Source organism: Sander lucioperca, chromosome 21 (assembly GCF_008315115.2).
Source record: "Sander lucioperca isolate FBNREF2018 chromosome 21, SLUC_FBN_1.2, whole genome shotgun sequence".
Lineage (NCBI taxonomy): Eukaryota > Metazoa > Chordata > Actinopteri > Perciformes > Percidae > Sander > Sander lucioperca.
The window spans coordinates 26,369,306-26,513,484 of NC_050193.1; the positions used below are offsets into that span (position 1 = coordinate 26,369,306).

Consider the following 144,179-nt stretch of genomic DNA (forward strand, 5'->3'; position numbering starts at 1 on the left):
CCACAAGCTGGCAGCGCGCGCGCGCGCACGCACGCACGCACGCACGCACGCACGCACACACACACACACACACACACACTGTTGGACCCCCCCTCCTCCCTCAAATAGGCAATGAAAGACACCCACACAGTTGCCCCGCATCCGGTTTAAATGCAACATACACGATTCATTTTCACATCACTGTCATCTGAAATATTGGAAAGGAACTCACAAACACATACGAGGGACATCAATGATACAGTGCAAGATGAATTCAAAGAGATAAACACAAAAACACACACAGTGATGAAAGACTGTGATGCTTAAAGCCTCCCAGGAAACACACACTCACTCCCAGACACACACACATTTCATCACTGACAGTAGCTGAGAGACACAGAGACATCATCTCTGCCTCTCAGAATACAAATCCAGTGTGAAAGAAAACACAAACACACACGTGATGAGCCCTTAAAACATAAACAGAAATCAAGGAAGTAAAAGGACATGAACATTCCACATTTATTTGTTTATTTCGATCCCTACTAGCTGCTCCTTTAGTTTCAAACTGGCATAATAACACAACTGTCAGCAGTGCTCACACAGCCAGCCGCACGCATATAGGTTCTCACAACATACACTGACAGGCAGACGAGCCTAACTTCAAAAGCAAGAAATAAATAAATAAAAGACGAGTCTGATAGGGATGAATAAATAACAAGAGGAGAGAGAGACGAAAACAGGAAGGAAAGACGGAGTAAGAGAGGAAGCAAAGAGGGAGATGAAGTGATTTCTGGAAGGAGGCTGGAGGTGCAGGCAGAGAGAGAGAGAGAGAGATTGTCACACATATTTCTAATCTCGTTTAAGTTAAACTGGCATGCAGAGATGGAAACACACTCCAGAGATAGATATCTGTGTGCAGTTGAGCGTGTGTTGCAGGTGGAAAGTGCCTGCAAAACTAAGCGTGAGGCCAAGTGACTTTCTTGTCTTTTGAGTTTCCTACACTCTGTTTTTTTATTATTTGGAGAAGGGTGTGAGTGTGAATGCAAATATGCAAATGTAACGGTTATTATTGCATTGCTCATCAAGCAGCGCGGAGCAGACATTAATAGGCTGATGAATATGCATGTGAATTTGTTAATTAAGTTAATTATTCTGCTGAAAATGCATTCGTCTTCCAAGGACATCTTCCCCAGGATTCCAACCTGCTCCACTCATTAGTCATGCGATATTTTACACTGGGCGCTGGGACAAGAGGTAGGAATGGGAGGGGCAGGAGGGGCCACCGAGGTTGAAATGTATACAATATAAGGGCATCATGAGTTTCAAGTCCACTTAAGAACGGCAGTAAGAGCCTCAGAAAGAGATATTATGGCATTATAATGACTCATAATCATTCATCAGCTCTTCAAAACTGAAGGGTCAGTGAAATAGACAAAGAACTGCACCCAGCTACAGTAGGGCGTACACACTCTTAGTGGCCAGACATTCGCTCCATCTCTGCTTTTCTCTTTCCTCTCCAGTAATTCCCCCTCTTCGCTGCTTTTCCTCTAATTGCTTATTAAAACCCTCTTAAATGAACTTTTTGTGCCAACTTTCCAACACATTAATTAATTGTTGTAGCCAATTAAGTGTCGCTGCGCAAATGAGCTTCAGCACAAATGGTCCTGCAGGGCCTGTCCACCCCCCCCCCCCCAACAGCACCAACACCACCCTCCTCCTTTTCCACCACCCTCACTGACTGCTTTCTCACCAGCCCCTCTGCCCTTAAAGCGGCAGCATCCACACAGACAGAGAGAGACAATCATTTTGTCTTGCTAATGAAGCTCTTTGAATTGAATCGATAATGAGATGCTTAGACCTTGGAAAAGTACCTTGGTTTGCAAAAGTGCAGCATCATGCAGAGAGGGTGATGTGTCTGTGGCAGAAGTGGAAATAACTGTAAAAAGGTCAGAGAAAGATTTTTTTTTAAAGCCAGTGTCTTCTGTCTTCTTCTTTTGCCCATTATTTTTATTTATTAATGGAGCAGATAAAAGACAAAAAAACACTTCAGTGTAGGTGGAATTTAAACCAAAGGAATTAATATGATTATTTTTGGTTTTATGACCTGACACCAGGGAATCAACACATATATGTATCATCTGGCCAATCCAAAAGCCTCCTAAAAAAATCTTTGGTTGGACTCACTGCAGTTGAGCGATAAAGAAATTACGAGTGTGTGTGGCAGCAGTTTCTCACAAAACTATAAACTGGGTAGAAATGGAGATGGTGTTATGGCATCAATAAAGCACGCTGTTGCAGCACTAAAGCATATATCACTGCTGGGATAAAGTCAATCAATTTTCGAAATATCACATAAATAAGGATGTAGCCATAAACGAAATAACTGACATTAAATTTTCTTTGATAGAAGACAATGAGGGGATCTGATGAAGACAGCACAATTAGCTCACTACCCAAAATGCATTCATAATTATTTTTTTTTTTCTGTTGTTCAACTATGGGTGAAAGGGCGTAAATGGTCCTTGAAAAGAAAATATATATATATATATATATATATATATATATATATATATATATATATATATATTATCTGTTGATTTTTACATGTTCAGTTTACTATTCATGCTTTCCATTAGCTGATCACTCTGCATGTGTGTGTATGTCTTAGATGTGGGCCTGCGGGAGTCCCTTTCTCCCCTCACTGAGTTTACACATAGTCACTGATCAAACAGCCTCAGTCATCAAACTCAACATCAAACCATAGCATGGCGCAGAGAGACAACAGCGGCCCAGATTTACACTGCACAAAGGAGCCCACACACACACACACACACACACACCCACACCCACACCCACACCCACACCCACACACACACACGGAGCAAGATATATTAAATTGTTTTTAAGAGTCAGTTAAGATATTTTACTACTGCAGATCCTAGTTTTTACCTTCAAATTAAATCTAGAATTTTATTACAGTAAGGAGTAAAAGTGATAAAAAAAAAATGAGTGATTGAATTTATGAGTGCTTCAGCTGCAGCATTCATAGTTATGTTTTGTCTGGAGAAGCCTGCATCAGTCACATCTCCAACTCAAACAGTGCACTTTTTATTGTTAACCTGGATTGAGTTAATACATCTGAATGTGAAAGGAAATGAGTTCCAAGCCAGCCAGAAGACTTATCTAAATACTGTCTAAATTTTGTAAAACGATTCATTTAAATGTTTCCTTCCACTGAAAATTGAAATGCAGGATTACTTACTTTTCCCCCTCCAGAGCCAGTCAGAGTTTGCCCTCCTTCCTTGTCTATCAATCTCACCTTCTCCATCCCAGTTTGCCCTCTTCTTCTTTTCCTTGATTCCTGAGTGAGTTTTCTGCCAAATTAAAATGTAGCATCAGTTGAGACGGACTGATTTGCCAGGAGTTTTAGATAGATTCTTACATTGTTTGTTGTGGCAAGCTGAAAAATGATAATGAACTTTGTGGCTTAGAAAGTTTCTGCATCTGAAAAGTTACTATCCATTTTCACAGCTTCAAGTTAGACTTTCTACAACAACAAAAAAATAAACTATGATTGACTGCTAGCAATTCTGGCTGGTAGAGTAGACATATTTCCCAAAATCCATCAGCATTTTTTAAAGATTATTTTTTGGGGCTTTTTAGGCCTTTATTTCCACAGTACAGAGGAAGACATGAAAGGGGAGAGAGGGGGAATGACATGCAGCAAAGGGCCGCACGTCGGTGTCGAACCCGCGGCCGCTGCGCCGAGGAGCAAACCCCCACACGTGCGCCCGCTCCAACTGAGCCATCCTGGCCATATTCATCAGCATTTTGTCTAACGGCTGGTGTAAAAGAAGGATACACATTCTTAAGTGCTTTGTAGTCAGTTGGGGTCCAGGCATATGTGTAATGTGAGAGCTGGGTACATCATTTTACATAAATTTAGAAGAAGTTGCTATTTGTTCAAGGTTGCCAGATTTCACATAGTGGACATACCTAGCTGCTAAGATGGTGGTAAAATATATTCCAAATTTGTGCTCTAACAATCAGCTTGCACATGGACTGAAAAAAATAGACCAAGAAGTGATGCAAAAAAATACAAGTGCATGAATAAAATTTGGATGAATTGACTGAAATAGACTGTCTGGAAGTCCTCCAAAATCACTGTAGCTGACAGTGAAGCGACAGCATCCAAAATGGAGGCTCCATTTTGGATGCCGCCTTCGCCTGTCTCTACCATGGTGAGTACGTGCTTCAGACTGGCAGCATGGCACATTTATGGGCATTCCCCATAAGGTGCCTTTCTGATTGATGGCGCAGCCTCGTGCACCTCCCTCTCGTCACTCCTCAGTCCTGATTTATTCGTCTAGTCTCTGTGACTTGGCACTGGCATTGCCCACTACTTCTGGAAACTCCCTGCGGGCACATTCACTATTATTTGGAGTCCCGATGGGCGAAAGCATCAGACAGAAAGATACACACCCTCATACACACACGGCACTGTCTCATCTCACTCACACTGGGCCTGTGCTAGAGGGCAGGTGAGACTCCCACTGCCTCCACTCTGAAAGGAACTCTCACCCAGAGGGCTCAGCTGCTTGGTGGGCCAGAGGGGTAAGCAGCTCTGTAAGCCTGCCAAGTGAGGAACTGGTCTCTCTCTCTCTCTCTCTCTCTCTCTCTCTCTCACACACACACACACACACACACACACATTCTCTTTGCCACACACACACAGCGGGATTCTCTTTGCCAATCGGCAGTTTATGATCCTTGTCTGGATCTTCATAGGATCCAGACAAGTGGTTACAATCTTCATAAAGAGATCAACCCAAGTGGTAAAGGAATCAACACATAAATGAGATTAATGCACAGGGAGCACCTTACATCACTGTCTGACAGGGTCAATCTCATATACTTATAGGCATATTAGGCAGTGTATAGGAAACAATTCATTATAAAACCTACTGTTTCATAGGAAAAATTAAACTACACTTCCACTGCCACACATATCTTTAGTGTTTTAAATAAGCCTCCAACCATGTATTCAAAAGCCAAACGTGATTTGTAACAATACTGTTTACCTCTAAGCATGATAGCAGAGATTATGTCAGTTAACAGAGAAAAAGGACATACAACAGATTGATATTCATAAACATGCAAAACTCTGGGTCTTAAGTAATGAAATGACTGAATAAAGCACTTTGGATACTACAAAAGAATTAAACAGGATTGAAAACAACTTACTCTAACCTGAACTCTTTTCCATGTTTAAGATGTAGTTATGCATATTTTTTTTAGATTTAGGTTATTTAGATTGTATTCTTTTTTTCAGATATGAATTAGCCTACCTGTACTTTCAATTCAGTTTTAGTCATTATACTTGTGTTACTTGTATGATCAATGACTTTCCTTGCTTGATATGTTTATAGTAGACTGTAGAATGAAACATGAGTTCCCAGATTCTAAGAGTGATAAGAAACACTAGAAACCTGGTGTGTAATTTAGGCTAACTTAGATAAGGCTTTGCCAAGGCCCGACTGTGAAGACTTCCTGTAGTTTGAGCGGTAGCATGAGTGAATGCCTACCATCTAGTGGCAACTTTAGAGAAACATTTAGAGACGCCAGGATAGACAATTCAACTGGTCGCATTACTTCCTTTAATAAACTGAACCAAGAAAACGCATATTACAAAATATTTTTTTCTTTTTACAGACACCATGGAACCATTCTCCTCCCTTTCCTTTTCCAAAGCAAAAAAAAAAAAAAAAAAGGAAACAGAACCGTGGACCATTATTTTTTTAAGTGTGTATTATTTTCTTTATGTAGAAAATAACTGCACAAAAAAAAGAAAAAGCTTTTGTTGAACAACTTGGCTGGGAGGCAATGAAGTATTAGTAGCTGAGGCTTTTACAGCCAACCAGGAGAAGCTGGAAAAGTCTGTTTCTGTGTGTGTGTGTGTGTGTGTATGTGTGTGTGTATATATATGTTTCTAGCTTTATACTTTAACTAGCAGAATAGCGTGTGTATGATGAAGCAGTCCGTTGTAATGTAGTGGTTTAATCCATATTCAAGACAGGAAAGTTGAGTACTGCAGGCTTAGGACACAGAGGTTAGCTCTATGTAAAGGAAGGAAAATATTCATGTGGGCCGAGAACACATCGCAATTCAGGTAAGTTGATGACAGACAGAATATAATATGGAACAGCTTTTGGGTAAAAAAAAAAAAAAAAAAAAATACAGTCCTGCAGATGTACACTGTTGTAGGTGCCATCCAAAGCAGAAACTTAACCTACACTTGCCCGCTAGGCCCAGATCATTCAGGGGTCGCTGGGGTCACAAAGGAGGCACAAGGCTGAAAACAGGGGAGCTAGCCAGGCAGCACGTAAGGTTCAGTCGGAAACTCATGGTCCTCCAGTGTTCTTGTCAGTGTGCTCATTGCCTCAAATATACCCATACACAGTATTTTAGCTCCTCCTAATCTTCCGTCACACTGTCACATACATCACTCCATCACAGAGTGGAGGACAGCTACTTCATTCTCCAAAACACTGATAACTTGGTGAGTAAGTGGGCACTGCAGTGGACTGGACAATCATTTGTTTTGGAGAAAGAAAAAAGATCACAGCTGCTTTCTAAGTCGAGTGTCAGCTGCATGGCACTCAATTTGGAAGCCAAACTTCATTCAAATCAGGACCTTCAGTGGAAGGAAAAAGCAAGGGATTGCAGGTGGTGACTGTCCCTAAATGGATTATTAAAGGTCCTACCGACCCCAGGTCCAAACACTCCCTCCGATACGACAGCTTGTTCAGAGGGCAGTGAGGTTCATGACCTGAAAATGCCCTTAATCTCTTTATTTCAGACATTCAATTTCAAAATCTTTGATTCAACTTTAGCTAGCTGCTCATGGTCCAGTGATTCATAATGTGTAGGTGTCCCTCTGCATTCTTCCTCTGCCTTTCCCTTCAGGCCAGGACTGCCGGATCTGTCCCAAGATACCTAGGTCTGTCTCAGCGGGGGATTGAGGGTCAACGGGCAGCACCATGGGAAAAGCGGAGGTCCTGGTCCTTAGGGAACTGTGCTGCAGTGGTAGAAGCAGCAGTCCCCAGTCCTGCTGGGGCCTCAGCTGCAGCTGATGGTTTAGGCGAAGAGTCTGCAACCCAGGGTGGAGGGGGCTGTCCCCGGGCCAGAGCATCCACAGGAGATGGGTCCTTGCTGCGCTGAGGGGCCCCAGCTTCCGAGTCCTGCTGAGAGATGAGCTGGAGCAAGGCAGCTGCCACGGCAGGGCTGATGTCCTGGCTGGGTTGGGTTTCAGACCCGGCCCGCTGGGCATTTCCAAGGAGGGGAGCTGATGGAGGTGGCCCAGGTGGAGAAGGTGGACGCTGCTCACCAGATGGAGGTACCTGGTTGGCCCCAAGCGGTTTCCTTTTTGATGCTGCACCATCTGAAGGGGCCAAACAGGACAGAGGACAAAACGTTAGGTATCATTTGTCAAATGACATTTAAATTCAATGTGGACTATGTATACAATAAGCCGTAATCTTATTTGTCATCTTCTATGTCTGATTTGCAGTTGGGGAAAGTAAAAAGGTATTTTTGTGAAATGGGCCTGACATGTTGTTACACAATGTTGACATTCCCTACCTTCACCACAAGAGGGGGAGCAGAGCACTTTAAGTGTATCTTCAAACACTTTAAAGTACATTTCAGTACCATTATAAGGGTAAACATATCTGTCAGTATTGTTGCAATAAAGTTAACTTGTTAACCAACAGACACTGTGTAGATATGGTACAATACTAAAAATAAATTTAATTCTAGCCAATCATGCACCTATTCAGATATAGTATATCTCATGATGAAAATTGAATAAATGTTTTAATGTGTCTAGTCATCACTGTTAAAGAATGTTTATTAAACATAGTAAAGCATTGAATTTATTCACTACGATTCCAAAAAAATAATTGCATTAATGTATGCAAAAAAAATATACATCTGTATGTTTTTCCTCCAAACCACCTTGAACAAAAGAAAAAATGTGGGCACTAAGTGAGAAAACATTAGGAAGGGCATGTACAGCTGGATGAACAGAAAGGGTGACTTATGTAGGAGAATTTTAAGCATTATAAAGGTCATGACAAGATTACTAAACCAGGTTAGTGTCGTTGTTTTACAATCTACAGCAGTGCAAGGTAAACCAAGGCGGAAAGGGTTTCAGAGGCCTTGACAGGAGAAATAACCAGAAGAAAACTGTTACCATTCCAGTATCAGCAGCATAGTCAATAGTTTTATTCAACTTGCTAATCACATTTTTCTAATAATGGAGTCAGAGTGAACAGTTTAAAACAAAACAAAAAATGTGTGACAAACCAAAGTTTAAAAGAAATGCATGCAGGTGAGGTCTAAAGATTCAAAACATTTATTTTCACTTGATAATTTATTATCACTTTCTTCATAAAAAGGCTGACATTACAGACTGTTTAAAGCAACATCTCTTCCTGTGAAGAAACCATGACACCTGCTTTATAATGAAAATGAAGTGAGAACATGTGTGGAGATGGGACAGATACAGAAACAAAGACTGTGAGAAAGAAACAAGGAAGTGGGAGAAAAGTGGAAGGGAACAATATAGTGTGAAACTTTTCATTCAAATTAATAACACTTAACTTTCTTCTGGTTTATTGAGTACACCAGAGAGAGAGAGGTCCATGTGCAACGAAACCTGTGCCTGGTTACCAGGGCCACATGACGACAAGCGCTCCACAGACATTTTGTGAGGTACTGCATTTTTCAATATGTGAGGTGGTAAAAGGGGACAATAGTGAGCGTGTGTGTTTAAGGAAATGTGGGGGATGAAGTAAGGGGTGGGGGATGCATAAGTCTAATGACCCAATTCATTTGGTTAATTGATAGTTTTGTTGATTTCATCAGGTAGTCTAAAGTGTAATTAATTTGATAAAGTATACAGGAATTCTGAGTACAAAAACTCAGCTTCTGTTTGTTCTCCGCCCTGCTCTCCTCATTCGTGCAGTCTGCAGAGAATTTCACCTGACCCTGGGTTGGTTCCCCCCTTTTTGCCACTCTCTAGAGACTAAACCCAGACTTGCCCTTGCGATCAGTAGTAGAGGCGGACGAGCCGCGCATTAATGCCTCCTCTGATTGGACGCCATTGCTCTCATCTCCTTGCTCCTCGGTTTGTGGCTTGATGATGTGGCCCAAAATGAGAGCCAGCAGGTTGGCCTGGTCTTCCTGGCTGAGTGGTGGGTCTCCAGATGTCGGTGAGAGCTCCTGGGGTTCAGGAGTTGGCTCTGGGGGCTGAGACCTGGGAGCAGACTGGGCCTGGTCCTCTGGAGCCCCCTGGTGGTCAGAGGCCTCACTGAGGGCAGACAACGACTGGCTGAGAGTCTCTGGGTTGGAGAGAGTCTCTGGGTTGGAGAGGTTGAGGAGCTGGGCCACCTGGGGCAGGCTGAGGTCCGTCTGTCCCTGAAGAAGGTTCAGCAGCACCGCCAACTCTGTCTGGTTCAACTGCTCTGCAGCAACTCCCAGGCCTAAACACATTTATGCAACCAGAACACAAACTATGAAAATACAATACAAGTGCAAACAAAAGCTCCAACATTACTTCTACATCAATCTCAGTTACTTTTCACCTGCAGTGAAACAGTATGTCAGCATACTGCACCCCATCTCTGTCAACATAGGTAACAAATAAGTACATATTTGGCATAAAATGGGACAATCAGAAAACACTGCTATAAAGTGGTGCCCCCCGTAGTTATACGGAATCTGCACATTTTTCCAACTTTGCCTTATGTTGGTGAACAGAATATTGAAACATTTATATAACATCTTATGTCCATGTGTGTTTCTGCTAAATGGTTTTGAGATGCAGCTGTTACCTGACAACTCACTCTCTAAGTTGGCTGTGGAGGGCGGTTTTCCTGGTGGAGGTGGTGGGGCTCCAGCCGGACTGCTTTGGGTCCGGCTGTTCTCTCCGCTGGGGGGCCCAGTCACATCCTTACGGGGCACTTTGGGCACAGGCACATCCTCGGGCACCCCGCTCTGACGTGCACGTCTTCTCTTCTTACTCCACAGCTCGTGGCAGTCCTGATGGTGAGGAAGACTGGAGACACAGCCAGTAGGTAGACATGCAAACAAAAACAAAACATTATAGCACAACCATGAATTACAAATCTGTAATCAAATAGAACTAAATAAATGCTCTGAATGATATATATAAGCAACAAATATTTTTCCATTGTCTCTCACAAGAAAAAAATTCAAATCTCTCTCTCTCTCTCTCTCTCTCTCTCTCTCTCTCTCTCTCTCTCTCTCTCTCTCTCTCTCTCTCTCTCTCTCTCTCTCTCTCTCTCTTCTCTCTCTCTCTCTCTCTCTCTCTCTCTCTCTCTCTCTCTCTCTCTCTCTCTCTCTCTCTCTCTCTCTCTCTCTCTCTCTCTCTCTCTCTCTCTCTCTCTCTCTCTCTCTCTCTCTCTCTCTCTCTATCTCTCTCTCTCTCTCTCTCTCTCTCTCTCTCTCTCGATGAAAAGTGAAAGCAGGGGTCATGGGGCTACTGACTCTGGTGGCGGCATCTTGCTTGGCTCAACATTACTCAGAAAGTCACTGTTGAGAGCGTGCTCTGATGTGCAGCGCCGTGCAGGGTCGAGGGTCAGCATTCGGTCCAGCAAGTCCAGGGCAGGAGTAGGTAAACTGTGCAGAAGGGGAGAGATTTTTCAACTGTAGAAACAGACGAAGGGTTGATCACTGCTACTTTGGGGAAGCTCAGCATGGCTACGTACAAGGCAAACTCCTCCCGCAGTCGCCGTCTGTACTGCTTCTTGGGTTTCATGGTGTTGAAGAGGGGAAGTTTAATGACGTCAGGCCAGGCTGCAGGACAGGGACTCCCGCACAGACGGCTGAGGGAAATGACAAAGAAGTGATGAAGAAAGAGAAAACGGGGTGTGAAGGTTGCAGCAGAGGTTACTACTTGACGTGTTGTTTTCAGGAAAGGGCAGCCTACCTGATGAGCTCCAGCTGTAGAAGCTCCTGGTTAGCCTGGAAGATGGGCTTCTTGGTGAAGAGCTCTCCCAGGATACACCTGAGCATCACAGAGAATGGGTAGAGATAGTAAGAAAATATACACTCCCACTCACCAAGCTTAAACTAAAGCATAAAACACCGTGTCAAAGTGGGAATGTCTCTGTCAGACAGGATGAATGTGACCAATAATTCATACTATATTTGATTTATTAACATACATTTCCAGTTATACACATCCTATATGATTTCCCATTTAGATTCTGGCATAATTAATCATAGGTAAAGAAGAATAAGATGTGAGTATGAATACAAAAGAGTAAAGAAGCTGTGTGGAAGTGTATGCCTAGTGCAAAGGTTCTGACATTGTTTTTTACATACTGCTAAAAAGATTTCTGCTATAAACCAAGTTCAAATTGGGCATCACAGCACACAAGTGAAAAGAAAATCAAGCATCACACCTGACTGAGCTTAGTTTGCCTTTTGGTGCATACGGTGCATTAGGATTAAAAAAAATAAATAAATAACAGACTCAAGTGTGCTGCAAACATCCGGTCTGCTCATATTGTTAGAAACACACTTGCTTGCATGGCAGAAAAAATACACATTCAATAGATTTATTTTTTTCTTCTGTTTTCCTATGCTTCCATAAAATACATCACCAAACATATTAATTATGGTATCAGTTTACCATGGTGAGTGGGAAGCTTTCACCTAGTGAACTGAGTAGGAAGAACAGACAATGCAGTTTTCTCTTTTACTGCTTATGGACTTATTAAGTGATAAGTATGAAAATGTCAGATTTAATTCCTATTTTCCAAAAATGGGTAACTAGACAAATTTGAATGAAAGGTTGTTTAAACCAACAAAATATGAGTCCAAATCTACAGTTCATAAAGCCTACACATGAATCAAGGAGTACGTATGTAAAAAAGTAAATATGAAAGAACAGTGATGTGCTACCATTACAGTAGTCTATATCGACGACGATTCATTTCGAGGATTGCTCCAGTGCCGCCGGAAGATCCGCCTGATGTCCCTCACCTTCCGCTTTCTTTGTGTTGGCATTCTAAACTGTGGTCTGATCTCTGCAGGGTGAATCCAGACAGCTAGCTAGACTATCCTGTCCAATCAGAGTTTTCTGTTGTACGACCAAACAACTTTTGAACGAGCACCTGTTCCACCAAAACAAGTTCCTTCCAGAGGCTATTTTGCAGAGGCACCGGTATTGCATCCGGTGCTTAGTGCCACCCAAGACGATTGTGATTGGTTTAAAGAAATGCCAATAAACCAGAGCATGTTTTTCTCCTATCCCAGAATGTTGTGTGGACTAGCCAGACCCTCCTCCTCTGTGGAGGTAGGTCTGGCAATGGGAGACTACCATAACACAATAGTCAGGTTTCCATCACAAATTTTCACTGAGTTTCGGCGAAAACAAAATGCAAAAGAATGCTTGTTTCCATCCACTATTGTTATGTGATTATTGGGAGTTGGTTTATCAAGATAAGCAGCAGGTGGCGCCAATTCTCAAGTCAGAAAACAATCATCGCTTGCTAGCGCACCAAGAGAGTAGTGGAGCCTCTTCAGCCGACGGCGGCAGCACCGGAGACCGTCGCTGTAGCAACTCAAATTCAGCCAGCTGAGCACAAAACCCAGCACCTGGTGGCCAACAGCAGGGCTGGCTGAAAGTTGCTGATCACAAACTTTTCCACCTCAGCTCAGCGTAAAAAAAACGTTTGAGATATTTCAAGACTTTTTTGAAATTACAGCGTTTCCACTCAGGTTTTTTTTATGCGCAAATTGAAAATGTGCATTAAAACAGGTGGATGGAAATGCACCTAGTGTCATACTCACCCACAGCTCCATACATCAATGGCTGGAGAGTATCTCTCCTCTCCCAGCAGGAGTTCAGGGGGGCGGTACCATAGTGTGATTACTTTATTAGTGTACGGCCGACTGGGGGCAAGAAAAGAGAGAGAACGGTGAGACTCAGTACACATTCATAGTGAATATGCCCCATAGTGCACAAACATTTCAGCTTTCACTAACTGGGATCTCTCTATAGCAGGGATGTTCAGCAGGGGGTCCAGGAACCCTTGAGGGTCCTTAGAATTGTTGCAGGTGGGCCCTTTCAAATTATAGTTAATTTTTGAAAGTTTTTTCTAAAATTTAAAATGTCTTAACATGAATCCAACATATTATTAGCAAATATAAATCCCCACTGATGTTAGGCTAAGGTAGGTAATAGGTAAGGTAGTCACTAAGATAGCCATTCAAAGATACAGTTAATCCTGAGTGTTCACTGTGCCACATGTATGTGTAACATTAAAAGATGCCAACAAATATGATTTTAATAGCTTAGTATTCTATGCACTAAAAAGGTATGTATAAAGGCTTTGGACCGCCCTACACATTATTGCAGGCCCAGTTTAAAAATGCAACTTAATTTCATACAATATGTGTAGTAGGGGGTCCCTGCTCCGGCTCTCTTTCAGTTAAGGGGTCCTTGGCTTAAAAAACGTCTAAGACCCCTGCTCTAAAGGACAACACTGTGACAGACACCACCATCTAATGGAGACTCATTGTAAATGAAGAGGAAAATCCATGCTTAAAATGAGGTTTAATTACTGCTTCAATCATCAATTATCAAATACATTTAATCATATACTTAACAGAAGCAAGCAGATGAGGTTCCCATATATTGCATATATTTATGAAGAAAAAAACTCTGTTGTCTTACCTTTCCTCTGAATTGTAAAGCCGGGCCAAACCAAAATCAGCCAGTTTAATCTGACCTCTGTACAAAAAAAAACAAAAATCCAACATCAGAAGCAACACTACCAAGCATGAGAAAACAAGCTGTCAACAACTACAAATTACTGAGACAGTAACTTACCCTGAGAAAAAATAAATAAAACTCAACTCATCTGCCTGGCAAGGCAGCTTATTTTAAACAACTAGTTTGCATTTAAACAAAAGACAATTATGAAACTTTCCATTACTGGAAATATCCAAATTTATTTTTTTAGATTTTGATTCAGGTTAATAAATACTGGCTCTAAATGCTTCCACAGCAAGACCCACATTCCAGCTGTTTTTATTTTTTTATTAGCATCTTAGCTCGTTCAGCTTTCCCTTGCATCCTGTAATGTTTATGCATTGGATGCAGAATTAAACTGAGCAAGCATCTGTGAGAAGTTGCTGTACTCCTTTCATTGCGGTTATTTGAAGCGCCCAGTTTGTAGCAAAGTAATTAGCTTTGCTGCTGACGCACCTCAAAACTCTTGCAGTGCGATCATTAAAAGTTAGCTTTCGTCTGCTTTAGGTTTTGAGTTTACAGTATTTACAGACTACAGCTGCATTTAAAACCATCTGCAGGAATGTTCCAAGTTGTTGATGTGGATAATGCTGCATTATAGCGGATATTGTAAATGTCCATTTGTGTAAGGGGATCAGAGGTACTAAAGTAAACAAACAGGAATAAAAAGTAGATCAAAATACCTGTAGGTGATACTGATGCATTAAAATTCACCTGAAACAGCAGTTACTGCTAAACAACTGATTGGTGATGGCCTAGCTGCTACTGCAAATGAACCACAACAGTCTACATAAAGGACAATACAATATTTTACTTCTGGTGTCCATGTCTTCTGTTTCTTACCTGTTGTTGAGCAGTATGTTGGAGCATTTGATGTCTCTGTGCAGGAAGTTGTTCTTATGGCAGTAGTCCAGACCCTCCATCAGCTGGCGCATGAAGCTGCGGACGTGCTCATGGGAGAACTGGACCAGGCCCGACTCCAGCAGGCCCATCAGGTCGTGGTCCATGTACTCGAACACCAGGTAAAAAGCACCTAAACACAGAGGGGAAGATGTATTCAGAAATCCATAACTTTTATACAGACATGAACCACCAAGTCTGGAGGTTAGAAAAATAAGCCTGTGACGAGAGGGTTGCTATGTACAGGGCTTAAAGTTTAAAAAAAATCCTGAGCCTGAACCTTGTTTTTTGGGGGCGGCATTTTTTAGCTTTTCATATAGACGTCTTATTTTTTCTAAAATAGTCATAGGCCGGAGTACTTTAAGCCCTGCATGTACTATTACCAGCTTCCAAAATCTAACCTAGCTTTAGATTAGCTTCTCAGCAGGTTAGAATACTCTACAGAGAGTAGAGAACAGGGCAATTATTGTGCTTTGTCACAACTGCACAGCCAACTACAGTACAATGGGATGTACATTTTTCAAAGTGTAAATCAGCCCTGCTCTATGTGGGTTGAAACCTTAAAGAAGGGCTGCTAAAGTGAATCATCACTGTGACCACATGAATTTCATCTGCTGCCAAATAACCAAACTAACCATAGTAATTCTGTCAGTCCTAGTTTTAGTGATTTTTTCTTGTCTTATATGATTAGATGAGTATTAAAAGCAAGTGGAATAATAAGAAAAAAAAAAACTTTAAATCTTTCCTGATTTTCTTTATAAGCGAGAATGGTTTAACTACTACTTTAAATCTCATGGTGCTAAACATTTGTTTACATTAGTAACATTCGCAAAGAAATATTTTTCCATGCATACATCACTTAGTTATGCAAAAATATATCCACTAGGGGTGTGTAGTTAGCACTAGGGCTGTCCAAATTGGCCAAAAATTATGTTCAAATTAGGGCTGCACAATTTGGAGAAAAAGTCATAATGCGATTGACAATACTTGGATTGCGATATAATGGTATCATGAGTTTAATCATTATCAAGGAAAATGCAGAAAATTAGCTACTAAAGTAGCTTATTTATGTTTTTTTCCGTTATAACTGACTGTCAAACTGGATAATAAAAGAAAGTTCTGTGGCATTGTTTGTGTTTGTTCACGTTTTACAAAGAGTTTAACCTGAGCCAGACCGACAACAAAGATAGAAATCATATCACATCCATACAGGGATAGTAGTATATTGTTAAAACATAAAATATATGACACACTGGTATTGGATCGGTACTCGGTATCGGCCGATACGCAAGTTCAGGTATCAGAATCGGTATTGGGAAGCAAAAAATGGTATCAGACCATCTCTAGTATTTTTTAACTTCAACGTACAAAGTTAAACAAGCATAAGAAGAAAATACATCAACAAAAATGTGTACACTTTTTTAAATAACTAATTTTTAGAAAATTAAATAAAAATTCTTAGTAAATTAATACATTTTGTATGCCCTTAGAAACAATGACATTCAAGATGGGTTTAATATAATAACTAGTGATTAAGTTACAAAATATAATTTGTACAACCTCTGTTTGCATGCTCTGAACCCCTCTACACTTGTGATACTCACGTGACCATAAACGACACACGCGCTACTGCCTAAACACACTGACTGGTCACTGGTCATCTTTTGTGGACGTGGCGTCTTCTCCACTTTCGTTGTTTACTTCTGCTAGCGCCAGCCGCATGATAGAAACGTCATCAACACACCCACTTTGAAATCTCTAGCCTGGCTGGGCTAGGTCATTACTTAGACCTTACCCAGACAGGGAGCTGAATGTTTAGACCGGCTTCACACTGGCTGCGTGGCGTGAGTGTGGCGTTTCTGTTGCATGGCGGCTGCGTGGATTTTTCTATGTCTTTGCACACTAGAAACGTGTCTGACGCGGCGCTGCTGCTGCTAGCCTTGTCTGTACACATGTATGTTTCCCATTGATTTACTGCACTCAAGCTGTAGTATACTTCATGTTAAACATAAATATACACTGATTTGATTACAGCAAAAACAACGTCGGCAGTATTGACGGCAAAATAAGCTACAGAATATTTCGTTCTGTATTGACAGGTGCAATATTTGAACAGATAATTTTTTTTTTTCTTTTTTAATTACATTTATATCTCCACTTATGTCAAAACCTAGAGACTTTAAAACATCAACATGCCATTTATTAATATATATTTGTGTCAAAATGACAAACATCTTTTCCTATTCTATTTTGCCTGGAAATGCTTCCAAAACGCTTGCGTGTCACGTGAAAAATAGGCGTCGATCCTATTTCCAGCATGCACGCGTTTGCACGTGCATGTCACGCAGGCAGTGTGCAAGCTCTAACCTGTTAACATGGGAGCCGAAATAAAAACGGACACGCCACACAGCGGACACTAGGGATGTCCCGATCAGGTTTTTTTGCCCTCAAGTCCGAGTCCGAGTCATTTGATTTTGAGTATCTACCGATACCGAGTCCCGATCTGATACTATAATAACTCAACTTTATAATACCTCCAGACCGCAGACATACTCGCGCTTTCCGCTTCAAGCTGCTTCCGTGTTCTACTTTGCCGGCATTTAGCCAATAGCGTCTCTGCAACAAAGTGATGTCATGCCGCACGCGTTGCTGTTTCTGTGTGGAGTCAAAAGGGTCTAACTCTGTGCCACCGCATAACTATAGATGTGTTAAAAAATAATGAGAATATATATACATATATATCAGAGTCCTGATCGGGAGGTAACGTCCGATTCCGATCGAGTCTGAAACCATGTGATCGGCCCGATTTCCGATCACGTGATCGGATCTGGACATCCCTAGCGGACACGCTCACGCCACGCAGGCAGTGTGAAGGAGCCCTTAGGGAACAGCAGCCCAGGCCTACGCTAGGCAACATGCGAGGCAGACAGCCACGCTAGCGTTGATATTTTTCCCCCCACAATCGAATAGTAATCTATTTTACTATAACACAATTTCAATATATATTCAGATTTTGAATATTTATTGACAGCCCTATCACTCTGGAAATAAAATACACATTTTGAAACATGGCCTACAACCTGATACACTGGGAGTGATTGGAATCCTATCAGATCAACTGATAAAATGATTTGATACTTTCAACCAGGGGTGGGCAATATGGCAAAAATATATCAGGCAGGATCACGATCTTATAACAATTCTTTTTTCATGTTAGTTTTAAAGACTATTTTAAAAGTTAGTGGACAGTACACCCTAACTAATTTCCCTATTTAAAAACAAAAAATTAAAAAAAAAAAAAAACAACCAATATTCAGCTCTCAAATTTAACACTTTAAAAATTCTTTTTACTTTTCGAAATCCACATAACCACTCTTCACATCAGTATAAATTAGCACTTATTTAAAAAGAAAATATGTAACTTTAAAAGCTGGTTTGTCTGTTACTTCTGCTATTTCTTTCTTCCAAAACAGAGGTTAAGAACACGAGGAGCAAATGCCAGGATTACATTTTTTTCACAAGCAAACAAACAACCAGTAACAGACTGCTAACGGTGGCAATGTCGGGGGGTGTTTGCTCTATAACCCTCACTCGTTCCAGACTCTGGCTGCTTAAAGTAGCCTAGAGATAGCGAGTTTATTGCATTTGGGGAGATTTGTATACAGCAGCAGCGCTAATCATTTAGAAGAAGGGCTGCGCCTTTGTATGCAGGGGAAACACTGCTGATACGAACAATCTCTCTGTAAGATCGTGGAGACACTTTAATCGTTCATGATCTAATAATGTCATACACCCCTACTTTCAACTGTGCATGAATTTGTTTGAATGAATGTTTAAGTTTTAACTGACAATATCTAAAAAAAAAAAAAAAAAAGAATGTTTTAAGCAATATGTAAGAAGTGTAGTAATGTTTTTTTAAAAACAAGGTATTGTCACAGGTCTGTCTTTTATATGATACATTTGTTTTTCTGTATTCATTTTAATGGTATCGTTTTTCCTATGATTATTACTGCAGCCCTGAGCCACGTGCACAACGCTGGTGGAAGAAAAACCACACCATGATCAGGCCTCTTTCAGACATGTTGCCGTTCACAGCTGGTGTTTTAACTGACAGCTGATGGAAAACATTTCCTGTGTCACTTATTATAGCTAGAAGAACATGTCTGAAAGTTTCAGACAGCAGTGGAGCAGCACTGTTATTTTTCCATTTTACCCAGCCCTGGCAGATAATATCCAACCCTCTTACCTTTGTCCTTTTTAAAGTCAAGTGCATCCTGCTTGTCAGTGACAATCTCCTTCATATTGACAACACTGCGGTGTTTGAGCTGCCTCAAGATCTTGATCTCTCTAATGGCTGTGATGGGGAAACCCTCCTTTTCATTGTCCAAACGCACTTTCTTCAAAGCCACCAGTTCACCTGCCATTTGGAAAAGAGTATTTTAAGAACCAGTCACAATGAGAATTAGGTTTTTGCTTGTTTTAACAGAAACAAAAACATGAGTACTGCAGTGACTGAAATCCAGTTAATATTCCCTTACCAGTGTCTTTGTCCTTGGCCTTGTACACTTGGCCGTAGGTGCCTTCCCCTATGATGCCAATTATATCGAATTTATCTACACAGCGTTTGCCCCAGTCACTCTGGGTATGTTTGCGCTCACCATATCGCGGGCAGCAAATCCTGTAAACCATCAAAATGAAAAACAGATTAGACTTAATGTGTGATTAAGAAAAGTAAGATTGGAAGTGGGTGAGTAATAAAAAAAAAATGAAACTGACTTTGGTCTCTTCTTAAGGACTGCCTGGGGTAGCGGTGTGGCCTGGCGCATGGGGGACTGTGGGGGTGAAGAGTCACCTCCAGGCAAGGTGGGCGGTAAAGGAAGGTCTATAAGTGATGTCCGGCTGCGAACATCCTTCTCCTTCCTAGATGGCCTCTGAGGAGGGGTGGACTTCTTTGGACTGACGGTGCAAAATACAAAGCGTTTTAGAGAAAAGTATAATTCATTAAAGAGACATACCCAAAACACCATATTTTCACCCAGCTCACTCGTGCAATTCTATGGGTGGGGCAGAGAACAGCATGATCCTTAGGGCGCTTTCACCTACAGTTTGGTAGACTTGGTGAGATTCAGGGGTGAAGTTACAACATTGCTGCATTTTTGATTTGTTCGGTTTGCATTCACACTTTGTCAAACGCACAAAATTTTGTAAACAAATGTCATACAGTCGAAACAGTCACTTGTTTATTTGAGTGAAACTCGCAAACACTTCCTGGTGTCAGATACACCTAATTTATAACGGTTTTGCTTTAGTGTTTCTAATATTTTATAGTAGGCGAAAAATATGAGCAGCTGACAAGACAGTGAGTGAAGGAGAGGGCAGGCACTGATGAGAGAGAGATTGTTTTTTTTTGTACACACAAGGTGTATGGTCATAATAGGTTATCGATTTGAAAAGTGATCATCCCTTAAGTCATATATAAGCCCGCAAATTGTGTGCAAGGTTGAAATTGCTCGTCAATGCACTGTATTTTCGTTCACTTCCTATATTTGGGTCGGATCGCGTTCTCACCTGATGTAAACCAAACTCTTGTGAGCTTCGAATGAACTCTTCGAATGAGCTTTCACACCACGCCAAATAAACCGACTAACCAACAAAACGCTCCAGGTTTCGGTTAAAACGGACCAAACTGCTCAGGTGTGAAAGCAACCTTGGAGGTTACATTAACAGGAGCTTTGTGGCAATATATGATCAAAGCTATCAGGTGCCTCTTACTCTTTGTTTACAGTGTTTCCCACATAGACTAATGTGTGGCGGTGCGCCGCACTATCAACACCGGCCACCGCACATTGCGTTTCGTTATTAATTTTTTTTTTTTTTTTTTTTTTAAACACTATTTAAAAACACTTTCAGCTGCATTTCCTTTCCCTGCTCTCCTCCATCTCTCGGTCACTTGTGTCACTCTCTCTCACACACACACACACACACACACACCTGTGTGGTGTTTGGTGTTTTTAGCCCCGAACATCGCCTTCCAGGCAGCGTGGCAATGGTTATGTTTAGGGTTAAGGTGAGGGTTAGCCTAGCTGCCTGGAAGGAGACGTTGGAGGCTTGAAACACCATCGAGCCCACCGTGCACACAGCGTCTGTCTCCATAAAGGAGACAAGACGGCTGGCGAAATTCACAAGTTCACGAAAGGTTGGTAGGTATCTATCTTGTGAACACCTTTACACAATCACACATTAAAAAGTGCTATAAAAATATTTTATATTCTGAATACAATGTTGTCAGTGTGTTAATGCTGGAGTCCCGACCCTTAGCAAACAAGCGATTGTGCCTGCTTTAGAAAGTTAACTAGTCGTAAGTTTGCGGTAAAATGCAGTTGGGTTGTCGAGGTTAAAACACTATATGTAGCAGCTGTGAATCAAATAAACGCATTATAAATAACGTTATGTCATTTTTTACTCTTACACTGAATGTTTGCTACTTCAATCCAGATGAGTATTGAACGTACTTTTGTAATTTGAACCAGAATACAAACAAGCAGTTCAGAACTGTAGCTACAGAGAGTGTAGTTACAGGAAAGTGAATGTGACCTTGTGTACCAGGGTAATTAACTAGAGAGGCAGGCGAAGTGCCACCAACAAAATCATACGTTTTTTCCGGCAGGTTTTAGCCACAGAGGCAAATCGAGGGTGTCACTTTTACCCAGACTTGATGACAGTTGTCATAATTAACCAAAGCTTAAAGCCCAGTTTAGACCAAAGATTCTCGATGAGACAAATTCAAACTTGCAACTACTTGTAATGTGCAGGTCTGCAGCGCTCTGAAACCTGTCAGTTTACACCAATGCGACTAAACGAGACGGTGGATCATCTCCATAGCAAAGACTATCTGTTGTTCCCTTATAACTTCCGACTTTTCAGGCTTTTTGGTAGCTTTTTTGTAGTGTCTTAAAATATGAATGAGGATAGTGATAATGATATACTTTCTACAGTTGCATTTCAAGTAGTGATAAAAAGGTGAAAAACGTTTTATTTGTCTAACGCCGCTCCCTCTCTTCAGTCACTCTCTAGCTCACTTGACCATATACCTTGCTTGCGGGCGCTCGTTGAGCCTCCGTCCAAAACTCCGCTATTTCGACCAGTTGACAGTTTGTAACTGCCTTGACCAGTGAACTTCGCTACTGGATGTTGAAACGGGTGGCGTCTATTTATGACAAGCTGAGTCACAGGCGCCACCATCAGCTGGCTTGAGTCGAGCTGAGAAGGGCCAGTTCAGACCGCTGCAACTTTTCCCTGCAAAGTTCTGAAATGGTTTTGTCTCGTTGCAAATCTTTGGTCTAAACTGGGCTTAAAGAGGCATACATAATGCCATTTACACATCACAAGTTACCATATCTAAAGTAATGTCCTAAAATGTCTTAAAAATGTCTTGACTAGGGATAGACAGTTTTTGGCTGTTTTTTGGCAGTTTGCAGATTATCTGTATTGCCTGATAACCGATAAAATCAATTAAGTAAAAAGTGCGCTACTTTGGCCCTTTGCTTCGGTTTAACTCACCACTGAGTCTGACTTAATGTCCCACAACACCATCTGACTATCTTTTACTGGGTATTCTGTTGAAAGTTTCTAATTTATTAAATATTTACTTAAAGCATTTAAACAAAGTTTTGTGTTGGAGTTTGTAACATTCCAAAATCTTAATTTCGACTTAAAGATTTTCATTTTCACTGTCTATGCATATTGGTTCCAAATATCGGTTTTATTATCTACTAGTAATCGGTATTGTCTTTAAAAAAAAACTATCGGTCGAACGCTTGTCTGACTGTTGATGAAGGTATAACAACAAAAGAAAAAGTGATTATTCCCGTGTTTTATGATGTATGTACTGTGGGCTATATTTTAAAGAGCAAAGATGAGCGTTGCACAAAATGTGACCTTTACTCCGTAGAGATGTGCATGCACTGGGTCTAATGTCCAATGTATGTCTGTATCCCAGGTGGGGGGTACTCACCTGTCCTGAGCGTTTCCCAGCAGTGCAGGTGGTAAAGGCAGGAGAGGCAGAGTCGACGTCTTGTGGAACGGGATCTGGCGGACAGGGCTGCGTGTAGGAACCGGAGCTGGCGATTTGGCCTGGGATGTGGTTGAGGGTGTAGGAGGCTGAATACTTGTTTCTGCCTGAGGTGGCGGTGGTGGAACTTGGATGGCTGAACCGGTTGGCAGAGATGGAGAGGGCTGAGGAGGAGGTGCAGGGGAGGAGGTGGAAGAGGAAGGTAGAGGTGCAGTAACCTGATCTTCACCACTGGGAGCATCCTGGGGTAACGGCGCAGGTGGTGGGGGCAGAGGCTCTGTTGCTGCCGTGTCTCTTTCTGGCTGTGGAGCCACGGCTTTAGTTGGCTGTAAAGAGGAGGAGCCTGCAGATTTACGTGCTGGTGGAGGAGGGGAAGCACCACCACCACGAGCAGCTGCCTCTGCAGCCTGCCGTTCCTTCTTCCTGCGGCTCAGCTCTGCTCCCAGACTGGAGTTAAGTGGCAGGCGGGAGGAGGGAGGGGAGCGGCTAGTTGGCCGGCTGCTGTGGATGCTGGCCCCCGCTGCAACAGTATGCCGCTTGCTACGGGAACGAGAGGAGGAGCGACGAGAAGACGAGTAGTGCAGAGGGGACCGACTCCTGGAGCGGCCAGAGCGTCTAAATAAAAAAAAAGGAAAACTTTTATTTTAAATGCCATAAACAATGCCAAAAACATGTAATTTATGAAGTCAGAGAATAGGATACAACATGTTGTATGCTTTTTGAAAATATTTATTTTTAATATTATTATTATTTTTAAATTATGTTTTATATTTAATATGTCCATCACTAAATAAAATGGCAACTGATCACATCATAATGAAAACAAAACCATGTGGGCCTTTTGACATGGAATGTAACAGAAGTTAATATAGCTATGAACAAGCTGAACTGAACAAATTAACGGATCCTCTCAAAACTGAAGGACAGATTTGATCTAAAACTTTGAAAGACGCTGGTTGCTTGTCTAATTTCCTAGTTTGCTTTGACGCCATTCCAGTCACAGATGCCACTGTACTGGTCAATCAAAGAAAATATTTGAATGACCAGACAAATTACTTAAGAAAATGTATGCAATTTTGAAGACTTTACCAGACTCACTCACTGCTATTGGAAACTGGAACTGATGACTGGCTTTGTATGATAATGGGAGAAATATGAACACAGTATTACACATCTTATTATCTATAAAAACAATGTTAAGTGTTCTCACAACCAGATGCCAGGTTTTTGTCTTAATTTGCCTTTGAAGAGAACCATGGCTTATATCTACTGTACAACTTAAATGTAAACATGAATGCAAAAGTCTCTGATCATTACATTAAGGCACAGACCAGGGTTGCTGTGCCCTAACCTCATTATGGTAGCTAAAGCCCAATGGTTTACTGACATTTTGCACTGCAAAATAAAAGAAGCTGCCTGTCTTGACACTACCTACCATCCCTTAATTTGACTTGCTAGATGTGTGTGGCTATGCAAAACACTACTAAAGATGGCTTGATGGGTAAATTGGTCTTCTGTTAAGAAAAACTCATCATGGCCTCTGATATTCTACATTTTTCCTGTCAACAGTACAAGCTATGGAACGTATTCCCCATACGTAGATTTTACGCTGCCCTGCAACATATACTCACCGAGACATGGGGCTGGTGCTGGAGGACCTGCGGGTGCCATAGGGGCTGATGGAGCGTCTCCTTGAGTAAGGGCTGCTGTCCCTCTCATAGCTGGAGGACCTGTGTCTGCTGCCGTAGGGGCTGTCTGATCTCTGTCTGCTGCGGCGGGACATATCCCCATAAGGACTGGGGCTCTGCTGGGCCACCCTCCGCCTGGAGTAGCTGTCATCCCCCTGCTGCCCATACCCACTGCCCTGTGGACTCTCGCTGCCAGCCCCTCTTCTGGGACTGGGCGAAAGAGCAGAGCTGGGGCCCTTTCTGCGAGGGCTAACCCTACTCGAAGACTTGCCCTTAGGGCTTGACTTGTGGCTCTTGGAGGACTTGCGGTGGTTCCTGTCTGCTCGGTTTCTCTGGGAGGAGCTGTGGCTGGCCTCCCCTCGGCCCTCTCTCCGCTGTTGTTTGTCTTTGCGAGCCTTCCCTGAGCGGCTGCTCTCCTTGCTGCGAGATGAGGATGTGGAGGAAGTAGTGCTACCTACACTGGCTGCAGGCTGTACCTGGGTGGAGAGCATCAGCTCCCCACGTTTAGACTCAACCTCTGGCTGGACCTGGCGTTTGGATGAGGGGCCTGAGGAGACAGCCTTCTCCTTGCTCTTTCCAGAACTCCCTTTCTCGCGGTCTTTGCTGCTCTTTTTCTTGTACCCACGTTCACCATTCCCAGGGTCTTTAACTTTGTTAGGGTCCTTGGACTTTTTTCGGGAGTGTCTGTGGCCCCTGTTATCTCTACCGTCGGCTTCTCTATCGACACCGTCTCTATCGTAGTCCGGTGAGGGCTCCAGTCGGTCCCCGCCCCCCCTCTCTGAAGGCCTTGAGGACGGTGGGTCTGAAAAAGTGTCCGAGTCGGAACTGATATCATCGTACTCTACCAGAGGCTTCACCGTGTTGACACCAGGTGGCGCCGTATCGCCGAGGGTAAAATATTCGGGTCCCGGTGCCGCCGAGGATTCCCGATTATGTTTGGTTGATTTATGTCGTTTACGTTTTGAAGAGGAAGAGGACATTGAAGCTTTTACCTGCACCTTGCCATCTTTGCTCGTCTTGTCTCCCGCAGAGGTACGAGTCGAGGCCTGGGTATGGTGTGGCACACCGCTAGTGCTAGATTCCGGCTTCCTCTTGGTCCCATGGTGTCGGTCCGACCCAGGCATCCCTCACGCCGGCGTCGGTACCTCTCCTGCGACTTGGCCTCGGTGGTCCAGGCAATTCATTCACAGGAAAACAGTAGCTACTCCAAATGCCAAAACAAAAGTGTTACTAAGCAGAAACAGGGCAAGAAAATACACAAAATAAACACACCAGGCCGCTCACGTCCAGTCCTCCACAACGCCAATTCATTCCATTGAGTTCGCCAACATAGTTCGTCAAAGCAGAAAAATGCCAAGGTGGTTCTCCAGTGCTGTAATGTATGTATTTAAGTTTGAATTAGTCAGTGAATGAAAAAGATCCCAACCAAACACCGGAGCATTGTGGTGTCGTATCCGTCTCAATTTAGCTAGCACCGCTAGCCAATGCTCGGCGGCTAGCGAGCTGACTCGTAAAAAAGAAAAAGTCCCTTTGTGAAAGGTGTCCTTGTCCGGTGCCAAGTTAAGTAAAGGTGCTTTTATTCCACAGAATTACGGTCTTAGCATTCAGAAACAAGCAAATGCCTTCATTAAAAGACGCTCGTTTCTCGAATAAAATGAAAACTTGACCCGGTTGGTACTGTTTACATGTTCCCTTTAATGTAAGTTTTATCCCCTATAAATTCAATATTGATTAGAAATCATAGTATTTTCGTGTGCAGTAGATGTTCCAGTTTATTATCAATGGCTCTGGGAATCAACCAGGCCTATATTTAGGGCGATGCTAGTGGATTTAATATCATCCACAGCCCTAGCTGAAGGAGACTACAAACGCCATTGTGGCTCCTGTGACTAGCAACTTCTGCGCGCACAGCGGAATGAACCGGAAACCAGAACGCTGTCAATCTTTGGCGTATCATCGCAACGACCTATCGCAACACATAGCCCGCCTACTGTGGTCGTGGTCGCGCGCCAGCATCGCAAAAGAGATGCATCAATCTGCACAAGTTATAACAAAAAAATGTTTTAAATATTAGATGATTTTCTTTTTAAATGAAATAACACACAGCATCGATCTCACCGGAAATGGAAGTAGGCTATCAGGATCATGGTGGGTTTTAAATTGTAAACATGGTAAGGCTGTATTACCAACAGGCAAAGTGAGCAACTGCCCCTGGGCCCTGAAAGTGAGTAGTGCAAATAAACAAAAGGTTTTCAATCTTCTTCTGTCTGTGTTTTCAATAAGGTGCAAAAACCAAACCTTCACAATGCCAGAAATGTGAACATGTTAACAGGTACAAAGTCAAAATATACACATGCCAAAAGTAAGCAGTTAACGGTTGATAAGGTGCAAACCCAAACAGAGCTGAAAAGGGCTAAAAAGGCGGCTGGAGATACCCATGGATGTATTAAGGGAACCCCATGTCTGTCTCTCTGCTTGAGTAGATGAATTGTAGAGTTTGATACAGTGGGAGGAGTGAGGAGTTGTATGGAGGCTACTTTTTGATATTGCACAAAATATTGTATGTGACAAAAGCATATCTTATGCTTTTCTCAAGTCACAAGTTAGGTCTAGTAGGAAACCGTTAAGTCAGACTTGAGAAAGAAGAGTGGAAACAGGGACATACAATTTAAAAAAGGTTTTTCTTTAAGGAGTTCAAGTTGGTTTTGCAAACTAAATTTTAAAAAAAGTGCATCATGCATTAAACATAAATTAGTAACAAGTAATATACAATAGAAAGCTATTTACTCTTTACTAGGTACTTTATAAAGTGAGCCAAGTCAAGTTGATAACAATGGTAACAAGAGTCAAATTTCCCACATTGGTACTAGATTTGTGCTGTTGCAGTGTTGTGTTTGTGTTGTTGTATGACATAATATATTGCATTCTATTTATTCTAAATAAACATTTATTTCTAAAACCAGCATGGATAGTTTCACCTGCAGCAGCAATTATGCAATTATTTTAGGTGGTATTTCAATCAAAAAGCATTTTCAAATACTAGAATCTAATTCAGATTTTTCAAAAGTGGGGAAAGAAACACGGGAAACATACAAATAAAAAGTTAAATGTTATTGTGGCATTGAACCGTCAAGTGTGTGATTACGCATTATGACGAGCTGCTGCCCTGGATGCTGATTGGCTCTGCTGCCTAACTGGGGCGTGGTCAACGAGAAAGAAGGAAGTGGCGTTTCCCACAGTAATAACAATTACAATCCAATACATCCATGGTTACAATGTAGGCTTATGTTTGAGAACAATGAATGCAATATAATAGAGTTAATACGATTTTAAATGGCTAAAGTGTCAGAAAGGGACACACGTTTCGCTTCTGTGGCCGTAGTAGGCTACACAAATCTTATTGTGACAAAAATTATGAACGCTTTAATTGTCCCACACTTCAATGACTGGCCGTCAAGTGGAAATTACTTTACCATATATTAGACATACATGCTATTTGTTATTTCGGCTATATCGGGGAAAGCATCAACTAGGCTATGTAGGCCTATATTTTCATAATCTCTCTTTGCATTGCGGTGTTCTATACACCACCTGGAATCAAACCTTTTTTATTATTATTATTATTATTATTATTATTAATTTCATAGCCTATCTAGTCATGAATCCAGCTGTTGCTAGCCAGGTATTCGTGCTACGGGGGCTGTCAAAACGTTGACACCCCATTTTGATATCTTTGCTCCTGGGCTTTTAGGCTACGCGGCCCGCACGAAGGACAGCCAACAGTAGGCTAGCAAGCAGACGTTTTTTTGTGCTTGGACAATATGCATCAGCGCAGTTTCATTATATTTATTATTTCTAAGTGATGTAGGCGCAGTAGCCTACCAGCTCCATTTTAGGCTGCCAGGTCCTATTCCTGTAGGGCTATTGTGTGGATGGATGGAAACCTGTAGGGGGAGGAGGAGGTGACTGCGAAGTGACCAGATAAGAGAACTGGCTTATTGGCTTGCTGCTGCCTGGAGCTCCTATTTTATCAGGAACAAGAGGTCTTGCCATTTATTTTACAGGCCGAAAACAACGACATAGCACCCAGGAGCATACCGAGAGGACGGTAGCATGATAGTCGTGGAGGGGAATCGGCAGGAAGAGGGCCCGTATCTGCATTTTACTTCGCCTACACCGAATTCATTGAGTCGGTAACCAGCGTCCGACATGGGGAAGGAAGTAAATGGCGTTTCGCGGAGCCGGTTTGAGGTAAGTTGACCATTAATATTACCTGACAGTCATTGACACACATTCAACGTAGCTGTTAAACACGTTAGGATATGGGCCTACATGGTGACTGTCGTTGTATTTAGTGTAAAACTGCGCTTATGGTGAGGCTGTTGCAGCTTCCGCAGTCAATGTTTGGGATTAGGTCAAACGCTGTTGTTTTGTTAAAAAAAAAACCATAGCCTAGGCATGGCATGTTATTTCAGGTAGGACATACGTCTGTATTTTCCACCAAATCTATCGCGTTATTTATTCATCAAAAAATGAGGGTTTTTAGGGACCTAAAATGTTATCCTCGTTTCACTTTGCGCCGTCAAAACAAAGACACTGAGGCTACATAGCACGCCGAGGACAGCTCCGACACACATAATTTACCAGGAAAATAAATTAATTGACTTCACTTTTCTAAGAAACTGTTTTAAAATGGTCCTCATGTCTCCCTGGGTGTGATTTTTATAGTTGTATTGGGTTGTCTGATGAGCAGGATTGTTGTGCATGTTCATGGCCGCTGCGGTTGTGGGGGCCTCGGGTTTTGTCTGCCATGCACCCCGTGTTAGCAGAGAAACGACCAACAAATAGGCCCAGATTGCCACGATATAACACACACCATAACCCATACAGATAGCAGAAGGGCCACAGGTACACACTAAGCTACTGTGTTAGTTCTGTAGAATTTACCATTGTGCAAACTTTGTGTCGCAGCCGCAAGCGTAGCAGATATTTTGGTCATAAACTTGTATCCGGCCGGTGACATTGGGCTGTGTAGCCTGGACACTTGGTGTTGTTTAATCTCCAGCTAGCGTGGGATTTGTGTGTGGTTTTATTTATTTTTAACGGTGCAACAGCTGACTACTCAAAAGATTCAGGCCGTTACCTTCTGGCCCGACAGCTGCGGTAGAGCTGTGTCAAGTTAAGCGCATTTGGGCCAGGAGAAAACCGGAAGTGGCGCGTCCTTGACTTTAAAGTAAAAGTTGCACATTTGATATTAAATTCCTGTTGAGGAGGTACCTGCGCCATAGCTTTTATTTAAACGGCAGTAATCAGTCTTCCTTCAACTTATGGTTTTTAGTGAAAGGTGATTTAAATTGTCCATTTTGACACTGTATAACACAATTTCTTTAAGACACGTAGACACTGTAAGTCCATACAAGTCTAATACATAGACTGAATATTGATATGCCCGTCTATCAACCTATTTAGGCTCAGTAAGTATAACAATTAGTCTGAGAAAGGTGCTAATCTTAAACAGCAACATTTTGTTAAGTTTGTCTGAAAAATGCATGCAGTCAGTGAAATTTACAACCAACATGATGGATGTGATACAGTTTGGTTTAGCCTAGTGTTTTTATTATAAACGGGTCACTATGCTGTCAGTCCATAAGAAGCCTTTATTGAAATCGGATTTTTGGATTTGCATGTACTGTACTTATTTTGTTACAGTGGAAAATGTTTTTTTTGCAATGTAAACATGTCATTTTCATTTCTTAGTTTATTTGTCAGGGACAATGGTAACTATTTATTGGTGAATTTTTATTGATGAAAATGAATAGAATTTATCCATGCACTTTAGTTGAAGGATATGAGATAAAAACACACTACACCCTATTAGGTTATTTCAATAGAGTTAGCCCAGAAGGCTAATTGTATAAGAATTCTGACACTAAAGATAAAATAGTTATTGTAGGTCATCAAAAATGCACAGTGGTCAAACCCAATTGCTACATTGTATGATAGGGAGAGTTTTATTTTGACAGACATTTCCAGAAATGTCCTCTTGTATTTTGTCTAGCTTTACTGCTCTGCTGTAGATGGTGATCTGTTGTATACTAGCCCTAAACAAAGGACAGGCATTAATGAGACTGCTGCTATTAATCACACCACTGTCACTTCATTAGCACCACTCACTTTATTACGTCATCTTTCTCCAAATGCTCTGTATAGTTTATACTTTCTATTTTTTTTATTTTATTCTATTTTACTTTATGTACCTCTTATTTTTTTTCTCTTACTTTCTATACTTATTTGTATTTATGTAGGTATTTCTGTTGTACTGCTGCGACAACCGAATTTCGCCACTGGAGATCAATAGTGTATCTTATCTAATGAGCCCTGATTATATTTCCCCAATTAAAAGGAATATGAACATAATAATCATTTTGTGATTGACATGTTACTTGACTATGACTATGTTGTGTATAATTGGGTGTATTGATGTAAGATTTGTTAAAGCAGTTTAAACTGTAGGCCAAAAAGAATCTGTTAATTGCTGATGGCTTGTCTCCTGGGTATATTATATAATTTGTCCTTAACTACATCTATGGATGTAGGGAAGGATAAATTAAATATCTGAACCAAATTTAGCCACTGCTTTAATGTCAACTAATAGTGTAAATCACACTCAAACTGTGTCAAACTGTGTCAAACTGATTGTCTTTTCAGGAAACAACATACATAAGCGTTTTTCTAAAAAGTATTATGACTTTTTTGCTTTAGCTGGAGGTTACAGCTCACCCAGTTTTTTTTCCTCATGCCTCACTGGCTATAGCTGACCAGTGGAGAAAACATAATGCTCACATTCATGCAGCATCAGGTTTATTTTATGTTTGATTACAAAAGGGGACAGTTTATGCCCGTTGACCATGCGCATCTGGTTCTTTGGAATTGGCCCTGGATTATTTGGCCAGAAAGGTGCGTGTGAGCGTGTCAGACAGACATGGAGAGGCTTTGACCCAGAGCTGACTGGATTTCTAAAAAGGCAGACCTGTCATTTGTTTTTATAAGCTGATCAATACGTTTTTCCATCAAAATCTGAAGCTATTGTAAATGCGGTTTTAGGATAGACACACATAATCAAAATAGCACACAGTAAACTCCAGGACTCATTCATTATTTATTTTACAACACAAATAAACATTTAGTTTATTTTAAGACCATGAAAGCTTCATTTTTGTACCTATAAGGACATGCAAATTCCTTTTTGATCTTGTAACAGATGTTTGCCTCCTGTAAATAGCATGTGGGCTTTTTATTTACACACTAAAGCCCCCACCTCTCAATTACCCTGTCGCTGGTTTAGATTTATCTTTCTAAATATATGGAGGAAAATGGATTTGGCCAGATGTTGCTTCATTTGCAATGTTGTGACTGAGTGGATCCACCCAAACGTCATTGTATGAACGTCTTATATTTTTTAGTATTATTTTCCACAAATTATGGGAACCCTGGAGAGGTGTGTGTGTGTGTGTGTGTGTGTGTGTGTGTGTGTGTGTGTGTGTGTGTGTGTGTGTGTGTGTGTGTGTGTGTGTGTGTGTGTGTGTGTGTGTGTGTGTGTGTGTGTGTGTGTGTGTGTGTGTGTGTGTGTGTGTGTGTGTGTGTGTGTGTGTGTGTGTGTGTGTGTGTGTGTGTGTGTGTGTGTTAATAAATGCTAATTTATTTTCTCTTTATGTGCTGAGGCCTTTTCTGTGGATTTTAGGCTAGTTTTGCGCTTACACAGCATGCAACAATTTGTGTGGAAATCTGTTGGATATTTGCAGAATCTGGAGCAATTTCGTCTGAGAGTCACAGTTTACATTCTCAGTACATGCTGATGTTTATTTAACAGTGTAAACAACACAGTCAGGAGGTATGGCGAGAATATGTATGCAGAAAAGATAATATGAAAGCAGAGGCCATCCCAGCTCTGTAGTCGACAGTACAAAGTCCTATTCTGCTGATTTTGCTTAGAAGACACAAATCCCAGTCTCCTGTGCTGTTTTATCTTCGGTCACCCCAGTGTTTTCCAATACTTTACATTGAAGCTATCTCAGCTGATGAGATTACGATCATTTATCTTTGTTTATATGCTGGGGCCATCCTTGAGTGAGGTGAGTGGATGGAGGGGACCCTGGCTATGTTAAAACTGCCAGGACTAATATTATCCTCTGCACCCTTTTAGATGTTCACAAACAGTGATGAGGCGGCCATCAATAAGAAGCTACCTAAGGAGCTGTTGCTACGGTGAGTGACATTTCAGAACCCTTAAATCAGAATCTCTGTAGGTTTTTTTTGTAAGCAAAAATGGCATGTTGCATACTTACCTTCTTGGCTTCGCTCCCAATCAGCACATCCAATCATACACAGAGCCACAATTGGCCTTGCACCACCCTCCTCCCTCTACAACTCCCAAACACAGACGCATACATTGCGCATCATAAGATCATATACTGTATGCTCACTTGTCCTTTAACAAATATTTCAACTAAACTAACCACCAGGATGCAAGTTTCCCCTCGTTCCTCTCCCTACTCTGCTCCCCCAATTCTCAAACTGTAATTAAAAACAGATACCTGAGACTATAAAGCATTCAAATTGAATTCAGGCAAAAAAAAAAAAATAAGATCCTCTGAGCAAACAGAAAATGAAGGCCATACCTCAAGCCTCGGCCTTGCCAGCCAAGCTGTCTGTGCTGACTCTGCTGCTTGGCCAGGTTCAGTGCCCTGATTTGTGTGGCTGGCAGGCTGTGCTGGGACACACTGCATCCCTGCTTCAACCCTTATACAGTTTTTGCTGCATTGAGGGATCTTATAGTTAGTTTCCAGCTCTGTTCCTTAGAAGCAGATTGTGTGTCTTCCTCGCCAGGACCCTACTTTGAGTAAACACATTCATCCTGCCAACAGTCAAAGACAATATTAGCTGATTTACTCACACCCCTGTGCTGTAAGTGAAAGCTGAAGCAGGGTTGAGTTGGTCAGTTTAGTGCAAAGAGGAAGCTTCTGGCAGCTGGGATCAGGGTCTCTAAACCGTCCCTGTCTGTCTTCCAGAATCTTCTCCTTTCTGGATGTGGTGACACTCTGTCGCTGTGCCCAGGTCTCACGGGTGAGTCTGTGTTCACAAGGTGTAAGTGTGTATGCATGTGTGCGCGACTGTACTTGTTTGCCTGTGTGTGTTTTGGTATGTGTTTCTGTGGTATGTTTGAGAACAAACTTGACCCTAAACGTCTGTTTCTCCCTCCCTGCTCTCAGTCCTGGAATGTTCTGGCCTTGGACGGCAGCAACTGGCAACGAATCGACCTCTTTGACTTTCAGAGGGACATTGAGGTGAATAAATCTTTTGCTGTGTACTTTTCCCTTCACATTTCACTTGTAATGTGTCATTACTTTAAATGGAGGTGTAGAAACAAACACAGCAGGCTGAGCTGATTGTTTTTATTGCAGGGCCGGGTGGTGGAGAACATCTCAAAGCGATGTGGGGGGTTTCTTAGGAAGCTGAGCCTGCGGGGTTGCTTGGGTGTGGGTGACAGCGCCCTGAGGTGAGTTTGTCGAGAACTTGGCCTGACAGAAATTCTAGTTTAAGTTCAGACCCTGCGGGGAGCGAAACCGACAAGTTCTGACAGTTTGTTTTCTTTCTGTAGGACTTTCTCGCAGAACTGCAGGAACATTGAGCTGCTTAGTCTGAACGGCTGCACCAAGATCACTGACAGGTATGTGCGTTATTCTGGGATGCCAGTGTATCATAATGCCACTTCTCCTTCAAAACACTCATTGTCTTTCTCTTCTGCAGCACCTGTAATAGCCTCAGTAAGTTCTGCCCAAAGCTGAAGCACCTGGACCTCGCATCCTGTACCTCAATCACCAACCTGTCACTCAAAGCTCTCAGGTGTGTAGGGTCAACGTTGTGATGTATACTTCCATTGAACATACAATCCTTATTCAACACCCTCTGATACCACCTATCACCCCTCATTGATTTCCTCTGTTAAACCTACACCAGTCACAAATGAAATAAAAGTAAATACTTGAAGTGCTCATATTATGCTCATTTTCAGGTTCCTAATTGTATTTAGAGGTTATATCAGAAAAGGTTTACATGGTTTAATTTTCAAAAAACACCATATTTTTGTTGTACTGCACATTGCTGCAGCTCCTCTTTTCACCCTGTGTGTTGAGCTCTCTGTTTTAGCTACAGAGTGAGACATCTCACTTCTGTTCCATCTTTGTTGGGAGTTGCACATGCGCAGTAGCTAGGTAAGGACTACTAGCCAGTCAGAAGCAGAGTGTGAGGGCGTGCCACGCTAGCAGCTAGACGAGCATTATAACGTGTGTTACAAAGTGACGCAGGTTCATCACGGAAGTAAAGGCTGGACTACAATAGAGCAGTTTGTGAACAGTGTTTTCTGTTGGAGATGGTAAGTGCCTTTGGGGTGGACTTTGGGCTTTTTCCCTTTTGTAAACCTATAACGTGCACAAAAAAGATATATAACACCATAAAGGTAAGGGGAAAAGCCAAAAAGCATAATATGAGCACTTTAAATGTTACGCATTTGATTTTGTATGTGGGTTGTTCAAAATTGCTGTCTTCTTCTTTTGTAATCTTTTTCTTGCTTTTTTCCTACCTCTCACCTGTCCTTTTTCTAATTCCCTCCTGTCAGTGAGGGCTGTCCCCTGCTGGAGCAGCTCAACATCTCCTGGTGTGATCAGGTCACCAAGGATGGCATCCAGGCCTTGGTGCGTTGCTGTCCTGGACTCAAAGGCCTTTTCCTCAAGGGATGCACACAGGTATGGTGTGCACTTAGTATGAGCTGGGGATACAGACCAATGGCTGATGGTGTAGGTGCTTAGAGCATGAGTTGCAGATGATTTTATCCAGTATACAATTTAGTTGGATAAATCTGAAAGCAACCTCATTTGTCGAACTTTGTTTGTTTGGTTCCATTGGTGACTTCTTAGGTGCTCTGTTCTTTTTGCTCAACATGCACTCTCTCATCACACTAACTACCAAGTTCCTCTTATTCCTCATTCCAATAGAACACAGTTGCTGCTACCGCAAACATAAAATGCATCACTTCCTGTGTAACGGGATGTTTTTGTAGAAGGGCATACCAGACACTGTTTACAGCAAATGCGAATGCCTTAATATATAGCACTATCCTGTTCTAGTCAACACTACAGTGTGAAAATACAACCACGTATTTCAATGAAGATGTCACAGATCATTAATTTAAAGGGCAAAACAAATCACATGTACGGTCAGTTGCTAGGTTTTAGAGGTTGATTTGTCGTGCTGTTGAGTTGTATTGCGTTATGCCAAGAAGTGTTTTTAACATAATGAACATCCTTTTAAATCAGTAACAGTAGAGGGGTTTGGTGGGCAAATCTTAGCGTGCTTGATTATACATTTAATAAGTGTAGTTTAATTTCAGATGACTATTTTCTCTTCTCTGTCAATCTCTTCTGCAGCTCGAGGACGAGGCTCTGAAGCATATTGGGGGTCACTGTCCAGAGCTGGTCACACTCAACTTGCAGACATGCTCAGTAAGTACACTTAACCATGCTAGAAGATTAATCACATTAATCTGGAAAAACGCAACGGTTTTGCAATTTTAGTAACATTCTGTAGTCCTATTTCATATTTTTTTAAATTTAATGCATCTCTGTAAACATTGTTATAAAACCCCTGCACCCCCTTTTGGCATAAAGTACACAAACACTGTTGGTTACTTTCCAGTGTATAGTAGAATTCCCCTCCTTCATCACCACCTGAATGCTCTTGTCATCCTCCTTCTCCCTCTCTCCATCTCCTCCTCATCTCACACCTCAGGAGCTCATCGTCTCACGTTCCCAGTTGTTTCTCCTCCTCTTCCTTTTCTCTTGCTTAGCTATTTCTTACCTGTTCTTCCTCTGCCTGATCTCCACAGAGCAATACTTAAAACAGAAAATGCAGGAGAAAAGAAATTGCTCTCATTAGCTGGGTGTTAAGGTACATGAATGTATGTCAAGTCACACACTGATTGCATTTGATGCAAAGTTACCAGTGAGCACAGGAAAAGTTGGTATGTTTTCACATCTTACAATTGTTTGGGATTTAGGTGACCCCCCCACACATACAAATACACTCTCTTTCTTTAAGCAGCAGATCACAGATGAGGGCCTCATCACAATTTGCCGGGGTTGTCACCGCCTGCAGTCTCTCTGTGTGTCAGGCTGTGCCAATATCACAGACGCCATCCTGCACGCCCTGGGACAGAACTGCCCTCGCCTCAGGTAAATGTGCACGCAAACGCACACATCCTCACTCTGAACTTAACCGTGCACTGCTTCCCAGACCCTGAAAAAAATCTCTTTCCATATAGTCTGAAAATCTTTTTCGTTTTACTTACTGAGTAAGTCATTATCCACCTTATCCTGTGAATCAATTTCACTTGAGTACAATGTACTTAAGTTGATTTCAAGAACATTCTCTGATTTATTGACAGTCTTGATCCTGGCAAACTGATATAAATGGACCTTTCTGCAGTTAATGTTATCTCAAGCCTCACTAGATCCAGTTGAAGTCCCAAAAAGTGACAGACTTTAGGTGATGCCATTGTACAGTATAACTCTCTGCTCCTCTTTCTCCTTTTAGAATATTAGAAGTGGCTCGCTGCTCTCAGCTTACAGATGTGGGCTTTACTACATTAGCAAGGGTGAGTGTGGCATCTACTTCTTGGTTGCATGACTTTATGCTTACAGGTTCAAATATTTGAATCATCTTGAAAAATAAAAAATATTTCAAGATTTCACACACTAGATCATATTGTTTCTCTCTGTTTTATTGTCTCTTTCTCCGCTGCAGAATTGTCACGAGCTTGAAAAGATGGATTTAGAAGAATGTGTGCAGGTAAACAAACAGTCCAAGCAACACACAAATGCTCTTTCTACCGTTGTTGTGTGGAGACTACATCATATACATACTTCTTTTTGCATCAGATCACAGATGGAACACTCATCCAGCTGTCTATCCACTGCCCTCGTTTGCAAGTCCTGGTGAGTGTATGGCTTCCACTCCTGTAGTATTTACAAGCACCACATCACAGCTTGTTCTAGCAGACAGTTGAGTAATGGAGCTCCTGTGTTGGTACTCTTGTAGAGTCTGTCTCACTGTGAGCTGATCACCGATGATGGCATCAGACACCTCGGCAGCGGCCCTTGTGCTCACGACCGTCTGGAGGTGATCGAGCTGGACAACTGCCCCCTGATCACAGACGCCTCGCTGGAGCACCTTAAGAACTGCCATAGTCTGGATCGTATCGAGCTCTATGACTGCCAGCAGATCACCCGCGCCGGCATCAAGAGACTAAGGGTAAGATGCGTTGACAGTGAGTAAGCACTGATTCATATGTAGAATGTACTGTAAACACCCATTTTGTGAACTCCACATATGTCATTCTGGTGCAAAATTGTATCCAATCAGTGTCACAAATGTATACATTTTAATTGGCTCTATGCTGAATGATGTTAAGATGGTTTGGGACCTCTAAATGTATAAGCTCTGTTTTATCTTTGGCACTGCCCGTTGGTTGTAAGTCTGGGCTCAGCCATCCAGGTTAGTTTTAGACTCTGGAATGGAGTACATTAGACCTTTCCCACAAAACAGCTTCCCACTGCTTATAGATGATTAGTAGAAGTTAACTCTTTACCTCCAAAAAAAATCACATCTTTTTTGCAGCCACTGCACCTTTTGGTAAAGGCATCTCACTGAGCTGCACAAACACTATCCCTGATCAGAATTAGGATCATATTTATTACCAACGTTTTCAATTGCAAGGATTTTTTCCCTGGTGTATTTGGTGCATACAAAAAAAAAACATATGAAAAAGGGAATCAACAATATGGCAAAGTACTGCTAAAGCCAACAACATAAATACAGAGTAGATATATTACAATAAAAAATATGTAAAAAGACACTAACAAAATAACATACGTACATTATAACTATATTAGAAAGGGAAAGAGGATGTACAATTTACTGCAGGGTGTGCAAAAATATTGATCAGGGGATGTGAAAAGTTTACAGTATAGATGTGCAATTCGAAGTCCAGGATGTGTGTTAATGTAACGTGTAGTGACTAAGGGTGGGGGGTTAAGAGTCTGTCAGTGGGGATCCTGGGCCTTGTTGATGACACCCACTGCAGTCCGGAAGAAAGTGTTCTTGTGGCACGATGTTTTGGTCCTGATGGACCTCAGCCTCCTTCCAAAGGGGAGTGTATTAAAAAGTTTGTGTCCAGGGTGGGAGGGATCAGCCACAATCTTTCCTGCCCGCCTCAGGGTCCTGGAGGCATACAGGTCCTGGAGGGATGGCAGATTGCAGCCATTCACCTTCTCAGCAGAGCGGATGATACGCTGCAGTCTGCCCTTGTCCTTGGCTGTGGCAGCAGCGTCTCGGGTGGTGATGGAGCAGGTGAGGATGGTATCAATGATGGCAGATGATGTAGAAGTGCCCCATCATTGTTTTTGGTAGGTTGAACATTTTCAGCTGCTGCAGGAAGCACATCCTCTGTTGTGCCTTTTTGATGAGGGAGCTAATGTTCAGCTCCCCCTGAAGGTACCCTGTGGGCCCTGTTTCTGACCTCTAGTAGAGCTATGTAGCAGTTTTTTATGAGTGGGTGGGTCCCCATTTTTGTTTGCATGTATGCACACAGGTGACATGATATACGTTCCTGCCAATGGTTTTACACTATTCCACTGATCAACAGGCAAGAGTAACCCACCAAGAAACTCAGTAATTCAACGGCTAAGGTAGAGAAGAAGACTGCATGCAAGTAAACATGGATGTTAACAATGCAGTTTTTTAAATTAAGAAAACAATCAACTTTGCAAATGTTATAAGGAAGGAAATTTGTCGCAAGGTGAGCACAGAATGTAAACAAAACTTGTGTTTGTTTTAAAGAAAACTCCACAATGTAATGTAAGGCCATCCTAAATACTAACTTTTTAACGACCTATGAAGCACGTAGCATATATTTGATGTCAGGTGGGTGTAAAGTAGTAAACTTTTCTGAGGAGTCCGAGTGATTTTAATTGAACCTAACATAAAATTCAAGATGGCACATCATTTCAGCAGCATGTCACTCAGGGCTGCTACTAAATGCTGTCTTACAACAATACTAAGGTGAGAGCAAAGAGCATAACTGCTGAGCAGCACTACAGTCCAAGTTTTTTAGTTTAATAGGATCCCCATTAGCTACAGCAGGGCTGTAGCTGTTCTTCCTGGGGTCTGACACCTATTCAAAATAACACAATACAGTACGTAACAACAGAGAACATTAAAAGCGAACAAAAAGAGGTAGCTTTACAAAACCAAGCAAAGAAACACAACAAAACAATACTAGAAACAAAAATCAATAAAATAAAAAGATGGTGAGGAAGCCGGAGTGTAAGTGGAGTGTAATAGGCAGTCGGACGGACCGGGATCAGGGCTACACAGCCACATATGTTTGGGCTGTTTAGATACATACATTTTGTCCAAATTAAACTCCGGTGTAGGAGTCACCGCTCCACCCACAAGATGTGATGGATCAAAACTAAGGTGTGAAATACAAACAGTGAGCGATCACTCTGTCCAGAGAGAACTGGTCTCATCAGCATTAGATCTCATGCCTGTCTTTAATTTGAATATAAATGAATTGCAGCCTGACTGGAAACATTTGTTGTAAATAACTTGCATTTATTCGAAGTATTTGTACGACCCATTAACACATTTCAATCTGTTTTTCCTTCTTTCCTCTCCACAGACCCATCTGCCTAACATCAAAGTGCATGCATACTTTGCTCCCGTCACTCCGCCCCCCTCTGTCGGGGGCAGCCGTCAGAGGTTTTGCCGCTGCTGTGTCCTGCTATGATGTAAAGACAACAACCCCCCCCCCCTTTCCTCTCATGGTGTCCCTTGTACAAGCTCCTTGCAGCCAGTCACTTGACCCCTGACCTGCTGCCCCCCTCCCGGCGCCCTGTCATAGAGTACGTGCTGGTGTGTCCCACCTTTAGAGCTGCAGAGAGAGGGAGAAAGCCAAAACATGCTACAAGGTCTTCGGTAACGTTCCCAAAAACATTCCCGACTCTCTCCACCACACAAATACAGTACAGACACAACACACTACCATGCACAGATTATCGCTTAAAAGAATGTCAGAACATTCCTGGTCTGTGTTCAGTGGACAAACCAGTATTACAAAGAGGGTTATGAAAAAATCAAATGTGGTCACCACTTTTATGGGATTTAACTTTTCATCAAATAGAAGTAAAGAAGAATCTTCACATCTAAAACCATTGTTCTGTATTTTAGGGGAAGTGATCCTCTTCTCTTATTCAGCAGTTTGAGACAGATTACAGTTCTAGCCTCCTAAACATAATATTGAAAAGGCTGAAAAATCCCTCTTAACCACTCACACATACTTCCCTCTGTGTTGAAGGTCACTTAACAGCTACCTCTAGACGGGAACTGCTTTGTTCTGCTGGCTGTTATTTCAAACTGTCTGTAAACTGCAGACACCTCCAACACACAGAAAGCAGGAAGAAAGCATAGTTTGGGGATAAAAAAAAAAAAAAAACATACTTGCAGCTATTTGCACTTACAGTAAAGCAATGATGAGACACTTTACAAAGACGATCATCTCAGAATTCAAGACTGCGATTTACTAACGCACACAACAAATCTTCATGCACACACTGAGCTTGCTACACCTGTACCCTCACCTCTCTGTGTCTCCGTTACAATCAGAAGCTTCAATATACTGAAGACAAAAAAAGACAGTTTAATATTTTTCTAAAAAAAAAAAAAAAAAAAAAATGGACACCAATTTAGACTCACAAGTGGGGACTTGAGAAGATGCCAAATGTTGCATGTAACACCTCTAGTTTTTTTAAAATCTAATTGTAAATATATATGAGGACTGTGGAGTCCGAGAGTCAAAGCCAGCTAAACGACCGATGATGATATGAGATGGGGCAGAGATTTCTGTCGATGGGTCTTTCAGAGGGGAACTATGGCGAAGCTTGCACGTTTGTTTTAAGTGTGTTAGAATATGTGCTGGAGCTTTGGACAGTCAAAATGAGCCGACACTTAATCTGGAGTTTGACAGAAGAACTGATGCTGGGCTGGGAAAGCTCATGTCAACAACAGAAAAGTTAAAAAGACACTCTTCTGACAGAATGGAATACATGAATTCATGCTGTCAGACCAGAACAATGGAAAGAAAAAGCCAACTGAAAACAATCAAAGTACGTCTATTTTCAGTTAGGGAGATTTCATTTAGTTGCTCTTGTTTTTGCATCGGTGACGGTTCTGATGACGGTGAACTGGTGAACCACGCGCAGCAGTGGGAGGACGTCGGAGTGGCATCAGCGACTCCTATGAGGCCTTGCAGGGGACAAAGTGACAGCGTGTTACACCCTGCCACCTGTTACCTCCTCCGTCTGTCTGCTACCAGTGACGCTGCCGGAGGTATACAGCGGATCAGACGGATGGAGTCACTGAAACTGAATCTGGAGCGCACAATTCTGGCCTGATATGACAGAATGATTTTTGTCACAACGGAGGGCTATAATGGACTTTGGTCCCCCGCCCTATAAAGTATTGAAGCCTTTTTTTATGGATTATCTTCTCCTGCACTTGCACCTGCTTTATTCCGTGTCTCTTTTTCTTCCCATTTCCTTTTTTATAAATGTCTTTTACTGCTTTTCTTTCTGATTCCCTCTGGAGCTCTACCTTTTCTCTTCTTTTGCATTTCTGTTTTGGTGTGGTTTGAATTGCGCCTGCTTTGTGTTTTGAAGTCATGAGTTCAGTTTCTCCAAGTTGAGTTTGAGCCCTCTTCAGTCCTCAGTTTTGATCTGATGGTGTTTGGACATTTATTAAGAGTTTGTTACTAAATGTCCAGAGTGTAGCCTTTGTCCAGGGGAAGAGTTGGCGCCAGTGCAATTGTAATAAATGTTGAAATTTAAAAAAGAGAAGTTCATGATGTATGTATGTATGTATGTATGATGTAGGTTCTACTTATTGAATGTTTCCATCAAGGAGAAGACCTCGGGATGGCTGATCAGGCATTGTGTGCCACTTTAGCAGAATCTGATTTTTCTCCCATATGTGGGCTTTCTCTTTTATTTGTATGCCTTGCTCTTCCTCCCATAATGCACCCTGCTCAACTACATCAAACAAGACTGACGTGGGTAAATCCTGTGTGGAATATTGACCACTCACAAATGGCCTCATTCTGGTTTTAAGATGCAAGCCAACAGGCAAAACACTGAATGCTGATTCTATTCAGTTTGAGATTTGACAGCTACGGCAGGCTGGAGAATACAAACTGAGATGAATCTGGTGTAATCCAGTCTGATCTGTTTTGTTTGAATGGGGATTTATTGGGGATTAAGTAACAACTAAGAGTCAAAATGGCAGTTCTATCTAATGTACTCTGTCATTGTGCTCCGGGGTTAAGACCGTTAACTGGAGGTAAAAGGAAAAGTCATAGGATTTAGACTATGAGCCTGGTTGTAACACCTGCTTGCCCTTGTCACGCATTGTGTATGTGGCACAGGCTGAGTCATCAGTGCAGACAACACATTTTTAAGGCAAAACACTTAGAATGGATTACAGGTAGTAAAACTCAACCTGCTCCTGATGGTTTTATGTGTACAAAAGAAACCTGTTATCAGTCTTCGTGGTACAAAATACTCTACAGGCTCTACAAAGCAAAACACCAGATTTATTCTTCCTCAAGGTATCAAACACCTCCTTGTCCTTCTGTCAGACCTTCACCAGTTTACACAGAAGTCACGCTACTATGCTTTGAATGCATTTGTTTCATGTCCTAAACGCTGGAGTAAGGTTAAAGGTTTGGGACAAGTGGTGAATCTACAGTGCGTGTGATCATGGTAGAGTGACACCTGAGAAATTTCAAAAACAATTTTGACAATGACTGTAGTTCATACAATTACTGTAAATCTTTTCCTTTTTGTTCTTTCATCAATATTTTTATTTTTTATTTTATTTTATTTTATTTTATTTTTATTTTTTTTACAATTAACCGATTATAAATGAATATGTACGTATGAATAAATATATACCTATATTATTAAGACTTGTCTGGTTTTCTCTCTTGTGTTGAGCTTGTTCTCATTTCATAGCTAGAGGTTGTTGAGCAGCTCGGAGCAGCAGATGGCAGCAACGAGCCATCACTGCTGGTCTGATTTCAGCTCCCAGCTGGTGGCAGGATTCAGCATCTATCAGCTATTCAATGAGTCAAATTTAATTTGCTTTCAGGAGTAAAGTGGGGAAAACCACCTGTTCGCAGACTGGAATACATTGTTTATTTTAAAGGAAATCATAAAAAGGAATAGTTCTCGTATAAAAATTCAGGCAGTTATTAAATTACTTTTATGGTCAGTCCTAGCATTACTACTTTTTAGTTTTTTAATGTCTGTGTATATGGAGCTATTCTTTAAAATACCACTTTGCAATGTTTGTTAAAAAAGCGTGTTAAATTAGATGTCACAATTTCTTTCTTTCTTTTCCCCTCATTTAACCAGGGTAAAGTTGCCATTGACGACCAGGTCAGGTAGGCTAAGCAGCATCAAAACACACCGTGGACATGCTTAACTTTTCCTTTTCCTTACAGCAATTTAGATGAAACTGTAGTGCGTATTTGTCTCTTGCAAGATAAGAACTGGCATGGGGTGAATAGAAGATGAATTGAAATATTTTCACATTTGTTCTAGTCTTTTTAAAACAATAGTCAGGTACCCATATGAACATTGAATCATTTGCTTGTTCTAATTATTCCTCCTGTTCATATTGGCCAATAAAAGATTCCATTCTAATACACTTCCAATGTAAGTGATAAGGAACAAAATACTGTACATAGTCCTCTTTCTGTGCAGAAACATATTCCAAAGTTCATCTGAAGATAATGTGAGGCTTCAGCAGTCAAAGCAAGTAGACATCATCCAAACAGTCTTTTAAAAAAAAGAAGGGTTAAAAGGTCTTTGGGGTGAATTTTGATTCAACGTAATTTACTCACAAGCACAGCTAGCTTGCTAATTTATCTGCAGAAGTCCTAAGAGTACCGCATTTATCAGATGGGTGTCTGTGGTTAAAAGTGTGACTCTTTGGGTGTTTGTGACCTAGACTTTTGGAGCTATGTTTCTGTGTGCTTACGTACACATGTCTTGAGGGTGAAAACACAGATGAACAATCAGTATCAATTTATTCCAGTGGAAGCAGCAGCAGCTCTGGTCCTGTCACTGCACCATGACGACCGCTGTCAAGGCTGGGATCTGTCTTCCGCCGCATGGGACTCATTTTGTTCCTCTCATCCTCCTATTGTTTCTAAATCAAGAGATCAATGTGTTTCCACTCCTGTTTTAATGTTCATTTTTAGCAGCCATGTTCCAGCACCTGGGGGATCACATGGAGGATGAAAAGTGGGTGGCTCAGAGGGAGACTTTTAAATGTAGCCCATGTGTGTGTGTGACTGTTTCCCTCCTTCAGCAGTTTCTCAACTGTTCTGTGTTTTCTGAGTTTAAACACAGACGGATCAGACCACAGCTCACTGCACACCGCCCCACCAAGTCACTGTGTTTCGGTTTATTTTTGACAGCAAAGCCACAGCTACACACACTAGAAAAACTTTTGATTTGGCTTTTGTTTTTTCCTACAGAGTTCCTTTCTGCAGTCACTCTATCTGCTGTGCCCTGGCTCTGAGTGAAACAATAATTAATGTGATAACCAAGGCTCTCTCCCTCTGTCTTCCTTCTGTCTCTTTCTCCAACACACCCACGCACAAGGACTTTCTGAAAGCTTAGAGCAAACTTTGATGTCAGGCTTAGGTGAAATAATGCCGTGCAGATAGAAAAAAAAACTATCACATTAAGAAGTCTTTCCTCCCTGTCTCACACTGTGAATGGTGCAGTATTTGCTTAGAATTTGCTTTAAAAAAAAAAAAAAACACACTAATTACCTAAACTCTCCCTGTCTTTTTCCTTCACCAGGTTAATACAAAAATCAGTAGCTGTGACCACAACCTTATTGCTTCATCTGATGTGTTCTAAAGGGGGCAATCAATAGAAGTGCACCCCAAGAGGCTGGTAAAACCAGGTAGGAGATTAGATTGCATTTGAAAGCAGAGGTACCAATCCTATGGCCTTATTGTAGCTGCTTTAAACAAATATGTTTGAAATGATGTATCGCTAACCCTGCAGGGCAGCACCAACATAGCAGCTACTGCTTCAGTATTTAGTGCTTTGGAGGGCAGGTGGGGAATGACAAGGAACTAATGATAACAGAGTAGTGTGGTTAAAACCTGTTTCCACTTCAAAAACAAACTGAAAGTAGTGCAGCTCATCCCATATGGGTCACTTTTCTGCTATAGGAGAAGATAATTCATTAAATAGACTGCATAAAGTTCTGCATCCTATATGTCACTACTTTAACATTCCTCTGACATTGATTCATAATAATAACATACTTTATGTTTTTATATGGTATTGCATCATGTAGTGTCTATGGGGGCTTTAAAGTGGTCTGAAACCCCCTTTAGCCTGAACTATAGACAGATACATGGACAGGTACATGTGAGTATTTGATAAAAGCTTAAAGGCATTAATAGACCTTGGAACTAGTTGGAATGATGTAGTTACAGTTCCCTTTCATATGTATTTTGACAGAGAGAGAAAATGAAGAGGGAACATCCTGCTTTTGTTACAAAGGTAAACAACATCCAATTTAATTCAATTTTATTTATAGTATCAAATCATAACAAGAGTTATCTTAAGACACTTAGTAGACCACATTCTATAATTTACAAAGACCCAACAATTCCAGTAATTCCCCTCCTACTTTCCATCGCCTCCAAGAGAAAATCAGCTCTCTGTTTGCGAATTGGGAGGTAGTCTTTATTTGGGCTTAAAATAAACCCATGGTGAATTCTAAATTAGTCCTGGCAGAGTTGTAAAAAATTTACCCAATCATGCGCCTCAGACGCACGGGAAGGCGTGCCTCCGATTGCGCTTAAATTTAAGTCAGTGCTGTGGTGAAGGGCACAGTTCGCTTTGGATTTACACCCAGCCGCGTCTTTCAGAGCACAAGCTTTGTTTGGATCTGATCTAATATCAAGATGATATTTCCACATCGATGTTTTGCTGTTTGAACATTTTTTTTAACTGTAGGACGGAATTGTGCCACATTGGAGTTGTCAGATGCGCTATAAGGGACGATACATTTACCCATACCTGAGCCTCAATCCTAAATGCCCTTGCATGGCATTAGCGAAATATAAACAGCTGGCGTGTGTGTGTATGTGTGTGTGTTTATGAACTGTTTAATCAACCTGCAGTTGGAGAGCAAATGACCATAACATCCACCTCGCAGCGCGTACAAATCACTGTGATGTGGATCTGTTTCACTTTGCCAAGCTGTGTATGGCTAAAGCCGGAGATTTCCTACCGACTGGACACAGTTTGAGGAGATAAAAGTTTTTTTTTTGTTTTGTTTGTGTCTTGAACGACTTTTTCCATTCCGGTGTCGATGATGACTGAGAACAATGAGATGGAGAGCAACTCTCAGCTCCAGCGCTGTCCAAGCACCATGTCCATCCAACCGATGTCATCCAAGGCAAGTATCCACATTGAGCTTTGTTCCGTAGTTTACACTCATCTCTATTGTCCTACAGTTTATTCTCTAATTTCTGTAACGTGGAGAAATAAGACACTTAACTTTGCATTGAAGCTTCCGCCACACACGGAAAGCAACAATTGTATTGGCTAAATAAGAAGAGAGATTATTTTATTATTACCTGTTATTTTGCGGTTTTGTATTCCTCCTCCTCATTATTCTACCGGTTTATGCAATATTGACGTCAATTCTTTACAATTACAGTTGTATTCATCATGACTGCGTCACTGTAGTGTAACATCACACGTAAATTGTGATGTCACTCTGTCTGCCTATCTCTGTCTGCCTCTTCAAATTCACTTCCTGCACACACACACACACACACACACACACACACACACACACACACACACACACACACACACACACACACAGAAACACACACAAAGGGGATTTATGCTTACTAATTCATAATATGAATTTGAATCAGTGTATTAGAAGAATGGTTACAATTAATGCTTACAGATTTATTGTTGGAGCTATTTGCTTTTTGGTGATTACTGACAAAGTCATATTTTCCACCACATTGCTGCACTCACACATTGTCAAATAACGTGTTGCTGTATGCAGCAAGAAAGTTTATATTGCAATAAGGATAAATGACCACATTTATTTATATGTGCGTTGTGTGCCTAATATGCAGAAAGGCCTGAGCCTCAAGTGTCCTTACAAAGCGTCCTTATGATTCCATTAAATTTGTTGACTTGACTGTATAAACAAAGATTTCAAGTGCAGGAGCTGTGAAAGCATTCTCAATGCCGGCTTTTTAATGGAAGGCTTTTAGGAAACTTGATTCATTAGGCCCAAACACTTGATACAACTTTCTCTCAGCGGAGTGTTTGTCTCCACCTCATGCCTCCTCTCGCCGCCCACGCACAAACGCACACATGCTGTGGACATGTTTGAAGCAAGGTGACACCTTGTCCTCTGTGAGAAGCAGGAAAGTTTGCAGTTATAGTGAGCTATCTTCGGTGTGGTCCACTCCGGTTCTCCACTCCTCACCAGCTGCTACCAAGAAAAGTAAGGCGATATTCTGTGCCAAGCAGGACTGATTAGTATTTACATGAATCATTGGCCAGCTTAGCCCCTTCACAACCATTTACACCACAAAGTAATCTAAACTAAACAGTAGCTCCCTGCCACTGGAAGGGTCATGAATTTGCAACCATATATGAGTCTTTTAAGGACTCTTGTAGGAGAATATTATAGTTAATGTCAGCTTGGGTCTTTTATGTACAGATGTGGTTCCAGTATATTAAAAATCCTTTACATCAATATTCCACCCATATCTATTTTAAACACTTAATCAAGTGTTTAAAATATATATATATAAACACACCACAGGGTTTAATTTTTGAAGGAATCTAATCAGACACATAGCTGTGTATCCATGGTGTTTTTAATTATAAGGATGACAAGGAGCTTGCTCTGATAACAGATGCTCCCTGATGGTGCCAGAGGATTAAGAGGAAAGGAAGCATGGACTTTCTCTTTGGCTCCCAACAATGTATCATAGTCTATTGTCAAGGCTGGCAAAAATGTTATTGGTGGAGCAGATGAGATGCCTGAGCAGCAATCGGCAGCAAATAGTGTGTCGTTCTTTGTTGAGTGCTGTTTGATCTCTCAGGGTTGGTGATGTTTTGGGAGCCCTTTGTGATGTAGGGGCAGGTAAACCTCTTTTTTTAGATGAGTGCACAGGACAATCTCTGAGCGCAGAGATATAAGGACTTAATTGATTGGCCCATTTGTCAGCTTGCCAACTGTGTGACAAGAACATCACAATGCATTCATGTGTCTCCTTTGGATTCTTCACCAAATCTTCACTCAATATGAGCACTTAAACACCCACACAGCTGGTTGAGTGATAAAAGGTGACTGGAATTGCCTGAAGTGTGAAAATAAGAACTTGCCGCAGCTCCAAAGCAAAGTGACAAGTAGGGCTGGGCGATATGGAGAAAATCAAATATCACGATAGTTTTTACCAAATACCTCGATATCAATACCGCAACGATATTGTAGTGTTGACTATTGGTGCTTTCACAAAATATTTACACAATGAGATTTTTGATAAATAATCATCAGTAATGTGGATATAATGACTAAGTGGGTAAAGGCAAATAATAGAACAGTTACAACAGTCTGGTAAGTTCAGAAAATGACATCACTTTACTGTAATGCAGCCTTTAAAACCAGGAAAAGACAATACTTATGCCATATTACGATATTACGATATCAAAAATCTAAGACGATATCTAGTCTCATATCACGATATCAATATAATATCGATATATTGCCCAGCTCTAGTGACAAGTAATCGTAAACCCCAACAGTTTGTGGCCAAGTCTAGCTGTTTTGTAAAGGGGATATTTCGATCTGGTACTTTTTTACACAGGACAGTGTTAATTGTAGTCATCTACGGTCACTCAGCATAGTGAATGCTGAAGTGTTGCAAATGCTGTTATTGCACAAGTTCATCCCCCAACATCTTTGAAACCACACACACTTTTAAGTTCACTTCACATTTCATTAACCATCAATTCACTTTGTCTGCAGATGAAGGGAGATTACCTGATCTTGAGTGACTCGAGCAGGGGAGTAAGTCGCAGAGGGGAGGCTGGATTGGGTCAAGGTCCTCATTGATTAATGTAAAACCCTTACTGCTGTGATGTTTATTGATGTGACACTGCAGGGAAAGGTGCGAGCTGTTGAAATACTGGACACTAGAAGGCTACAAGTAGCTACAAAGAGCACTAGCTGTGTATCTATTTGTGTATCGCTGAGGAGGGGAAGAAAAGTATCTGTTAGGGAGATTCACTTGTCGCCACCGATGCTCACTCAGAAATAACATCATCCTCCCCTCGTCAGACACTGACATTGTGTTGTGCTTGGGGTGTTTAGTATGAACAGTGATTGGGTGAGTAAAAAATGGGTGGATGATGAGTTGCCAGGACAAAGCTGCATGGCGGGGTTAGCTAAATGTTGGGGCTAGAAATTGCACTGCAGTGAGAGAAGTGGTTATATTCCATGCTACTATTTCACACAGTTTCTCTTTCATTAAACAATCATAGAGAGAGGGAGAGAGACGTCTGTGTGTATGAGCAAGCACGTGATTGGCTGCCTGTGTGTGTGTGTGTGTGTGTGTGTGTGTGTGTGTGTGTGTGTGTGTGTGTGTGTGTTTACATGCATGTGTGATAGGGACAGAATGGTGGAAGCAGCCTGTGATTATGCATCTCTTATCTCGTATTCAAAGAGGGAATTTGCCAGGCTGCCGAGCATGATAATGACAAACTTTAGCCAAGAAGGGAAACGTTGGGACATAAAACTGGTTCACAAAATATAGTTGTATGATAAAGACTAAACTAAAGCTGTTTGCATGTTGTGCTGAGAGATTTAATGATATGTACATTTTTCTGTTGTTCTTTTACCTCTGTTTAGTCACAGTTTCCTGCCTCCTTATTTAAGTTTTACATCACCTGCCCAAAACAATTGAAACCACACAGTGAGGGTGTAAATAATTGTATCATGTAACCAGGTACCCCAGGATGATCATTTCCTCTGAAACCACTGACTTACAACTGGATTTAGCCAGGAAACTGCGTCTTTCACAGCAGGGTTATCCTTCTTGAGACTGAAATATCCTCACTTAGAACGAGGTCGGACACTATGACGTCTACCATGGAAGAAAATAAATTATAGAGTGACTAGCCTCAAAGGTGGGGCACAACACAGGGGAGAATTTTAAAGTGGAAATTACAGGCTACACAGTACAATATTGCATTCACATGCTCTTTGTTGAATTGATACTGTATTTAAAACTGTGGAGTGTGTATATCCGATGCAGTGGCTGTTTTTTTTCCCCATTTCCTGCTTCACTTTTTCTCTTCTGCTGCTGACTACACAAAGGTGATTGCCATGGTTTGGGGGTGAACACTGATAGTGGTAGAATAAGAGAAATTTGGAAGAAAAAAAAGAATTAGCACAAATCTGTCTGTTTTTACACCCATGCACATCTTGCCACTCTAGTGATGTACCTGTTGATTTTTAGAAAGCTGCAACAATTGGGTGATGCAGACCCTACCACCAAGACCTTTTCTCCAGATTCCACACAGAGAGAGTGTATATTTTGACCGTTAAGACCTCTGAACGAAGAAACAGCTGGAATTACTGGATAACCTTCATTTGAAATGTTCTCTCCTGGGTGAATCATTCAAAACAGTCCACACTAAAATATATTATGGCCACAAGCTGTATTTATGGTCACATTCCCAGTGGGACTATGCCTTTGTTGCTCAGTCTTGACCTCTGGACAAGCTGGAGCATCCCATATATATCTCAGCCCTGTGGGCCCTGGCCTCACTAAATTCTGATGGAGGGAGGAAGAGCCACATATTTGGATGAAAAATAAAAGCTTTATTATTGAATTATGTCTGCCCAAACCCTACTGTCCCTCTATGGAGCATTGATTTTGGACATTTATGTTGGCTATATGTGAGAACAAGTTGAAGTTGATATCTGAATCGAAGATGTGAAAATTATGGGCTTTTACCCATCCGCTGAGACAGCTCGTCAAAATCTGGTCTGCAGCTGTGAGATTGTTGCTGCTTGAAGAACATTGACTGTGCAGGTGCACGTCTGGGCAATGTTTTGCATTTTGCATGGCCTTGCGAGTCATTTGTGAATTATATGAATAATTTATTGAGAGAGAAACTTAAGCAAGCTGAACTAAACCCAAATGTTTCTTTTGGAAGAGAAGCATTTTCTGCAGATGAAAGGCTTCACTTAGTACTTGTAAGAACTGCAGTTGGTAGAGACATGAAAGAAGATTCAAAAAGGCAGTTCTCTTGACAAGCATTGTCATTAAATTATAGTGGATCAGTAAAACATATGGGCCTAGATCATACATCACAACCGGGGTATAATCTGTGACTAACAGAAATGACATGTGACCCGAATTGAACGTGGTATCACACTGGCTCTAACTCAGAAGTATGACGCTCTCAGCTAATGTTTAAATGGAAGCTAACGGGAATGCTTTTTAGGCTCACACACTGACAGATGATTAGATTAGCTGTAATTGAGACATGTGCTCTAGCCGGAGCTGCTATGCCAGCACTCATCTGCTCTGATTGAAAGAGCTCGGCTCAAGACTGTGATAAAAACATGGAGACGTGTGTCAAGGTGCACCATTAACAAACATGATTTTAAAAAATGCATACCACCTTCTCATAAGGCATTCTTCATAAAGAGTTTATATGTTTCTACGGTAAATAGATTGTTTGTAAATGTTTTATAAATCAGTAATACGAACAACATTTGGGAAATCAACAGTCAAAGACAAGAGTTGACTGTTTGTATCAAGTTAATTACAACTTTAGTAGAGACAATATACATAGCATAACACCATTCTGTGCACCCACAGCTACAATAGCAATATCATGTATTGTATTAGTAACCATAGCTTAGTTTGTCGTCATAAGTGTAATCTGATGATGGTCTAATAGAGATTTACAGGAAGCATATGCACTCAGTTACATAGACTTTTGTTTATCTTGCTCTACCTCCATGTGTGCCTCACAAACACACACACAGACTCAAATAGACAAACTGTTTTCATATCTTATTCCCAGACACGCAGAGCTGTAAACAGCATGTCCCTGTAAAGTGATTATGTTTGGCACTGAGCAGAGAGCAAGCGCAGACAGGCAGACAGGCAGAGAGTGTGCATGCAGAGTGTCTGTGGCGTGCTGATTATCTGTCTGTTTGTCTGTCTGTGTTGATCCATTCCAATCCATCCATTCTCTGCGAGACAACCACGCCCTCATACTGCTCTGCCGCTTCCACTGCATGTCAGAGTAACAAATGGCTGCCTATCCCTCGGGAAACAAGCATCATCATCTGTTCACAGAGCCAGAGGGAAACATCAGCCAATCAATGATATATGCTTGTTCTGTTTTTTGAAATGCAGCAACCATCAATTATTGAATACTGTTTGGTCAATGCAGCTTACAAGATACTTGCACGGCTGGTTATGTCAATACACATGAGAGAGGGTACATGCAGTTTTAAGTTGTTGGATCTTGTAGGCATGTGAGGAGGGATGCAGCGACCCTGTAGTTCAAGCCTGTGGCACAATCAATCTGTCCAAAGAGCAGACTTCATCAGATAAAGAACCCTAGAGATAGGCTGTTTATAGATGATAACGCTGTGTAAACTGTCTTGTTTCATTTCCTCACAATAGCCCCCCTGCCACCACTACCAAGAAAATGCCATTTACACACAGCAGTTCTTGATGTAAGGCCCTGGGTGGCTTATCTTGTTTAACCATGGGCCAAATGCACAAGCTGCCCTATTAAATGTGACTGTGTGAAAGATATGCTTGGTCTCACTGAAGGGAACATACAGGTATCTTAGCTCTTAATGTGTTGTTTCCATATGAGGTGATATTGCATTTCATGAGTCACCCTCTTTCCCCATGGTGTACAGAGCAGAGCAGAGTGTTGTGTTTATGGATGCCAGAATATTGCTTGTGCTGCCCTGAGGGTGTATTGGACATTTGTTATTGCTCCCAAATGTGTCTCTGCATTCTTGTTTATCTTGTGTTTATTCTTATTGTACCCTCTCATTCTCTGTCTCTGTCAATGTATGTGTGTGTGTGTGTGTGTGTGTGTGTGTGTGTGTGTGTGTGTGTGTGTGTGTGTGTGTGTGTGTGTGTGTGTGCAGCTCCAGAAACTAAAACGCTCGCTGTCCTTCAAGACCCTCATGCGCAGCAAAAGTGTGGAGAACTTCTTCCAAAGGTCCTACAGCGACGCTCGCCTGCCTGAAGATTTCATCACTGACCTGCCGCCTCCTTCTCCTCCACTGCTGCCTGGCTCTCCTCTCGTTGGCGACCGCTCACCATCCATTTCACCATCTCTCAGCCCCAACCCCTCCATCTCCTCCCACTCCCCCTCTCTTAGCCTTTCCCCATCTTTGCCCATCAAGCCGCCCCGACCACAGATTACCCACTCTTTCCAGGACCATGTCTTTCGCAAGCCCACCAACTGCCAGCACTGCAAGCACATGATAGTGGGTAAGGTCCTCAATCTACTCCCTGGACTGGTTTTCACATGATTTCTGGCCTCCCTGTCTGTTTGTTTATGTGGCATCCCATCTAGTGCAAACTGGAGAACATCACATATTGTGCTTAAGACATTAAACATTGTTATAGATATAGGGACAATGTTTTATCACCAAAGCAGGATTTAGGAGTCTACAACTCCTTAAAGCAAAAGTTCGACCTTTTGGGAAATACACTTACTGTATTCACTTTATGGCAGAGAGTTAGATGAGAAAATTGTCTCATCTAACTCTCTACCAGGAAGCGAATATAAATATGCGTATTTCCCAAAATGTCAAACTACTCCTTCAGGTATGGTAGCATGAACATAATAGCATCACTTGTTTCAAAGAAAAATCCCAAATGACTTTTCAAATTATTATTTTTTGTATACTCCATTTAAGGAAAATTAAATATTAGAATTGGACTGTGTCTTCACTGCAGCTCTCTCTGTTTACATCTGTGAAGAAACCATTAGATTACAACAGGGATTTCTGTGGTGCAGATGTGTGAAGGCCACTTGTATGAACTACTAGCTGATGCTAGTATTACTGCTGAAATCTACTTCCTGTCACTATGATTGATTACAGACTCCAACCTGCTCTTCTGCCTTGCGCCTGTGGTGTAAATTCTGCATGCATTGTGAGTTTATTTGTGTAATGCATCACCTCATCGCTCAAGCCCTACTCCTCTGCAGTCCCTGAACACAGTCCAGCCTCTGTCTCCTTGTTAAGCTGATGAAGTAGAATCCATTTTTCCTCTTCAAAGTAAAGGCAGTGTTTTCATTGAGCCATGCATTTTGTTTTATCAATGTTTTTGCAATGTCATCCCCATCTACAACAAATCCATGAATCTATTTATCTTTTGTTTGTAGGATCAACCCCTTAACCTTTAAAAACATTCAAAAATCAACAGAGGATTTCTCATTGCCTAACAAATGAGGGATAAACATCTCAATATTCAGAGGCTTTTTATCACTGAAGTGCTTGAGAACAAAGATGAAATAGTAAGATGACTCAGTGCCAAATCGATTTTGACTGAAATATCTCCTGCTGGTTTCCAATCTCTCCAGGTTGTTTTGGAAGAGGAGCAGTTGATTATGAAGCTGTTAGTGTCAGTGCCAGCTTAATAAAACTGGGACAACTCTTGATTACACTATCTACCTGAATGGAGGGAAACCTGCTCATATGATCTGAAGGCCACATTGCTTTGTTAGGACTTTCTACCTTTTGCAGATCTGCAGCCTGCTGTGTATTTCTTTTGTAGTGGCTGCCTCCGTGTCTGTGTCCTCTGATTCTCTTATCTCTGTCCCTCTCTGCAGGAAACTCCAAACAGGCCCTGCGGTGTAAAACATGTAAGATGGCTGCTCACCTGTGGTGCACCTCAGAACTATCGCAGCAGCTGTGTCATGGGAAGGTGCGGATACACTCACAGAAGTTTCGTGATTTGATTTGATGCCCTTATATATAACACTGGCAGTTTTTTTCAACATGGTGTGCAATGTACTTCACATCAGACAGTGTGGGCAACAATGTAATTTAGATTTCCTGTTTTTGAAGTTTGTGTGTGTGGTAATTCATGTCTTTGTCTTTTCAGCCATGGTGTCTACCCAGTTCTTCAAACAATCTAGAAATATATATAAAAAAAAAAAATTCTATCTGATATCATAAAGCATCTCAGGAAAATATTCAGTTCTCTTCAATTTTAGAAGAGATATCCTTAAAGGAATCATTCATAAGCCAGCAGCGGTTAGCTTAGTTTAGCACAAAAACTGAAAACAGGGGAAAACAGCTAGACTGGCTCTGTCTGAAAAAACAAAATCGGCATATTGTCACCCCTAAAGCTCACTAATTACATACAAAATTACATAACCCGTAACAATATCCGTCAAAACAACAAATTAATTTTCATTTTAGGGAGGTTATGTGCCAGACTCTATCTTGGCTGGGGGCAGTTACTTTCTGGAGTCTTTGCTAGTTGCCTGGCAACTGCTTCTAGCCAAGAAATTGTCTGGCTCAAACCCCAGCAAAATGACAAATTTAAGGATAAAACAAACAAGCTATACAGTAACATGTTAATTGATTACCTTTAGATTTGCTGGTATGCATGATTTTGTTACCTTCAGACAGAAGGTTAGCAGGCTAGCTGTTTCCCCCTGTTTCCAGTCTTTGTGCTAAGCTAGGCTAAGCTAACCTTTGAGTATATTTGATCTCATTTACGTTTTTGAGGCTACAAAGAATAGTTTAAATTGTGTTGCAAAAAAGTCCTTATCAATTAAAATAAGGGAAACCATGGATACATTCAGTAACAACTTATCTCGACTAATGAGGAAGCAAAATATTTTTTTGCATTGATGAAATGAATGAAAATGTGCCATGACTAAACCATAGAACAAACTAGCTCTCTGATAGTGTGTTTATCTAACAACACAAGTTCCTCCTGTTCAGTCTAGTCACCTCCGATTTCTCAGCCAGATTACAAAAACACCAGCGTCGTTAACAGTTTGCATTGCAATCATGATTTGAAGAGAAATTTTGTATTTTGTATTTGAGAAACATTGTTACCATGGTTACTTTACCATGAACCTGGACTGCAAAATTGTACCTTCACTTTGAAATTAATTTGATTTGTTTTATGAAACAGTCTTACAGTAAGTAACCTACAATGTTTAAATAAAAAAACTGAAAACACATTTGACACAAACACTGGAACCCTCTTGACCTGAAGAGTGTAGTGCACTAGGCAGCAAATTGGGAGTGTTTCCAGACAGAGCTTCTGTGTTCATCCTCTAGTGCAGGACATTAGCACACAGCAAGAAGCGAGACCTTCTGAGAGCACTTCTTAGGAGCACTGTGTTCAAAACAGCTGTGCAGTTTGATAGAAGACAAAGAGGGAGAGATAGGGGAAAGGTAAAATATCATAGGACCAGAACCCGGGTATCTTTACAGGAATAAAGGTGTCACAGAGTGTTTCTCTCATCTACGTAATATGACAAACTGAGTGGCTCAAGGAAAACTAATATCTGAGTGCGAAATTGCACCCATGCGGACACACACACACACACACACACACACACACACACACACATGCCCATGTGTGTATGTGCATACTAGTAAGTGGTTAAGTGGATTTATTGTTCGTAATTAGCAGCAAAGAGAGCTACACGTTGCTTCGATTTGTGACTCGATGTCAGAAATTAGCTCTTTTCCTGCAGTATGTGCACCATACTGTGTGTCTTGATGTGTTTCTGATTCAGTAATTTTCAAATGACTCCATGAATGTCCTAAAACCACTACATAGAGCTAGTACCCCATCAGCTCAGCCTATAAACAAGAAGTAAACTAAAAATAATCCTTCTGTTCTCCTCCATTAGTCTGGAGCGTTCAAGCGAAACTTCAGCTCGCCGATGCTCGTCAATGACCAATTGTCTGTCGTCAAGGAAGTTAAACCAAGCCAAGGTGAGCAAACCAGAGTGTGTGTGTGTGTGTGTGTGTGTGTGTGTGTGTGTGTGTGTGTGTGTGTGTATGTATATGTGTTTTATGAGTGAGTGCACATGTGCATCGTTATGTATGTGTCCCATGCGCTTTTGTTTTGTGATGTTGCTCTTGTCTAGCCTTTTGTTTTTTTTGTAGATTTTTGTGTGCTTGTGCATGCATTGTAATAAAACCAGAACTGTCTCCATCTCACCTGACACCCGAGGAGTATGAAGTGGGAAAATATAAAGAGGAAGAACAAATTCAGCTTCTCTTGGAGGCTGGCGGACAGTCTGCACCCTGAAAGTATGTGAAAAAGAATAAAAATTATATATATATATATATATATATATATATATATATATATATATATATATATATATATATATATATATATATATATGTATATATAAGTTCTAATGTTTATGATTTTATATTTCTGTTCATGCTTTGTACTGTATATCCTTGGAGAGATGGAGGGTATTACTTTATTGTCTGGCACTTCAGTTTGCTGCCTATTTTCTGATTGGTCTAAGTCCTGTCTAGATCTCTTTATCATTACATTCACCTCTATTTCACCAACAATTACTTTTTGAATACAAATCACATTTTTACTTAGTGGCATACAATTACAGAAGTGAACAAATCTGATATTTGCTTGTCAAGTAAACGCGCTGAAAGCTAAAACGCTGTGGTCCAAGCTCAGACTGTTGTGTCCTAAAAGTACTTGAATCTATTCTTCCTTTCATCATCATCTCTGAATACCAGCTTGATTTTCTTTGTCATACATTTTGGATGAACATCTGTGTAAGTGATACAGTCCTTCATCTCACATACTATATGCCTCGCTGAATCAGGATTAGCACCTTATGCTGTCACTTCCTTGCACTAGCCATGAATCAGGGTACAATTAACCTACAGCTCTGTTATCACCCCGAGCTGCGCACCATGACGCCTGGGACGCTGCCAGAGCCAGCTGAGACTGCAACTTGCCAACCTCACAATCACACATTGCAAAGAGACCTCATAATTATGCTAACTAAAGGCTTGGTGAAATACTGAGCTTGTGTTTGCACACATTAATATTAGATGGCATTTGTTTTAATGAAAGGCTTTACTTACACACCCTGTGATTTCCCATCAACTGCCTTTTGGCAAAGCAGTTTATTGTTATATTAAACCACATTTATGAGGGCGAGAGTCTAATAGCTGCAGGAGTGAAGTACTTATAACAGTCAATGCTCTAGGTTACAATCTTTCAATGACAATTCAATCTGATTAGCTACCAATTGAAATGTATTCAAGGATTTGTTTCTCTATTTAAACAAGAACAACAGCTGTGTTGTCAAGGTGAAAAAAAAGGATTGCCTTTGATTCAAGCAGAAGGACTAGTTTAAGAAAGAAGACCCATCTGAATAATGTTGTTAGGTCTAAAATATTATTCACTGGTCAAACTGTGGTTGTTATTGAATGTTTAAGCTTATAGTGTGTCATAGTTTGTAAGTAACCTCAAGTCACAAAGTTCATTAAAGCACATGTGAAGACAGATGAAGCCAAATCACATATAGAACTCACCTTTCTGCACTGAAAAAAAGCTGAAGGTTAGAGAATAATTATTTTTTATAGAGGATTATAGTGTCTGAGCATGACTTTTCCACTGTTTACTCTCTTCTCTTCACCTGTAATGAATTGCACTTTGTAGAAATACTTCCTCCTTGGTACAGTCAATTTAAAACACACATAAGCTGTATCACCTCGAAATACTTACACCAGTCAGACTAAAGGCATTTTTGTTGCAGAATTTATGTTAGCATTCCTGTTTAATTTATCACCTATTTGACAAGAGCATGGAGGCACTGACCTTAATATGAAACTGCAAATCATTACGACTTGATCCTGCACACACAAACACACACACACACACACACACACACACAGCGCTTCTGGCCCCTCGGAAAAAATCATTCTCCCTTCCATTCAACTCGTGTTGAGCTAGATGGAAAAAGGAGCAGAACATTTAATTCCTAACTTCAGAAATACTCTGCTCACCCAGCACTGCCATCTACATGGAATGTAGCAATGAAGGATTTCCATATTTTAAATCATCTCTTATTCCCTTTCTACTCAACTACAGCTCCAGATGCTTCATTTTACGGCTATTAAAGCTATAAGACAGGACAAGATGTCCTGCCAATAAGTAAATGTATAAATAAATCAAAGCATGTAGAATTATTGAAATATCTTCATGTCTCCTTAACTTTTGACTGCTGTCCTCTGTCTAGATCTGTCTGATCTAAAGTGGGTCACTTTGGTCCAGGACTGAATACAGTTAAATTTAGACCCTCTGGTTTCTCCAGATTGGCACAATAATAATGGTGTACAGTGTAATCTCATTGTGTAGTGTGGAGTTGTCTGTGTGAATCTTTTTTATTTCTTATAATAAAGTGAAAATACATGTTTGTGTGTGTGTGTGTGTGTGTGTGCGCGTGTGTGCGCGTGTGTGCACGTGTGTGTGTGTGTGTGTGTGTGTGCGTGTGCATGCGTGTGGTTTCAGAGGCTGCGCGGATGCGTGTAGACCCCGTGTATGCCGCCTTGCGCTACGGGACGTCCTTGGCACAGATGAGCCGCTCCAGTTTTGGCAGTTTGTCAGAGTCACCAACACGCAGCCTGGTATGACATCATCACCCTGTGGTTAGGGGTTGAGGACAGTTGCCATAAAGTTTTTACGACATTGCTCAACTCACGTATTGGGACCATAGATATCTGTGGTGCTGTGATTTGTAGCACTACTCTCCCTAGTTTTTAATTCTGCCATATTTTGTAAAAACTTTACAAATCATCAACAAATATTTGCCAAAATTGGCTGGATGATATTAAAGATTACTAAGGATTAAGCTTTAAAGGAATATTTTGACATTTTGGGAAATACTTGTATTCCCTTTCTGGCGGAGAATTAGATAAGAAGATTGATAGACCAAAAAAACACTCCCATAGGTTGTTTGATCAAGCAGCAGTTACGACTCATATTTACCTTTAAAGTGGTGGAGCCCTCTAGTAGCTGTAGTAATTATGACGGTAGCAAAGCAGAAAGTAATGTGACAAAGCATAAGAGAGAAGACACACCAGCCCGATAATCGGGCGTCTGGCCGTCTGGCGAGGTCCGTGACTCGAGTCTGTTCGGTGTGTCCCGTGCCGTCGGCCGTCCGAGGAGCCGTCGGCCTTCATTTGGGCCGACCTGACATATTCAGTCGGAGACAGGGCAGTCGGGACTCACCCGGAAATGGCGAGCGGATGAGCCGCTCAAAATCTGACGAAAATCTTTTAAACTGACCTTTGTCAATCTGAAATGAAGACAGATTCAGCAACTGCATGGCCTATTTCTCGCTTAAAATGTTTTCAGAAACACGTTTCGGTGAACTATTTTAGTACAATATGAGATCGTATTCTGAACAAGCCACCATGACAGTCTGGCTGTGAATTTCCGGAGAAAAAAGAACCACGTGACGCATTCGTCCAATCAGCTGCCGGTTTTCATTTTCTGGGAAATAATCAGACTGTTAATGGAAACAATACAGAGCAGCGCCGCCTGCTGCTATGGAGACGTATTACGTTTCGCGCACGCGCAGAGCGTACGCTCAAGTCGGCCAAGTTCTGCATAAGGAGGGGTCAAACATGAGTTTGAATCCCATTTGAAAATAAAAGTAAACAGCGACTTTGTTTTAACTTTACGGAACAAACAAAGCTACGAAAAAGCTAAGCTCATGTTCAGTGTCACGTGCGTATATGGAAGTGAATTAAAATCAGATTTTAACCCAGACCACAATGTTTTTCAATTTTAACTAAGATGTTTTTGTGGTTAAGCATAACCAAGCTGCAACCGTTTCACAACGTTGAACGCACAGAAAACGCTCCTGTGGGTCGTATTAGAGAGAACAAACAACCTATATCGTCGTATGGTTTGGGGACTTGTTACAATCTCAACATCTAACGAATGAGAAAGATAAGAAAGCAAATGAGGCAACGTAATTCCCAAAATGTCAAACATTTCTTGAAAATTAATTAATTAAAGCCTTCATTAAAGCCTTTCAAAAGTTTCCTCTCTTTGAGGTCATGCTAGTCCACTACTTACTGTAAATCTAACTTTGCCCATGGTGTGTTATAATTAATCTATAAGGAGCATAATGGATGACACTGATCTCTGTGTTCTTCTCATTAAACATGTAGTTGAACCAGTGTGCACATCTTCCTAAACCCCCCCAAATATGCAGATCCCGCTACACCACTGAGAACTACTGATCTGTGTTCATTCTGAATGATTCAGAGCAGAGAAAAGTGTTTCTACCACTATCAAATGCATTCTCTTTGACATCCCGGTGCTGACATTTCATTTTCTTCTCTTAATTTTCGTCTTTGATAAGGGGGAGGGAGGTGAGGAGATGCAGCAGAGACAGTGCAGCATGGAGGAAGACATAACTCAGGAGACAGGGGGTAAACACTGCTGTGTGTCTGTGTCTCCATGTATGTGGATAGGCATATGTGCTATGTGGGTCTATGTGTGTCTATACATATGCTGTGCATGTCTGTCTATGTATGTATGTGTGTGTGTGTGTGTGTGTGTGTATGTGTATGTGTATGTGTGTGAGAGAGAGATTTACTGTGACAAATGACATGCCTGATTGCATATGTGTGGGTGAGTGCATGCCTGGCACCTTCAAAGAAAATTTCTCGCCACCCTCAGACACCCCTGTCCCCGACATTGAGATCGAGGAGGAAGGCGAGAGCGGCAGCCAGGCTCAGACTTCAGCAGAAGATGAGACTCCAGCAGAAGATGAGACTCCTGCAGAGGAGAGCAGTGTGATGGTACTACTCTGTTTAATCCCCCTGTGCAGACTGTCACCCCTTGTTGTTTTCCTCCTCGAGCGTGTATTCCTATCTTACTACCTCCCCGTCCCTGTGTCTCCCTGTGTCCAGGTGCCCAAGCGCATTGAAGTTCACTCCATCCACACCTATGTAGCGCTCTACAAGTTTCTGCCTCAGGAACAGAATGACCTGGAACTTCAGTGAGTAAAAGCCAAACAGACTGCCTACTGCATGCATTTTCATTTGTGTGCACAGACAGGAGTGCTTGTGTGGTATTTTGTTTTTGCTATTGTGTGCGTGAGTACATTTGCTTTGTCTGTATTTTTGCATGGTGTCATGCAGGATGAAAATGTCCCCACCATCTGCAGAGGACAGAGCCAGGGCACCCTTAAGGACGACTAATTATAAACTGGAAGCCCATCACTGTCCCCTTTACAGAGCTAGCGACTGAGCTATGTTCCCAGCAGGGGAGAGGATAAAGACACTGAACAACTGAGAGATGAAAGGGCAGACAGACATAAGGGGAGATGGCATGGAGCTGAAGATTATCATAGGCAGAGAGAGAGAGAGAGAGAGCAAGAGGATGGGAGAAATAGGCAGAGAACGTTAAGTGTGAATGTAGTATATAGTATAGTAAAAGCTATATATGATGAAGAAGGATGAGAAAATAGAAGAAAGGAAGGACAGAGCAGTAAAATGAGGGCAGGATGTGTATGTGTGTGTATGAATGGTTTGGGGGACAACATGGGACTGTGCTGTGGCTCTGTGTGTGTGACTGAACAATATATGTGAACTAATAAAAGCATAATGTGTCTCTGTGCTTATGTCTGGGTTTGACTAGTATGGACTGCAGAAGACAAAACCTATACAATATTTTGGACAAAAGTCATGAACAGACAGTAGTTTGTGCTCATACAGAGTATCTTCAAAGTTAATGATTTTTATTTGAAAGAAAAAACTAGAAGATGTTTGAAAATATTTAGGTTGTGCTCCTGGAAGAAACCTCAGTGAGCAGAATAATTGTTTTGTAGTTCATAAATGGCCAGTACCAGTTTAAATATATGGGTCTCACCTCACTATAGTTGATACATTCGTGTAACTGTGTGCTTGTGTGCGTGTTTGTGAGTGATGATCATATAGGGCAGTAGTGAGAGCAGACACCCAGGAGATGCAAGTACAGAAGTTTTCTTAAAAGTTTGTTTACTTGCAGCAAGTAGAGTCAGTTTACAGCACTTCAGCATAAGTACAGAAAATGACTGTCGATAGTCTTTAACAGTAGCTTTTTATAGGGAAAAGGGAGTAATATCACACAAAGAGAAACTTTCTTATCTATGATCAGGCTTGATGTCTCCTCCGCATGCCCTGCCCTCAGGGGTTTTCTGTGCTTTCCACAAGGTCAGTGATAATTATGATTATCACGTGAGAAACATAAATGGATGCACAGTTTCTTATGCAAATAGCTTAACACTAAAATGAACCAGACTATAGCAAGCATAACTTTTCTAACAGAAGTGCATTTGGGACAGCAGTTTCTACCTGTGTAACTAGGACAGTGTACTACATTTTGTGTCGTGTGTGTGTGTGTGTGTGTGTGTGTGTGTGTGTGTGTGTGTGTGTGTGTGTGTGTGTGTGTGTGTGTGTGTAGAAAAGTATTATTTAAAAAAAAAAACTGGTTACATCATTAGCATGCAGGCCAGGTTGGCTGCAGAATAGGTCCAGCCTTCACCACTGCAGTCGACGCTACAGAGTCGTATTTCACATAGACCTTATGACTTTGGTGTGTTGGCTGCTCTGTAACCTCTGCAGAGGGACACAAAGCCTCATTTTAACCTCCACAGCTTTGTAACCGTGGGTACAACAGCTTTCTGTGGCAGTCTGGCGATGTAATCCTTTGTCCTCACACTCAACTCTCTTTTCTTTTTTTTTGCTTGCCGCTCTCACTCTCTCAACCCCTTCATCTCCCCATCATGTATCCCACTCTCGTCTCCCCTTCTCTTCTCCGCCTCAATCACTGCTCCCCTTCATGCCTACTTTTTTCATCTTCCTTTTGTCTTATCTCCTTCTCTAGTCCCGGTGATCGTGTGCAGGTCACTGACGACTCTAACGAAGAGTGGTGGAAGGTGGGTAATAAATCATTTGCAACCATCTGTGTGTGTTACCTGTGTTCTTCATAATGTGTATTTGAGTGCACAGAAACGTGTGCATGTGCATTTTTTAATTCACGTCTTTAAAAACATCCCTTAATGCATTACACCTGCTCCATTTTTGCCTGTCATAAACATGCAGGCAGCCACAGACAGAAATAGAACATAATTTCCTCCGAAAATTACCAAGAGTTATCACAATGAACTTGACTAGTTTCGCAAGCTCAAAGAGGTCTTTATTGAGTCTGTAATGAGCTTCTCTTGTTCCTGATGGAAACAAATGTGCATCTGTGTGGGTCTGGGTTTTTCATCACAGACAAAGGAAAATGCACGCAGACTTAACTAAAGTGCAGAGTCTGTGTATCTTCCATCAGTGGACCAGTATTTACTAGCACTTATGTAGCCTAAAGTGAAGCTGCAGTCATTACACACTTTAAATCAACACTGCCGCTCTGAGGAACCATTAAATTAGGTATAATTTGTGAATCATCTGTTCATCGCTAATGTATGGTTTGTGATTCACTTAATATACATAATATAAAATAAACACATCAACACCTAAGGCAGAGGGTGATAAACTGTGAAATGTTGCTGCATAATTAGGTTTACTCAAACATCATCTGTTTTCACCAGCAAGCAAAACGCCATAATCTGCCGTTTCTTGAATTGCATGTAAAATAAATCTGACATTAAGGTAAAGCAGTTTGTTTGCATTTAAAAACAATTATTATAAGACTATTATTTTAATTTGTTTAATTTCAGTGTTCCTTCTTCTTAAGTTGTTTCTACACTTGTCTGTGCAGCCACAATGAGTCATCACTGCACAGACAGAAATGTGTTGCTGTCTGTGTCACTGTGTTTTGCATTTCCCATTACTATTCAGAATGAAGAAACCCGTTGTTCCTACTGACCTCACAGAGGATGTCAATTCTGAAACATATCAATAAGTTCAGAAATGGTCAACCAGTCTAAACATCTGTGTCAGACAAAACAGATATCCATTTGGCTCATCATCAGCCAAACAATGAAAACTAATATAAAGGCACAGACCCGAAGAATCAGTAACCGTAATAAAAACCAGCTGTGAAACTAATTTAGTACTTTATTAACAGTATGTATTGTAATGTCATCGTGACAACCAGTTACATTTCAAATGTTGACTGATTGTACTGTTCTTCTGTGTTTTTTTAGGGCAAGAGTGGCGACAAAGTTGGCTTCTTCCCTTCCAACTTTGTGCAGAGGGTCCGGCCAGGAGAGAGAGTGTGGCGGGTTGTCCAGGGCCTTCCTGGCAACCGAGAGAGAGGACACATGGCCGTGAAGGAATCCCAGGTATGCTAATATTATCGTATCGTTTAATGACTTATTCCACTTTTCTTCTTACTCTAATTTATGTTTATACCCCTTAAAGAACTACACTGACATTTTGAATCATTTAGTTTGTGATCATAAGGTTCCATCTATTTGTGGTACCCACAATATCATGTGCAGAGTTGCAGGGGGCTGGAGCCCATCCCAGCACACTCTGGGTGAGAGGCAGGGTACATCCTGGGCAGGGTGTGATCAAAGGATTGGCACCAAAATAATCTCTGTGTCTGTGTGTTGACACTATAAAGCTCATTATTTCCATTTTTACAGACAGACAAACGGTTGTCTTTTTTTAAAGATCACTTTAAAATCAAAGATCACACCAATTTTTACCCACAATGTATGCCCCCCCCACCCCTCAAATGTGTTGTAATGCATTGTCACCATAGTTTACATTTAGAGTTTCTCTTCAGCACAGGTCAGAAAATCTTATCATACACAAATAAGCTGCTGATTACTTATTATATAGTATAGTATTTTTAAATTCCCATTGTTTACCCATGTTTTGTGTTGTTGATTTTTCTTATTATTTCACAATTTATTTCTATTCATAATGAATTCTGAATTAAATTAAGATATACTAAGCATAAATATGTTGAGTAACTGTAGGCAACTGGCACTAACTGTCAGCATGTTCATTCATTCTGTTGGCACTGTTCAAGCATACAAGATTATGACACTACATTAAAGTGCCCATATTATGAAAAAATCACTTTTTCTGGGATTTGGGGTGTTATGTTGTGTCTCTGGTGCTTCCACACACATACAAACTTTGAAAAAAATCCACCCATACTGTTTAGAGTGAGATACGGTTTCTGAATGTGTCCTGCCTTCAGTCTCTGGGTGAGCTGTTCAAAATTGGCACGGCTTGTGACGTCACAAGCCAAAATGAGCAGGCTAACCGCAACCATTAGCTCGTAGCGTTAGCATGCTAACGCTATGGCTAACGCTAGCGTGCTACCTCGTTCTCAATAGCAAAGCACTGCTACAACACACACAAGTTCACCATAATCTACAAAAGAACTAGTTACATGTGTGCCCTCATTTAGAAGTCTCCCAGCTAATTCTGCCTTGTAACTGACCAAAGTTGTAAAAACAGCCTTTCTTTTACTGTCTATGGAGCTAGCTAGCTGACATGATCTACATCTGAGCTACTGGGCATGTGAAGTGCAATCAAAGATAGTACAGAAGAAGAAGAAGAAAAGAGGTCTCACTCTGTAGCTAAAACAGAGACCAGCTGAAAAGAGGATCTGCAGCAGTGAGAGAGAGCACTGCAGTACAACACGAATATGGTGTTTTTTGAAAATTAAACCATGTAAACCTATTCTGGTACAACCTTAAAATACAATTATGAACCTGAAAATGAGCATAATATGGCTGCTTTAAGTCCCATAATTTTCTGTCGAAATGGATATACTTGTTCGCAATTCCTCCATACCCACCTATGTTCTTGAAGATCTATTAATGTGTCAAATTTCTTAAATTTAGAAATATTTTTTTAAAGATAAACCTGGTCTTATATTTCAGAATCTGTTACTTTATTGAAAATAGAGCAACTGAGCGTCTGCCTTCTCCTTTCAGATCTGTGTGGGGAAGCGAGAAGACGGCGAGGTGTTTCTGAGGCTGAGCAGCGGGAAGAAGAGAGGGCTGGTCCCTGCTGACTCCATAGAGGAGATCTGAGCCTCTGTGCTCAAATCACCATCCTTCCACTTCTACTTCCCTCTGGGAGGCACCCATCTTCATATCCCCTCCTCCACCCTGCGCTCGGCAAAACGACAGCCGCAGCCTTTCCAACAAGTCCTGACTAACTTTAACCAAACACACTTCTGCAAAGAGCTGGAACCACAGCCCCCTTGGACATGTGGTTTCCAGTTGATTTGATTTACTTTCTTTAATAGAGTGTAGAGTCATGCAGTAGTCCTGCTCTTAGAAAGGAACTGTTTTTCAGCAGTCTAGTTTTATCTTTCCAATACAAACATCAATTTTTAGTTAGAAAAAGGGTGCACAAGTCAGAAATGCTTTAAATATGCTTGCCAGATGCCAGTTCACATCTTTTTTTCATCCATCTAAAAGATGTCTACCAACGTGGGAGGAGGCTGAGTCCTGTCATGGGAACATGACGCCTCTGTCAGTGTCCTTTTCTTTTTTCTGCCCACTCCACATGTCTCATCCCTATCTGCTCATGTCAGGGTCTCTGGCCTGAGGACTGATATCAGCTAATGGTAGCTACACAACATGAGGCACGTGCCAAGGACAACGACTGCCAGCCAGAGAACACTGCTGCCTTTCAGACAGAGAGGAGAATCAGATGAAAGGAGTAGACACGATCCAAAAAACCTCAGCAGTGTCAGGCTGAGTTTTGACTGCATTCGTCAACTTGAGAGTGCAGAAATCAGAAGATTTTCAAAGGAAATGTGAAGCCTCTGAGGATCTCTACACAGGAAACTTAAACAACCATTTCCCCTGACTTTTTGAGTAAAAATAACAATGAAAATATGGTACAAAAATGCGTCAGCATATTTTTATTTCTGGTAAGAGAGCATAAATCAGCCGGTGGACCCCATGCTCCACAGAAAGGTCAACTCAACAAATTTTGCAAAACAAACTTTTCCTTTTTTCTTGTTTTTATCTATCTACAAGACAGGAACTTAAACCTGAAGGAACTACTGGAAAAGTGTTCCTTGCCTTTTCTTTTTAGTTAATGGCATATCCACACAGGAATACATTTTGGTGCAAAGTATCTTGTTGATAACTCAGCGGTGATTTTCTAGGGTCTAAATCTGTTGTCTTACTGATTTAAGCAAGATGATGCAGGGCAAATCAAAAGGAAGGGAGGTAAAACTTGCGAGTCTCTCTAGAAAAAACAGGGAGGGTGGTCCTCCCTCGTATGGCTGGTTGTTGTGAGCACTGAGCAAGACCTTCCAAGTGTAGCAGTGGCAGTTTCTGTTCTCCTGTTTTCACATAAAGGTGCTTGACGGGCATTAAAGGGTTGTTTTTCTTTCTGCAGAGACCCGCCGAAGAGCTGCAGTGGGTGTTGCAAATGTTGCACAGCATTATTACATGACTTCACTAGAGCTGGAACAGTGGGAAACAAACGGCGGCCAGTCTGCCAGAAAAACAACACAATGGGGATCTTTCTGACCATGACAAGGAGTCTAAGTTTCACTGACAGCTTGGAGGAGGATGCAGGGAAACAGAGGGAGGAGGAGGTGTAGTGAGAGGAATGACATCAGTGTTGAACCATTATGAGTCAGTCTGTGCATGCAGGTAGTGTTGTGCACATGGGTGCACCAGTCATCATTGATCAAATGTCAGCCTGTCATCTCCATCTTCTGCTCCCCGTTTGGCCTCTCTCGTCCTCTCTTTCTTTACTGCTCAGTTATGACATAAAGTGAAGGCATTTTTTTTCTTGTACTGTACATATTGATGGTTTAGACACCTTGTTCCAGAGAGAGGACACTCCACTTGCGTCACGAACATAAAGAATGCAACAGTGGAATGATGGCACTGCAAATGATGAAATAATTTAACTAAATAATGTAACTCGTATGTCTTTCAGACCACAAAGATTAAGCTAATGTGATCCTTCTTTAGTCTACATTTTAATATATGTGAAGGCATTTAGAGACTGTGAGACATAAGCTTCTCTTCTTGTAATGATGAGAATAGCACTTTATTTTGTGTCATCTTAATAAGTTGTCCTATTTGTTGAGGTATCTCCTTCATAGTGATAGCTTTCATATTTAACAATACTTTACCTGCAACTTCACTTCCCTATGGAGCTCTTTGGTCAAAGGGCTGATAGCTTGTCTATGTGCATCAGATTTATAATATATAATATCAGAGGTGGAAAAAAACTGAGAATTACACAGCAGCATAAACAATATGACCATCCTGGACAAAAATGGCATCAGAGCAGAACTGGATTTATGATTTTTACCCATGTAAACACTTTGTTATCTTACATTGTGTCTAGTTTTCTGTAGCATCACATGTTCACACCTTTTAGAATTCAAAATGTTAAGTATGTGTTTGGATGTATTCTGAGTCCAGAGTCATTGGTTGGCCACATACCTTAATAAAAGATATTTACAAAACAGTCTCTGCCCATTTTATGTATGCAGATGACATGATTTGCACACTGGCACATTGAAATATACTGCTGCATGTGTGAATGCTGTTGATCACGTAGGTCTGCATCCAGACAGCACCTAGCCTTTGGTGTTTTTCTGTATCTGTAATTATATTCAAGGCCTGAAACATAGCAGCCGCTCTAATGGCGAGTCTTAGTGGTGTCAATGCATAATGCACCAACCTCTATCTTGAAACACACTGCTCTGCACAGAGGGATGCCAAAACGATGCTGAAAACACAGCTGCAACATAAATATCACGCACTGGCACTGCTGGAGGGAGAGTAATTCAGACCTTTTTATGAAATCACACACTGCGCCATATACCAGAGGAAAAGTAATGACGTTTTAAGCAAACAACAGTCAAATCAAGGAAACCAACACTGATTGGATTTTTTTATTTGTACCAAAAAGGAAAATTTTGTAATTATGCAATTCTCAAGAGTGCATGTTATATAGCCAAGCATCCCGAAGCCAAAAAGTTGCCTTTGAGTAAAAAAACAAACAAAAACATATTTACACCAGAATTTACAATAAGCTGTTGTTGAACTTATTGAGCTCCACGCTGCTGTCACTATTGTACCTATCAATATGTATCAATGACTCGCAACAAGGACAAATCCCCCCTCTTCTGTCATCACCAACCACCCAGACAAAAATCAAGAAAAGATGACACGGTAACTAAAATATTCCAGACCATTCAACAAAATAGTAACAAAATAGACAGTAAACCAAATAAATATATGTACACCGTAAATGACAACACCATAAGCCCATCATACACGTCTCTCCCCAGCACAAAGTTTTTTAGGAGCCCTCCAGAAATTTCAGGAACTTTCCCCATTTTCTAGAATATACATCCAATCTGGCAAACCGTTTATGTGACATTTTTTCAAAAGCCGCCACCCTAGCCATCTCACAAGCCCACTCTTGAATCGACGGCACCCTTTCATTCCTCCATCCTCTTTAAACTCCCATTAAACTAGTCTGGACCCAGCTTCTTATGTGCTTATCCATCCCGTTTAGGATTGACCCATCTCCCAGAACAAATAATCTTGGGCTGAATGGAACATGGATCCCTGCAATCCAACATAGGTTATCATGTATCCCAGTCCAAAATCCCTGGACCTGATCACAGGACCATAGGACGTGAAGTGATTGGCCGTCCTCTGGCTTACATTTACAACAATTTAGTGTGTCTTTCATACCATTTCTAAACAATCTGGAGGGAGTCCAATAGAAGTGATGCATAATCTTGAACTGAATGAGGCGCACCCTCACATCATGTGACATACAGTAGTTTTAATATTCCTACAGATTCTGTCCCATTCCTCATCATCCAGTGTAATACTCAGATCCCTTTCCCATGTCTTTTTGAGGGCTGTCCAGGCTCCATCTCCCAGGTTCTGCATCAATGACAGTTTCTAAATATTTCCTGAACAGGTTGCTCCTTTCCTGAATGATACAACAGACTGAAGCTTGCTAGGCTGAATATGTCTTCATCATGCTTTTAAGCATTTTAAAGGTGTGTTCAAAAGTGATGCAACTCGCACAGACGCACCTTTGCCTCAGCGAATTTGTATTTCCATTTCAATTAACTTTTACATGCAAATGTGCCACCATCATCATTTACTCTTTCTGAACAACACTTTTTTAACCTGCTAATTGCCTGTGTGTGTGTCTCTCTCCTCTAAATCCCGATATAAATTCTTCTTTCTTCGAAAGCAAGTTTAGTGCTACTGTAAGTGCTTTGCATTATAAGTTGGAGCAGAGATGTCACTGTTTTACATCATGTAAACTTCTGCTTTCAAGTGTAAACACACTGAATTATTACCATGTAAAGTACAGCGTTAGCTTCAGAATACTTGGATTATGCTGCTGACGGATGTTGAAATAAGAGATCGGCCTTTTCTGAATAATTAGTCCACATTCTGACATGGAGCTGCACTTGTTAACTAATGTTTTGACATTACAGTGAATAAAAAATGCCAACATTTTCATTTTTGACTGAACGTTTTACTTTTAAGGCCAACTGTACTAGTGCATATGTTTGATTTTTGGCTATAAATTTGGCTTTGTTTGACATCAGCTAAACAATAACCGGTGTCTTGACAGGAGGGATTTTCGGTTGGTTGATAAACGGCTGAGTTTCGCCACCAACAGTGGCTGCTATACCTCTATTAACACTTGACACTGCTTCCCATCTGCTGTGACTCAGAGCACGGTGTCCTCTGTAGCTGATGAAACTTTGCCAGTGTGTGGAGGAGCGTTGTTGAACACTTCCATCTTAGTCTCCCTCTTCTAATCCTCTCATTTCATTTTCCTGGCTCGATCTGCCTCACCCAATCACTCCCTGTCTCCTTTCCTACATTGACTTTACAGACATTGATGCAGACCCTCAAACTCTCCCCTGTCTTTCATTGTCTCACATAATCTTCTGGCTCGTCTCTCTTTATGTCCCTTTCCTCCTATCGTTTCTGTCACTGCTTTCATGCCGCTGTCTCTCTTTCTTGCGTCAGTCTGGCTCTAAGTTACTCTTGAAAGAAGCAAACCAGGCAATGACCTTACCTCTTTTTTTCCCAGCTCTTGTTTTGAAATTTCTTATGATTGAAGTTATTGTAAGGAGGCTCTAACTGGACTTGCCTCATCTGATTTGATTATGGAGAAATACCTGAGAACGTGAAGCTGCTGAATGTAAAATTGCCTATTAATAATGCCTCATTTCTGCTGGCATGCTCCAGCCCAGCTTGGCCATAATCACAACTTTCTAAGGTAGTAAAGCGACAGGAGGGGGACAATTATGGCTGGGTGTAAATGTTTATTTATTCCTGAAATCTGGCCCAGTGTCATATCTGACCAACCCTGCACAGACCCTGCAGGGGTTTACTTGTGCTCCTGTATTATAAATGTCCACTATCATTATTCAGAATGTCCCCTGCTGTTATTATTACGTCTCATGACCTTTCGCTGTGCCTCCAAGTGTCAGGACTAACACTGCCTCTGCGCTTCCCGTCCCGGTCCAGGTGAACAGAGAGCCATAACATCAATAGAGACAGGCAGAAAGCGAGAGAGAGAGAGAAACTGAGAGAGAATCAGATGCTGTTCTGAGCATTGTGTCCCCCGTCTTTTTTTTTCATCCATGTGGCTCATTTGAGTTAACATCAAAATGTTTGTGCTGTAGGTTCCAGTGTGGTTTGGGTGAGGACCAGAATCACAATATGAAGGAAAAGAACAAACAAAATCTAGTTTTGCTTGACAGCTGAGCATCTTCATCACCAGGATCAGCAAATGTTTATATTTTGCTCTTCTTTACCTTTATATATATATATATATATATATATATATATATATTAAAAAAATGTTCCTTAAGTATGCCAAAAATCAGAACCAGGATTTGATAAAAAAAATAATAATCAGTATCAGATACAGAATTTACAAAAACTAAATAATACCCAAACCTAATCCCTCATTTGCACAAATGACAGCAATGTAAGCTACAATGAAAAATTAATTACAGTTACAATGAGTGGTGTTTCATGTGGAAAAGTTGCATATGTTTATTTACCATTTCCTTCTTCAAATCCAGAGCAAAATAGATTTCAATCCACCCCAACTCCAACACACACACACACACACACACACACACACACACACACACACACACACACACACACACAGAGAGAGAGAGAGAGAGATAGGCTCTCCCCTCCTTGGTGTTTCTTTTTATAAGTATGCAATTTTCACACTTTCTGTTTCTATAGAGAGGAAGCGAGCGGTTATTGAAGCAAAGCAAAGCAAATCACAACGAAAGCAGCTGTCAGGGGAATCCAATTACAAAAATAGGGGTGATTAAATGAATAGTCATTCTAAAAATAGGGGTAATCACAGGTTGCTAAAACACACACACACACACACACACACACACACACACACACACACACACACGTACAGACCTGTCACTGATGTTGGCTGACAGAAACATAAAGAATTATTTCTTCAGCTGCAAGTAACATACCATTACCCTTTCTACTTCACCCACACAGGAACTAATGCAGTGCAAAAATGTGTCTTTGACACACACACACACACACACACACACACACACACACACACACACACACACACACACACACACACTTAAATAAATATAGAGTATGGGCAGATAGAGAGAAATAGAGTCAAAAGCAATTTCTAATGCTCTCAGTGTTAAATATATAGTTTACAGATGGCACATGGGCGGGGTCGAAGTTCATTATTGTTTTGCAGTTACACTCCCGTTTCCTCTCCCTGTATTACACATAACAGAAGAACACAGAAAAAGGTTATAAAAGTACAGTGGCTGACAGGGGCAAACGCACTGCAACTTAATGAAACACACGCAAATAGACAAAACACAAGCAAATTAAGAAAACATCTTCATAAATTTGACAACACATGCGCAGCATTTAGCAAACGCGCTGCAAATACACACAACACAACCAAATAGTTTTTGCATCGTTTGTGTATTTGCAGCGCGTTTGTGTATTTGGTTGTGTTGTGCATGTGTTGTCAAATTAATGAAGGTGTTTTCTTAATTTTCTTGTGTTTTGTCTATTTGTGTGTGTTTCATTAAGTTGCAGTGCATTTGCCACCTGTCGGCCACCAACAAATGCCAACACTGGACAGTCTTGTAAAACAAACAAAAGACACACACAACATGCTCTAAGTGCCAAAGTCCCAAAAGAACAAATTTGGAGAAGAAACAAAATCCATGCCAAGTTTTGTTTTGAAGTGGTAAGTGAGATAAAAGGACGATAAGCGGTCCCTTTTTTTTATCTCACTCACCACTTTAAAACAAAACTTGTAGAAGACATGATACCTCTGTCTTTCAAGCAACATGGGCATGTAAATCAGGGATTACCGAGCTGTGTGACAAAGCAGCAGAGAGCCATCAGAAAGATAAACTAAGTTTTGGGGGAGATTGGACCACTGGTCAATTTTGCTTTTAAGAGAGAAGAATATAAACATCATCATTCATGTGTCCGGTGGATTGTTTGCTCTGGTGCTCTCAATGCTTACAGTTGAGCATACATCAAGTTTGGTGACTGCTAGTTAGCCTTCTATCTCAAAAGTTTGAAAATTAGATTTGAAATTTAGCAGCTCCAAAGCTAAATGATAATACCATATTCTAGGTCTTTTATTGTGTTATTTTATTCGGCATAATTCTGGCAAGATGCTTGCACACTGAATTGGAGTGCTTTAACTGCTAACTGCTCCTCTATGTACACCAGCTAGTCTCTAACTCTGTCTGTCTTCTTTTTGGTGCTGAGCAGGAAGTGTTCAGTGGGTTTTTAGAGCCTTTAACTGAAAAGAGTCCCTTGCTGCAGCAGAATACAACGCTAAGAGAGTGAACCAAAACAGTAAAGTTGCGGCCGGACAGCTAAACAATGAGCTGAAACTCATTATGAAGCTCCATAAAGCAGAGTCGAGATTCAGGTGATAATTCTCTGTATAAACATATTGATTATAATAGCCGTAAGTCATTTTAAATAAAATGCAAACAAGTCACAAAAAATACTAATCAATACTAAGCAAACATGACAATTACCAGCTGCTTTGAAGCTGAAAGATTGTACATGGACATAAATTAATGGTTATTTGTCTTACCAAAAAATACATTACAGTAAGCCTATATTTCAAAGAATGTATAAACACAAGCGTTCTTCTGATAACAAGACTCTACAGCTCTGTGAGGCTGCCAGTAGATCATAAATGTGAAACTCTAATTCATTGTCTGGGAACCATGAATGCCTGCACAAAATATTGTGTGTGAATACATCAAGTAGATGTTACGATTTATAACTGAATAAATGGGAACTTTGCCCTTCTGGTGGTGCTACAGGAAAGATCAGAAGATCATCAAAGTCGGTAGTACTCATCCTCTGGGGACCATGACTGTCGTGGCAATCAATCCAATAGTTGTTGAGATATACAGTATCAGTCTGGACCCAAAGTGGCAGACAGACCTGCATTGCCATCCCTAGAGCCATGCCACTAAAAAAATAAGCTTTCTTACTTTGAAAAAGGCAAGCCACATTCTGCATGTTCTCTTGACAACATGCATGCTAAAATGTAAGATTACCGGAGTCAAATTCCTTGTTTGTTTATGCATACCTGGCCAATAAAGCTGATTCTGATTCTGAAGTATGGAGCACTAATCAACAATAATCTAACCGCAATACATGCATGATTTAGTAGATTTGCTTCACTCACCATCCAAAAAAAACTATTTTAATCTATTGAGTGGCTGATAAAATTTGAACATTCACTTGCCATTTGGCTGGTGGACAAAAAAGTTCATTTTTAACACTGCTGAGGAGGCTGGCTGTGAATGTTTCTTAGCAGCAGAGCCAAGGTGGCTCATTGTCAACAATACATCCTGCCAGTAGAGATACAGGATGGACAGGCAGGCAGAAAGGCAGACAGACAGAAAGACAGACAGGTGGCTGGGGAGGTCAGTCGCTCCATGACCAGACAGGAGTCAGAGGTTATTACAGACATGTTGATTGGAAGTGACTGACAGGCGAGGAGGGAGATAGGCAGGGCAGCTTTACCGTCCCTCTGTGGAAAATAATACCACAAGACGTTGGTCTGACTGTGATTCAGCACTCTGTCAGTAATGATGACTGATGCTTCAAACAGGCTACTGACTCATCAGTCTTCTTCAGTGTCTCATGCCCGGTGTACTCTGCCCCTGATCAGCGCTGATTAGACTAACATGGACGCCACGCTCCTGTGAATCAGTGATTGCCCTACATTTGTTTAACACATTCTCCCTCTAATTAAAGTCAACTGTGACTCTGCATCCCCCCATACACAAACACACACACACACACACACACGCACGCACACACACACACACACACACACACACACACACACACACACACACATGCACACACACACACACGCACACACTGCATGATATGCCCTATTAATTAAACATGAGCTTCACCTGCCCCACTGAGCCCTTTTCCTCTCACTTTCTTGTTGCTCTTCTCTCTTTCTCCCCAAGAGTTTGTAGCCAGAGGCATCACTCGTGGCACACACACACACACACACACACACACACACACACACACACACACACACACACAGATATGAGTGCTTATAGTGAACAATTCATGTCATCCTTCTCTCTACACAGCTGACCTTTACTTTAGTCGACACATAGATGAAATTAAACTGTGAGCGCCTGGTGATGATGAAGAAGAAGAAAAAGCAGTCCACTGTTTCTCAGAGCCTGAATCTCAGTCTTAAGACTATTTTCTTTATACAATCAATTAAAATGCAGATGTATAATTTACATTACAGCCATGAGGACAGTCAGTAACATCAATTAACTCCATTTCATTCCTATACTTTATAATGATCTAATTGAATGTGTTTCTTGAACTACTGTAGATTTATCAGCCCTAAAAGTAAAATCTGAGATAATGTCACTGCATTTAGGCCTACTACTTTCAAACTTACTATTTTCTATTTTGCCCTATTTTCCTATTCTGTGCTTAACTTCCACTTCATTTGATCATTGCTGAATTACTTTTGCTACTACGATGACTCAATTTCACCTAAGGGATCAATAAGGTTTATTTCATGTGAAACTGCATATGAAGCAGGCTTCTCTCAGACTGCTGGTTTCATGTTGTTGTAACCTTTTCCTCCTCTCATGCTATTCAGCTCATGTAAACTAATCATTTAGGATTACATGGCTGGTAATTGAACACACTGTGTGCATTTTCCTTTACGATGAGAGCAGGAGCAGGTTAAAATCAATCAGTGACTCTGCACGTTTCAAACATGGCAGACACTTTGACACACAAACTCCAGCTTAGAAAAAATTTATATCACCAGGAGAGAGATAGGTTGGCAGCTTTGATAAATGATTATAATGGGCGGAATTTTTGACCGGTCATTGTAAAATGTTGTAAAACAAGGTAGCTGTCACATTTCCTGATTGCTCCCTTGCAGCATTTATAATTACTGGTGAGGCTTGACTGGAGCACAAGACACTAATCGAAAGCCAGGCTTTGATTGATGAATTTGCAAACATGGTGAATATTAGGAAGTAAGGGCAACGTTGGATGATGTGATGTCAACAAAAGGAAGTGCAATCAACCATAAATTGTGGTCTCTGTTAATCATGTCTCATCTCAGGCAACACAGATCACTGGTTAAGAAAATCACATCTAATCTGATCAAAATGACTCTGATAGTCTGTCAAGATAAATCATGTCAGTGTCTCATTTTCAGAGACTCCTTTTGTGAGCATGACTGTAAGTTTTTCTTTACCTGCATGCATCATGTGACTCACTGCAATTCATTTTAATCCAGTGCTGCAGAACTACCCAAGTACACAATGTAATTTGCACCATACCAGGACACAAAGCAATTTGTTATGCAAAAAAAGGATATATAACCATTGTCACTGTATCTGCCGTGACAGAGAAATATACTCACCTTATTGTGCCCTCTTCATGGAGTCTTTTCTACACAATTTTTCATGAGGACAGGAAGGGAAACAAATTGCAGATGCAGACAAAGGAAGCACGGGAAAAATTGCAAGTTAATGTTTTGCCATGAAAATTACCCCAATAGAAGTCAGAGAGAAGCCCATGAAGACAAACAGCAGAGAAGCAAAGGAGAGCTTTGATGTATATGATTTGACAGTATTTAATGATCGAGAAAAGATGATAGACAGCCTACTGCTAATGGTAGGTCACTGAAGGACGTTTACAATAAAAGGACGAAAGGAAAAGATCAGTGATACCGATAAAAAACAATGTACCCGACAAAGCAGTCAATTAAGAAGTGGTCAAGCCGAGGGAAAAGCTTTTTCTCTGAATTCACAGCTCCCGACATAACGTCAAAGGAGTCTTAAAACAGACACTATCAATCTACAGTTTTTTAGATGATTTTCAGCATCCTGGACACTGCTGTGCCTGCTTCAGTTTCCTAGGAACTGGGACCTCATGCTCAGCCAGTTTTGAGAACCCATTGAATTTGCATAGGCAAATTTTGCCAGCATAGATAAAGATCCACTGTGCCACTATTTGTGTGTGTCCGGAGTCTCTTTCTGCTGCTTTTGGTTCAATAGCTAAGTTGTATGTGTGTCATGGATTTACAGCATCATTAACTTTGACTGAAGGCAGGCAACCTATAACAGCGGGAGGCAAAACTCGCCCTTTCAGACTGTTGAAACATTTATGAAGGAATATACAATCATCTAGATGTAAAAGCTTAGTGAGGTAAAAGGCAATGGCATGATCGCTTGAGCACACTAATGCATTACGTTTGTCCAAAGGTTAGTGTTGAGGACTGAGGCAAGTACTGTACAGGGTTAATTTTAAGGACTATAAGGTCATGTTGTTCTCTTGGCAGGTTGGAGCAGATGTCCTTATAGAATAATACAACAGGTAGCCTACGTATTTGGTGTTGATATTCACCAGGTTCATGTCATTGATCAAATAAAACTGGACCGCAGGTGTCTCATCTGTGTGTAAGTAAAGCTTCAGAGGTTAAAAGCTGAAATGTCATCCCTAAAGTCCCAATCTATTTTTTTTAGCTGTGCTAGCAGCATGGCTCTAGGGATGGTCAGTCCACCACTTTGGTCCAGGCTGAAATATCTCAACAACTATTGGATGGATTGCCATGAAATGGATGATTTGTAATAACTTTAGTGATCCACCTGACATTGATTAGGTCAAAATTCCAATTTACTCTACTTACAATACTTGAAACTGATGGCATCCCCCATCAGCCTCAGCTGTGGTTTGTATTTAGTGCTAATAATCAAATGTAAGCATGCTAACACGCTAAAAGATGGTAAACGTTGGCCACATTGTAGCCTACCTGCTTATCGCATGTTAGCATTGTCATTTTGAGCATGCCGACATTAGCTCAAAGCACCACTGTGCCTTTGTGCAGCCACACAGGGCTGCTTGCATGGCTGTAGACTCTTAATTCTTCTTTGGAGCGATGGCTTCAAAAGCAACAGAACCAACATTTCAAAACACAAGTTGTTCATCATTCATCATGTTCATTTATCTTGATTTTGAACCCATCTTCTACCATCAGTCCTGGCACAAACCTTCTGTCAGCTCAGGTTCAGGTGAATGAAAGCTTTATGATTTGTTTTCTTGTGGCAGTGGCCTTGCTAATATCCAGACTCATTAAACAAGGTTCCAACATTTACACCTGTACAGAAAGCTCCCTATCTTATGCTTATTTTGTTAATCCTGTCAGTGTAGCAGGCATGTAGTTGTGTTGCAGCTACGAAAAGCTCTCTTCAAACAGGGCCATGGGAAAAGGGAGAAAAGGGAGGGGAGAAGAGGTTTTGGGTCATCTATTCTGGAGGAGCCAGGCTAAATTAGGGCACGACGACTGTATACGGTTAACCTACTTCAATTCATCTCCTTGTTTCGGGATTTTCTCAAGCAAGCTTTTCTCCTTCGGTGACTGCCTGATTTTTTCCCCTGTATGTTCTGTGAATAAGAATGGAAAAGAGAAATGTGGGTTACTACTAAAATTGGAAAATTGTCCCGTGTGGAATAAAGGATAAGACTGTATTAAAAAACAACACCACAAACTAGTTGTGTTAGCAACTAAAAGCTTCAGAGAAGTATTAATTATAGCGCTACTATAATAAAAACATATCATCTATGTTGTTTGTTTTGGAGGAATGCACTTACAATTTGTTTATGACTTCTAAAGCTATTGTTCCTATGGAGGTTGATGCAGTTATTTTAACTCGTTTGCACAAAAGTGTATAGTTGGATCACAACAAAGAACCAACCATCTATATTGTTTCCTGGCAGATCTGTAAAAGTATTACAGAGAAAGAGCTCCAGTGTCACGATTTGTTCTGTTGGTGGTAAAAGCAAAAAGTTATGTTATTTACTGGACATTAGTTGCATCATTTTGTTGCTTGTGGAACCACTCAGTGAGTACTTGTTCATGTAGGTCGAGGCAATTTTTATCTAAGCTGACGTCACTGGGATAAAAATGGTTCACAGCAGAATCAACATGATTCTGAAGTGTTTTATTTGTGCATTTTTGCTCTTGAGTGGGCAAACAACCAGGGAAATGTATACCACCTACTATTATCGTAAAGCTGCAAAGATAAGATTTGGGTTAATAGACCTAAATGTTTTTTTCAGCCTGTTTCCAAGTGTGGATGAAGCAGAGAAGTGTCCCATCTCCACAGATACACTATTAACTGTCAAAATGAAATCATTTCTCTTTTACTGCTTTTTGAAGCCACTGGCAGAATAAGGTAAAGTGTGACCATTTGCATAAAGTCCATACAACCTGATTATTGAGGCTTTTCCTTTATTTTAGACACTAATTATACATTCCTGTAGATAAACTGCCAACATCAGCAGCCAAAATCCATTGCAGCTTTGGCATCACAGATGTCCACTGTTGATTTGCATTAAACTTTTCAGCCCTGTCAAACTTTAGTTAGTCATTAGCACAGTCCATAACACAGAAGCCAATGAAACAGCTCACATTTGATTAGAAACGTGAGGACTCATTTAATTTTTTCCACATACATGAGACTGGTGTAATGTATGATAAAAAAAAAACAATAGTGATTACAAACATGTTTAATAAAGTGAATTGTTTTGTCACTGGATAAAATGTGTATCTCATATCTCAAGGAAATAAAAACTTCATTTTCCCCAACTGATTGATTTGCTGTTTCCGTAGGGCCACAACTACTCTCTCTGTGCCATTACAGGGCACGTATAAATACAACTTTTTTTAAATCCATCATTCACCTATTAAATCAGGGCTATTCAGGCAATCATGAATGTGAAATGTTCCATGCTGTGATGGTATTGTTGCGAATTTTCTTTTGTGCTGCTCTCTGATGCACATGTTGCAAACATCAAACTTGGCATGTTACACCAAAGGTCATGCTCACTATGCAGATAATTGGCATGGCCTTTCCAGAGAGTCAGAGAGTGATGGTGAGGTTTGTGGTTAACCATATGTGACTCACTTTGATAGTGTTGCTGGTACGAGTCCAGTGCTTCGCCCCTGTGACACCAGGCAGCGTCATCACTCTTATGTAGTCTATATCCTTCGCGTTCCATTTCCGGGATTGCTCCGGTGCTGCAGGAAATTCCGCTGGATGCATGTATTTTCCATTTCCTTCCGCTTTCTTTGTATTGGAATTTTAAATTTGGTGGATTTATGAGGACTGTTGTTGACTGCTCCTCGGATCTCTGCATGGTAAATTGAGACAGCTATAGCTAGACTCTGTCCAATCTGAGTTTTCTCTCGCACGACTATTTTGCAGCAGCTCTGTGCGGAGTTTTGCACCGCCCATGACAATTGTGATTGGTTTAAAGAAATGCCATTAAACCAGAGTACGTTTTCCTCCCATCCCTGAATGCTATGTGGAGTAGCCAGACCCTCCTTTATGGCACCAGTGGAACATCTCACTCAAGTACTTTTCACACCTGCTGAACACCTTCTAACACATTGCCTTGTTTTCTAAAATCCCCACTGACAAGACAAGGAACACAACAAACATTTGAGAACTGTGTTGCATCACCATAGAAACAAATCCATCCTTTTAAATTCTTGCGCAGCTGAGAAGTGTTGACTTCGAAAGCCTTGCAACACATCCAAAGCAATGCCACGATCTTAACAGGCACTCTGTGTCTGATTGATGCTTTTATCTGCACTTTTGACATTTCACAAAGGAGATATACAATAACTACAGGCCAAGCCAACATAATTATGGATGTGAGACACTGCTAGCTGTTGAGGCATGTGTTTCTGTTGAGTAAAGCGGTGCGCAGACCCTTCAGTTCAACAGAGCTTGTAGGTCAGCTGTTGTAGGATAGGGTAATGTATGGTACCTAAAGAGGCAGAGCAGCAGCTAGTGAATGAAGGAAGGTCGCCTGAGGCTGTGAAGCCAAGAGAATGACCTTTGGAAGAGCAAAGAAAAGCACTGCAGTGAAGACACTGTCCGAACTCAAACTGACAGGCTGTTGCAGAGCTTAGCTAAAGCTTTGAAATGGACTCTGCCTTGCTCCACTGGACCAGAAACTACATTAATTGTTAAACACAAAATGGAGCTATTTAACAGAACTCTTGAAAAAAAAAAAAAAAAAACTTTTACATTTGGAAACTCTTGATTTTTTTTCTACAGGGTAATTTCTTACTGTAAATAAACACTAGAAATGTTGTTAAAAATCATCTAGGCCTACTAATAATACCAAGTCTTCCATTTGTACACTTTTTTTTTTATATCTAATCTAAACGGCAGTAAAATGTGACACATCAGCCTTCAAGCTTGTTTGATGTTCAGGCCTGGCTGCAAACTTAAGATGCAAGGATTAGTCACTTAGTTAGCTTTACCCATCCGCAGCCTTCGCTCAAGCAGATACATCTCTTTGGTCACCCCAAAAGCCCACACCTCCTTTGGCCACCACTCCTTCCAGTTCTCAGCTGCAAACGACTGGAATGAACTTCAAAAAACCCTGAAACTCAAAACCCTTATCCCACTAACCGCCTTTAAAGTACTTCTGTCTGAGCTCCTGTCCAATCACTGTACGTGCCAACTGTTCTCCAGTATTCATGCACTGTTTTGCACACCCTTATTCCATTATCTCTGTCATGCCCCATTGCATAGTTGCACATCTTCACCTGCACTGCTATCATATCTGTTTACGCTCTTTTGCACTTTTCCATCTGCCCTGGCATGCTCAACTCTTACTCTTCCCACCAATGTTGTCATACAATTTTTGCACATCTACTGACCTACATCACTAACTAGACTACAATTTGCACTAACTGTATATTGACTCTTTACATTTCAGCATTCATATAGACTGTCTATTCATTTATATTGTTTTATTACCATATCACTTTCGCATATCCATCGACTTACTTATACCTCACTTTGCGCCAGCTTTGTAATGCCTACTTAATCTGTATTTTATGTAGCCTATTGTATTCTGTATTTTTGCACGCTTATGCTTTGTTGGCCAGGTCACCATTGCAAATGAGAATCTGTTCTCAACGGCCTACCTGGTAAAATAAAAAATAGTCAATTGACAGAAAATAAATTGGAAAATATTTGGATAACTCACAAAAATAATCTGGTTGCAGCTGTTATGAGTTGCTGCTTCTCTGTTTTATCATAAATGAATTATCAGTGTTCTGGGTCTTTAAAATTAGGTTGTGTTCCTACATTTCCCTTCAATTTAAGCCCTATCCTCCCACAACATTTTTTTAGGGTTAGGGGTTACGGTTAAGGTACAAATTTATGAAAAAGGAAATGTTGGAAAAATCTTAGAAATATGAGAATTGTGGGAACATAGGGTCTAATTTTAAGTAAATGAAATAGCTAAAATCAGCCCCATATCTTAACTACGTTATATTAAAATGCTGTTTACACAGTAAAGTATGCATCAAATGGTACAATACATAATAGAACTCTGACAGCCATTTCACCTGCATAGTAACTAGGCTAATTTTACTAATACTTCCAAGTAAATTTGTGTAAATGTTCATGAGCCCTGAGTCTAAACTGCAACAGCTTAACTAGTTGAACAATATTCAGAAAATGTCAACCAATATGTGAAGCCAAAGTGAGCACAAAACATGGATGCTGGAGGAGAACAGTTTTGAGTGTGCCAACAATGAAATGAGACTGAGCAAGCAAGTAGTCCTGGAGATGATACCTCTCCAGCAGCTGCTCCTGATGGGCAGACCTCCAGCACTGTTTATCCACTCAACATGAAACCGCATTCAAGCCACTTTGATCAAAATGTAACTCATTTTATTGGGTCAGCAAATGTCGTTACAAAATAAACATTCCAATTAAGATCTGTTGTCTTAATGAACTAGAATTCAATGTTTGAAATTCTCAAAAGCTTGACATACTAATCAATGTGTCAAGTGACATTCATTTAATTACTTTGAAATTAAAATATTTTAATGTACGTCATCTACATTTAAAAAAAAAAAGACCCAATTTCTCAAAAATGTAAGAAAAACCGTACAACTTAAAAGCCTGCACAGATTTCAGGAAGTTCAAACTTAACAGTCAAAATGCGCTGCTAGTCTGGATTGATTTTTATTTAACCTTTTAGTGGTACGACCTCAGGCTTTTCCAATGGGCGAGGCTGTTTCATACCAAACAGATTGCGCAGGTTGACTTCTGGGTCAACATAATGAGGGATCTTGCGTTCATTGAAGAGGCCTGCAAGGTTGGTTTCCACTTTGGCACGTCGGGAGATCCGCATTCGCAGGGCAAAGAGGCCACGCAAGTTTTCCTCCACAAGGGGCAGATGGTGTCCATCCAAACGCTTCTGCCAGGACTTCTTAGGCCGCTGACGTTTCTAAACAAATAATGGAATAATGTTTTTGCAGTTTGACGCCAACTACATCGTTTGAAAACACTTGGTAGAAAGTTAATTTTCTTGAACACAAAGTCATGTAAAGCCCCAACCCTCTCAAGAGTCTTGATTTCAACAGGCTTAAAGAGGAATCCAAAATCAGTCCCGTGGCCAGATAGCTTTAGAGCTCACAGCTGTGTAGTGCTTTAGTCCACATCTGCACTGTTGAATACTGACAATACAGACTTACCTTCAGAGTGGTGGCGCTTGGGTCATGGCGAAGCAGGTGTCTCATCATACTCTCCTGTGTAATAGAACCAAGCCATTATGTAATATAACACTGGTTGAAACTTTTGTTCAACACAAAATGGCAGTGAAATGTGCAGAAATCATGTCACTCTGTTGTTAACACTAAATTAGAATTACTTAGGATTGGATTTGGCATTTTCAAAAGTTACATTTTCTTGACTTAAGTGTCAGATTTGGAATATTAATGCTGTTCATTAAATGACAGTTGTGCATCATGCAAATTACCCAAGGTAATTTAAGATCTCCTTAGTCTTTGAATGCAAAGAAAAACCTGATATTCTGATATATCTCCTCACAAGGACCAGTAATAGACATGTTACTTACCCGCATAGCAAACATGCGTGGGCAGTCAGGGAAGGAGCATCTGTACTTGAGGAGCTCGAGGTGCACCTTGCGGATGTGGTGTTGCAGGTTAAAGGTTGTAGAGAAGTAAGCCTGGCACTTGTCCCTGGGACAAACCAGCACGGGCTTATGGGAAGCGTGGATGCGTTTGTGCCTCCGCAGAGCATCCGCTTTCTTAAACACCTTCTTACACGCTTGGCATGTGAATGTGGCTGCAACACATTTTCAAAATGTAAAAAAAACAAAGGCAAAACATTTAGGATGGATTTCAGTACATTTGTACTATAACCACAACATATTTACCTGGATGTTTGGCCATGTGCTTCTGAAGTTTCCCCCAGGTATGTTCTAACACCTGGCAGTTGGCATGAGGGCAGCGGTAACCTGCACGGACCAAACAACGGCAATGAGTTTATCAGGAAATCAAAGGCTCATCACCAGTTGGCTCTCTTGTGGGCCCCTTTGAGCAACCATACCAGACATGTCATACCCTGAAAGAAGTAACTTCGAAGCACAAAAGGTCACATGCAAATGTAGGGACAAAGACGAAAGAACCCTTACTAAGATTGAAACAGACCAACCTGTGTGCTTCTTCTCATGGGCTTTGCGGGCGATATGGGAGTCGAACGTGGCAGAGCATCCATCCTTCGAACACCTAAGTACCCCACCAGGGACGGGCAGAGGAAAAAATAAATTTAACCAAGTCAACTGGGGCCACACCCACTCATTTATCTCTGCTGGAACCTGTACTCCGGCATCAAAGATCTAACTAAAAATGGCAAGTGCATAATCTTTGACAGGCTCGCCACACGCTTTTACACTACAGCTAAATCTATGCCATCTTTTGAGATGTGTACTACAGACATACTTGGACTTAATAGGCACGTCATGCTCCTTTAAGTGCAGTTTAAACTGTCTGCGTTTTTTGAAGGTCAAGGAGCAGTTTGGCTGGTTGCACTGTGGAGGAGAAAACATCAAATTTTCAAGACTTGGAAACTGGCTATTCAACATCAAGAGACATGACTTTTAGAGGATGCTGTTATGTGGCATTTTGGCGCCATCTCGTGGATACATGTGTGTACTAAGACAAACCTTGAAATACTTGTTTTTGTCTCCGTGGGCGTAGAGCACGTGTCTTTTCAGCTTGCCTGCATGGAAGAAACTCTGCGTGCAGCCCGCGAATTTGCATCTGCATAAAGCACAGTTAAAGTGAGGTTGTAGGCTAGTTGTGAGGAGCAACAGGAGCCTACAAATGTGACTTCTTGTGACTTACTGGAATTGCTTCACCCCTCCGTGCTGAAGCATGTGGCGGCTCAGGTGGGATTTTCTCGAGAAACGACGACTACAGCCGGCAATTGTGCAGAGACACGGGCGCTGTGGGCAATTGGTAACGGTTCAACAATAAGCCTACAACTTCAAGTAGCATATAGGCTATGCACTTTTTTTTTTAAATAGTTACATAATGGGGTCTTTATTTAAAACATTTTGAACATTTATGCAGTAGCTATCTTTTTCTCACCGCTCCGGTGTGCACCGTCTCGTGCTCTTTCAGTCTCCACTGTCTTGTGAAAGTCGCTCCACAGTCAGCGTGGGCGCAGTTGAACAGCCGCAGCCGTGGACCGCCAATAGGTTTCTCATTGGGCACACCATTCATTTTCCTATATCTTATGAACACTTCTCCGAATAAGAAATGTATGGGAAAGGCCGCCGGTTTTTTTGCCTGTCTTATAGCCTATTGAAATAACCTAATTTCTTAATTGGCAACGTCGGGTCACCAGCAGTGTTCACTGATTCAACGCTTTGCAACTCTCAAAAAGTACAGCTGAAACTAATTAACCTAATTGCACTGCTAAGCTCAGCTGTGCAAACAAACGTGAAACGAGGGCAAGCCAACACATGCCTACCGACTACTCAAAGCCAGACACTTGTTACCTGTAAGTGTTACATGATAAGCTGTAAAGTAGGGTAGTTTACAGGAGACATGATGAAGAGGAAACAAAAACAGTAATATGTTTAATAGCCTGATTGATGATTGCTGAGATTTTAAACTACATATAGGCCCTGTGTGTGGGCGTCAGTCTACTAGAGCCTGTAAACTATGACAAATTACTACATGACTTATTTTCCATAAAATCCTAAATATGTCCACTATATTTCTCATAATAGTGATTGATAAAATGCTGTTAACTCGCCAGTGTGATAAATGACATGAAGAGAAAAAAAGCACAGCATGATATACAAAACATTAAAAAAAAAATGATGATAGCAATAAATATGAGTCAACATAGAAATATGACTTTCAGCTAACATGTCATAAGTCTTTCAATTAATTTTCTGTAAGTGTGATACAGCTATTCACACAGTAGAGGGCAGGGTGACTGTGCATTTGGTTGACTGTACACTTTTCACATTTACTTTATAATAGATATCTTTAATGAGTAGCTAAGTCCCACTGTCTCTCCTCACTCTGCAGCAAATATAGCCTGTTGAGCCAGATACATAGTGTATCTGATATTTCAAATATAGTAGAGAAATGGCCTTGTATCTTTCTCATTTGAAGTCAAAGATAGTACAGATGTTAAACCCTCTGTTATCAAAGATTTTGTCTGAGGAACAGACATCTAAGAAAACTTTTTGGCAATAGCTGCTGTAAATGGAGACAGTTTATTCAAGTAGTCATTCTTATACATTCCTAATTCTTTTAGCCCTCTTCAGGGTTCCCTTAAATTTCTTAGACCCCACAGGAACCACTCGTACTAATGTCCAAGTGAAACACAGCCAGCATATACTCTGCTGCCCTGACTCCACACAATTTTTGTTACTCAGCTGTACCACTGCTGAATACTTAACTGACTACACCAGTATACTGTGGGATAAGATTTTTTTTTTTTACATTATTATTCATGAAAAACCATAAAAGGCATAGTGGTGATGTTTGAATTCAGATTAACAGTAGGCCAGTCTGAACTGAATTGGTGTCTGTTTTGAGTTTGATATCTAAAATTTCTATGCAGCCTTCCTATTTTTGGGGAGGAGGGACAGGATGAGCACATATTTGGCCCTTTGATGCCACACTCTTCCTGCTGCTCTCCCCCTATATTACCCCCCACTATCTCTTGATACATTTTAGTCCCAAAGGGGAGTAGATGAAATATTCAGAGGGGGCTGTCAGTGCACAATGTGCCTCCATTAACGGGATGTGTTGCGGGATGGCTGCTCAGCTGGAAAACTTAACCTGGAACGAAGGAAGCAAACCCTGCAGGTCACAGGGCTGAGACAACAACACATAGAGCACTGTCTGCAGGTCTTCACTTACAAGGTTTGATTGATCTATGGTTCCTAATAAGAAGCCAATTACTGGTGTACTGGTACACTTTTGGACATTTATAATTAAATTCATAAATCACACAGGACCTGTCATGTTTACCTAAATCACTACCATATTACTAAACGTGTTTCCAGTGTAGATCTACACAGTAATATGTTTATATTGATCATATATTGATTACGTGTTACATATTCTAACTTTCTTAAAGGGATATTTACAGTATTTTTATGATGATTGGCTGGTCATTTTGGTGATTACCAATGTACCGATATTGCATGCTTTGAATGAAGATGCCTGAAAAAACTGCTTTATCTGTCCAGAATCTGTTCTGCTTAATTTGCCTAAATACTAGGCTACACTGCCTAGTGTCTGAATTCACTTCAAGAGAAGGGCACTGTACTTTAATAGATATTCTAAAGACAACATTTTTGTTGCATTTTTTCTACAGCTACTAGACCCTCAAACGCTTGCATGTAAGATAAGCTATAAATCACACTGAGAAACAGTTTTACCTCTCAATCATCACAGCGGGTTGTAGAAATGCAAATATGGTTTAATATTAACTTTATCAGTTCCGTATTGCTTAGCAATTGTCACTCTGTTGTCACAGATATCAATATTACAATCATTTCGGTATTAGTCTTAGCAGACCCAGCTTTTATTTTATCCCATGTAGGCAACATGTAGAACTAGTTATGGAACTGTTGTTCTTATTTAAAGTTATGGCACTTGGATTTATTTTATATTTCACAGCAGAGAATGAGAGGGACTTGTCTCCATGTGTAACAGCAATTACAGTCATTTTGTAAAACTATGAATGACAAAAATATCCTGAACTGTTTGAGTTGGTTACCGTAGAGACAGGAGGAACATGAGACTACATGACGATAAGGCCTCTGATGTTTTTGCGTTCAGCTGTGATGTTTCTCCTCGCTCGGGGGAGTTGGGGGGGACACACATTCATCCTCTACAGACCGAGTAAATGAATGACTTGTGAATCCCTAATCCCTTTTATGGCTTCTGTTCGGCCGTGCACCCCAGCATCAGCCGGGCTGTCGCATTCTCTCCCTGGCAACGGGAGGAGGAGGCAGCTCGGGATGAGGGAGGGTACCACGGTTCGACGTGTCCTCCTCACCGCAGACCCAACTCATTTCTCTTCGCTTTCCCATCCCTTCGTTTCCGCATACCGCAGATTCGCATATAGGCTATACAACCTTATCTACACCCATCGCGCAGCCTTGCGGAACTGCATCCGCGGTGCGCACTCACGCGTTCCTCACTATTTCCTCACTGATCAATCTATATACGCATGTAGCCTATTGATCATCTCCGCCTTAGGGTTATGATTCATTATTTATTATTATGGTATGTTAATCCAAATTCTCAATAGCGGTGTTTGCCGGAGCTGAGAGAGAGAGAGAGAGAGAGAGAGAGAGAGAGAGAGAGAGAGAGAGAGAGAGAGAGAGAGAGAGAGAGAGAGAGAGAGAGAGAGAGAGAGAGAGAGAGAGATGAGAGAACGCGCATTATCAGATGTTTAGCAGATTCACTTTCGCTCTTCCATCGTTACTGCTGTGCGTTTATTTGGTCTTTTTCCTCCCCTCCGTCGGCAGGGTTCGTGACATTTTGTGGCTCCCGATGTTGTAATCCGGGGGAATATGTGAAGATCATGCTGGCGGTGTGGTGCTTCATGGTCTTTGCTGCAGTGGGCGAGAGGCTTGCGGCGGTCTCAGGTAAGAGAGAGAGAGAAGATAGAGAGAGGGGGTTTGGATAAAGAGCGGGAGCACCTTTTTCGTTTCCTTTGCATCCACATTTTTCCCCTTGCACCAGTACTATTCTAAGGTGTAGGCTGTGATTTAGTATAGCGGGAGCTCGGTCTGAAAGCACTCTCCAATGCGGTAGATTTGCTGCATCAACACATTTACATTGCAGCCCCATCACCTATATCCAATGTACATACAACCACTTCCAGGGTATTTAAACTAATAAATATCTGAGAGCACTATGATATAACTTGTCAATCACTAAGGCAATGTGTTTAACAGCCTTATTGATGATTGCTGAGAAAGGCCCTGTATGTCAATATGGGCGTCAGTCTACTATAGAACCTGTAAACTATGACAAATTACTACATGACTTATTTTCCATAAAATCCTAAATATGTCCACTAAATTTCTTAGGATAGAGCAGAGGCTGATAAAATGCTATTAACAGGCCAGTGTGATTAATTAGGTCACCAAACCATTACCTCACAGTAAGAAACACTGATTTGAATGCTCACACAGTGCGACTAAATATATACCACTTTTAAATCAACTTCTACCATTTGCTTTGCTTACTACACCACTACCAGGTCCAGTTTAGACAGGCTCAGGTGTGTCCCTTCCTTACCAAGCTCTCTGTACACTCATGAGTCTATGGTGAGAGTGTCTCTGTTGTACTACCTGCAGGTGTGGACAGGAGCCCGGTGCAAGATGGACGCATCTGGGACTGGTTTACCCCGGCAGGGCAGCCATACAGCGGGGACACTGCCACCAAGGTCACCTATCCAAAGCGGCTGGTGCAGCAGATCGAGTCGGAGGAGGAAATGGCTCATGACTACTTGGATACCAGGGTGAAGAACAGCACCGGGAACACCCTGGTAAGTTGTAACTAATGGTAAAGCCCATCTTTTTGCCAATTTCTTACTCCCATATCCCTGATTCTGTTTATTTTCACAACAGGTTGCTCTGTTCTCTGTAATTCTCAGCCCAGTGGTCTTAATTTGGGGGCCAGATACAGCCAGACAAGGTTTCAGGAATCTCCCAGAAAAATGAGGAATATATTAATATGTAATTTGATTAAAAGTAAAGTATCCCAGTTGGACAATGTATAAGAATAGGTTTTTAAACCAAACATTTTTTTCGGGACTAAAATCACATGAAATGGGGACCTGCAGCTTCATGTGTAGCTCAATAAATTCAGGAAACTTTTGAGAATTTGAAGTCCAGTGCTCAGCATGCATCCTTACTAAGAAGATTGGTGGCATTTCAGCACGTAGGGATGCAACGATTTATTGGCCGAAAATCTGTAATGGGCGGTATTCGCCTTGTTGACTGCATTCGGCCTATCTGCAAATGTTGTGTTAAAAGGTTAAAAAGGCTTTTAAAGCCGTTTTCAAATAAATAATCTTTATCATTTGAAAGAAAGATATATTAAAGGTTGTTTGGATGATTGAATTTGTGCTCATTCAACGATAGTGAAATGAGGGCTGAATTACTTCAAAACATTTCACATTTCATTTAAAAAAAAATTTTTAAATGAAGAATTGTTTGTTTCCCTGGCACAAAAGGGTGAGCAACAATAGCAAAAAAACAAACAAAAAAACATCTGCATTGGCTATTGGCCAACTTGTTATTTCGAACATTAGTATTGACCCAGCATTTTACAATCGGTGCATCCAGCAAGTCTGTCGACAATTATGGGCGTGACAGACTGTCATTCTGTTGATGGAAACCTCATTTTTCCAGTGTTTTTAACAGTGCAGCGCTCAGCTCTCTGCAGCTCATGCAGCTCCTGCTACACAGGGATGACAGTGCAGGGTTGTGTCTTTTTTTGACCCAGTTATCACTAAAAATCCCTTCAAAAGTCCACAGTGAAGTAATGTCAGCTGATATGAAACCAAGACAGACAAGTTGTTGTGTTACAGCCATTGATTCCTGCCTAATCTGAAGCCGTAACATCTGGCAACATGTTCTGAAACTAAAACCTTCTGACCTGCTTTGTATACTGTGCAAGTATTGTAGTAATAGCACAGTTCATCAAAGAGCTGTTTAAATGTTTGCGTGCATGTTTGTAGTGGCCCTCATCTTCACATGACAAAGCTTAGCTCGTCCGATCATCCGGCTGCCGTGCTGAGCCCTCGACTTCTTCATTATTCAGTGGTGTGTTGAAGTATGTCCCCATTAATTATGAAGCAGCTCTGTGTTAGAAGTGCTGCATGGTCCAAGAGGCTTGAGCACTTCCCATCCCTGCCCCCCCGATTCTCTCTCTCTGCCATGCTGATATGATGTAGTTCAAATAATTGTTATGAGAGAGTACATTAGGCTCCTTACACACACACACACACACACACACACACACACACACACACACACACACACACACAGTCACATGTTTAGAGGCTATAGTTAAGATGAATGTTGTTGCCCCTGGAGGAGAAGCTGTCTTAACCAACTGACAGATAATGTATGAAAAAACAGCTAACATAATATACATTCAGAAGATACAAATGATGACACTGTTCAAGTAGACAAGATTTCAAAAGTTTCAGCAGCTGCACTAGACCTGCTGTTTGTTTTGTTTTTTAAATTTAAGACACTTGAAATGAGGGACATGATAAATTTAGAAGCAGCAGGGGGTGAGCTGAATTTTTCTTTCAGTCATTCAGTCTGAAAATGGGTAAGGCGGCATATTTGCCTCACTAGTTTTTTTTGTTTTTTTTTTAAGTTAATATGCTGCCCCAGGATATTTATATTATTGTTTGGTTGGTGCATAACCTGTATCTGAAATTGATTTTATTGGTTAATTAATGACCTTTATTTCTCATGTGAGAAACCATAATTTTAAGGATAAGTCAATTAAGCACTGACTGTGGGACCAGTTCCCATATACATGTAGCAGTTTGTTGTTTAACATAAATAACTCAGACTCAGCTTTTGGCATTACTATGATTATAATAAAAATGTATATTGACTAATGAGTAATTTACAATTTGATATCCATCATGGCTCAAAAAGGCCTATAGGAAGATGGTTGGATGATGTAATATGATCAAAAGCTCCAGAGCAGCTCGAAAAAATAATAATTTTGAACATCTACAATTTCATTGCCACAGTGCAACTCCTTCAGCTGAGGAAGATAAAAGAAAATGGTTTGTAGAGCTGTGGAACAGCTTTACTGTACAGAAGTACAGAAGCCCTGATGGACACCATGCATCAGCCTGTTGTCCATACTCACTGGAGGGAATCATTCCTGGATAGTGATGCATTTTATTGTAAAAGCCCAGTGATTCACTGTAGCTTGGTTCCCCCAGACTGAGATCAAAGCCATGCTGGCACAGTCAGAGCGGCTGAAAAGACACACTTTTTAGTCTGCAGTAAATCTCTCTCTCTCTCTCTCTCTCTCTCTCTCTCTCTCTCTCTCTCTCTCTCTCTCTCTCTGTCTCTCCTGGCCCTGCTGTCTCCTCACTGCCTTAGCTCTGGCAGCTGTCCAATAGGGGCATTGGCACAGCATGACTGAATTTAGACCACACCAGTAAAGTTTTCTCTTCCTCCTCTTTCCCTCCTTCTGCCTCCTCCATCTCCATACATCTCCATTCCACAATTCTAGATTAGCTCTTAAACAACCATAGCTCTCGGCGGTCATAACTCTCTGCCTGAATGCTGGCAGCCTTTGTCGATCAATAGAGACTTTATCAATCATAATATTTCAGCTGCTGAGTTGCTTTTAGAGCGTACACACATTTGATTCTGTTGAATTATTCATAGAACCTTTTCACAATCACTTTGTGGCATTTACAGAGTTACACTCTTAACAATTGTTTTGTTACACTTTGATTTATCAACTGTGAAATATGTCTGTCACTGTGTGGTTGTTGTTGTTTTTTCAGCCCGTCCACTTGGCCCAGAGCAGTTTCCAAGTAGAAGCCTTTGGACACACCTTCACTCTGGACCTGGAGCTAAACCAGTTAGTATTACTGTTCAAAACATCATAAGATCTGCCTCTTGTATCAGTAGGTGTTCTTAATTCTCTGCAGCTGTTCTTATTAGCATTTCCCAGCACTTAAGCAAATGCACTTAGCGTCTCTATTATGTTGCATGACAAGATGGGGAATACCAATGTGGCAAACACACAGACACACACTGCTGCATGTTTATGAGGTTCCACTGATTTTATTAACACCACATGTTAATATGTTCACTTATTCTTTGTGAAATACATTTGAGGGGAGAGCAAGAGGTGGAAAATAACCAATTTTTATTACATAGTGGTGATAGAGATAATGCTGTTAGAGATGTTCATACTATCTCTTTTCTCTTTGCAGTTACCTCCTGTCTTCAGAATATGTGGAACGACACTTTAACCAGGATGGGAGACCTTCACAATCAGTGGTAAGACTGTTTGCGTGGGGTGGGGATGTGCACTGACAGGATTTAAGTGAGTGAACTTTTGGCACAAAGAAGGCAGCATATTAATGAGATGACCAGAGCGGCGGTACAGTATTCAGTTATTTGGCTGCAGAAACTGAGTCAAACTTTGTCCCATTTTACACTGGTACTGTTGCCAGTGAATCTTAGAATTAATTTAAATTGCAATGCCTCACTAGAGCTCATCATATAACACAATTCCTATGTCTCATATATATTTTAAGGTCATCTAATGCAGATCTGTTTGATTAATGTCTCATTTTTAGAAATAAAAGATGTGCTTTTTTTTTTTTTTTTATCTTTTAAGGCTAATCTTTTTATGTGATGTTTTATATTGTATATATTATGTTTTTACAGTTTGACATCATCCTCCCATCTTATCTATTTATAGAAAGGACATTGTGTGCTCTCTGCTTTAAAAGTGGGCTGCCATGTAACTGTTAAGATGATGTATGTTAATGTGCTCTACATACGTGGGTTTTTCCTGTCAGCGGTGTGCATGCATGCCTCTCTGCTGTGGCAGTCAAGAAGAAGTCAAGACAGACAGTCAAGAAGAAAGGCAGCAGATGCCTGCAGTGTAAAACCACAAGCTCAGAGAAATAATTAAGAGATAACAGGAAAATGGATGAAAGCCTTGACATCTAATGTGATGCGTGCTTGTCAGGACAGACCAGAGGAATTTCACTGCATTCTGCTAGCCAGGAGGGAGGGCTAATGGTTTTTTTTTTTCTGAATAAATGTGCCACTCACTGCCCCCCCAGCAGACACCCACTCACCCAGCCAGCACTCCATGTCCCCACCCATAATCATTCCAAACTCTACCTCAGTCCTCCTGGCCAATCACAAGCCTGTTTCCATAGCAACGAGTTAGCTCAGCAGTGTCATTAAGTTCTTGGCAGCGAGAGAATAAAAGAAGAAGAGCGAGAGGGAGGAGAGCTGGTGAGAGAGGAGGAGGAGGGAAAATGAGGAGTAAAATGCCAGTTAATACAAAAGGCAAAATGAGCTTGAACGCTGGAGCAGGGAGGAGTCATTTTGGGGGTGTATGTGTGTTCATAGACAATCGGTTTGTTCCAAGAGTGGCGGGAGAGAGAGGAGGCTTACAGGGCTGGGGATGGAGACCTGTAGTCAGGCCAGATTGGCGCCCAGCTGGACAGAGGCCTCACATGATGCCTCTGATGCTGACATGGCAGGTGTGATGCATTCACGGCAGCACATCATCAGACTGATCTTGGTCGTCAGAATGCTTTTGTTTCCATTCAAAGCACTGAACTCAACGTTATTCAGGTGAACCATTTTTCTCACCTTTCCTGGTGGTTCATCTTCGCCACTGTGACCTCGTGAAACAGTGCACCCACTTTTGAGGGAGTGTTAGCTGGAGACAAAAGCTAGGGCTCTATAGTGGTAGTGAACGTTGTTAAGAGGAAAGGACAGAGCAGAGCACAATTCGTTTTTTACTCTCATCTGCCAATTGTACAGGCATCCCATGTTAAATTCTCAGATCTAACTGTGTGAGCAACATGAGTGTTGATTTATTGAAGAGATCCTTGTCCTGGGTTTACCTTCACCTCTATTGTCAGTGAAGCACAATAGAGTGGAGTATAGCACAGGACACAAGTAGGTCACAAACTGTGCCATGAACGTGATAGTGGGGAAGGAGGGAGAGAGGAGTGACATATGCAGAGGTTGTGAGAGTTTTTTTTTCCACAGAGCTGACCTTTTACGATACCCAATCAAGTATAAAAAGGGCCTGTAAAGCCTGAAGTGTGTCAGTAGAGGTTGTTTCATGAAACAGTGGTGTGGTGTGTCCACAGGGAGGGGAGCACTGCTACTACCAGGGAAGGTTGAGAGGTTTACCAGAGTCCTGGGCAGCTCTCTCCACCTGCCACGGCCTGCGGTGAGCCTGACCGTAAACCTTTATTTATAAAATCACATTTTTGTCCTGCTTAGTTTCTCTGCACACATAATTACTTAAGTTTGCTTATTTGTTTAAGTTTTTTTTTTTCTTTTCTGCTCTGCATCTCACTGTCTTTCTCTTGTTGTTGGTCCTTAGCGGCATGTTCTCTGACGGCTTCTTCTCTTACGGGATTGAGCCCATTCACAATGGGAGCAATCAGGTAAATAGTCAGTGGATAGTAGTTGTAGTGATAATTATTGAATTATTGTGAGTTTGGATGCTGAGTTTGCTGTCTGTTTTTAGGTTCGTATGTATCTAATGCCATCTGGGTTTATTCTGTTATAGGATGATGGCGCTCACTTAATCCGCAGGATGCCTGATATCAGACTTCCCCCCCACTGCCCAGGTACATAAGTGTATTTAAAACATAAGCTATTGAAACTCATATCACATCAGAATAGTACTGCCTTTAAGTCTTTTCTTATTTTCTTATCTTTATCACATATTTAATATAACCCCCTTGCCCTCAGTTAGATAAATTAGACCCAATCTCCTGTGCACTGTTGCAATAATTTAAATTACCTAATATTCCAATAAACCTCCAACACGGCAGTTGTAGTCTCCTATGTTCAAATAATTAAATTTATTTTCTCTTCACACCAGAAAGAATGCACAATTCAGACCAGATGTAATAATTGAATGGGATGTAATCTTTAGTTAATTCAGACAGGGCCATAATTACAGTCACAGCCTGTTGGATTGGGAACTGAAATGTTTTGAATGAGATTGTGATAGTATTGTTTGCACTGCACAAGAAACAAGTAATATTGCTCTAAGTGCCTGCAGCTCTGCTTCTCTGTGTGTCCAGACTGTACAGAGCACAGTGAGTGGGATAGCAGAGAAGGTGATGGTGATGATGACAGACCGGACCAAATGAGGGAACAGCAGGTGTCTGGGGGGCTGAGGAGATCTAAGAGATATATTCGCAAGCCCTCTGTCCAGACTGAGACCAAATATATTGAGTTGATGGTGGTCAACGACAATGAAATTGTGAGTTAAATCTATGTTTTGCTGCTAATTACGTGGATGTCTGATCTGGTTGGTGCTCTTTGTTGTTCAGAGAAATTAAAAGTGTCTGGCTCATATAGTAGAGGCTGTCCTACAGTGCCTCGATCTACCAGCATGGTTTTGCGTGGCTAACCATCTACCAGCATAGCTTGGGGATGTGTGTATTAGCCTGGTTGTCATCACGTTTTCTTGTCTGACAAATGTTGACATTTTTCATTGGTATCCACTGACATAGTTTCTTTATTTTATTTATTTGTGTGTGTGTGTGTGTGTGTGCGTGTGTGTGTGTGTGTATTTGTGTGTTTTTGTGTGTGTGTATTTGTGTATGAGAGGGTAAATGTGATTCATCTCTTACACCATCTGTGTATCTCTCCACAGTTTGTACAGCTGCGTCGCTCCAGCAGCCAAACCAAGAACTTTGCCAAAGCAGTGGTCAACATGGCAGATGCAGTAAGAGCTTTATTTGAAGGATTATAATCCTACTCCTAAACCTTGCATTCACACACCGCCACCTGTCAAGAAGTGTGCGTTTATATCCACATTTGCAAATGATTTATCCCAGATACCACATAGTGTCCACAGCACAGGTGTCACGCCAACAAAGTGGTAAACTGCGTTTTTGGTCCCCAGATCTACAAGGAACAGTTGAACACGAGGATTGTGCTGGTTGCCATGGAGACCTGGACCTCTAAAAATATGATGCCAGTAGTGGAAGATCCATTGATAACGCTGCAGAACTTTATGAAATACAGGAAGGACAACATCAAAGATCAGAGTGACGTCGTCCATCTTTTCTCGTAAGAGGACAACAATCTAATATCTTGAGAATTAAGGCTTCTTTGATTTTTGGGTGTTAGTTGAGGTTTTATTTTAAATTATGGTATCTTTCCTTTGCACCTCAGAGGGCGAACATTTCACAGTAGCCGCAGTGGGACAGCCTACACAGGAGGGGTGTGCTCTCTAACAAGGGGAGGAGGCATCAATGAGGTGAGGAGAATCTAAATATCTATTTTCTGTTGCCACCAACAAAGATTAAATTAAACTAAAGATTATGGTTAAACTAAATGTAGATACAAATTAGTTTAATTTAATCCATCTTTGTTGAACAATCTAAATGAAACCATTGATTAATAAAAATAAGTTTAATGAATGATTAACATATTTATGTTGAACCACCTAACCTGTCATTTTAAAGTAAGTTAAGTCAAATTGGTGTTTAAGGGCCCTATTTTAACGATCTAAGCGCACTGCGTGAAGTGCGTGGCGCAGGTGCGTTTAGGGCGTGTCCAAATCCACTTTTGCTAGTTTGACGGCCGAAAAAAGGGTCCGTGTGCCGGGCGCATGGTTCAAAAGGGTTGTACTTAGTGTCTTCATTAATTCATAGGTGTGTTTTGGGTGTAACATGCAATAAACCAATCAGAGTGTCATCTTCCATTCCCTTTAAAAGCCAGGCGCGTTTGTACCTTGGCGCATTGCTATTATGATGGCGGATTTGCACCGTAATATTTTTATTTGTAAATGTGTTTATGTGCTGTGTGTGTGTGTAACACGCATAGTGTGCGCGGGCTGTGCATAAGCCTAGGCACATTTTACTAATGCACTGTTAAAATAACAATGAAAGGTTACACTTTACTTGAAGGTATCTACATAAGAGTGACATGACACTGTCATGAACGTGTCATAAACATCAAAGTCATAAACATTTATAACATAACGCTTCTTTTAGTAAGTGTCATTCGGTTTTTGTGATGACAAGTTATGGTTAGGGTTAGGGTTAGAGTTAGGGTTAGGGTTCAGGTTCATGTGTCATGACTGTGTCATGTGTTCATGACAGTGTCATGTCAATCTTATGTAGATACCTTCAATTAAAGTGTTAGCCAATGAAATGCTGCGCTATTGACTTTAGACCAGGTTTTTGTTGGTCAACTTCTGATCACTTCCCGCTGCCTCAACATAGCAATTCAACAGTAATTCACCTGAACACACCTCCTTGTAAGACCAGCACGCCCATGGGCGCAAAAATGGGCGCAGGGTCATTTGCTATTTAAGCGACGTGGGCGCTGGACGGTCTTAAAATAGGAAAGACACTTGCGTCTGGCTTTGCGCTGTGCTGCGCCGCGCTGCGCCGGGTGCAAGATAGGGCCATAAGAGTCTGGAGCAACATGATCAATTTTAATTTAGGTTGTGAGAGGACTAAACCAAGATATGAAGAAAAGTTTGCATATAAACCATAAACCTGTTAAATTATTTAAATAATATTAAGGTTTCAAGTTTTGTTGCAACAGAATTATTAGTTAAACCATGATTTAAAGTAATAGTTATAGACACAATAGACATTTTGGTAAATGTGCTTATTCACTTTCTTTTTTTTTCTTCATTTGTACAACTCTCACGTTTGTATGGTAAATATGTAGTTTAAGCCAGCAGACAGTTAGTTCAGCATAAAGACTGGAAACAGTAACCGCTAGCCAGACTCTGTCCAAAGGTAACAAAATCCGCCTACCAACACCTTACTGGTCCCAGCCAAGAAATAATCCAGCACATAACTCCTCAGTAAAACGATGATTTGTTGTTTTTACACTTCTGTTTTTGTACAGACTTAACAACTTTAAACATGCTGGTAGGTGGCTATTGTTACATTTTTGACAGAGCCAGGCTAGCTGTTTCGCCCTGCTTCCAGTCTTTATGCTAAGCTAAGCTAACTGGCTGCTGGCTGTAGCCTTTAATTTATCATAAAACTGTGGTATTGATCTTCTAACTCTTGGCAAGAAAGGTAATAAGCATATTTCCCAAAATGTTGAACTATTACTTCAATCCTGGTTTTAAGTACATCATGTTTGGTGCAACCCAAGTTACCTTTAGCATTGTATATCAATGTTGTCCCCATCTCACAATAAAGCTTTCCTATGTGTATTCATTCCAGTATGGGAATGTAGGAGCAATGGCCATCACTTTGTGCCAGAGTCTTGGCCAGAACATCGGCATGAGGTGGAACAACGTACGCAACTCTGCAGGTAAAAGATAACAGGAAAGCCTGATTAAGCAGGGGGGAGGATAGAGAGATCTAATAAACCAGGCATTTAACTGAATAAATGATCAAAGCAAGATCAGTGTGGGAAGGATTGAGGCAAGGAGGGATGGTATTGAGAGGGGTGTTGGAGAGAGAGTTGGGTGTTGTATCCGTGTCCAGCAGTTCTCTTCTGTAATTAGACTTTTCCATTAGGTGATAAGTCACCTGTGTCCAAGAAGGAGGGGGAGGTGGTTAGAACATTGCTGCCACTGAACAATGGGCTCAGTGATTAATGTTGAAGAGCCATCATGCCTATTATTTAATCCAGGACAAGAGCTCAGTGCACGCACTATAGGCTCTCCATACCTCTGTCACTAGGCACCAGATCTATGGAAAGTCTATTCTTCTTTGCTGATCAAAGATCTCGCTGCAACATGTGAAGTGTTACAGCTTGGGTTGTAAATGCCAATTACCGCATTCTTTTTTTCCTTTCTTTTCCTTTTTTTTGAGTCACCTTTCCCCTCTCATCTATGCTCTTCTTCCTCCTTGTCTTCATTATAGGAGACTGCAGGTGCCCAGATGCCTGGCTGGGCTGCATTATGGAAGACACGGGGTAAAAATCCACATCATAGCACACTGAAGTGAACAACAAAAACAAAACACAACAGACCAAAATGAATCTCTTCTCGGTTTGTTGACCAAATTAAACAGCAGGACTGTTTTCTTGTCGCAATCCCTCTTGTCGCTGCGATTTGTTCCGTTCATTTCACTCAATTAGACAATTAAACACCTGTAACGGGATGCTTTGACTTTTACTTAGTCTTCAATGAGCCAAGCCTGTGATAATCACAGCTTGTATTTGATGTGTTAAAAAAAAGAAAGTTGAAACATCAGACATCAGCGTGCCCACCACCTTGAAAGAATTACAAATTGAATTTAAAGTATTTACTACACAGAATGCATTTTTTAATGTGATTTGGATTTGGCTCTCCTTAACAGAGGGAACTATACAGATTGGAATTATTCATTTGAGTAATATCCTACTACAGATGGTAACATTTCTGTCAGATTGCAAAGTGATGGCACAGACACCCACATTCCTTACTGGCAGAAAAGCATTGTGCAGTTTTTTATTTGTTGTCATGTCCTAGTCTCGATCTTGTGTGCGTGTGCGTGTGCGTGTGCTCGCGTGTAGATACTATCTGCCCAGAAAGTTTTCTCGCTGCAGCGTTGATGAGTACATCCAGTTCTTGCTCCAGGGGGGCGGGAGCTGCCTCTTCAACAAGCCAAACAAGGTGAGGGCCATGTGGGGCCTCTGAGCATCATTTATAGACTAATTAATTATTCTCGAGTCAAATCTTTATTGGAAAACACATACTTACATGACCATAGAATATTTTTGCTTTTCTCCTTTTAAGTAATGCATATTAGTATGTCTGTACTTCTAGCCAACAATCTCCTATATTTCTGACACATTTCATCTCTCCTCCATCTGTCTCCCACTTATATATATATATGTGCTCATATATGTCCGTCTCTGTCTCCCTCAGCTGTTGGACCCTCCAGAGTGTGGGAATGGCTTTGTGGAACCAGGGGAAGAGTGTGATTGTGGATCCCAGGTGGTGAGTATGCAGTTGGATATCATGTATGAAAGCCAGCTATTAAACTGAGGCAGAGCTGAAGAGTTGTTTTCATTTCTGTGGCTGCAGGAGTGCGCCCGTAGTGGAGGAGCCTGCTGTAAAAAGTGCACACTTACCCATGATGCCATGTGCAGTAACGGACTCTGCTGCAGTGGCTGCAAGGTAAGCCTGTATAACAATCATCTTTATATAAGAAAAATAAAGTATTTAACAATGAAGAGTGCCAAACCAAAAGAATTGTCTGTTATAATTTATTATAAACGATTAGGGTTGGAAAATAGGGAATTAGAAAAGAAACAACTGGAAAAAATACCAGTAATAGTTTCTTTTCTGCATGCAATACGTTTTTTGGACCGACTAACACATCAGGCATCCTGTTTTTCAGTTTTGCTCATCAAGCTGGCAGGAGTAAGACATTAGTTCTAGAGACCTCAACAACCTTTATCTTAGTGTCAAGGACTATAAGGGTATACAGTATTTTCCCACAAATATAGATCATAAAAAAATTAAGTGAACTGAATGCAATAAAATGCAAAAAAGAAAAGTCTCTACTAAGTGCTTATCTCTACAGCGTGTATGATTACTTATATGACTAATCCAAAATGTACCTGATCCCTTTTTATGCTGTGACCTAGTATGAGTTGAGAGGCGTGGTATGTCGAGAGGCTGTGAACGAATGTGATATCCCAGAGACCTGCACCGGAGACTCCAGCCAGGTAGGGTTTACTGGAACGCTGGGGGGAAAAAACGGCAAGATCAACCAGAGTTTTCAGAACATTAAGTACTTTTCTTCTTTCGCAGTGTCCTCATAATGTGCACAAGCTGGATGGCTACATGTGTGATTCTACTCAGGTAAGGGCTGGTTTGGTTTAAGGATTCTTGTCTGAAGCTCACTCTGATGTAAACTTAATTATTGTTGTCTCATTTCTTCAGGGCCGCTGTTATGGTGGACGATGCCGAACTCATGATGGACAGTGTAGGGGACTCTGGGGTTATAGTAAGTATAGAACATGTACAGCTTGCACCTGGAAAGAGTATGTATGGCGTTGTAGTCTCTTTCTCCTTGCAACAGTCTAATTCAGGGGTGGCCAACCAGTTAGGTATAAAGAGCCACAAAAAAAAACGCACCATAGCAAAAAGCCACACAACACATGCACGTCCACACTACAACAGCAACAGTGTCTTCCAGATCTAATGACAGTCATAATACATAGCAGTTTTCATAGTTTTTTTTCTCACTTAGATTGACTCCGTGGGAAACCTGACAGTCTTTGTTATCCACAATCCTTTTCAGGTCTTGCTTGAACTCGGTTGTGGCCACTTGAAGCAACTCTCTCACTCATTTGTCACTAAAGGGGCTTTCAAACAATCGGATTCAGCAGTGAAAGGGTTAACGAGGAAGGTGATCTGTGGCCGCTGTTTTTCCTCAGGTTGCAGAATCTGTCCTCAAAACTCTGCTGCATTATTTTCCATTTTAAAATTATTGGCAAATGTATTGGCAGTATTGGCAGATGCATTCAAATGTGTTTTTTTTTTTTTTTTTTATTTACTTATCTGAAATACTGTATGTTTCAGAAAAGTTAAAAACAACAATCAACCAATGACACAGCCCCCAGCCACACAGTAAGAGCCTCACAGGAGCAGGCAAAGAGCCGCATACGGCTCAAGAGCCACAGGTTCGCCACCCCTGGTCTAATTAGTATGTCTGTTTGCCCTCCCAGATTCAGCGGACAGGTTTTGTTATGAGAAGCTGAACGCTGAGGGGACAGAGAAAGGCAACTGTGGTCCAGGTCCTGAAGGCCAGGGCTGGCTGCAGTGCAACAAGCCGTGAGTCACACCATCCTGATACCCTTTGCTGATATTCTCATAGAAGAATAAGAGTGTGTTCACTCTAATCTGCTTTTTAGATACACATTGTTCTCTACCATTTACTTTTTCCTGTTTAGTGATGTTTTATGCGGCTTCCTGTTCTGTGCCAACGTGACGACAAAACCAAAGTTTGGAGACCTGCAGGGTGAGGTGACCAGCTTCACCCTCTACCACCAGAACAAGTACCTGGACTGCAGGTCAGTGGGTCACATCTATCTGATCAGCTACAGCTAACGTAGTGTAAAAATAAGAACCTTGTGTTCCTAAATGTCTAAAGGTTCTATCCCTCTTCTCCCACCTGTCTGACATGTTTGGATGGTTTTTCAGAGGTGGCCATGCTCTGCTGGAGGACGGATCAGACCTGGGCTATGTGGAGGAAGGCACTCCATGTGGTCCCAACATGATGTGTTTGGAGCGACGCTGCCTCCCTGTGGCGGCGTTTAACCTCAGCACCTGTTCTGGATCCAACAATGGGCGCATCTGTTCTGACCACGGGGTAAAAACCCTCCTGAAAAGTGAACGTGTTTTAGACACATAAGTTACATGCACTGAGGGGCCACTTTATTAGGTACATCAGTGCAGTACAACAGCCTTGCCATAACATCTATCTTTACGAAGCTCATAATGTTTTTGGTGACATTGTCTTAAGTGTGTAAATTCAATTATATGTCTATTACTGAGGTCATAGTTGAGGATGATGTCGTACTGGACTGACTATATTGAGAAGGGTTTAAAAAAAATTGTCTCTTTTATTTACATACATTAAAACTGTTGTTTCAATTGCATTTAAGTAACTGTAATCTATGTATTTCGGACCTGTTTTACATTTAAATATAGCTGGTGACATATAACCATTGTTTTTCCTTCAAAGATTTCCTGTTGTTATCTACCAAATAAGCATTTTCAGGTCAGAATCTGTCAGTCACACACACTAACTGTTGTTTCAACAGCATCTAAATGAATATATTTCAGTGTGAAACAGGTTGAAACTATGTGTTGAAATACTGTCATTGAAAGGCTGTTGAAACACCAGTGCCAATGTATATGTCACCAATATGACAGCCCAGTTTTAACATAGATTAAAAAATGTCTTTTGACCTGTAAATCACCAAATCCATCTTTTTTTTCCATATTTAACATCTTTCTCTGTTCGTGCTTATTGCACTTGATTTTCATCTGTCCCTATCTCTCTCTCTCTCTCTTGTAGACCTGCAGTAATGAAGTGAAGTGTATCTGTGACAGGGACTACACAGGAAAGGACTGCAGTGTCTTTGATCCCATCCCTGAGCCAACCGTCCCGACAGGCCAAGAGAAGAAAGGTCCATAGCGCCTCTCAACCTGCCCATGTCTCTTTTTCTGTCTGCCTCTCATATCCCCCTCATGGTCTCTACCCATCATCACTGTAGCTTCTCTATCCACTGAAGCAGAGCACAGTATCTTGTCCTCAAATACAAAGAGTAGTTCACCTGATTACTGTGAGAAAGTTAACATCATTATATAGACCACATAGTGTTTTCCCTCCTGGCGAGTCTTGGTTCCAATGTTGGAAGAGTGTGGGTGTGTGTTGAGACATGTTTATCCATTAGAGCATATGTGCATGTACAGATCATTTGTGTGTGTGTGTGTGTGTGTGTGTGTGTGGTGATACTGAATGTCTTGCAAACACCGCCATCTTCAAGTGTCTTCCTTACTTTCTTACAGTCTGCCAATGACACAGAGCAATTGAGCAGCTGCTCTCATAGGGCCAAAAAAGCCACCCTGAGCAAGAGTGTGTCCATCTGAAAGAGCAGGAGAGGGGGAATGAGAACAAAGTAATAAAACTCTCTCCTTTGTTTTTTTTGTGTTACTGTTGTCTCCCTGACCTCCCTCGCTCACCCGCCCGTTCTCCCACCTCCAACCCATGTGCTGGTATCCTCCTCCTTCCCTTCATCTCTCTTTTTCTGTCTGCAGGTATCTTACCATCTGCCTTTCTCTCTCTCTAGTTGTTGTCGATGTACAGTGTTGATGCTGTCCTCTGACGTGTGTTTTTTAGTGGTGTTGTTTTGTTTCTGCCCCCCTACTCCTCTTCCTCCTCCACACCCTTCCTCCTTCCTCTGCGCAGGTCCCAGTGGCACCAATATCATAATAGGGTCCATCGCAGGTGCTATTCTCCTGGCAGCTATAGTCCTAGGGGGAACAGGATGGGGATTTAAGTAAGAGTTCTGGCATGCCTTTGTGTACCTGTCTGCTTCTACCTAAAGGAACCCCCGCTTCTCCCACTCTCACCCCTCTGAAAGAGATCCTCGTTCGCAACTCATCGCCCATCCAGGGGAGGGGAAATGGGGAGTGAAGTCTGAGCTCAACCGTGCACATATTTGAACTGCTTTTGGCATCAAAATCCGTACGGAACATAACACCGCTTGTTTAGTTTTCTTTGATCGAATCATTAATTAAACATGAGCTCTATCCTTCACCTCTTAGTCCCTTTTTATATATATATATATATATATATATATATATATATATATATATATATATATATATATATATATATATATATATATATAAAAAAAACAGGGCAGGACCGAGACGTTAATCTGCCAGGAACACTAAACCACTAGATTTATTAGCCTTTTAATGAAAAAGTGTAATGGTTACAGTGGATTACCATAAACACCCCTTTTATGTTTTACCTTTGGTGCTTTTTTAGCCTGCATTATATATTTTTCAGCATCCTATCCCCAAATGCCCTCGCTGGTGTGCTTCTTCTGCACTGTTCCACCTGTGCATGCTTGCTGTTGTTCACTCCTTATACTCTGACATAAAAGGACTGCTACTACTTTGCTCACAGATTCATAAGATAACTGTGGCTGATGAAAAGCTGTCAATTGAAAAGCATGTAATAACCTATAATAACTGTAGCATGTAGCATGTAGTCAGTCCTTTTAGGGCCAGAGGTAAGAGTCTGTGCATGTGTGCATGAGCTGTAAGAAGTTTTCACTTCCAAGTCGGAGCTCTGTATTAGAGGGTGGATGTAGTTTTTGGTGTCAGACTGTATGGGGCTGAGAGGAGAGGGTCAGTGCCATGAGTACTGTAGACCTGCTGCATGTGATGTCATCACTATAATCTGGCAAGAAATATGTTTGAGAGCACTGGGGGATGAAAGAAAATGATTCAAATATTGATTCAGATTTGATGTCAACATTAAAGTCTGTTTATGCTGGGTTTTACCAATTCCAACTGTTAATGATTTGTTTTGTTTACTTTTTCTTGCGCAGCTATACTGTTATTGGTTATTTGTTCTTTAAATTTCATGCAATTCGAATGTAAGATGATCAGCTTTATAACATGCTTCTAAAAAATAGTTTAGCTTATCATTCATTTGATTGTCATTTTTCCTATTGTCATTGATATGTCTTGACATTTTGTCTTTTCTCTTGATGTGTGCTCACTGGATGCAGGAACATTCGAAGAGGAAGGTATAACTTAGGACCACGACCATGTGATGTCGTGTTGGTGGAGTCGTATCACAAAACATCCCATGTCATTCCACACTTACTCCTTCATCCACCATCTGAAGTACAGCCTTTGGCTCATCCCCACAGAGCACCATGCTCACCATGCTTTTCTCACTGCTCATTTTGCTTGAATACTTCATCCCATTTAATTTTCGCTTTAAACCCCTGCAAAAAAAAACAACCATCCAATAACATTCCCTTTATCATTGTAAAGCAGAATGGCTTTTTCCATTTCTCAAGCATCTTCATCTTTTGTCACCTATGCAACAATCTGTTTTTCTTCCTGTTAACTATCCATTTTCACGTCTCTTTCAGATCTGGTGGAGGATAAGATGTCTGTCATTCTGTCTCCGTCCTGTCTATTCCTGTCTTCCTCCTCGCACTGTGTCGTTTCAACATCAGAGAAGAGGGGAACAAAAAAAGTCTTCCACTCCTGTCCTAAAATTTTGCCAAACTTCTTCTGATCATTGTTTCCTCCACGCTCCGTCTGCTCCTATGGTCTGTCCTACTGCACGACTCCTCTGGGCCTGTGGAGCTTCTCTCACCATACCAGCCAAATCATACTTGTGTGGCTGCTTCCAGCAGTCCGCTGAGGACTGTGTCCGTGCCACGCCTAGAGCAAGCAGGTGGCTCTTGCTGTGGGAGAGACTAGGGTCTATCTCCAGTCCAGTGGCTCTAAGAATGTGATTCGGTGTCTGTGTACCTCCTTTACTCACATCTTGAACAGTCTGATGAATAACATATCAACAGTGGACCAATTTAAAATAAGACATGTCTTTCCAATGCCTGCCTGCCTGCCTGCATACAAACTAAACTGGCCAGCAACAGTGAGCCCACAGTTAAATGTTGGACTAGCACACATACTGGCCATCTAATAGACTGAAATAATGTTACAGGAGCTGAATAGTTTCCTTTTTTCTCAAAGGAGAAGGACCTGGGACACAGTTCCAAGGCCAAAGCCAGGCCTTGACATCTCAAAGTGGACAATTATCTGTTTTAATCTACAAAGTCTGTCAACATGTATATAACTGAAAAGAAGCCGTGCATTGGACTGTTGTTTTCCAAAGAGAAACAAAGGAAGGACAAATGATTATATACTGTAAAATGATGGCTCAAAAACTATTCAGCCATTAGCCAGAGCCCAGACTGATACCTTTTCATTGTTATTTGTTCTTTTAACACCCCAACCCTCACCCAGAGGTTTTCAGGTACAAAAAGGGAAGCTAGGTGTAATGGTTTTGGGATCATTTTAAACCACTGAACCTTGACGCAGCAGAGACCGTAACTTAGTGTTTTAACCACAGACTGACCAACATACATTCCACAATATCTGTCGTTGTGCGTGCTCACCACTTTCAGGCCCAAAGTTTGTACACTTAGGAGGTTTAATCTGTATGTCTGTTCATGGGTGAATGTACGCATGTAAGATTTTTAAAGAAAGGACAAATGTATGCGTGTTTACATTAGTGTTAGGGGCAATTGTGTCCGTGTATACCTTAACACTCCTATCACAGGTAGAAGGGCAGATTTTTATCTCTAGAATATCATCTCTTTCTACAAACTGTTGTGCGCTGCAGCCATGGCACCATAAAGGCAGCACATTAATAAAGTATTCAACAGTTTTTATGTCCTGTATCTACAGAAAAACAAGCACTAACCAACTGTATGCACACCTATTTGTAAATATGTGCAAGATATACTGAATGTTAAATGCACTGAATGAAGATTTATTTAAAAGATATGTTAAAATAATGAATTGTAGCTGTTAGTCTCTTGACAGGACCCATATTTGGAAATCTCTCCTGTACTCAACACTGTCCATGCATCTTTAAATGTGGCGTAACAGCTAAGCTAGCTGTCTCGCATCTCTCTTATCATTCCAGCTATCACTTAAATAATGTTGTAAATCTTTTGTACATTTGTTGATAGCCCTGAGTTCTGGGTGATCGCCTCAGCCCAGAGGCTTTGTAATGATCCCGACTGTAAATGAGATTAAAGAGATCTAGTCTGGGGTCCAGGAGGCAGCTCGTCTGAAACTGTATGCGTCAGTTTGGTTCATTTGAGCTTTGCCCTACTGGCAGATGCACTTTTGTTATTATTACAATATGTACAGAGTTGGTATCAAATACAATCTGTTTGATTTTGAGGTTTAGGGGGAAAGCAAAAGCAAGATGCATCGTATCCCGTATTTCTAGACACTATCTTTTTAAATGTAAACAAAAAGAAATGAACTAAGGCTTGTAGTTTGATTGAAATGGAGGGAAAATAAAATTTAAAAAAATGAAACCACACCTACTCTCGCTACCTTGCTGCTATGGTATTTATATTTTATGGTTAGACTTGAGAGTTCTATGCTTTGGTTTTCTGCTTTTGAAAAAAATGTTAAATTACAGTGGGTATGAAACAGTAACTAAGGGCAAAATATTGTGAAACTATACATTAATATTGTTTCCTCCAATTATGTGCCACAAGAGGTACTACAATCTGAGGCTGCGACTGCTGATTATTTATATTATCAATTCATTTATTGCTTATTTTTTTAGTCTAAGAATCAAACAAAAATCGCCATCAGTTTCTCAGACCCCTAAATTGGTATCTTTAATCAGACTATAACCTGGTATTTCATTTACAATATAAAACCTAAATAAAATCGTCACGTGTGGTCTTTTTTATTATAAATTACTCCAAGATAAATGATTAATCGATTATCTAAATGAATCAACTAATCAATTTAACACTACTACAATCAAATTAGTTGTTGCACCTCCTGCATTTTTGATGATCTTATTGATATTAAGTGACAAACAAAAAAAGTATATTAAAATATTACTTTTATTATGAGCAAATTATTACAACAACAACTCAACTTGGTGGTTGACAAATCGTTAAGCATAAGAAAAGTTTCATGTCACTTTCCTTATATCACGGCACAGATGCATTTAGCTTTCATTAAATAAAAACTTTTTTAAAAGTCATTGACAAGTGTTGGCATACAGGCCAATGACTATAGAAATAAACCTTTTAAAAGGCTGATGACAGCCAAGACAGAATATGTCGATCTCTGATCGTGATCAACATGACGGATAAGTTCAACCTATTATTCTTCAGCTGGGTGAAAGTACACAGCTGATTTGTACTTTTTCTGTTAAATACTGTTAAGAATGTCGGTATCTTTATGGAGGTCAACATTTTTTGGTTTGTCGTGAGAGGTGGGACAGAGCTGGATGAGGACGCTTTCTGCACAGGAGACGAGGAGGACAGATGTCAGTCTGCAACCTCTCCGGTGTCCCACTTAGTTTTGGGTTCTTGCCACCACTCAGCCAGGAAGGACTCCTCGTAGTCTCCCATACCATCAAACTCAGCGTCAGGATGCACCGTGTGAGAAGAAGCCATTTCTTCTGGACTTACCACATCCTTAAAGATAACACAAAACACACACAGTCAACAGCAAGCAAGAATGTGACTATCTTACTTCCATTCTATCTGGCGAAACATACTTTATGCTTTTCCTATCTATAAATCTGTCACTTGTGCAGCCTGTAATTCAACCTAAACTATCACAGTCCTCCCCAACTCTCAGTTCCAGGCAGTGTGTAGAGATGGGAGGGGTCGACCTGAGTTAAATGGATGTGGCACAGCCTCAGTGGCCAACACCTCCCAGCCACATACCACACGCTGCTGGCGGAAAACACAGCCCCCACCCCCTGCTTTCTCTCCCGCAGCCTTCATCCCCTCTTTCTCTCCCTTTCATCCTCTGAGACTTTTTTTTTCTTGTGTTGCCATTTCCACAACCTCAACAGCAGCTTGCACTTAGTCTGTTAGTTTACTCCTCTAAAGTAAAAGTGTATATCCCCAAACATGCTTTAGAATGTTTGCTCAACTTAAATGAAAAGGTGGAATATGCACTTTGGAAAACAAGGGCCCAAACGCCAACTAGATCAGCCAATTTAGTTGTTGTTGTTGTTGTTGTTGAGCCAAGTTAAAGTGTCATTTCACAAAAACATATTTTTCTACGTACCTACGTAGGGTTGTCTAGTCATGCAGACAGTTTAAGTTGTATCTGCTAAGGGTTTTGAGATGTCTGTCTCTGCCACCACCCCAGCACAATGGAGGTTGATGGAATTTTGTTTGTGCAGTTAAAAGAAATCTCGAAACCTCGTCTGATGAAATCAGCATAGCAAGATAACGCTACTTAGAGTAAGAAAAAACATGTCTATTTTGATTGAAATGGCCCTTGAATCTGTCTATAATGTATTTTTTCCAACTAGTACATTACATATATAATTATGATATAATCGAGTGTCTTTAAGGACATTTCTATGTGTATAGACATTGAATGCACTCAACAGTTTTGCCGCTACAACCTGCCTGGTAATACCAGTAGCTTATATTGGCTAATGTTAGCTGAGGTTTGGGTAGATATTTGTATACACATTACTGAGTCGGTTCACTGACTGTGCTACTGCCACAATGTGTTTTAGCATTTAACGTTATTTTATAATTGTCACTTGTGGCTACAGTGACAATGTTTCAAAAAAGTTAAATAGGCTCGCTTTAAAGAAGTTTTTTTATTCATTTAATTCAAGAAATGTATATTCACAAGAGCTTAATTATTAGAAGGACAATATTATTTGCAAAGAGGGTTAACTAAATGTGACTTCAGCTGGACTTTGCGTCATTGCTGTGCTCACAATTTCACTGTGCTGCCCAAAACCAATGCTTCCTGTAAATTTGCCACCATCTCTGCCTTTCAACAACATAACAACATACCTCATCGTCAGTTTGTAGGTAGTTCAGTGCAAACTCCAGCATCTCTTTCTGCTTGGTTGTCTCGTTAAAGTACCTCAGGGCCTCCTGAAAAACAAAAGTGGCATCAGCTCTTGTGTTGACCTTTTGTTTACTGTTTTTTTTTTTTTGCCTCTTAGTTTGGAAGCCTTTGAACTCTTTCTGCTGCCTCTGGTTCACCCACTGAAATACATAAAGTATAAAAAAAGAACAGTAATGAGTTCTTTGTTTTACTCACGGGCCGAGGCTGAAAGTCCCTTTCCTCGAGTCCCCACTGCTCCCTGTAGAAGCGATAGTACGCTACATTTTGCTGCATCACCTGGTCTTTACTGTCAAACAGGATGTAACTGGCTGCACACGGAGCAGCGTTCTTTACATCATTCACTGTAGAGGATCACAAGATAATACATGTTTAAACAGTCTTACACAAATTGCTGTCAAAAGTCTGAATCCAGAGTCTTTGTCATGGTTCTTACATTTATAATAGGAAAACTGGAGGTAGTGATACATAGTGGCTACAAACTTCTCCACAAAGAAGCCTCCAACGCTGGGTGTCAGGTGCTCTTCACATTTTACCTTACATTTCAGCACATCGGTGTAGAGATCTGAGGGAACAACAAGCATATTATTTTCTTTTCTTAAACACACTGGACTGAAACAACTCTTGAATTGCTCTATTCTTACCTGCCAGGGCGGGATAGAAGTCTTTGGACTCTAAGATCTCGTATGAGCCCTCACAGCCTGCCAAGCAGAGACTGTATATATCAAAGTACTGCGTGATGGCCTGTTCCATGTTTCGGGCACTGCTGCTGAAGTCACCGTTGTTGTAAAGCGTCACACTCTTCAGGAAAACACTCTGGATAACAAAGAGTTGTGGTTAGAAAAGTTTGAATAGTTTAGCACGAGTTGCAAACTGGATAAGGAAGAAGATGTTGATCTACGAACTTCATACGGCTGCTCCTCGTGGTCGATGAGATATTCTTCCACATCGAACAGCGTCTTGTAATAATTCATGTTCTTGGTCAAATAGGGATCATTTGGGTTCTTCTTCAGGAAGGTGTGAGCCGCTGACACAGCCTTCTCCAAGTTGTTAAGCTGAGGAAGAATAGATAGTTTTACAATCAATTCCACAGTGTTTTGGGGGATTTTTTAAATATGAAACACCATCTCTCCCACTTGCATGAAGGGAAACAGCAGCTCCAGTCATTAACGTGACCTCTGACCCCTTTTCTCCAACAACTACTGACAGATGCAGATCACTGATGTCAGAATATGAATTCTTGTGAGTCAGTCAATAAAAAACTAATGGAGCTCAGCGCAAATTCTTTCAGGAAGACTTCTAAATAACTTCAATCACCACTATCTCTTCCTAAAACTATTCAGCTGTTAAGAGGCGTTCACCTTTCAGTAAACCAACAAAAATTGGCCACAAAATTCATGATCCAATCACAGCATAACATCCTGCTTTAAATGTCTTCTCTCCTTGCTATCAGCTGTCTTTTCAGACAAATGTGCAACCCTCCACCTCCCCTTCCACCTCTGGTCATCGTCAACCACGGCAACCTGAGTCCGTTTCCGGCAGACAGCTCCTTCGTTCGGTCTCCGGTCTCCATCACCAGTGTCTAGGCTCCATCGGGGGGGAATATGTCTGGCTTCTCTACCCCTTTAAAATATTTTTAACGATGGAGTCTAATCCCCAAAGACTGTACATTTCATATTATGCTTATGTACAATAAATCTTTGCATATCTGCAACGAAGTCTCTCCTGATTGAAATGTGGTGCTGTATGCAGAACTGTGAAATAAATAAGGGAAAGGGTCAAGGGTATATAGGGCAAGGCAGCTCTATTTTAGCACATTTCAGCAACAAGGCAATTCGAAGTGCTTTACATAAAATATTAAAGAGCAGTTAAAACAGTTAAAAATATAAAAACAGATATACGAGAATAAAAGTTAAAGTGCAGTATAAGAAATGAACAATTATTTAAAGAAAGGCAGCATCAAAACGAAAGGTCTTCAGCCTTGATTTAAAAGAACTCAAGAGTTGCAGCGGACCTGCAGTTTTCGGGGAATTTGTCCCAGATATTTGGTGCATAACAACTAAACGCTGCTTCTCCCTGTTTAGTTCTGACTCTGGGGACAGAAAGCAGACCTGTCCCAGACGACCTGAGAGGTCTGGGTGGTTCATAATGTAGCTTCAGATCAGAAATGTATTTTGGCCCTAAACCAGTCAGTGCTTTATAACCCAAAAGAAGTATTTTGAAATCCATTCTTAAAGGGACAGGAAGCCAGTGTAAATACTTCAGAACTGGAGTGATGTGATCCACTTTCTTGGTCTTATAAGGTAGTCTTGGCCAAGAAACTAAATGTAATGAACACATTCAACTACCCACTTCTCTCCTCAAAGAAGAGGAGAGAGCCACCTTCAAATAGAGTCAGCAAAATCAAAGTCATGTAAATCCTAAAAGCCTGCTTTGTTGATCTGGGTGGCTGTTTGACCACCAGACAGAGAGCTTTGATTCACCTTTTAATTTACCAGACAAAACTATAAACTGCTCCAATTTAAAGCTGTCAGTACTTTGATGTGGTGAGTGTAAAATAACACCTCCAGCACCTGAAGGATCACAGCAGTGTTAAAGGGTTTTGTGATGGTGGCTGTTTATTACACACTAATGTAATGAAGGTTGTCTACAATAACATGGAGATTATCTGGAGATCTTTGCACACTATATGAAACCAAAAATTATTCAAAAATGAGATCAGTAGGCTATTTTAGCCAACGCAAACCTATAGTCCCCATCATCCTGCCTGACAGAGAAGAATAAGGGGATTGTTTCAGGAACACTGGAAGAGACGTGGCACATGCTCAACTACTGCTTGGTCTGCAGGAGGGCGCAAAAAAAAAAAACACAGCAAGGAAACGGTACTGCACTGAGAGAAATTTCCTCTCGGTGAGTCAAACCGAGTCAATCTGCCTCGAAAATCAGCTGCAGATACTTTTGTTGTGCGACTGCGCCCGTTACGCACAGTTATGGTAATGCTAAATCCACATCCTACTGTATGATCCTTATTGTACAATGGAATATACATATTCCATTGAGTTTATAACGGCCAACTCGCACTTAGCCTATATGTCACCTTATATTACATTTATACAACATCCACTTTGGGAAGTATTTGGTGTAACTTCAGAATTTATGGCAAAGGCCTACATTTATTTTGCACTCTAGTTTTGGGCACAATTCGACACATCAAGCACATTTGGTCTCACCTGGTAGTGTGCATACTGTATGTACCGATACGGGACCCTTTTCTCGAAGGTTTCCAATAAATCCCTCTGTGGATAGGAGATGTTAAACACTGGAAAATCTGCCTTGCACTTTTTAAGGCAGGCAGCCCTCAGTAGGATGTGGCGCATGACTCGGAGGGTGCTGTCTGCGAATAGGCTTTCGTTGTCCCGGCTGACGGAGCTGCAGTTGCGGCTACAGAAAACCTCGCTGTCCCGCAGCAGCCGGTGGAGCCGCAGGCTGAGCTCCAGGAACTTGATGCTCTCTGCCCAGTTCTGTGCCCCGTACTGCTCCAGCGCGTAGCTGTAGGCAGAGTCCAGCGGCATGATGTCCTTCTGAGGAAAACTTTTAAAGCTGTACTTTTCATACTGAGCCTCCACCAGTGTCGAGATTATAAGAGCCAGACTCAAGCTTTTCAGGAACATCGTTACCTCCAGCGGCTCCAGCAGGAGACTGTTCTTGTTTTGAATGGATCAGGAAACGTCCTTTTTCTTTACCAGGGAATGCTCATGTCTTTCTGCACGTAGCGTAGGCTGTAAAAGCCGCGTCGAGCTAGCTGCTGAAAACAAGAACTTCTGATCAGAGCTTTCAAAATAAAAGCCCAATTGAGCTTCTGGTATTTTTTATTTTTTTTTAAGTTGAGCCCATTTTCGCCAAATTTCACATATTATTGCCAGCCGTCCTTCAAAGAATGCTGCAGTACATCATGTCTGCATTTATTTCTCTCAGAGTTATTGTTTTGAGCTGCAATACAGAGTAGGCTACTGTGTGTGTGTGTGTGTGTGTGTGTGTGTGTGTGTGTGTGTGTGTGTGTGTGTGTGTGTGTGTGTGTGTGTGTGTGTGTGTGTGTGTGTGTGCTGCATGCATATTTGACAAAACAAACAAAAAGTTAAAACAAGTTTTTATCCTAATGTAAAAACAAGAGGCTGAACATGCATGCAATGTCTATTTGCATGCATGTTCCAGGTTAAGAATGACTAGATCAGCTTGTTTTTCTTGTTTATTATAATTATGAAATTTGTATTTTTCTGGCTGCAGATAAGACTAATTGTAGTGTTAGTATTGGCGCTGGCAAGTTGAGCATTTTTAATTATTATAATACTACTATCAAAAATATAGATGAAAAATATAAGAAGATTAATCAACAAGTTAACTGGTATCTGCAGCTCTAGGACTGATAAATGCAAATCTTGACAATTACCTTGAAGAAAGGTGTCCGTACTTCCGGTATAAATGGTGATAATTATGGCTTACTTGACACAGACCTCACAGTCTGAGTTTGGACCTCAGAAAAGCGGTCCAGCTTTTCTCAGTGTATTCCAGGGTCATAACACCGAGTCCCATGAACCAAAATTTAAACATATTAACAGGGATCTGATTTAGTTTTTTAAAATACTTTTGCCTCCTGCTGTTAAACTCTAGGAGGAAGATATATTCATAAAATGACTGAATATAGTTGTCTGAAGAGATACGATTATTTTCAACTTGGTTACCTACATTCCGAGCAAACTGACAAGCTGAGACATGGGTGGGTGAGCTATCACTTATAACCTCAGCAAATATAACCTCTGAGTCTGCAAAATCTCACATGAATAACGTTAGAAGGCTCAGACATATTTTTGTATATATCTGAGTAGGATGGTTATTAGGACCCAGATACTTTTTTATGAGGCAGACAGATGTGCCCGAAAAGTAATTATGTAAAAAAACACAGGCAGTAGTAATGCTTGCCATGCGTTACTGTGACGAGAAAGAATAATTTCATATTATGGGAAGGCACATTATAATTTTCGGCTCATCTCATACGTAAGTGAATTCATGGGGCCAGGCCTCTGGGCCAGGCATTACACGTTTGCAGAATTCCATTTAAAAGTGGGTGGGGGCCCAGGGGCCACTCCTCCTGCTGCTCTCTGGAGTGATGACCCAAGAGATGCGTTAAGCGAGACAGAGAGAGACAGAATAAGGCCGGAAGTTTAGTCGATTTCCCATCCAGTATAAAAGCACTAAGTAAATGTATATTTTCTTTTTTACTTAAAGAGATATATTATGTTGAATATGCATAAAGTACATGCTTGTTTTTCTATTCTATTTGAGTAATGTCAGCTTGTACATTATGGTGACTTTTCTCGAGCTGAAACTTGCTGATTGTTTATGGTGACAGACGATGTGGAGTTTTTTACCTCTGGGTCAGATAACCCATATTCAGAGTCACTTAATACTGTAGGCCTATTTAGGCAGGATATCTGGAGACTGTTGGTCATGCATTACAATTTGTCTGATAGGTTGTATTCTATTTCAAAAGCATATGCTGCACCACACTCCTAATAAATGGATCAACTGCGGCCATTGTAAGATCGAAAAAGTTAAGCAGAAAATAGTGATGCACCTTGTTTTAGACCTCTTAGACTAAATTTTCAATCGAATCGTCTCATCTTTTCCACTTCCAACAATCACATATGCAACTTAACCCCCTTAAAATGAAGTTTTCTTTCTTCAGTATTGTGCAAAATTGTGTACATTTCTGGTTTTGCATCAGTCCAAAGTACTATATCGCCCCACCATTTTGCGTCACCTATAAAGTGTATACGTTATATGAATGTATGTGTTTGTTTGTTTATGTGTTTATTTAAACGTATTTATAAACATTGTAATAGTCAGTTTCGTCATATTCTGTTACGTGAGAAGACATTGATTTTGTAATCGTAACCGGAAGAGTCTATCTCATTCCAGCGGTCTTGACACAGCTCCACTGTCCCAGACTTCATTCGGTGGGCTACTTACTTCTCTCCACTTCTTCAACCTCATCCCCCCACTGGTAGACGGTCTCTCTCTATTGTTACAACTCTCCAAATGGATCTGATGACATTAACGGTTTTATTTTGCCTTCATGTAACTTTAGTTACTGTGAATTGCAATCCGGGGCCGTTAGAGGATGTAGTTATCGATCGATACGATATACCGAAAATTTGTCCTCGAGAAGTGCAAACAGAAGATTTTATCCGTTATCATTTTAACGGTACCTTCTCTGCAGACGGGAAAAAGTTTGACTCCAGGTGAGGTTACAGCGAAATACACAATGTAATGACAATTAATCAAGAATGCGTTCATTTACAGCTTAAACTAGTCTATGTGTCTGTCTGCATGTAACGTTAATATAAACTCTTGCAGAAATTGTGATTTCAGTTGTAAAATGGTCAACGTGCTTTGAGAATGTCTCAGTAACGTTATTAAGTATCACACTACAATAAGCATAGAAAGTACAGCAATCAACCATTTTCCTGATGGATTCACAGACAATTAACTGCAGCTGAGCTAACAATACGTGTCATTCCCCATTTCAAATTAATTAGTATCACCTCAATGTTTCTATGACAATACATTATATTATATTATACGTTATATTTAACAGTGATTTACTATACAACATTTAATTTTAGGTAGATAAAATGTGTTCTTTTTATGGTTTTTAAGGTGGTGGATATTTTTGTTGCCATTCGTCAAATAACCTCCCTAGAATTTCAAAATGAAATATTAAAACACATGGCTGATCATAATGAAGCCGAGAGGGACATAATGACCTTTTGAATAATACTGGTGATGTGGATGGAACATTGGATGCAGACTTTAAAGCACCATAACATTTTAACGGCCCCATGACATGAGCTTCTAGATTCCATTTTTCACCACAGTCTACTGTTTTGACACTTCTACCTACTTTGGTGGATTCCATTGATTATACACTCTCATCCAGCTCTCCCTTTTGTTGTCTACGCAGTCATGACCGAGGCAAAGCCTTCATCAGCCAGGTCGGCTTGGGCAGACTCATCACAGGGATGGACCGCGGTCTTCTGAGCATGTGTGTCAATGAACGCAGGAGGATCAAAATCCCCCCACACCTGGCCTATGGAAGCATCGGAACAGGTGCCGATAAACATGAGTAACAGCACTTTGTTGGGTACATTATCTGTTCTAGTTTATGCCAATCTGTGCTGTTTGTCCGACAGGTGGTGTGATTCCTCCTGACGCTGTGTTAGTGTATGATGTTCTCCTGCTGGACATATGGAACACCCAGGACACGGTCCAGATCCGCACACTCAGCAAACCTGCAAGCTGCAACCGCACCACTGTGGCATCGGATTTCGTCCGTTACCACTATAACGGCACCCTGCTGTCTGGTGCAGCTTTCGGCTCCAGGTGACGTTAGGTTTTAACATTAAGGTATGTCTAATCTATTTCTGTGATTCTCAAAAACTTTGTCTTTTATTTAGTCACTCGAAGAATTCAACCTATGACACCTACTTGGGACAGGGCGACCTCATCAAAGGCATGGAAGAGGGTCTTTTGGGCATGTGTGTCGGGGAGAGAAGGATCATCATTGTCCCACCCTTCCTGGCATATGGAGAGACTGGCCAAGGTACAAACTATTAATGTTCAAGATGACTGTGGCTTGTATATAATAATTTCACATAGTTTACATTTCAAACTTTCTGACCTACAATTATTACAGTTTTTATATTCATTTCTGTTTCCGTAGACTTTGACAGACTTGGATTTGACCTGTTCAGTGTCAGAATTACTAGAAATCACATATGCTTTCCATTACTGCTGATCATTATCCAAAGTACACTAAGGGCCCTTTCACAACGACCTCGTTTGGTCCGAATTTTTGGACTTTTCAGTTTGGTCCGAACCAAAATTGCAGGTGTGAAACCTCCCCCTGACCAAACAGCCGAAATTTAGTCGGACGAAAAGAGGTGATCTCGGTCCGGATCAAACTAAACCATGGTCCAGTTTGTTTCAAGTGTGAAAGCTATTTTTGGATTGTTCAGACTTTCAGACCAAATGCAAAAAAGTTCTGGCAGGCTATCGTCGTATTATAAGAACGGAGAAGCTCTTTTAAGGAGTAGCTCAGTGCTTAGCGTGCACGCAGCGAGTGTGTGGTTGACCACAACACGAGAGTGACAGCGGATGCACTCCGAGTAGACAGGTGTCAGCGATCGGAGCATTAGCATTAAAGTTGTTACTATAAGTGGTAATGTCAGTTTCAGTTTATCTCTGAATAAATACTGCAGCTCCTCAAGACCAAAGTAAAGTTTGCGTGTCTTGATTCTCAACAACGCAACAAAACAAATGAGCCGCGGTAGCATGGGGAATGCAGGAGTCAGTCGGAAAAAACTCTGACACTAGAGAAAGGATACGAGAGGACGGGGAAGCCCGTCTACAAACAAATCAATGTCAAGTATAGGGAGACGCAGCCCACGTAGGTGATGACAACGGGAAGTAGTCTTTAGTGCGGTGGCATTATTGCAATGTGAAATCTTAACTAACTGGATCAAATGTATACAATGTAACAAAAACATGCACTTTGGTTCGGACTTAAAGGTGTGAAAATGCCCTAAAAGCAACCATTGGTTTCTGTTAATTTTATTATGGTTTGACAAACATCATCTATTACAGTGAGCAAGTTGTCTCATCTGTTTTTATTGTCAAGTTACATTATTGTTGCATGGTACCACATTTGACAGCAAAGACTATTTTGAAAATGCTTCTCTGTAGTTGTGTTTGGGTATATGTGTGAAACTCTGACATATCTGACAGTATTCATGTTTGATTGTTGTTTCGGTGCGCTTATTTTTCATGTCCATGCTTACTGCACTATTATGCAATAATAATGTACATAAAAGTAACGCAAAAAAGGATTGCTAATGTCATACACGACTCTCTGCAAGTTACTGCAAGGGGGAAAGTTCCATACCACACTAATATGAACAAAAAAAGGTCTGTCTGGAAGGAAGGAAACTAATCTCAAGAGTAAAAGTATGCTTTTAGAAATGGTCCACATTAAGGTAAAGTATATGTGACTGGTATGGACCTGAAACTGTGAGATATAGACACACTGCATGTCTTACTTTTTTTCCTAACAGGAACTCAGGTCCCTCCTCAGGCTACGCTGGTGTTCCAGGTGCTGCTGGTTGATGTGTTCAACCCTAAGGATGACCTAATTGTGGAGGTGAAGGAGGTACCTGAAGGCTGCAGCCGCAGGACGGTGACTGGAGATTACATCCGTTACCACTACAACGGTACCTTCCAGGACGGCACAGCCTTTGACTCGAGGTAAACCTGAGCTTTCTCCATTCTTAGAAAGCAATAAAATGTAAAGCAAAATGACCTGAGTTTAAAGGGATAGTTAGGATTTTTTTTTAAGTAGGGTTGTATTATGTACTTATTATAGTCCTTCTACGTCCTGCTACGTCCTGCTATGCTCTGCTGTGCCCTGCTACGTCCTGTAATGCCCTGCAGTGCCCTGCTATGCCATGAACTACTACAACTACTATTTCTAGTCACTGTTCCATTATCTTTATTGTGACCGTTATTGCCGCTATTCATCACACCCCCAACCGTCAGACACCGCCTACCAAGCCTGGGTCTGTCCGAGGTTTCTTCCTAAAAGGGAGTTTTTCCTCGCCACTGTCACACTCAGTGATGGGAATAACAGCGTCACTAACGGCGTTACTTTTTTTCAGTAACGAGTAATCTAATTGATTACTCTTCCCATCTTAATAACACCGTTACCGTTACTGCCAAAAAATGCGGCGCGTTACTATATTTGAAGCTGTTTTTTTCATCAGACCAACTAGATCTCTGACCCAAGAGGCAAATACTTTGTTTTACTGTTCTTCCTTGGTTAGTGGGCAGTACACGACACAAGCGCATACATGCTGACGATTGGCTGAGGTTGAGTAAAATGTCAATGTAAGCCAATCAGAGGTAGAGTTGGGCGGGTGTTCGAAAACACGCATAGTCGGACACACAAGAACAACACAATCGAGTCAGTCAACGAGAGAGAGACAGGTATGGCGTTATGAAATCAAGGAGAGGGTTAACTCTTCCTGCTACAGATTTTCCACCGTGGTCAGAAAACACAGGGGAGACACTTTGTTTCTTTTACTATATGACTCTAGAGTCGCTACTCACTCGAAAGCTAATCGCCGTCACTCTCTCACTTCTCCCTCGCTCTATCACCTACTCCCCACACACACACACACACACACACACACACACACACACACACACACACATGCCGGCTCGACGCACACACCAGCGCACAAGTATAAACATCAGGCCACTTACGTTATTTGCACTACAAAGAGTGTATATATTTATTTATTTTTGGTATAGTGCTTAACAAGCATAATTTAATTTTGTCCAGTTGTGGTTGAGGTGTTGTGTTATTTGTATTGATCCACTATATAAACATAATATCTACATACAGTACATGGCATTTGATTGGAGGTTAGTCTCACTTTGTCCCACAGCAACATTAAAATAGTTTAGATTTGTGTACATTGTTTCTGTTAATAATGTATTGTATTAAGTGTCCATTTCATTATAATATTCAGATTTATCATAAATAATTGAAGATGCACATGTATTTTAAGTTCCATTAAAGAGGGGTGGAGGTGGGGTCACATCGGAGCATTTAAAAATGTACTTGAAAGTAAGGCAATAGTTACTTTCTATAGTAACTAGTTACTTTCATAATTTGTAACTGAATAACTAATTTAGTTACTTTTTGGAAGAAGTAACTAGTAACTGTAACTAATTACTTTTTAAAAGTAACTTGCCCAACACTGGTCACACTAAATGCTTGCTCTTGGGGGATTTACTAGAATTGTTGGGTCCTTGTATGTTATAGAGTGTGGTCTAGACCTACTCTATCTGTAAAGTGTCTTGAGATAACTCTTGTTATGATTTGATACTATAAATAAAATTGAATTGAATTGAATAGTCAGTGTATTACCTACAGTAGATGGCGGTCGGCACGCCCCAAGTTTGGAGAAGCAGACAGAAGTACTGGCACGGAAGCTAAGCAATAAGCAATGTACTGCTGTGTACGGGGGCAGCAGCTAAATGTATCCATTTCAGTTTAAGTGTACGATATACTTAGCTTATTTTCACCACTTTACCTTGTCTTCAGACAGCCCTTTCGGACAGGTAACGGAAGCCGTTGTATACATCTATGCTCTCTTCAAAGCCACCATACTCCTTTGACAAAAATTGGTATTTTAAAGGGTTAGTTCGGATTAACCAAAGTCACACACACTAACACAAACAAACTAGCTGATCGAGGCAGGAGTAGACCGACATCTCCCGTGTTCTGTGTGGTAAAAATTATTGTTTTGTCAAAAGAGTCGGGTGGGTTTGAAGATAGCATAGATAATGGCTTCAGTTCCCCATCGGAAAGGGCTGTCTGTCAACAAGGTAAAGCCGTGAAAATATTCTAAATATAGCATACACTTAAACTGATATTGATTTTTTTTTTTTTTTTAGGTGGCTAAAATACATTTAGCTGCTGCCCCTGTCCACAGCAATACATTGCTTAGCTTCCATGTCGGTACTCCTGCCTGCTTCTGTAAACTGCGGGTCCTTTGGCTGCCATGTACAATAGACATACACTGACTATGGATAAGTACCTCATACAACCCCACTTCAAAAAATCCTGACTATCCCTTTAACGCTTCCCTTGACAGCTACAAGCGAAACAGCACCTATAACACTTACATCGGCAAGGGATATGTGATCCAAGGGATGGACAAAGCCCTGCATGGGCTGTGCATAGGAGAGAAGAGAAAGATTACCATCCCTCCTCACATGGCGTATGGCCAAGAAGGAGTTGGTGAGTTTGACACATGAATTGGGAGGATTCAAAAGACACTTGGAATGGACCAACATCTTCTTAGTCTTGTTTATGTTTGTAACACTGCCCTGTTTATTTTTTTCTCACACTGTAGGAGACCTCATTCCTAGCTCTGCTGTGCTGGTCTTTAACATTCACGTCATTGATTTCCACAACCCCGAAGACCCAGTCGACATAAAATCTACCTACAAGCCTGAGGATTGCAAAGTGACCAGTGAAGCTGACGATTTGATTCAGTATCGTTATAACTGCTCCATGATGGACGGCACCCTGCTGTACTCCTCGTGAGCGCCCTCTGCTACACTGCATCCTCCTCCTCCTGGTTTATGCATGTAACCATTGCTGGCTCCTTGTCTGACAGATTGCAGTGGGCCTAGAACTTCAGATATCATACCATTTTATGTATCCCTGACAACAGCACATATGTCTGCTTGGCTCAAGGTTTTGATATATGGAAATGTTTTAGTGAGCATTTTAAAAATCCCCATTGTTAAGAGTGGTAACAGTTTATGTGTCCATTTCCAGGGACCACTACGAGTCACCTTCCATCACGACTCTTGGAGCGAATAAGGTGATCCTGGGTTTGGAGAAAGGTTTGAGTGGCATGTGTGTGGGCGAGAGGAGGGAGGTGGTCGTTCCACCACACTGGGGACATGGTGAAAATGGAGGTCAGTCATAGGAACTGCTCAGATTGCATTCTGAACACACTTTCTTTTTACCCCAAATTATGTTTTCTCTTCTCTGTTTTGGGGTCTCCAGCTGGAGGAGTTCCCAGGAGTGCAGTGCTCTTCTTTGAGCTGGAGTTAGTGGAGCTGCAGAAGGGTGTGCCTGAAGGCTACATGTTTGTGTGGCTGGGAGATGGCCCTGATCCCCTGTTTCCTGCTATGGATCTCAATGGTGACAAAGAAGTACCTCTAGAGGAGGTAAGCAGACAACTAAATAGTTCTCCCTGCTAAATCTTATCTAAACAGCCTGGGTATAAACATGCTTTTAACATCGCAACGCTTTCTCCAGTTTTCAGCCTTCATCATGCTCCAAGTTAAGGAGGGCAAAGGTCGTCTTCTGCCAGGGTTTGATGCCGACAGCATCATTAAGGACATGTTTAATAACCAGGACCGCAATGAAGATGGGAAGATTGTTGAATATGAACTGAAACTCAAGGTGGATGAGTCTGAACAAGTGAAACGAGATGAGCTATAAAGAGGACTTGTACAGTACAGGCATGCAGTGGCTGAGGTCATACCGCCATCTTAGCAATTGTCGTGCAACTAATGTTTCAGAGATTGAAACATTGTTGAGCCTTTATTTAAGTTAGTCAGACAGTTCACTTTGCTAGATTCTGTTAAAAAATGTGCTGAGGAAACGTGTTTGAAAATGTGAAAGGAAGAAAAATGGCCTCTAGTGAAATTGTGTTCTGTTGAAAATATTTACATTGAACTACCTAAGAAACTATTTGGGCTGGGCCCTACCTTCAGAATATTACTTTATAAAACTAGTAGTCAATGCAGTGCCTCATAAAATTGATGAAAAACCACTGGTTGTACAGTATAATTGGGAGTGGCTAGTTTTTACAATATTATTCTTTATTATATTATCTATTATAGAGAAAATGTATCACAAAAAGAGTGTTGTGGAACGTAAAAAATAAACTGTTTTATAGTAAAATTAAGACACCTACTTTATTTCTTAAATACTGTTTGTGTACAGACATGTATATGTGAATTAGTTTGGTAGACTTTAATTCAGTGGCCTACATATTTCATCAACATTTTATTCATTAAACCATTTGTAATAAAACATGACATTCAGAAACAGATGGTACCACATTTTATAGTTGGAACATATAATGAGGTAATGAGTTTAGACAAAAGAAGACAAAACAATGCATGACTGACTGTAAATGGCACATTGTCCACAAATGACAAAGGACATCTCTAATATTTTAGTACTTTTGTGTTATTAACACAGACTTCCACAACATTGCGTGGAAGTCTGGGACGGTGCCTAAGGAGTGGCAGACTGGGGTGGTGGTTCCCCTTTTCAAAAAGGGGGACCAGAGGGTGTGTGCCAATTATAGGGGTATCACACTTCTCAGCCTCCCTGTTAAAGTCTTCTCCAAGGTGCTGGAAAGGAGGGTTCGGTCGATAGTCGAACCTCAGGTTGAAGAGGAACAATGCGGATTCCGTCCTGGTCGTGGAACAACGGACCAGATCTTTACTCTCGCAAGGATCCTGGAGGGAGCCTGGGAGTATGCCCAACCGGTCTACATGTGCTTTGTGGATCTGGAGAAGGCCTATGACCGGGTCCCCCGGGAGATACTGTGGGAGGTGCTGCGGGAGTATGGGGTGAGGGGGTCCCTTCTCAGGGCAATCCAATCTCTGTACAACCAAAGCGAGAGCTGTGTCCGGGTTCTCGGCAGTAAGTCGGACTCGTTTCAGGTGAGAGTTGGCCTCCACCAGGGCTGCACTTTGTCACCAATCCTGTTTGTAGTATTTATGGACAGGATATCGAGGCGTAGTCGGGGTGGAGAGGGGTTGCAGTTCGGTGAGCTGGGGATCTCATCGCTGCTTTTTGCAGATGATGTGGTCCTGATGGCATCATCGGCCTGTGACCTTCAGCACTCACTGGATCGGTTCGCAGCCGAGTGTGAAGCGGCTGGGATGAGGATCAGCACCTCTAAATCAGAGGCCATGGTTCTCAGCAGGAAACCGATGGAGTGCCTTCTCCAGGTAGGGAATGAGTCCTTACCCCAAGTGAAGGAGTTCAAGTACCTTGGAGTCTTGTTCGCGAGTGAGGGAACAATGGAGCGGGAGATTGGTCGGAGAATCGGCGCAGCGGGTGCGGTATTACATTCAATTTATCACACCGTTGTAACGAAAAGAGAGCTGAGCCAGAAGGCAAAGCTCTCGATCTACCGGTCAGTTTTCGTTCCTACCCTCACCTATGGTCATGAAGGTTGGGTCATGACCGAAAGAACGAGATCCAGGGTACAAGCGGCCGAAATGGGTTTCCTCAGGAGGGTGGCTGGTGTCTCCCTTAGAGATAGGGTGAGAAGCTCAGTCATCCGTGAGGAGCTCGGAGTAGAGCCGCTGCTCCTTTGCGTCGAAAGGAGCCAGTTGAGGTGGTTCGGGCATCTGGCAAGGATGCCCCCTGGGCGCCTCCCTAGGGAGGTGTTCCAGGCACGTCCAGCTGGGAGGAGGCCTCGGGGAAGACCCAGGACTAGGTGGAGGGATTATATCTCCAACCTGGCCTGGGAACGCCTTGGGATCCCCCAGTCGGAGCTGGTTAATGTGGCTCGGGAAAGGGAAGTTTGGGGTCCCCTGCTGGAGCTGCTACCCCCGCGACCCGAGACCGGATAAGCGGACGAAGATGGATGGATGGATGGATGGTGTTATTAACCAATTATTAGTTTTTTATGAAACTTTTGTGTGTTGCATTGTGTACCTTTATGAAAATCATACAGTTAAAATGACTGTGAAGGGGTCATGTGGTTCTGTTTTATATCTCAGTCATTGTGGAGCTTGGCGCAGATGCACTAGCTGCTATGGGTGTAGAAATGTCCTTAAACATCTGTTTGCATATCGATAGTTGTGTCCGCTCCACCACTCATTAGACCTGCTGTCAATGACAAGATGCTAAATGGACGTGGACTCTTACCTCAAAGAGCTTTACAACAAAAGCAAGCACCATGACTTTCTATGACATACTGTACTATACTATGACTTCTTTATGACATTTTTATAGCATACTATACTATGACTTTTTTATGACATACTATATTATTTTTATGGCATACTATGACTTTTTTATGATATACTATGAGATTTTATGAAATTTATTATGACATACTATACTATGACTTTTTATGATATACTATACTATGAGATTTTATGAAATTTATTATGACATACTATACTATGACTTTTTTTATGACATTTATTATGGCATCCGATACTATAACTTTTTTATGACATTTTTTAAGACACTATACTATGGCTTTTTATGACATGCTATACTATGACTCTTTTTGTCATACTATACTATGACTTTTTTAGAGATACTTTACTATGACTTTTTTATTCCTTTTTTTGTCATACTATACTATGACAATTTTCGACATACTATATTATGACTTTTTGATCACTTTTTCCGACATACTATACTATGACCTTTTAATCATTTTTATTTTTTATCATACTATGACTTTTTTACGAAAACATGAGCTTTGTGTCAGGTCACGTAGCCTAGCTTGATAAAGTAATGGTTGGGCGACAAAAGGTTGAGTCTTTGAATCTTACACGTTTGAGGATGAAGTTTTAAGGGTCAAATATACTAAGTGAAAGAGACAAATATGCCAAAATCATAAACTTGTTTGTTAGGTCAGATATCTTAGAGTGATAAGAGAATGCTTGGAAGACAGAAGGATGAGTGTTTGAATTTTATGTTTGAGGAAGTTTTGAGGTCCAGTATACTTTGTGAAAGAGACAAATATGCCAAAAATATGATTTTTGTGATAAATCAGGTAGCTTAGCCGGAAAGGAGAATGATTGGTAGACAGAAGGTAGAGTGTTCAAATCCTATATATCTCTCAAAGTTTTGAGGTCCTATACACTGAGTGAAAGAGACGAATATGTCAGAAATTACAGCATTCTGTCAGATCAGGTAGTTTAGAGGGTTAAGATGATGACTGGAAAACCAAAGGTTGAATGCTTGAGTCCTACATGTCTCAGTAAATTTTAAAGTCCGACATACTAATTGAAAGAGCCAAACAACGAAAACATAAGTATGTTCACCATCAAAGATAGCTTAGGGTGATAAGTGAATGACTGGAAGACAGAGCCTTAAGAGTTCAAAACCTCTAGGGTGCAATTTCTTTCAAGATGTACATTACAGGGATGAAGAACTAATTTTTTTAGACATGCAATACTATGACTTTTTTATTACTTTTTTCGACATACTATACTATGACTTTTTGTCACTTTTTCCGACATACTATGCTATGACTTTTTTGACATACTAAACTATTACTTTTTAGTACTTTTTTCGACATACTATATACTATGACTTTTTCAACATACTATACTATGAATTTTGTATCACTTTTTTCGACATACTATAATATGACTTTTTTATCACTATTTTCGACATACTATACTATCACTTGCTATAACTTTTTTCGACATACTATACTATGACTTTTTATATCACTTCTTTTGACATATTATGCTATGAGTTTTTTATCACTTTTTTCGACATACTATATTATGACTTTTTGTCACTTTCTCCGACATACTATGCTATGACTTTTTCGACATACTAAACTATGACTTTTTAATAACTTTTTTCGACACACTATAATATCACTTTTTTCGACATACTATACTATTACTTTTTATGAAGGAATGAAGAATTAATTTTTTTAGACATGCAATACTATGACTTTATTACTTTTTTCGACATACTATGCTATGACTTTTTCGACATACTATACTATGACTTTTTGTCACTTTTTCCGACATACTATGCTATGACTTTTTCGACATACTATACTATGACTTTTTAATAACTTTTTTTGACATACTATACTATTACTTTTTATTACTTTTTTCGACATACTACACTATGACTTTTTCAACATACTATACTATGAATTTTGTATCACTTTTTTCGACATACTATGCTGACTTCTTTGACATACTATACTACGATTTTTTCATCACTTTGTTCAACAAATTATACTGACTTTTTATCACTTCTTTCGACATACTATAATATGACTTGTTTATCACTATTTTCGACATACTATACTATCACTTTTTTCGACATACTATACTATCACTTACTATAACTTTTTTCGACATACTATACTATGACTTTTTATATCACTTCTTTCGACATACTATGCTATGACTTTTTTATCACTTTTTTGACATACTATACTATGACTTTGTGAAAGAGACAAATATGCCAAAAATATGGCTTTTGTGATAAGTCAGGTAGCTTAGCAGGAATGATTGGTAGACAGAAGCTTGAATGTTCAAATCCTATATGTCTCTCAAAGTTTCAAGGTCTGACATACTAAGTGAAAGAGCCAAATGACGAAAACATAAATATTATTACCAAGAAAGATAATGACTATGACTTTTTATCACTATTTTTGACATACTATACTATCACTTTTTTATCACTTTTTTCGACATACTATACTATCACTTACTATAACTTTTTTCGACATACTATACTATGACTTTTTATATCACTTCTTTCGACATATTATGCTATGACTTTTTTATCACTTTTTTGACATACTATACAATGACTTTGTGAAAGAGACAAATATGCCAAAAATATGGCTTTTGTGATAAGTCAGGTAGCTTAGCAGGAAAAGAGAATGATTGGTAGAAAGAAGTTTGAGTGTTCAAATCCTATATGTCTCTCAAAGTTTTGAGATCCTATACACTGAGTGAAAGAGACGAATATGTCAGAAACTACACTTTTGGGTTAGCTTAGATGGATAAGACAATGGCTGGACAACCTAAAGGTTGAATGTTCAAGTCCACATGTCTCAGTAAGAGCCAAATGACGAAAGCATATATAGTTTTACCAAGAAAGATAGCTTAGGGTGATAAGTGAATGACTGGAAGACAGAACCTTAAGAATGCAAAATCTCTATGGTGCAATTACTTTCAAGATTTACATTACAGGAATGAAGACTTCATTTTTTTAGACATGCAATACTATGACTTTTTTAGCACTATTTTCGACATACTATACTATCACTTTTTTATCACTTTTTTCGACATACTATACTATGACTTTTTATCACTTTTTTCAACATACTATACCATGATTTCTTTCGACATACTATACTATGACTTTTTTCAAAATACTATGCTATCACTTTTTATCACTTTTTTTCAAAATACTATAAAATGACTTTTTTTATCACTTTATTTCGACATACTATAATATGACTTTTTATTAAATTTTTTCGACATGCTATACTAGTATGACTTTTGTATCACTTTTTTTGACATACTATACTATGACTTTTTTGACATACTATACTATGACTTTTTTATCACTTTTTTCGACATCTTTGACTTTTTTTATCACTTTTTTCAACATTATATACTATTAATTTTTTATCACTTTTTTCAACATACTATACCATGATTTCTTTCGACATACTATACTATGACTTTTTTTGACATACTATACTATGACTTTTTTATCACTTTTTTCGACATACAATGCTATCACTTTTTATCACTTTTTTTCGAAATACTATAATATGACTTTTCGACATACTATACTATGACTTTTTTTATCATTTTATTTCGACATACTATAATATGACTTTTTATTAAATTTTTTCGACATGCTATACTAGTATGACTTTTGTATCACTTTTTTTGACATACTATACTATGACTTTGTGAAAGAGACAAATATGCCAAAAATATGGCTTTTGTGATAAGTCAGGTAGCTTAGCAGGAATGATTGGTAGACAGAAGCTTGAGTGTTCAACTCCTATATGTCTCTCAAAGTGTTGAGGTCCTATGCACTGAGTGAAAGAGACAACTATGTCAGAAACTACACCTTTATGCTAGATTGGGTAGTCTAGAGGGATAAGACAATGGCTAGAAAACTAAAGGTTGAATGTTGAAGTCCTTCTTAGTGTCTTAGTAAGTTTTAAGGTCTGACATACTAAGTGAAAGAGCCAAATGACGAAAACATAAATATTATTACCAAGAAAGATAATGACTATGACTTTTTATCACTTTTTTCGACATACTATACTATGGCTTTTTTACGAAAACATTAACTTTTGTGTCAGGTCAGATAGCCTAGGTTGCTAAGATAATGGTTGGGAGACAAAAGGTTAAGTCTTTGACTCTTACATGTTTGAGGAAGTTTTAAGGGTCAAATATACTAAGTGAAAGAGATAAATATGCCAAAAATAAAGCCTCTATCATAAGTCAGGTAGCTTAGAGGGAAAAGAGAATGAATGGTAGACAGAAGGTTGAATGTTCAAATCCTACATGTCTCTGTAAGTTTTGAGGTACTATACATTGAGTGAAAGAGACGAATATGTCAAAAACTAAGCATTTTTCGTCAGATCAGATAGCTTAGATGGATAAGAGAATGATTGGAAGACCAAAGGTTGAGTGTTCAAGTCCTATGTGTCTCAGAAGATTTTAAGGTCCGACATATTAAGTGAAAGAGCTAAATGACGAAAACATAAACATGTTTGCTAAGAAAGACAGCTTGGGTGGTAAGTGAAAGACTGGAAGACAGAAAGATGAGAGTTCAGAACTTCTACTGTGATATTGTTTTCAAGATGTACATCACAGGAATATAGAATTAATTTTTATAGACGTGCAATACTATCCCTTTTTTCGACATACTACGCTATGACTTTTTTATCACTTTTTTATGACTTTTTTCAACATACTATAGTATCACTTTTTTTTTTATCCCTTTTTTCGACATACTATGTAGTACATAGTATGTACTATGACTTTTATCACTTCTTTTGACATACTATACTATGACTTTTTATCACTTTTTTCGACATACTATACTATTACTTTTTTATCTTTTTTTTTCGACATACTATGCTATCACTTTTTTATCACTTTTTTCGACATACTATGTACTATGACTTTTATCACTTCTTTCGACATACTATACTATGACTTTTTTGTCTTTTTTTTTCGACATACTATACCATGATTTCTTTCGACATACTATACTATGACTTTTTTTGACATACTATACTATGACTTTTTTATCACTTTTTTCGACATACAATGCTATCACTTTTTATCACTTTTTCGAAATACTATAATATGACTTTTCGACATACTATACTATGACTTTTTTATCACTTTATTTCGACATACTATAATATGACTTTTATTACATTTTTTCGACATGCTATACTAGTATGACTTTTGTATCACTTTTTTGACATACTATACTGTGACTTTTTTGACATACTATACTATGACTCTTTCTCACTTTTTTTGACTTGCTATACTATGACTTTTTTTATTTCATTTTTTTGACATACTATATACTATGACTTTTATCACTTTTTCGACATACTATACTATGACTTTTTTATCACTTTTTTTCGACATACTATGCTATCACTTTTTTATCACTTTTTTTTCGAAATACTATACTATGACTTTTATCACTTTTTTCGACATACTATACTATGACTTTTTTATCACTTTTTTCGATATATTATACTATGACTTTTTATCACTTTTTTCGAAATACTATACCATGATTTTTTTTCGACATTTTTTTTTCGACATACTATGCTATCACTTTTTTATCACTTTTTTCGACATACTATGTACTATGACTTTTATCACTTCTTTCGACATACTATACTATGACTTTTTTGTCTTTTTTTTTCGACATACTATACCATGATTTCTTTCGACATACTATACTATGACTTTTTTTGACATACTATACTATGACTTTTTTATCACTTTTTTCGACATACAATGCTATCACTTTTTATCACTTTTTTCGAAATACTATAATATGACTTTTCGACATACTATACTATGACTTTTTTTATCACTTTATTTCGACATACTATAATATGACTTTTTATTACATTTTTTCGACATGCTATACTAGTATGACTTTTGTATCACTTTTTTTGACATACTATACTGTGACTTTTTTGACATACTATACTATGACTCTTTCTCACTTTTTTTGACTTGCTATACTATGACTTTTTTTATTTCATTTTTTTGACATACTATATACTATGACTTTTATCACTTTTTCGACATACTATACTATGACTTTTTTATCACTTTTTTTCGACATACTATGCTATCACTTTTTTATCACTTTTTTTTCGAAATACTATACTATGACTTTTATCACTTTTTTCGACATACTATACTATGACTTTTTTATCACTTTTTTCGATATATTATACTATGACTTTTTATCACTTTTTTCGAAATACTATACCATGATTTTTTTTCGACATTTTTTTTTTGACATACTATGCTTTGACTCTTTTTCACTTTTTCAACATACTATACTATTACTTTTTCTTCACTTTTTTCGACATACTATGCTTTGACTTTTTATCACATTTTTCGACATACTATACCATGATTTTTTCGATATATACTATACGATGACATTTTTTGACATACTATACTATGACTTTTTATCACTTTTTCAACATACTATGTTTTTACTTTTTTTCACTTTTTCGACATATTATACTATGACTTTTTCTTCACTTTTGTCGACATACTATACTATGACTTTTTTTGACGTACTATACTATGACTTTTTCTTCACCTTTTTCAACATACTATACTATGACTTTTTTGACATACTATACTATGACTTTTTCTTCGCTTTTTTCGACACACTATACTATGACCTTCTTCACTTTTTTTGACATACTATACTATGACTTTTTTTTGACATACTATACTATCACTTTTTTTGACATACTATACTATGACTTTTTCTTCACTTATTTCGACATACTATGCTATGACTTTTTTGACATACTATGTTTTGTATCACTTTTTTCGACATCTTTGACTTTTTTTATCACTTTTTTCAACATTATATACTATTAATTTTTTATCACTTTTTTCAACATACTATACTATGATTTCTTTCGACATACTATACTATGACTTTTTTTGACATACTATACTATGACTTTTTTATCACTTTTTTCAACATACTATACCATGATTTCTTTCGACATACTATACTATGACTTTTTTTGCCAAACTATACTATGACTTTTTTATCACTTTTTTCGACATACAATGCTATCACTTTTTATCATTTTTTTTCGAAATACTATAATATGACTTTTCGACATACTATACTATGACTTTTTTTATCACTTTATTTCGACATACTATAATATGACTTTTTATTACATTTTTTCGACATGCTATACTAGTATGACTTTTGTATCACTTTTTTTGACATACTATACTATGACTTTGTGAAAGAGACAAATATGCCAAAAATATGGCTTTTGTGATAAGTCAGGTAGCTTAGCAGGAATGATTGGTAGACAGAAGCTTGAGTGTTCAACTCCTATATGTCTCTCAAAGTGTTGAGGTCCTATGCACTGAGTGAAAGAGACAACTATGTCAGAAACTACACCTTTATGCTAGATTGGGTAGTCTAGAGGGATAAGACAATGGCTAGAAAACTAAAGGTTGAATGTTGAAGTCCTTCTTAGTGTCTTAGTAAGTTTTAAGGTCTGACATACTAAGTGAAAGAGCCAAATGACGAAAACATAAATATTATTACCAAGAAAGATAATGACTATGACTTTTTATCACTTTTTCGACATACTATACTATGGCTTTTTTACGAAAACATTAACTTTTGTGTCAGGTCAGATAGCCTAGGTTGCTAAGATAATGGTTGGGAGACAAAAGGTTAAGTCTTTGACTCTTACATGTTTGAGGAAGTTTTAAGGGTCAAATATACTAAGTGAAAGAGATAAATATGCCAAAAATAAAGCCTCTATCATAAGTCAGGTAGCTTAGAGGGAAAAGAGAATGAATGGTAGACAGAAGGTTGAATGTTCAAATCCTACATGTCTCTGTAAGTTTTGAGGTACTATACATTGAGTGAAAGAGACGAATATGTCAAAAACTAAGCATTTTTCGTCAGATCAGATAGCTTAGATGGATAAGAGAATGATTGGAAGACCAAAGGTTGAGTGTTCAAGTCCTATGTGTCTCAGAAGATTTTAAGGTCCGACATATTAAGTGAAAGAGCTAAATGACGAAAACATAAACATGTTTGCTAAGAAAGACAGCTTGGGTGGTAAGTGAAAGACTGGAAGACAGAAAGATGAGAGTTCAGAACTTCTACTGTGATATTGTTTTCAAGATGTACATCACAGGAATATAGAATTAATTTTTATAGACGTGCAATACTATCCCTTTTTTCGACATACTACGCTATGACTTTTTTATCACTTTTTATGACTTTTTTCAACATACTATAGTATCACTTTTTTTTTTATCCCTTTTTTCGACATACTATGTAGTACATAGTATGTACTATGACTTTTATCACTTCTTTTGACATACTATACTATGACTTTTTATCACTTTTTTCGACATACTATACTATTACTTTTTTATCTTTTTTTTTCGACATACTATGCTATCACTTTTTTATCACTTTTTTCGACATACTATGTACTATGACTTTTATCACTTCTTTCGACATACTATACTATGACTTTTTGTCTTTTTTTTCGACATACTATACCATGATTTCTTTCGACATACTATACTATGACTTTTTTGACATACTATACTATGACTTTTTTATCACTTTTTTCGACATACAATGCTATCACTTTTTATCACTTTTTTCGAAATACTATAATATGACTTTTCGACATACTATACTATGACTTTTTTTATCACTTTATTTCGACATACTATAATATGACTTTTTATTACATTTTTTCGACATGCTATACTAGTATGACTTTTGTATCACTTTTTTTGACATACTATACTGTGACTTTTTTGACATACTATACTATGACTCTTTCTCACTTTTTTTGACTTGCTATACTATGACTTTTTTATTTCATTTTTTGACATACTATATACTATGACTTTTATCACTTTTTCGACATACTATACTATGACTTTTTATCACTTTTTTTCGACATACTATGCTATCACTTTTTTATCACTTTTTTTCGAAATACTATACTATGACTTTTATCACTTTTTCGACATACTATACTATGACTTTTTTATCACTTTTTTCGATATATTATACTATGACTTTTTATCACTTTTTTCGAAATACTATACCATGATTTTTTTTCGACATTTTTTTTTTGACATACTATGCTTTGACTCTTTTTCACTTTTTCAACATACTATACTATTACTTTTTCTTCACTTTTTTCGACATACTATGCTTTGACTTTTTTATCACATTTTTCGACATACTATACCATGATTTTTTTCGATATATACTATACGATGACATTTTTTGACATACTATACTATGACTTTTTATCACTTTTTCAACATACTATGTTTTTACTTTTTTTCACTTTTTCGACATATTATACTATGACTTTTTCTTCACTTTTGTCGACATACTATACTATGACTTTTTTTGACGTACTATACTATGACTTTTTCTTCACCTTTTTCAACATACTATACTATGACTTTTTTGACATACTATACTATGACTTTTTCTTCGCTTTTTTCGACACACTATACTATGACCTTCTTCACTTTTTTTGACATACTATACTATGACTTTTTTTTGACATACTATACTATCACTTTTTTTGACATACTATACTATGACTTTTTCTTCACTTATTTCGACATACTATGCTATGACTTTTTTGACATACTATGTTTTGTATCACTTTTTTCGACATCTTTGACTTTTTTTTATCACTTTTTTCAACATTATATACTATTAATTTTTTATCACTTTTTTCAACATACTATACTATGATTTCTTTCGACATACTATACTATGACTTTTTTTGACATACTATACTATGACTTTTTTATCACTTTTTTCAACATACTATACCATGATTTCTTTCGACATACTATACTATGACTTTTTTTGCCAAACTATACTATGACTTTTTTATCACTTTTTTCGACATACAATGCTATCACTTTTTATCATTTTTTTTCGAAATACTATAATATGACTTTTCGACATACTATACTATGACTTTTTTTATCACTTTATTTCGACATACTATAATATGACTTTTTATTACATTTTTTCGACATGCTATACTAGTATGACTTTTGTATCACTTTTTTTGACATACTATACTATGACTTTTTTGACATACTATACTATGACTTTTTTATCACATTTTTTGACATACTATACTATGACTCTTTCTCACTTTTTTTGACTTGCTATACTATGACTTTTTTATTTCTTTTTTTCGACATACTATATACTATGACTTTTATCACTTTTTTCGACATACTATACTATGACTTTTTTATCACTTTTTTCGACATATTATGCTATCACTTTTTTATCACTTTTTTCGACATATTATGCTATCACTTTTTTATCACTTTTTTTTCGAAATACTATAATATGACTTTTAGACATACTATACTATGACTTTTTATCACTTTTTTCGAAATCCTATACCATGATTTTTTTTCGACATTTTTTTTTTTAAATACTATGCTTTGACTCTTTTTCACTTTTTCAACATACTATACTAGGACTTTTTTCAACATACTATACTATTACTTTTTCTTCACTTTTTTCGACATACTATACTATGACTTTTTTGACGTACTATACTATGACTTTTTCTTCACTTTTTTTGACATACTATACTATGACTTTTTTTTGACATACTATACTATGACTTTTTTTGACATACTATACTATGACTTTTTCTTCACTTTTTTCGACATGCTATACTATGACTTTTTCTTCACTTTTTTCGACATACTATACTATGACTTTCTTCACTTTTTTCGACATACTATACGATGACTTTTTTTGACGTACTATACTATGACTTTTTCTTCACTTTTTTTGACATACTATACTATGACTTTTTTTGACATACTATACTACGATTTTTTTCGACATACTATACTATGACTTTTTTGGCATACTATGTTTTGTATCACTTTATTCGACATACTATACTATGACTTTTTTTTGACATACTATACTATGACTTTTTTATCACATTTTTCGACATACTATACCATGATTTTTTTCGATATACTATACTATGACTTTTTTTGACATACTATACTATGACTTTTTTTCACTTTTTCGACATATTATACTATGACTTTTTCTTCACTTTTTTTGACGTACTATACTATGACTTTTTCTTCACTTTTTTCGACATACTATACTATGACTTTTTTGACGTACTATACTATGACTTTTTCTTCACTTTTTTTGACATACTATACTATGACTTTTTTTTGACATACTATACTATGACTTTTTTTGACATACTATATTATGACTTTTTCTTCACTTTTTTCGACATGCTATACTATGACTTTTTCTTCACTTTTTTCGACATACTATACTATGACTTTCTTCACTTTTTTCGACATACTATACGATGACTTTTTTTGACGTACTATACTATGACTTTTTCTTCACTTATTTCGACATACTATGCTATGACTTTTTTGACATACTATGTTTTGTATCACTTTATTCGACATACTATACTATGACTTTTTTTTGACATACTATACTATGACTTTTTCTTCACTTTTTTTGACATACTATGCTTTGACTTTTTTATCACTTTTTTCAACATACTATACTATGACTTTTTTGACATACTATACTGTGACATTTGTATCAGATTTTTGACATACTAAATTATCACTTTTTTTGACACTTTTTTTGACATACTATACTATGACTTTTTTTTCACTTTTTTCAACATACTATACTATGACTTTTTTGACATACTATACTATGACTTTTTCTTCACTTTTTTCAACATACTATATACTATGACTTTTTTTTGACATACTATACTGTGACATTTTTATCACTTTTTTTGACATACTATATATCACTTTTTTCGACATACTATACTATTACTTTTTCTTCACTATTTTCGACATACTATACCATGATTTTTTTCGACTTACTATACTATGACTTTTTTGACTACTATGTTTTGTATCACTTTTTTCAACATACTATACTATGACTTTTTTTTTACATACTATACTATGACTTTTTCTTCACTTTTTTCGACATACTATACTATTACTTTTATTGACATACTATACTATGACTTTTTCTTCACTTTTTTCGACATACTATACTGTGACATTTTTCTCAGTTTTTTGACATACTAAATTATCACTTTTTTTGACATACTATACTATGACTTTTTTTTGACATACTATACTATGACTTTTTTTTGACATACTATACTATGACTTTTTTCGATATACTATACTATGACTTTTTTTGACATACTATACTATGACTTTTTATCACTTTTTCAACATACTATGCTTTTACTTTTTTTCACTTTTTTGACATACTATACACTGACTTTTTTCGACATATTATACTATGACTTATTCTTCACTTTTTTTGACATACTATACTATGACTTTTTCTTCACTTTTTTTCGACATACTGTACTATGACTTTTTTTGACGTACTATACTATGACTTTTTCTTCACCTTTTTCGACATACTATACTATGACTTTTTTGACATACTATACTATGACTTTTTCTTCACTTTTTTCAACATACTATACTATGACTTTTTCTTCACTTTTTTCAACATACTATACTATGACTTTTTTTTACATACTATACTATGACTTTTTCTTCACTTTTTTCGAAATACTATAATATGACTTTTCGACATACTATACTATGACTTTTTTTATCACTTTATTTCGACATACTATAATATGACTTTTTATTACATTTTTTCGACATGCTATACTAGTATGACTTTTGTATCACTTTTTTTGACATACTATATTGTGACTTTTTTGACATACTATACTATGACTCTTTCTCACTTTTTTTGACTTGCTATACTATGACTTTTTTTATTTCTCTTTTTTCGACATACTATATACTATGACTTTTATCACTTTTTTCGACATACTATACTATGACTTTTTTATCACTTTTTTCGACATACTATGCTATCACTTTTTTATCACTTTTTTTTTCGAAATACTATACTATGACTTTTATCACTTTTTTCGACATACTATACTATGACTTTTTTATCACTTTTTTCGATATACTATACTATGACTTTTTATCACTTTTTTCGAAATACTATACCATGATTTTTTTTCGACATTTTTTTTTTGACATACTATGCTTTGACTCTTTTTCACTTTTTCAACATACTATACTATTACTTTTTCTTCACTTTTTTCGACATACTATACTATGACTTTTTTTGACATACTATACTATGACTTTTTCTTCACTTATTTCGACATACTATGCTATGACTTTTTTTGACATACTATATTATCACTTTTTTCGACATACTATACTATTACTTTTTCTTCACTTTTTTCGACATACTATACCATGATTTTTTTCAACTTACTATACTATGACTTTTTTGACTACTATGTTTTGTATCACTTTTTTCAACATACTATACTATGACTTTTTTTTACATACTATACTGTGACTTTTTCTTCACTTTTTTCGACATACTATACTATTACTTTTTTTGACATAATATACTATGACTTTTTCTTCACTTTTTTCGACATACTATACTGTGACATTTTTCTCAGTTTTTTGACATACTAAATTATCACTTATTTTGACATACTATACTATGACTTTTTTTGACATACTATACTATGACTTTTTTCGATATACTATACTATGACTTTTTTGACATACTATACTATGACTTTTTCTTCACTTTTTTTGACGTACTATACTATGACTTTTTTTGACGTACTATACTATGACTTTTTCTTCACTTTTTTGACATACTATACAATGACTTTTTCTTCACTTTTTTTCGACATACTATACTATGACTTTTTTTTCACTTTTTTCGACATACTATACTATGACTTTTTTGACATACTATACTACGACTTTTTCTTCACTTTTTTCAACATACTATATACTATGACTTTTTTTGACATACTATACTGTGACATTTTTATCACTTTTTTTGACATACTATATTATCACTTTTTTCGACATACTATACTATGACTTTTCCTTCACTTTTTTCGACATACTATACTATGACTTTTTCTTCACTTTTTTCGACATACTATACTGTGACATTTTTCTCAGTTTTTTGACATACTAAATTATGACTTTTTTTTTATATACTATACTATGACTTTTTTTGACATACTATACTATGACTTTTTATCACTTTTTCAACATACTATGCTTTTACTTTTTTTCACTTTTTCGACATATTATACAATGACTTTTTTCGATATACTATACCATGACTTTTTTTCACTTTTTCGACATACTATACAATGACTTTTTTTGACATATTATACTGACTTTTTCTTCACTTTTTTCGACATACTATACTATGACTTTTTCTTCACTTTTTTTCGACATACTATATATACTATGACTTTTTCTTCACCTTTTTCGACATACTATACTATGACTTTTTCTTCACCTTTTTCGACATACTATACTATGACTTTTCTGACATACTATACTATGACTTTTTCTTCACTTTTTTTCGACATACTATACTTTGACTTTCTTCACTTTTTTCGACATACTATACTATGACTTTTTTTGACGTACTATACTATGACTTTTTTTGACGTACTATACTATGACTTTTTTTGACATACTATACTATGACTTTTTCTTCACTTATTTCGACATACTATGCTATGACTTTTTTGACATACTATGTTTTGTATCACTTTATTCGACATACTATACTATGACTTTTTCTTCACTTTTTTCGACATACTATGCTTTGACTTTATCACTT

At 39.8% G+C, this 144,179-nt stretch overlaps 7 protein-coding genes across 10 annotated transcripts; 4 read left to right on the top strand and 3 right to left on the bottom strand.

Annotated features, from left to right (window-relative positions):
• Positions 1-5,622: 5,622 nt before the first annotated feature.
• cdk12 (cyclin-dependent kinase 12) lies at positions 5,623-26,439 on the bottom strand. Of its 2 annotated transcripts, none has more exons than XM_031318782.2 (14): positions 24,434-26,439; positions 22,746-23,417; positions 19,508-19,687; positions 19,270-19,409; positions 18,978-19,148; positions 14,675-14,864; positions 13,754-13,810; positions 12,868-12,969; positions 10,997-11,074; positions 10,776-10,892; positions 10,555-10,686; positions 9,891-10,102; positions 9,087-9,527; positions 5,623-7,423 (listed from the first exon to the last, which is right to left on the bottom strand). In XM_031318782.2, the coding sequence occupies exons 1-14, from the start codon at positions 25,612-25,614 to the stop codon at positions 7,008-7,010; spliced, it is 4,089 nt and encodes a 1,362-aa protein (XP_031174642.1). In that variant the 5' UTR covers positions 25,615-26,439; the 3' UTR covers positions 5,623-7,007. The 2 variants fall into 2 exon arrangements, with proteins under 2 accessions (XP_031174642.1, XP_031174641.1); XM_031318781.2 differs by having other exon boundaries at positions 9,879-10,102; positions 24,434-26,438.
• A 1,718-nt stretch (positions 26,440-28,157) lies between these two features.
• fbxl20 (F-box and leucine-rich repeat protein 20) lies at positions 28,158-41,705 on the top strand. The gene is made up of 15 exons (XM_031318862.2): positions 28,158-28,741; positions 32,694-32,755; positions 33,559-33,613; positions 33,760-33,834; positions 33,952-34,046; positions 34,149-34,217; positions 34,298-34,393; positions 35,166-35,292; positions 35,974-36,048; positions 36,647-36,777; positions 37,139-37,199; positions 37,349-37,393; positions 37,483-37,539; positions 37,643-37,855; positions 40,287-41,705. Exons 1-15 carry the CDS (start codon positions 28,700-28,702, stop codon positions 40,392-40,394), a joined length of 1,311 nt encoding a protein of 436 aa, XP_031174722.1. The 5' UTR covers positions 28,158-28,699; the 3' UTR covers positions 40,395-41,705.
• A 4,858-nt stretch (positions 41,706-46,563) lies between these two features.
• LOC116063943 (SH3 and cysteine-rich domain-containing protein 2-like) lies at positions 46,564-70,252 on the top strand. Of its 3 annotated transcripts, XM_031318966.2 has the most exons (11): positions 46,566-47,155; positions 53,936-54,284; positions 55,633-55,727; positions 57,685-57,769; positions 60,339-60,454; positions 62,203-62,272; positions 62,523-62,644; positions 62,756-62,844; positions 64,713-64,764; positions 65,980-66,117; positions 67,735-70,252. In XM_031318966.2, the coding sequence occupies exons 1-11, from the start codon at positions 47,069-47,071 to the stop codon at positions 67,831-67,833; spliced, it is 1,302 nt and encodes a 433-aa protein (XP_031174826.1). In that variant the 5' UTR covers positions 46,566-47,068; the 3' UTR covers positions 67,834-70,252. The 3 variants fall into 3 exon arrangements, with proteins under 3 accessions (XP_031174827.1, XP_031174826.1, XP_031174828.1); XM_031318967.2 differs by lacking the exons at positions 64,713-64,764; positions 65,980-66,117; positions 67,735-70,252 and adding an exon at positions 62,987-63,533 and having other exon boundaries at positions 46,564-47,155; XM_031318968.2 differs by lacking the exons at positions 60,339-60,454; positions 62,203-62,272.
• Positions 70,253-85,105: 14,853 nt separating this feature from the next.
• si:dkey-208k4.2 (uncharacterized protein LOC570186 homolog) lies at positions 85,106-88,123 on the bottom strand. Its single transcript, XM_031319073.2, has 9 exons — positions 87,857-88,123; positions 87,611-87,711; positions 87,430-87,526; positions 87,206-87,294; positions 86,919-86,992; positions 86,641-86,721; positions 86,320-86,549; positions 85,937-85,990; positions 85,106-85,689 (listed from the first exon to the last, which is right to left on the bottom strand). Exons 1-9 carry the CDS (start codon positions 87,989-87,991, stop codon positions 85,429-85,431), a joined length of 1,122 nt encoding a protein of 373 aa, XP_031174933.2. The 5' UTR covers positions 87,992-88,123; the 3' UTR covers positions 85,106-85,428.
• A 3,057-nt stretch (positions 88,124-91,180) lies between these two features.
• On the top strand, positions 91,181-110,954 carry LOC116063896 (disintegrin and metalloproteinase domain-containing protein 11-like). The gene is given in 27 exon segments (XM_031318896.2): positions 91,181-91,221; positions 91,223-91,395; positions 92,113-92,303; positions 95,313-95,389; positions 95,748-95,814; positions 97,662-97,744; positions 97,901-97,964; positions 98,090-98,150; positions 98,613-98,794; positions 99,191-99,262; positions 99,443-99,609; positions 99,715-99,799; positions 101,736-101,826; positions 102,384-102,435; positions 103,018-103,117; positions 103,373-103,444; positions 103,532-103,624; positions 104,098-104,178; positions 104,264-104,314; positions 104,396-104,459; positions 105,184-105,289; positions 105,409-105,528; positions 105,659-105,827; positions 106,539-106,650; positions 107,433-107,523; positions 108,772-108,789; positions 109,144-110,954. Coding segments are annotated over 27 exon segments (2,484 nt in total). The 5' UTR covers positions 91,181-91,195; the 3' UTR covers positions 109,160-110,954.
• A 688-nt stretch (positions 110,955-111,642) lies between these two features.
• Positions 111,643-117,442, bottom strand: p3h4 (prolyl 3-hydroxylase family member 4 (inactive)). The gene is made up of 7 exons (XM_031318897.2): positions 116,884-117,442; positions 114,559-114,708; positions 114,298-114,469; positions 114,090-114,218; positions 113,852-113,997; positions 113,599-113,682; positions 111,643-112,242 (listed from the first exon to the last, which is right to left on the bottom strand). The coding sequence occupies exons 1-7, from the start codon at positions 117,322-117,324 to the stop codon at positions 112,093-112,095; spliced, it is 1,272 nt and encodes a 423-aa protein (XP_031174757.1). The 5' UTR covers positions 117,325-117,442; the 3' UTR covers positions 111,643-112,092.
• A 2,206-nt stretch (positions 117,443-119,648) lies between these two features.
• LOC116063996 (peptidyl-prolyl cis-trans isomerase FKBP10-like) lies at positions 119,649-127,266 on the top strand. Its single transcript, XM_031319052.2, has 10 exons — positions 119,649-119,952; positions 120,675-120,820; positions 120,904-121,093; positions 121,168-121,313; positions 122,824-123,013; positions 125,431-125,576; positions 125,692-125,881; positions 126,123-126,265; positions 126,357-126,520; positions 126,612-127,266. Exons 1-10 carry the CDS (start codon positions 119,750-119,752, stop codon positions 126,795-126,797), a joined length of 1,704 nt encoding a protein of 567 aa, XP_031174912.1. The 5' UTR covers positions 119,649-119,749; the 3' UTR covers positions 126,798-127,266.
• The last annotated feature ends 16,913 nt before the right edge of the window (positions 127,267-144,179 follow it).

Coding starts and splice junctions, on each gene's coding strand:
- LOC116063996 (XM_031319052.2), top strand. CDS start 119,750: ATGGATCTGATGACATTAACGGTTTTATTTTGCCTTCATGTAACTTTA. Junction 120,821..120,903: donor CTATGGAAGCATCGGAACAG/GTGCCGATAAAC, acceptor TTTGTCCGACAG/GTGGTGTGATTCCTCCTGAC. Junction 125,882..126,122: donor GGCACCCTGCTGTACTCCTC/GTGAGCGCCCTC, acceptor GTCCATTTCCAG/GGACCACTACGAGTCACCTT.
- si:dkey-208k4.2 (XM_031319073.2), bottom strand. CDS start 87,991: ATGAATGGTGTGCCCAATGAGAAACCTATTGGCGGTCCACGGCTGCGG. Junction 87,295..87,429: donor ACAAAAACAAGTATTTCAAG/GTTTGTCTTAGT, acceptor TCTCCTCCACAG/TGCAACCAGCCAAACTGCTC. Junction 86,550..86,640: donor GCACATGGCCAAACATCCAG/GTAAATATGTTG, acceptor AATGTGTTGCAG/CCACATTCACATGCCAAGCG.
- cdk12 (XM_031318781.2), bottom strand. CDS start 25,614: ATGCCTGGGTCGGACCGACACCATGGGACCAAGAGGAAGCCGGAATCT. Junction 19,688..22,745: donor CTGGGAAACGCTCAGGACAG/GTGAGTACCCCC, acceptor TTGCACCGTCAG/TCCAAAGAAGTCCACCCCTC. Junction 19,410..19,507: donor GTCCTTAAGAAGAGACCAAA/GTCAGTTTCATT, acceptor GATGGTTTACAG/GATTTGCTGCCCGCGATATG.
- p3h4 (XM_031318897.2), bottom strand. CDS start 117,324: ATGTTCCTGAAAAGCTTGAGTCTGGCTCTTATAATCTCGACACTGGTG. Junction 114,219..114,297: donor CTTCTATCCCGCCCTGGCAG/GTAAGAATAGAG, acceptor TTGTTCCCTCAG/ATCTCTACACCGATGTGCTG. Junction 113,683..113,851: donor GGGACTTTCAGCCTCGGCCC/GTGAGTAAAACA, acceptor TTTGTTTTTCAG/GAGGCCCTGAGGTACTTTAA.
- fbxl20 (XM_031318862.2), top strand. CDS start 28,700: ATGGGGAAGGAAGTAAATGGCGTTTCGCGGAGCCGGTTTGAG. Junction 32,756..33,558: donor CCTAAGGAGCTGTTGCTACG/GTGAGTGACATT, acceptor TCTGTCTTCCAG/AATCTTCTCCTTTCTGGATG. Junction 34,394..35,165: donor CTGTCACTCAAAGCTCTCAG/GTGTGTAGGGTC, acceptor CCCTCCTGTCAG/TGAGGGCTGTCCCCTGCTGG.
- LOC116063943 (XM_031318966.2), top strand. CDS start 47,069: ATGATGACTGAGAACAATGAGATGGAGAGCAACTCTCAGCTCCAGCGC. Junction 47,156..53,935: donor TCCAACCGATGTCATCCAAG/GCAAGTATCCAC, acceptor GTGTGTGTGCAG/CTCCAGAAACTAAAACGCTC. Junction 55,728..57,684: donor AGCAGCTGTGTCATGGGAAG/GTGCGGATACAC, acceptor CTCCTCCATTAG/TCTGGAGCGTTCAAGCGAAA.